The 144179-nt window shown below is 39.4% G+C and overlaps 3 protein-coding genes across 4 annotated transcripts in view; 2 read left to right on the top strand and 1 right to left on the bottom strand.

Moving 5' to 3' along the window:
• Window positions 1-5719, top strand: part of LOC121917327 (structural maintenance of chromosomes flexible hinge domain-containing protein 1-like) — a 138814-nt gene extending 133095 nt beyond the window's left edge. Inside the window, exons 46-48 of the mRNA XM_042443215.1 lie at window positions 1-118; window positions 3225-3342; window positions 5365-5719. The exon at window positions 1-118 is cut by the window's left edge and continues 41 nt beyond it. Coding sequence (XP_042299149.1) covers window positions 1-118; window positions 3225-3342; window positions 5365-5464 — 336 coding nt within the window. The 3' untranslated portion in view covers window positions 5465-5719. The remainder of the gene's footprint in view (window positions 119-3224; window positions 3343-5364) is intronic.
• Window positions 5720-33226: 27507 nt separating this feature from the next.
• LOC121917326 (EMILIN-2-like) lies at window positions 33227-79872 on the top strand. The gene is given in 9 exon segments (XM_042443214.1): window positions 33227-33439; window positions 40413-40535; window positions 53503-53678; window positions 56328-57742; window positions 57744-58233; window positions 70462-70908; window positions 72695-72745; window positions 77527-77655; window positions 79467-79872. Coding segments are annotated over 9 exon segments (3297 nt in total). The 5' UTR covers window positions 33227-33311; the 3' UTR covers window positions 79805-79872.
• A 5045-nt stretch (window positions 79873-84917) lies between these two features.
• Window positions 84918-138346, bottom strand: LOC121917325 (phosphatidate phosphatase LPIN2-like). Of its 2 annotated transcripts, XM_042443211.1 has the most exons (20): window positions 138268-138346; window positions 116819-117016; window positions 115396-115491; window positions 113144-113445; window positions 110678-110785; window positions 108618-108741; window positions 107502-107838; window positions 106445-106544; window positions 102892-103079; window positions 100761-100854; window positions 100441-100510; window positions 99471-99560; window positions 98033-98112; window positions 96009-96153; window positions 93497-93645; window positions 92472-92558; window positions 91819-91971; window positions 89795-89909; window positions 89174-89277; window positions 84918-88785 (listed from the first exon to the last, which is right to left on the bottom strand). In XM_042443211.1, exons 2-20 carry the CDS (start codon window positions 117005-117007, stop codon window positions 88641-88643), a joined length of 2676 nt encoding a protein of 891 aa, XP_042299145.1. In that variant the 5' UTR covers window positions 117008-117016; window positions 138268-138346; the 3' UTR covers window positions 84918-88640. The 2 variants fall into 2 exon arrangements, with proteins under 2 accessions (XP_042299145.1, XP_042299146.1); XM_042443212.1 differs by lacking the exon at window positions 110678-110785.
• Between the last annotated feature and the right edge of the window lie 5833 nt (window positions 138347-144179).

Raw genomic sequence — 144179 nt, 5'->3', positions numbered from 1 at the left:
AAAGTAAAGGCAGAACTTGAAGATCAAGAAAAATTAGTAAAAACGCCAGAAATGCAAACAAAGAAACAAGAGCTTGCTGACCAAGAGAGGGATCTCAAGTTAATAGAGCAGGAATTAGGTATATGGCATATTATTTTCATCTCATGGAAATAAAGAGTTAATAAATCTGAATGCCCTAGATCTGATTTAATTAATTTCAGCTAGAGTAAACCTATTGAATCAGTTGTGGAAAAGTAAGTCAGTCCTTATGTAAACCCCATTGATTGAAGGGGTCTCTTTTCATCAGGACTAGCAGTTGGATTTAAGCTAATACAGTTAACTTAAAGCAGTGGGCTACTATATCATGTTTAGAAATTTGTAGTAGAACCATTCTTCAAAATGCATTGCTCTTTTTCAGTGATGGAGGGAGAAACATCCTATTATGTGTTGATTCTCCTCATTACTCCAGTAGGCAGGAAACAGACTTTGAAGGAGCCACTGCCAGGGGCAGCAACTCCCACAATTCTTTAGTTTGGTTCCTGCCTTGGTTCCATGTAGACTGTGTTTTTATTTATTTGTTCTTTTTTGGCTCATTCCTTTGCTTTATCTTAAAGTTTAATCTCTCTAAAAGCAGATCACATAAAGGTAGAAATAAACACAAAAAAGGTTCAACATGACAGAGATAGATCAGACAGCATGATATCTCAAACAGCTCAAGAAATAATTTTACCATCCTTTTCTCCTAATACAAAAAGGGAATTAGAAAAATCATGGCACACCTTGGAACATGCTACAACAAGGCTGGGATATTACTGTTAAGAACACTTGTCCCTTACCCCACTCATGGTGCAGCTACTTCTGCCGCACTAGCAACAAACACTCATATATGTAGGGCTGCATCATGGTCGTCTTCCACATTTATATGTCTCTACTGCTTGAATGCCTTTGAATCAGAAGAGTCTTCCTTCAGAAGATGCGTATTATAATCTGTAGTTCCCATATACTGTATACATGTGTGTACAAGTCGACCTAACATATAAGTTGAGGGAAAGTTTCAGGGTCAAAATCCTGGATATTGATATAATGTGTAGATAAGTTAAGGGTAAAACTTAGGAGGCTATAACAAAGGATGGAAAGGGGAAAACACAATTTTCGTCCCTCCTTCTCATCCCTGTACCTCTCTCAACCATCAAACACCACTTCCCAGATGCTGGAGGAGAGATTTTAATATCAGGTTGGGGAGGAAACAAAGTGGAGCTAAAAGGGGTCTTTCTTTGATGGGAAGAGAAGGCTTTCAGAGTGGACTGGGAAAAGGGGAGTTGCTTTAATGGGAAGAGAAGGATTTCATATCAAACTGGGAAGGGACAGAAGTGGAGCTAATAGTTGTTTTTCTTTGATGAGAAGAGAAGCTTTCAAATCAGACTGGGAAACTTTTTCACACACATACACATATAAACCTCCTGCCTTGTGGCACAAAGAAGGGGGGTCACAGCGGTGCTTGTTTCAGAACTGTTCTAACCAGTATTAGTGTATTGGCCTGTATATAAGTCGACCCAGGATTTTAGGGTCAATTTTGGGGCATAAATTTCTTGACTTATAGTCGGGTACGGTAAGTGATATGCCTCACTTTGGTATGTCCCATGATATGATATTTCCCCCTCTACCACTGGTAAAAAGAACATTGGTTCTTACCTGTGAGATGTTTCTTTTCAGCAAAAGAGGCAGAAACATCATCCCCACCCAGAACTGAGGAGGCTGTTTCCTTTGGCTCTGAAAGGGTAATTGTAAATTAGTTACTTTTTAGTTTAAGTTTTTGGGAGTGTCTATCTTTTAAACTTAAGTTTGGCCTTGAGTGCTCTTTTTGTTTTGTATCCTTGGCTATACCATGGACTGAGAGATTGTAGTGGGTTGCTCCCCGTAGTTGTGCATCCCACTAAGTTTGTTTCCTGACTACTAGAGCAATGAAGGGAATCTTCTTTACTACAGTGTTTCTGTCTCCATCACTGAAAAGAAATATCTCATAGGTAAGAACCAATGTTCCCTTTTCACAACCTCCACCCAGCTATTTACTGCCTGATTAGGCATTTTAGCAAAACATATTATTTGAAATATAGTATGTCAGCTTGAAAACACAAACATTAAAATTGTTTCTATATCTGTTAGATCCAGCAGAGCTCCTAGGTCACTAACAGATATGTCTTACATGCAAAAGTGGTAGGGGATATGTTGCAATATTTGTCAGTTTCTCTTTCATTCTGCATCTCCCATCCCAGTGTTCAGTGCCATTTCAGAATGATCACCAGCCCTCTGGAACAGACTTTGAGGAGCACGTAGGATGAAAAAAGGAGGTGGGATCATTTACACACAAACACACACACACAATTTCTGTCTGTAGAGTTTTGTTCTCTGCAATTCTGGATCCATGCATAAATCTAGCTGATGACATTAAGAAAACTGATATGTTTGTTTAGTAAAGTAATGAGCTCACAATCTAGTTACTTGTGCTCCAAAAAAGTATTTGTTTTTCCAAACAATAAATGTTCTCCAATATATTTTGATTCATGATCTTCAGTAAATACTTTGTTCTGACTAGCACTACCAGTATTTCTCAAGTGGATTACTCACATACAGACATCATGAGATTAAATGGTGGGCAAGACAGAAAAAAGACCTTACATATGATAGTGTCCCCCTGCCCTTATACAAAAATTTTGAGAGATGAGCAGAGAACCACTCCATCAGAAAATGGGCAGATGCTAAGGCCTCTCAATACATACTGCTAGGAAATGTTAACAGGGAGTAGTATGAGCTACTGGGAACTGAGTAGGACAAACAAAAACAGGGATGGCTAGTGAATTTGCTCTGGATTTAACTCTCACTCCTTTTACAGCTGACTTCAGTTGAACAGGAACATTGCCAAACTAGCATCCAGCATTGGAAAACCTGCTGTTTAACTTTAAGCAGCTATGGGAGATGTGAGGGTAAAATCCAAAGTACATTTGTTGTTTCCATCGTGGCACACCCACTGTTCATCCCTGAATAGAAGTACGTAGATTGTTGCTAACTTGCAATGTAGCTGCTACCAATGGTGGAACAGGTTTGGTCCCAGAAAAGGTGCTTTTTGTGATGTACATTGTCTCTGGCCAATTCCTCAAACACACACAGGATCTTTTCAGCAAAAAGAGAAATGGCTTTTTTTTTTTAAATGAGTAGTGTTTAAAATATTATTTTCATGATCCTTATAGGGATGACTTCATCAGGTCGATGCACAACATCTTCATTTCTTCAAGAAGAGCAAGATTTAACTGACTGTCCAAGTCCACCAAAAAGAATGCGGAGAGAAGGAACAAAACGATTATATAGGTTTGTTTTTCATATACATACTAAGTAGAAAAATTTTATTCTTGTTTTGAAATGCATTCCTTTCATATTAATATTTATGTACATCCTTATAGACTATCAAGGTAAATATTGGCTATAATGATCTGCATGTAGTATTTCTTGATATATGGTAAACAGCAAGATTTTGATCAATGCGCAAATGGCTTCAAGTTTTTTAGCATTCTACCTATTCTAATTTATTAAAATAGTGGGTTGTTCAAGTTAAGGCCTCCACCAACTTAATTCCCAGCATCTCACCTCTTGTGCCACATTCTCAGAAGGCCAAACAGACTAGCCTTTGGGACACACTGTCCTCCCAAGACCATTTTTGTAGGTATTGAGCCTCCATCACTTTTTTTTCTACTCTGGAAATCTCCAAGGGTAGTAGTTACATTCTAGAGTAAGGGTGGACAATTGTGGAAGAGGAAGAGTCATTCACCACCCCACCAGACTACACCAGCTCATTTTGGTATATTGGAAGTGACATTTCATCACTTTTGTTGCCATTTTATTTTGGGTTTTTTTGGGGGGTGGAATTAGGACAGTGGAAGGTTAGGAGAATCAAACAGGTGCATTTACCAAGTGGCTTGGTAGTCTTTCCCCTGGTTTTTTTTTTTTGGGGGGGGGGGGGGGGGGAGATGCACTAAAACAGTGATGGTGAACCTTTTAGAAGCCAAGTGCCCAAAGTGCAACCCAAAACCCACTTATTTATTGCAAAGTGCTATGTCCCTCTGGCTTTCTAGTAACAAACTCTGTCAAACTCTGTCCTGGGGCGACAGCACATGTGCCCACAGAGGGGGCTCTGAGTGCCACCTCTGGCATGCGTGCCATAGGTTCACCATCACTGCCCTAAAATAACCCTGGAAAAGCAGTTAAAATGGAGGGGGACAGTCTGAGGGTTTTGGGATACTTCTGGAGGGCTTGTGAGACTGCATTTAGGGGTCCCAAGAGGTGAGTTTGCCTACCTTCATATAGCAAGATTATCCCCTTCAAACAGAAAATCTGCTATAAAAATAGATGTGTTTGGATTTGTTTTATTTTTCCTTTCAAATGGCAGTTTACTTTTCAGGATCACAGGGAGTGAATTTAAGCTCCCTTAAAGCACCCTGGGGTTTAAAAAAATAACCCCAAAACTTCCCCACCTCTGATTCATGGGAAAAGGTGCCATGTACAATGGGGTTCCCAGCCTATTCCATATACAACGACAGCTAGACAGGCAAATTTGAGGAGTCTCAATGTGTGTATGAGATGATGGAATAGAGGGTAGATTGTTACACCTGAGAAACATTCTTAAACATGCTGATCCTATACAAAAGGGGCAAGCACCATTTGATACAAGATGGCACCTTATCAGCATAAGCTGATGTGTAACTTCCAACTTTTCTTAACCACCCCTTTGTAGGCGTCCAGTGGGATAGTCCATAACTTTCACTCAGTAGTACAGTAGCTGGTTTTCTTTATTGTTCTAATGAGTCTAACCTTAAAGAGCAGGGTAAGATTTCCACTCATACAGAAATTTTGTTACACCAGTGCAAGATTTTTCTGTCTATTTAATGTTGCATATGTCAGTTCCTGACATAAAATATTACATTAAAGTTGTACTGCTGTAGTTGTTCTACAAAGTAGAACCGTACATTGGAGTTAGCCCCCACTGACCATATTGAGTTTCCCTCTCAATAAACATAATGGTAATTAGTTACCCAACTTTGACTGGCAAATAAATTCCATCTGAAGTGCTTGTTTTGGCGTGTGAATGTAATCTTACATAATTTAATCCTGGTTTATTCCCTCCTACTTTCAAGAAGATGGGTTTGATTTGATCCATGATCTTCAAACAATTTTTTTACTTCTACTTAATTTTCAAAATTGTCTTTGTTTATAGGGATCATTAATGCTGTTTTGAATTGTAGTAAACAGAACGTTTAGTATATAGCAAAAAGAAAAGTGGTGACATTTCAATTACTTTCATTTTTTTAAAATGACTTCTGTATTTTTTTTTTGTAGTTCAGAAGAATGGATCTCATCTTCTCCCATGAAAAAACAGCAGCAAACAATAACTGTCACATCAGACGTTAATGGAACATCTCGAAAAAAGAAAACATAGAATAATTAGATTTGTTTAAAAGTAACTATATATTTAAATATGTAATTGCAGAAAGAAGGTTCAGGTTGTTACTATCGTTAATACTTTTATACTGATACAGAAATATTCTTGTTAGCAGCAACAGGCAGCTTAATTTTGTATACTTTTTTATTTTTGAACTGCATTTATTAGACTTCAACATGTGGAAGTATAAAAACACATTTTATTTATGAAAAGTTTCAAATTTTGCAATAAAAATATTGCAATACTAAAAGAGTTTGTAGTGCAATATAGCATTATTAATTTATATTGCTGAGTGTGATAAATTCTCTTTTGGAATATATTATTATGTAGAATATTCCATTGTAAACTGCTTTATATCTACCAAGTAAAAATATACAATATAAATGTTAATTTAAAAGCAACTTGTGTCCAAATGTAAAGTCCTTACAGTTGAAACTGTAGTGAATAATGAGGAAAACTGAAGACAAGGATGTGTGTACAGTTGGCTCTTCATATCTGTGGGCTTGCCATCCACGGATTGGCACAGCTATGGATAGTTCTGCCCCATTCTGCTCAATAGCAGCCATACCAATGCAGTCATGCGCACCTTGCATTGCCATTGAGAAGAATGGAACTTGAGATCTTATGGTATTTGGCATGGGGGGAGGCAGAATAGAGCCCCCACTGATACGAAGGGCCAACTGTACCATGAACCATGAGAGAAAATTCATATTTTACATACTAGCTGTCAATGGTAGTAGGAGACTCCAATTAGAGCATCCCAAGAGTCTAGTAAAAGAGAAAGTAGATCACACATGCCTAGAATAGGCCCAAATAAGAATTAATTCATTTTCCTTAACAGCCTTCCTCAATTTGTCAAAAAGTATTCTTTAGATACAGACAGTAGGCCCTTCTTATCCATGGGTTTGTCATCCACAAATTTGAGCTTCCTTGTATGGCAAGCCCTGTTGTGTTAAATGGATGCACATGAACTACATTTCTCAGAATTCCATAGCATGGGAAGAACTATCAAGAGCGGGAGCTGCCACAGCCACCCTCCTTGCCCTCCTCAGGGCAACCTTTTTCTTCTCTTCCCTCTCTTTCCTCTACCAAGGAAGAGGAGGAAGAGCAGTGACAAGCCCAGGAGGGAGTAGAACTGCCTTGACTTTGACAGCCAAAGTGGGCACTCCACCGTGACTGGCTGAGGGGAGAGAAGCCAGGTCAGGTAGAGCTGGAAGATAGTCGGAGGGCTCACAAGAGAGGCAGGGAACCATCCCAAGCGTCTCTGCCTCCTTCCTTTTCCATGAGGTTGAAGCTGGCAGAGGGTCAGACGGACTCCTCAGCAAGGAGACCCAGTGATCGTGGCAACATTCCAACCTCGCCTCCTCAGGGAGGCTATCACTGGTTCTCCTTGCTAAGGAAGGAGGGGAGGGAAGCGGGGTTGCTGTGTGCCTTCAGGTTGTTTCTGACTAAGGGGGACCTATCAAGATCACACAGCCATACGAAAGAATGGTACTTGAGATCCCACATTTTTTGTTATCTGTTGGAGGGTCCAGAACAAATCCCCTGCAGATAAGAAGGGACAATTGTATTTATAGTTTTTTGGTACATCTTCACAAAGAACCTGCAATCATGAGAAAAGATTCCAAACTGCTAGATTAAACAACATGAATGATACATTAAGCAGGTGCCCACCAATACACAAATAAATTACAATCTCATATTAAAAGTAAATCTTCCAAGTCACAGTTGACACTACTATAGAAGGGGCAAGGCACAATAAAAATTATTTGTTGGGCCACCACTGAGAAAACTTATTGAAGAATAACCATAATGGCTATATAGCGAAGTATAATAACATCCAAAATACACAAAATATATGATGCAAGCTTTCAAAGCTCCACTGGCTTCTTCATCAGGCAAAGATATTTTTAAAAAATCATATTAGGAGGGGGAAAATTATAAAATGATGTTAGTCAAAGTGCTGCATTTTCTATATTGTTCATTTTTGTTGTGTTGCACTATGGAGGGATATTTATGTACGCAGCCCCCTCCTCCTGCTAATGTGGCACTGGGAACAAAGCATTCCAAAGTCCAAGAAATACCTGGTGTGGAACCAGGTTATTTCTGCGATGTTCACTCAGTGCCGTTTGTGGGGGGACCATGGAGAACCCCACTTAACCTGGTGTATTTGACATTGGGTCCCTTACTGCTTCTTTTGCAAAGGTCTGGATTGCTCCAGATCTTCGGAAGTGTGAGTACACTACCGAAAGGATCCAGATCTTGCAATATTGTTTCTGGAAGTAGATACACCTCCATTTTGAATCCAGTGCATGTGTGAATGTCAACCAGGGTTTAAATGCCACAAAGAGTTTTGGGCATGTAAACCGTAGTGTGAACATCGATCCAGTATTGTGTCACTGAGATCGAAGGTATTTCTTGTAGGTTGCCATGATCCTGATGGATCTTGACAGTGGACACTCAAGAGAGTGATGGGGCAGATTATAACATACAAGCATATCAATTAACATGGTCTGTTGATAACCTGGAATGAATTTTTTAAGGTTTTGCAGATTAAATCCAGCACACTGAATTGGGTTCAGAAATATTTTGATAGTCAGTTTAGTTAGTGTATTCAGTTATGCTTTGGGACTGCATATGTAGGTATGACATGCTTCTGAGCCAGTATCAACCACATGTAAATCAGATGAGGAAAAAAAACCTTGGTTTCCATGGGGCCCTTCAGATGTTAGGCTATAAGTCCCAGCAGCCCTAGCCAACATAGCCAGTGTGAGGAATGCTGGAATTGCATTTCAGCAAGATCTGGAGAGCTAAGGAATCTCCACTCCCACTTAATATTTTCCTTAGTAAAATGGATAGAAAAGAGAGGGAACTAAAATATATTGTATAAAGTTACAGTAATGTTAGGTTTGATTCGACCTCTATGAATGAGTTAACTCCTCACAGTGCCTCTTAAGATGATGATGTTCAGGATAATGGTTGGGTCCTGCAGTTCTACTCCATTTTCCTCACTTTAAATAACAACCCAGTTCTATAACCAAATCAGTTCAATTTACATATGTGGGACCCAGTGATTCTGACAAATTTGCTCTTTGTTTGGAAGAAAGGCCTGTATAATCAGGCATTTGAAAGCCTGCAGAGGTTGTTTGTTTTTACCACATACAAGACACAGTGATGTTTATCACACTATGCTCTTAAAGAGGTACTATTCCAGTGTGACTCCTCTAGCTGCCTCCTGTTGCATGCTGGGATTGGCAATTTTAAGGAGCTGAACTTCTCTGCCTGAGAATTCTAAATACCCCTCCTTAAAACTGCCAATCCCAGCATGCAACAGGAGGCAGCTAGAGGAGTCACACTGGAATAGTACCTCTTTAAGAGCTCGTCTGATAAACACCAGTATCTCTCATAAGCATAACTTGTCTCCACTGGATCCACTATCTCTTGTTACCTTCTCTACTAACACTCCCACCCTCTGAAATATGGAAAGTATCCTTCTGGTCTAGCTCTACAACTTTTACACACCATTATACATCCCATTCGTGACGGTCTCTTCACAGCAGACAGAATCAAACCTCAGTACTTGCTAGCTCTTTATTTCATTTGTTCTGTTCAAATATTAACATGCTGTTTTGTACATGGGAGCACATAGCCTCACCCCCTCTATCACTGCTGTCCTCATGTGCAAAGCACCACCCTTGAAGAAAATGTCTTTCCCCACAACCCAAATCTCTGATGTTTTGTTGGGGGAAAAGGTGAGTTAGAAATAAAAAAATACATAGGTTTTTTGTAGATTTTTTTGGGCTATGTGGCCATGTTCTAGAAGAGTTTCTTCCTGGCCACATAGCCCAAAAATCCCACAAAAAAACTATGGATGCCGGCCATGAAAGCCTTCAACTTCAAAAAATGAATAATTCCCACTGACAGAGTTGGGTGCAGAAACCAGCTGATAGGGCCCATTTCACCTGCTAGGACTCCTGTCACACCTCAGTTGCTGCCATTCCCTTTGATGGGAAAGAATCTCTGATTTCTCTTTTATCTCTTGTTTTCTAGCATTCATAGCTTTGTCGTGAAAGAACTAGTATGCCAAATATCACCATCATAAAAATCATCAAAAGAATAAGTTCATTTAATAAGAACCCACGTGTGCCAAATCAGAATGAACGTTCATAGTAAGGATCAGTGTTCCAATATACTTCCTTTGCTCTGTCCCATGCAAAAACCAAAACAGGACGTTCTGAAGTAAGTTGCATTAAAGCTGGGGAAAACGGATGCTGTTGAGACCCCTATGTGGCACAACTCTAGTAAGGGATAAGCATGGTCCTTATGGGCTTGTTTTTGAACTTCAAGGAGAGTCAAGAATTTATCAAAGAGAGGCAAAAATACATCTTTAAACTGCCTTCTGTTGTTTCCCAAACCTGATATTTTCTTCCTTGACTACAACAGGAAAATTGACAAATACCACCTTTTTAAAAATCAAAATTGTCTTAAATTTGCAGGCACGGTTGTCTTTGAGAGGATTAAGACTGCCAGAATTCAGAGAATTAAGGAAGGGGTGGACTTACTCTTGTCATCTTTAAAGTCTGGGAGTTTGCTTGTGTTTGTAATTTCTCTTTTCATACATCCAGCATTTTTGTGGGCAATTTGTTATGCTCTTTATGGGTGGCATGTGACTTTTCTTATATACAAGCATATACACAGAGTGTTATTTCCTGTACCAACACTACTCTATACCCTTTGGAGTGTGATGGTATCTCCTTTGAAGGTTTTAAATTGAGAATGGATGGCCATTTGTTGGGAATACTTTGATTATGTCTTCCTGAATGGCAGGTGGTTAGACAGGATGATCCTTGTGGTCTCTTCCAACTCTGTTTATAAGATTGAACACCAACACTATTTTTAAAAAAACACTTAATTGCTTATAAAAACTTCAGACTTTTACCCTTTGGGATAGAAAGAACATTTGGATTCTTTTCATTCTACATGTCAGAACCAAGTAGTCCAGTTTTTCTCTAAAGGTATATTTAGTATATCTAAGGAAATAGCAGCAGCTAGTACAGGTATCCTCTTTCCTTAGTACTGTATCCCAATTTCTTTTGCTACTTCCCTGATATGCTCAAGAGAAGTAGGTGTGCTATCAATAGAGCAAATGGCCTGCTGTCACAGCATCAAGCCAAGGTTACCCAAGAATTCCAGTATTAGCCTCCAGTCAGTATCCCAAGTGATTGCACTGGGAGGCACTGAAGACAGCACTGTTTGATTGAGCATGAAGGCAGATGCCATCTCTCAGGTATGAATGGGCTTTTATGGGAAGGAACAACAAAGTCTCTAACCACAGTTATTACTTACTGTTGCTGCCAGACAATTACTAATGCAAGCATCTTACACCAGCTTCTACATCCTTCCCAGAAGCATTATTCTTGATCCTTAAAAAGAGAGCCCTGGTAAAGCCATCTCCACCTTGGGAAAGAGAGATGTCAGTAACAAAATGATACATATACTGTCTCCCACTTCTATCTATCTGGTCATTTCCATTTATGGAGAACTTAAAAATAAATGGAGAAGGTAACACATGGATTAGAAAAGTCAAACACCAAGGACTTCAAAGCCTTGGACCTACCTTGCTTCTTGAATCAAGGTTGCCATTGATTCCAACTGAAGTCCAAATATCTCCAAAACAAGAATAGTCACTTCAGACCCATACCTTGTCTGGAATATGCAACTCTTAACACTATTGAGAGAGAGCTACAACCTGCCACCCATAAATTCCACCTGCCAAAGCAATGTTTAAAGACTGTAGAGTTGTCTCAACATTTTGGAGGAAAATCTTTTAAAAAAATATGTAATACTATCAGCCAGCAGATTCACTGTGTGTCAGACTTAGCACTGTTCAATATTCAATTACCACATATCACATTAATAAAAAATTCTGCTATTATCTGCTGGAATAGACAGTTAATAGCAGGGCACTTGGAAATCAGGAAATACACTGAGCCTCATCACCTCATGGTATGCAAAAATATGAGATTTAGCTCTATCAGAAAAATTAACACAAAGAGTAAAAAAATTGAATTATGTACACATAAGTACAGAAACTTGGCTTGTGTTTATTTTTTGTATTAACAGAGCCACAACAAGCACCAATAATTCATGGTTGTATATGGAATAATGCATTTGATTGAAATAGACATTAACTCTGGATACCCAATGATATCCATTATGGGACTGTTTTACAATGGTGTTAGTTAATTTGTAAATTTTGACTGCTTCCTCACTGCAGAAATAATCCAGTTTGACACCACTTCAATTGCCATGGCTCAATGCTGTGGAATTCTGGGAATTGTAGTTTTGTGAAACATTTAACCTTTTCTGTCAGAGAGCTCTAGTGCCACAACAAACTACAAATCTTGGAATTCTATAGCATTGAGCTTTGGCAGTTAAAGTGGTGTCAAACTGAGGCCTGGGACAGACCGCTGAGGAACAGCAGCTTGCCAGCGGCCTAGTTTCCTCCGCAGGGACAGCGCAGCCCCCAATTGGTGCACCATTACTGCAGAGAAAAAAGAACCCAGAAAAACCGTCTTCTTTATTCGGCACCGCAAGGACATTACAAGTGCACCAATGGCGCACTTGTGACATAAGCGCTGCACTGTGCCATGCAGACACCATGCGGCGCTTATGTCACAATGGTGGTGCCCATGTACATGGGATGGCGCCATTGTTACACCGCTGTGCCATGCTAGGGTTAGGGACCATGCAGTTGCCATGCAGTCCCTAACCCTAGAATCAGTGCCAGTACGGTGCAAAAGGTCAGTGTGTACCATGCCTGAATTACTTCTGTTTCATGAACTGTATCGCCTTGAGGGTTTTTTTCTGTAAAACATTGGCCTGTTACAGACTGCCAAAATAAAGCTGCTTCGGGTCTCTTTGGAGGTATGCTATTTAAATGATGCATGGGTCCTAAGAATCCAGAGGTCGCGCCAAAGCTACACTCCATTCCTAAGCACTGAAGTGCAGCTTTGGTGCAGCTTCCAGATTCTTAGGATGCATGCATCATTTAAACAGCATACCTCCAAAGAGACCTGAAGCAGCTTTATTTCGGCAGTCTGTAACAGGCCATAGTTTTTAAAAACTGGTCATGGTCCTCTCATGGTAGAGGACACTGGTTTTTCATGGTAAAATACAGTTTTAATGCTCTTTAAGTAGAAATGCCAGTATAGTGGGTCTTTGTATCCACTGGGGTTTGGTTCCAGGACCATTGTGTACAATAGGATAGTAAAATTGTGTCCCTTAAAAATGGCAAAATCAAGATTTGCTTTTGGAATACATGCACACACACAATATTTTCCATCCATCCATCAAGTGGACAGTTGAATCCATGGATTAAAAAAACCTGTGTTCCCCTCAATAAAGAAGCAACAGCTCAATTGGCCTAATATATTGTTATTTATTCATTTCTCTATGGAAGTGATGGTCAACTAAACCTTCCGTTGAAGCACGGTTACCACCAGTGCTCCAAATATACCAGGTACAGGTAGTGGGTAACGAACTCATTGTCAAATAAGTCAAACAGCTGCAGATTTTGCTACACTGCAATTATATATTCATGAAAGAAATTACAGACTTGATTGTAGATTTTTGGTTTTCACATACCAAGACCATTATCCTAAATTACAGAGCAGGGTTTTTTTAAGTATGGGAAACATTAGCTTTCAGAACAACAACCAGTGATTGTGAGCCTGGCGCTAATTTCTCATTCTAAAGGATGCTGAACTGAGATGAACTAACTACACAGAGTTACAGATCTTAAACATTCACATATGTGAAATTGATGGGACACTTCTTGAGCTAACAAAGCCAGGACAGACAGTCTGGGAACAGTCAAAAGAGATTCTGTCTTCCTTGATCATATATAGAACTGGATTTGAGGACATTATGGGGCTGAATAATTTGGCACTGTCTGTAAATTTGGCCACCTCACTAGTAAACTCTAATTAAAGTTCTTTTATGAAAACATTAAATGCAGCCCAATACAGTTCTGTATAGCTTATTATGTTACATGTTTATTATGCTGTGTTATATGGGAAATACTCTTTGGTCCAAAACACACTGCAGAAATAATCCAGTTTTGAGACCACATTAACTGCCTGGGCTCAATGCTTGGGAATTCTGGGAACTTAAGTCTTTGAAACAAATTTTTACATTTCTAAGGCTATAAATGAATATAATTTAACTGGGACTACGTTCCACTAAACTCAAGTAGGGTTACTTCCTGCAGACTTAAGTAGGGTTTCTCTGTACTGTACATTATATAGGAAAAGGGAAGATATATAACAATTTCTAAGGAGACAGTTGTATTAGCCTTTTGCAGCAAACATAATGAAGAGTCAAGCAGTAGCAACCTAAAAGCTAACTGATTTATTATACAAGAGGGAGAGTAGAAGGCAGTACTTTTGTTTTTACCTTTCTGTGTGCCTGATTAATCTTTTCACATAACTTCAGAACATATCTTGGCAAAGAAGAGGGACTGCTGTTTTCCTTTGGATATAAAACAAAATATCCAAACTGAAGAGATTTTACTGGAAACCTGCTTATAATGTAGTCATATGTATAGATTAATCCAATTTAAGAAGCTTACACTGTATAGAGCTACACTGTTGTTACTGGTTGTGAAATGCTTTATTTCGTTTTGTGGTCAGACTTGCTTGTTTAAATGTGGGTTTAGTAAGCTAATTGACAAAAGGGAAGACAGAAGCAAAAGACTTCTATTTGAGTAATGAAGTCCATATGATTGCTATCCAAAGATTGTTTGCCATTTATGGCAGCAATATATACTCCAGGCTTGTACTCAAGAACATAATAAAAGCAATTCATTTATCATTCCTAGCCCTATTGAATAGAGTTTCAGGGTTGTCGCTGTTTTCTTTACAGTGCAAATAGAAATTTGCAAGCTATGCAAGACTTAAATTGAGCCAAGACTGACTCAGATCTTGAGAATTTTACTTTTGAACTACAGCTTCCAAAATCCCATGATAATTAGTAGACAAGTTGGTTGAGGAATTCTGGGAGTTGAAATAAAAAAGTATAAGTTACTTTCTCAGGCTATGATTCACTCCCAAAACACATTAATATATACATACTGTATTAATGCATTTTTAGAGGTATCCTCTGCTACAAAGGCAAGTGACCTTACATGCTGTCAAACCACTGACTTTTCTTGAGGTAACTTATGCATCATTTAAGACTCTCTGATGATGAGTTGTGGAATTCATGAGATCATGTGCCAAGTGCCACAAAAGGCAACAACCTCTACCTAGGAAAGGGAGGATTAGGAAATGCTGATCTTCTTGGCAATCTATGGCAGCAAAGAAGAATCAAAAACAGTAGGAAGATTCAGCCTACATATAAGAAATGAAGCAGGAGCCCATCTGATAGAATTTTTGAGGCCAACAACCTATTCATTGCAGACACCTTTTCAATACAGCCGTCGCCATGTTTGGGTGTGAGAACTGGACAGTGAAGAAAGTAGATAAGAAGAGAATCAACTCATTTGAGATGTGGTGCTGGAGAAGAGTGCTGAGGATACCTCAGACAGTCAAAAAGATGAACAGATCGAACCAGAAATCTCCCTGGAAGCCAAAATGATCAAATTGAGGCTGACATACTTTGGCCACATCATGAGAAGGCATAACTCATTGTAAAAGACAATAATGTTAGGAAAAGTAGAGAGTAGTAGAAAGAGAGGAAGACTGCATGCCAGATGAATAGATTCAGTTCGGGAAGTCATGTGCCTGAATCTACAGTACCTAAGCAGAGTAGTGGAGAACAGAGGGGCTTGACGATGTCTCATTCACAAAGTCACCATGAGTCAGAATTGATTCGAGAGCAGTTAGCAACGAGACCTCCATGAGAGACAGCATGGTGTCGTTGTTTGAGAACGGGACTACAACTTTGGAGACCATGGTTCAAACCCCTGCTTGACCATGAAACCCACTCGGGACCTTGGGCAAGTCACATTCTGTCAGCCTCAAAGGAAGACAAAGGCAACCCCCCTCTGATCAAATCTTGCCAAGAAAACCACAATAGGGTTGCATAAAGTTTGCCAATAAATTGGGAACAACTTGAAGACACAACAACAACAACAACAACAACAACAAAACTCCATAATTTAAACCACTATTAAAGAGATATTAGCAAGTCAGTGCAGCATACTGGTTTGAGTCTTGGGCTGTTATTTATTTATTTACTTATTTATTGACGTATTTATACCCTGCCCTTCAGGCCTAAAGGCTTTCAGAGCAGCTTACAATTATTATTTTAATTAGACGGTTGCCTGTCCTCAGGCTTACAATCTAAAAAGACACGACACAAAAGGAGAAGGGAATGGTGGTGGGGAAGAGGAACAGGTCCAGCAGTTCTTCTCTCTCTCTGAGGCCTGGACCAAGGCAGATGGACTGAAGGGAGGGCTCTTCTTCTTAGCTCAGGCCAGGCCTGATGGAGCTGGGCCATTCTCTCCCTCCATGGCCAGATGGCACCAGATGAACTGAAGAGAGGGCTCTGCTTCTTAGAAGGCACTTGGAAGGCAGAGGTCCAAGCAGCAGTAGAACCAGCAGCTGCTTCTTCCCCCTGGAAGAACTACAATTCTGGAGACCAGGGTTCAATTCCCAGCTTGGCCTTGAAGCCCACTGAGGGAACTTGACCAAGTAGCATGCTCTCAGCCTCATGGGAAGGCAATGGCAAACTACCTCTGAACAAATTTTGACAAGAAAACCCCATGATAGGTTTGCCTTAGGATCGCCGTAAGTCAAGAATGTCACAAAACAACTACAAGATCTGTCATATGCATCTCATCACTCTGGTGTCTGTCTCAAAAGACATATGACTTAACCCCATCAAATCTGGGATTGTGGATGGTTGTCTCACCTCCTAATTTTATAAATGAAAGCCTTGCCAACATACATTAAAAAATGTCTGTGACATTTTTCCAAAGAGCAGTATGTGCCAAAAACAAATCTTTCGATATTAGAGCTCTGCTGTACTTAAAATTTGCAAACTATCCTAGAAGCTTTTAATTTTGCATACTGTAAATCATTAATGCTGTTGTTGATGATGAAGATGCCCTTGATAGTTTAGCAGTCAGCTCCAACAGAAGAGATTTGCACTACATGCAGAAAACATTTAGACAAAGATACTGGGAAAACTCCAAGGGAAAAAAAAGGAGTTCCACATATAAAAGACAGCCAAGAATTCTTCGTCTCTGACCCACCCTTTGCCATTTGAGCACAATGAACAAATTGTGTTGTAAAGTTTTGTTTATTTCATCTTTTCTGCCTCTTCCTTACACTTAAGGCTACTGACTATTATTAAAAGTAATATAATAGGAACACTGTACATGACAGGATCCCCTTAGGGTCACCATAAGTCATAAATGATTTGAAAGAACACAACAATTCAATAGTATATATAAATATATATATATAATTTTAAAAAAATTAAAATGAGCCCACCACCGATGTCAACCTTAGCTAGTAAAAGCTAGCTCAACCCTCCCACACCAAGTTATATCTTTTTCTTCCCTGAACAACCACCTCAAAAACAAAATAAATGAATGAATAAATAAAAGCAGGGTATTTGCAGAATGTGAAACCCTGTTAAGTACTATATAATGTTTTAGTCAGGCCCATCAAATACATTATTCTACTCTTAATTCTAGATTTCTTAATGAGTAGGAGTTTTGTGACTGAATGTTGGCTAGTCTCCATCTTGGTCATACAAAAGGATGTGGACTTAACACTGCTTATACAAAACAATAATTAAAAAAAACACACACAAGCATAATAATGAAGCAAAATTTACATTTTCTTCTGCACCATCACATGGATCCTTTACAAACCTAAAGAGAAGTACACATGTGGAAAAATTGTTCTGCTTGGCTTCTTGTATGTCTCTAAAGGGTGGAGAAGAATAACTGAGGCAGCTGCTGGTTGAGCTAAGCTCACATCTTACAGTTAAATACAGTATCAGTCTCCCTCCCTTTTGCTATACAGACAAATTTGCCATCTAAAGTGAGTAAGAATAGAATAGAATAGAAGTTTATTGTTAAAAGCTAAAAGCCGCCACAATATAAAATATATCCAAACAGTAAATACAAAAACAATGTTAAAACACCAAAGCATAAAAATAACCAAAAACAACATGGTAAAGTTAGTAAAAGAGATCCATCAACAAAAAACCAATAATACATCATAAATGATAAAATAATAAAACCATAAAACTAGAATGGATCTAGCCGTCATTCCGATCAAGAAAGTTAATTCTAATCTTGTTAGCAGCTAAACCAAATTTTGCTACCATAGAAGTAACAAATGCATTGTTGCCGTCCAAAAGGACACAAGTCTGCTGAAAGCAAGATCTACCAGAAAGGGATTTTAAAATACAATCAAGAATATTTTCTATATAAAGGCATGACAGTGTTTCCTGTTATTTTCGATTAGTCACTTTAAATACTTTAGTCATTCCAAACAGAACATAGCAATGGCCTCATAAATATGTTAGTTTGACTGTTTATTCTGATGTATTGGGGATGCCTGGTCATTTATTAGTCTTTAGGGATGTAACTACTTTTATTTCTTTTCAGGGCGTAAGTGCAACAGGAATAGTCTACAATACGTTCCTATGACACTTGGTAGGTTAGTATTTTCACTCACTTTTTCTCATCAAGAAGAGGTTCCAAAGCTGGTAGCTCAAGAGGGTGATTTTAAATGTAATGTTATTGCATGTGTAAACCACTACAGTACAGTGATTAAAAACGTTTTTATTTTGTTAATCTTTATCATATGCCAAATGAGCATGCCACCCCCAATTTGTACCATCTCCTTCCAGATCTAACAAACTTTCATCAGATAAAGTAACCCATTCTTTTATCCATACTAAACCTCAGGCTTCAAAGTATAATTTCAAGTTTGGAAGGCCTAATCCCCCTCTATCTCTTGCATCCTGTAAAGTTTTTAATTTCACTCTTCGTTTTCTTCCCCTCCAAATAAATTGTGCCATTCTTTAAATATTTAACTGTGGTTATTATAGGGATCATTTGGAATAAAAACAATATCCTCAGCAAAACATTCATTTTTATTACTGACACTCTTTCCATTATAGATAAATTTAGTCTGTTGCAATTCATTAAATCTTTCCTTATCTTTGCCCATAAGGGCTTATAATTATTTTCAAATAGTTCCACCGATTTTTTTGTAATTTGAACTCCCAAGTATTTAGTTTTCTTCACAATTCTCATTCCCACTTTTTCTTCTAACTCTTTCTCTTCACTCTTTTGTAATTTTTTTGTTATAATAACAGATTTGTCTTTATTAATTTTACATCCTGATATCGCTCCAAAAATATCTATCACATTTTCTTGGGGGTCTTCTATTATTAAAACCGCATCATCGGCAAATGCTCTAATTTTGTAATTGTGTTTTTTAATCCTTGCCCCTCTTAAATTATCATTTGTCTTTACTTCCTTTATTAAGAGTTCCATAATCAACAGGAATAGCAAGGGTGAAAGTGGGCAACCCTGCCTAGTTCCTCTTTGAATTTTGATAAATTTTGTTCTTTCCCCATTAATCCTGATTTGAGCTTTCTGATTATTGTAAATTTTCCTGATCCAATTTATAAAATTTCCCCCAGCTTTTATTTTCCCTAATAGTTCCACTAATGTATCCCAATTCACTGAATCGAAGGCATTTTCTAGATCTATAAAAAGCATTCCTAATTTTTTGTCATTATGGTGTTCATAATATTCCAGAATATCAAGTACAATTCTTATATTTTCCCTCATATACCGATTAGGCAAAAAGCCTCTTTGATCTTTGTCTATTGTCTCTTTTAGACAATTTTTTAAATCTCTTGGATAGGATAGTTGTAAAAATCTTATAATCATTGTTGAGGAGTGAAATCGGTCTGTAATTTGATGGGTCCTGTATATCTTTCCCTTCTTTCTGGATTAAAATAATTTCGGCTTCCTTCCACGAATCTGGTAGATTTCCTTTTAATGCCTCATTCATCACCTGTTGTAAGGGGTCTATCAATTCCTCCGCAAATGTCTTATAAAACAACGCATTTAAACCATCATTCCCCAGGGCTTTCCTCATCTTAATGTGATTTATTGCTTCCCTTATCTCGTTCTTGGTTATCAATTGGTTCAAGTTTTCTTGTTGCGCTTGGGAGAGAGTTTCTATATCATTATTGGACAGGTATTCGGTAATTTTTGTTTTTTCTATTTCTTGTTTCTTATATAGTTTTTCATAGAATTCCACAAAAACTTCCTCTATATCTTTTTGTTGTGTAACCACCTGTTTCCCTTTTTAAATTTTATTTATTATTTTTTTCTCTTGTTCCTTTCTTAATTTATGGGCTAACCATTTTCCTGATTTATTTGCCTGCTCAAAATTCTTCTGTTTTGTTGCTTTCAATTTCTTTTCTAGTTCAGTAGTAGCTTCTATTTCTAACTGCTTTTGTAGCATTTTAATTTCTTGCTGCACTTTTTTGCTTTGGGGATGTTTCTTTAACTCTTCTTCTTTATCTCTCAATGTAGTACTTAGAAGAGTCAATCTTTTTTGTCTCTGATATATTATATTTTGTTGTGTAAAAAAACCTCTTAACACTGCCTTCCCTTCATCCCACACCATTGATAATTTGGTTCCTTTGTTCGCATTCTCTTTAAAGAAGAATTTAATAATTTCCTTCCCTTTATTTATTACATCTTTATTTGTAAGAAGGTCGTCATTTAATTTCCATTTAAGCTTTTTAACTGGTTCCTTCAAATTTAATAATAAGGGATTGTGATCAGAGATTTCTCTATTTAATACTTCCATTCCTCTGATTTATTTAATCAACCATTTTGATGTCAAAAATAAATCAATCCTTGATAGGGATTCATGTCTCTCAGAAAAAAATGTATAAACTTTCTCCTCGTTATAAAGTTGTCTCCAGACTTCCGTCAATGAAAAATTGTCTAGTAATTGAAAGAAACTCCTGAGCAGTTTACCTTGATTTTCTCTATTTTTTTATTTTATGAGATTCTATCTAGCTTGGGTTCTATAACACCGTTGAAGTCTCCTGCTATTATCATGTGTTCATATTCAAATTCTGAGATTTTCCTCTGCACTTTATTATAAAAGGCACTCTTATTTTCTTGTGGGCCATAAATGTTTACAATTAGAATCTTTTTCCCATTCCAATCTACCTCTATGCCTAAATAATGCCCATTTTCATCTTTAAAGATCTCTTTAGGTTCTAGATAATCTCGTACGTAGGTGATCACTCCTTTTTTACTTTTATTTATTGAACTAATAAATTCCTTACCTAATTTACTATTTTTGATTAGTCTAGTATCTTTCAGTTTTATGTGTGATTCCTGCAAACAAACAATGCCCAAATTATTTTTTTCTAATAGCAGGAACACTCTTTTCCTTTTCTGTGGTGAGTTTAATCCATGAAAATATCTTCATTCTATTACCTTTGATTGACTCAAATAAGAAAGGTTCAGCAGTACTTCTCTCAATATAATTTTATTGAGACTATGTAGTTTATATTAAGTCGGTCCAACTCGATCTCACCTTAGTAGAAGAAGAGATAGCCACAAAGTCATACAATTCAATTTAACTAAAAGTAATATTAATTCTTAATAGTTCTTCTCTGACTTTTCTTTTTCTTATATCTGTTCCCCCCTCTTGATCTGTCCTCCTCCCTCGCCTCTCCACTCTCTCCACCTGCTTCATCCTTATTCGTCTTCTCCAGGTTATTATTCAATTCAATTAAAAAATGTCTTGACATTTCGATCGAATTCAGTCTTACTTTTCTTTTCTTCCAATTTATTGACACGCCTTCAATTTCTTCCCATCTATAAGTGATTCCCCAAGATTTCAACTGTTCTATCAGGAAACTGTACTCCTTCCTTTTCTTCAAAATGCCCCCAGGAATCTCTCTCATGACTCTGATCTCTTTGCCCTCAGTTAGTAGTTTTGATTTATAACTTTGTTGAAGAATTAACTCTTTGATTTGTTTTCGGACAAAATGAATTACCACGTCTCTTGAGAGATTCTTGGTTTTTGCTATGTGGGACTCTACCCTGTGAATTCAATTTATTTCCCAATGGAAAAGAGTTTCTGATTCATTAATAAATTTAGCCAAAATTTCACTTTTTCATTCAGGGAGACCACGTAGTCTCAAGGAATTTTCTCTTTGTTTCATCTGTAGTCTTAAGATTGCCTCATGATCCTCCTGTTGGTCCTTACTCAGAGTTTCCACCTTCTGTTCTATTTTCTTCACATCTTCTTCCAATTTCTCAACTTTCCCATTAATTAGATTTATATCACCATCAATTTTATCCAATCTAGATGATACCCCTCTCAGTTCCTTCTTGAATTCTAATTTTATTTCTTCTCTAGATCTCTGGATTTCAGCGTTTGTTTCTTGTAGCATTCTTCTAATTTCTTCCATCATTGTTTCATTTGGTTCAGCTGTTTTAGCCACTGATTCGCTTGAAAGTCTTTGCTGAGTAGTATTTGGTAACTGAAATGTAACTTTCTTTGCTGACATCTTGAGAAACAGAATTTAAACGAAGATAGAAAAATGCTAAATATAAAGGATAAAAGGCAAAGGGGGAAAGGGCCGAAAGGAGGTATAAGGAAGCAAAAATGGGAGCTACTGAAAATCCAGATTCGGATTAAGACTCCAGTCTAGTTTAGTTTAACACCTCAAGTTACAAGTTGTAACTTTGAGAAATGATCTTGACACAAAAGTGCTGTACCAATGGAGGAAGGTAATCAAGTTCTTTGATGCAGAATGGGGTAAAACAGCAGTTATTAAATTTTATTCAATATAAACTCCAAGTCCTTCTACTTTAAGGTGGATCTGAAAGATAATATAGATAAAATCATCAAGTTAGATTTGGATAAAGAAATTAAATCTTTGTATTTCAAAGATAAGATAGCCACATATTGACAAATTAGAGACAAAGCTGGTAGGTAGGAAGGAAGATATGGAAGAGTGAATGTCTGAAATAAGAAAACTTGGAAAGGAATAAGTAGATTTATAATGATGGTAGGTTATAAGCGAGTAGTGTTGAGTGGTAGTATGTAAGCTTTATGGATATATAGATTTTCTTTTTCTCTCTTTTCGTGATGTCTTTATGGTTTTAACTTGATTGTATTTGATGAATATATTTTTTTTTGTCATTTTTCAATAAAGTTTAAATATTTTAAAAAATAGAATACTAGGATGGTCTTCCACAGGGTCATCCAGTCCAACCCTCTGCCATGCAGGAACTCTCAATCAAAGCATCCCTGACAGATGGCCGTCCGGCTTCTGTTTAAAGACCTCTAAAGAAGGAGACTCCACCACCCTCTGAGAAAGCATTTTTCACTGTCAAACAGCCGTTACTGTCAGGACGTTCCTCCTAATGTTGAGCTGGAATCTCTTTTCCTGTAGCTTGCATCCACTGTTCCGGGTCCTGTTCTCTGGAGCAGCAGAAAACAAGCTTGCTCCCTCCTTAATATGACATCCCTTCAAATATTTAAACAAGGTTATCATCATATCACTTCTTAACCTTCTCCAGGCTAAACATCCCCAGCTCCCTGAGTCTCTCCTTGTAGGGCATGGTTTCCAGACCCATCACTATTTTAGTTGCCCTCCTCTGGACACGCTCCAGTTTCCCAACAACCTTTCTGAATTGTGGTGCCCAGAATTGGACACAGTATTCCAGGTGAGACCTGACCGAAGCAGAATATAGTGGTCCCATTAGATTCCTTGATCATTCTAGACACTTTGGCCCATTACAAACGGGCAGGAAAGTACGCGCAGAGCGCGTACTAGGGTTAAAAAGGGGTGGTGCTTCTGCACCCCTAACCCTAGTGCGCGCTCTGTGCGCACAAAATGGCGGCAGCTGTTCCACATGGCCGCCGCCATGAGGACGTCACGACCGCGCCGCCTCTATACGGGCCGACGCAGACGTGACGTCCTCGCTCTGTGCCAAGGCGCTTAGTGCGTCCTTAGCGTGGAGCAGGAAGGAGCTCCATTTCAGAGCTCCTTCCTGGTTTGGTCCGCTGGGCGCAGCCTTCACACGGCTGCGCCCAGCGGACCAAAGGAGAAAGGGGCCAAGTGGCCCCTTTCTCCTCCTCCCCGCCGCTGCGGGGTGTCCTTGGAGCTTCAAGCCCCAAGGACACCCCTTTCCAGGCTGCGGGGAAGGGGCCTTTTGCCACTTCCCCACAGCCTGGAAAGCGGCGGATCGGGCCCTCAACGGCTGCCGCTCTGGACGCTGAGGCCCCGATACCCCGGGGAAAGGGGCGGGTGCAGCCCACCCCAAACAGGCGGTCTGTAACCCGCCTATACTTCTATTGATGCAGCCTAAAATCTCATTGGCCTCATCACACTATTGACTCCTGTTCAGCTTGTGGTCTACTTGGAATCCTAGATCCCTTTCACATGTACTCTTGTTAAGCCAGGTGTCCCCATCCTATATCTATGCATTTCATTTTTTTCTGTCCAAGTACAGTCCGTCCTTGCCTTACGCGGGGGATCCGTTCCGGATCCCGCCGCGTAAGGCGAATTCCGCCTATGCTTGAGCCCCATTGGAAACAATGGGGCTCGTGTGCGGCGGCGCGGTGGCACAGGAGCGTGCGGGGTGCAATGGGCGCGCGCGCCCATTCACTTGAATGGGATGCACCGCCCCTTCCGCCCCGCGTGCGCCCTGCGGCTTGAGCACGTATGCTCAAGGCCGCGTATGGCGTGCCCGCGTATGGCGCAGGCGCGCTGTACAGTACCTTAAATTTCAAAGTCTTGCATTTTGAGCAGGACAAAGAAACACGAGTTAACATTTTTCTGAGTGTTTTCAGGTTTTTATTTGGTCATGTCCTCCATTTTGAGCAGAGCTAAAAGTTTACATTTCTATGAGGAATGTAAGGAACATGAGAGACACTGCAGACTGGGCCAGCCAGAAAAATCAGCTGTAGCAGAACATGCCACAAACCAGTAAGCTCCATGGAAAAAGCATCAGTGGTTGCCCTTGCAAATATTTCTTTTTTTAAAATTAAATATTGTATTATTAAAAACAAACACATTACATTCTACATTCTACGTCATATCATACATTGCCAATACAAAACAATACATAGACAAGTATCTCTATATGTCTATACATACCTACATATACAATATCACATTCATTCTTCACAAATCTTCTCTAAGCTAAATCATCTCTATTTCTTTTTACTTTGTTCTTCTCTTCCTGCATTCACACTCACAAACATAAAACTGACTTCCTTCCTATCAATATTCTCTGTCATGACTTTCTTACATTTATAACTAAATTCATAGATCCAATCTCTAATCATATTAATGTAAATTAAGAGTCGCCATTTTCCCCCACTTTAATTCCAGAATTTCAATCACTGCATCCCATTCTTCTGAGGAATATCCTTTCGATTCATCTCTTAATGCTTGCGTAAGTTTATCCATCTCTATTCCCTCGTATAACTTTAACATCCAGTCTTCTTTCAGTGGGATATCTTTACATTTCAATTTTTGCGCAAAACATACACGAGCAAAAGAGATCATATAAAATAAAAAAATTGATATTTAGCTCCAACCTCATCACCAAATATCCCCAATAGATAAAGTTCTGGCTTTGCTTGCAGTTTAATCTTTAACATTTCTTCAATAGAATCATTTATCATCGCCCAGTAACGTTTTGCCCATTTACATGTCCACCAGCAGTGATAAAATGTGCCTATTTCCTTCTTACATTTCCAACACATATTGTTTTTAACTTTGTAAATTTTTGCTATTTTCTCTGGCGTAAGGTACCATTGGTAAAACATTTTGTAGAAGTTTTCTCTCAAATTTTGAGAGGCGGTGAAAACAAATCCATTTCTCCAAACCTTTTCCCATTGTGACATTAGGATAGGGTGACCAATATGTTTTGTCCATTTAACCATTTGATCCTTTACTACTATTTCTTCGGTATCATATTCCAATAATATACTATACATTTTCCCAATCAACTTATTATTTACTTTCATTAGAATTTCTTCTAAATTTGAATTTTCTCCTCTTGATTGAAAACCATATATTTTTGGATCAATTTTAAATCTTTCCTGTAGTTGCCTGTGAGCGAACCACCTAACATTCCAGCCCTCTTCGTTTAATTTCTCTCTTGGTTTAACTACCCAATTGTCATCTTTTAATTCCAGAATATCTTCATATCTATACCATCTCTTATCTTTGATCATTTCTCTTCTGAAAAAAGCCGCATGGGGGAGAAATCCACCACCCCATTTTTGGTAAGAGTCTTCTCTTATACCTATTCCAAACTCTAATCAAAGATTTTCTTGTACTATGAAGAGAAGTGGAACTATGCCTCTGGGCCTTATCACACATGAAACTGGAGCTCCAATTTGGGGCCCTTCAGCAGCCCTTCCATAGCAAGGGAGAAGCAGGATCACTTCGAATCCAAGTCTGTCACTGTAAATTAGAACAAATGTGTAAGTGTCTTCTGTAGATCCCTGCTGGAAGAATATCATTTCAGTTAAAGCAGGAAATCTGTTCAATTATTCAGTTGTACAGAAATGAAAGCAAGCAAACCAAAAGGCATTACACATGTGGTGTGCTTCTGTATTTTTGCCATATGGGTATATTTAAGCCTCTGTGGTCTCTGTGTCAGACGTGGAAAGCAGCTTTTCCTTCACAATAAGATGTTCCCAAAAGTAGCAATTTCCTTCTCTCTCCACTAGCCATAGATCAATGAATGCACCTATTTTGGATAGCACAGAGTCCTCAGTTTATTAATTCATGAAAGAGTTCCCAACATATCCAGGCCAGCCATCACTCAGCGGCAGTAAGAAGGGATCACTGGGTCTCTACTGTATCACATGAAGCCTCAATCAAGTCAGTATTATTATCAGTATTATTTATATAATCAGCTTATTGTCTTTTTGATAGTTCCAGTCAAATCATGAGGGGGAAGGGATATTGTTACTTTCAAGCCTCTAAATCCACCAATACAAGAAAATGTTTGTCCTACTCAGCATCATCTAGAAGTAGCAACTGACTATGTTAAAGCCCAGTTACCTGCCTTCTCATTCATTAAATACACAGCACTATCCTCTGTGTTTGATAAATCATACCTCAATAATTCATCTTCTGTCTAGGATTTTGGGCAAGGAGGTTCAGAGCAATTTTGTCCTGCAAAATCATATACAACTATGTAATTTATGTAACTAACAGTAGGAATGGAGCACCACCCCAGATCTGCCCAGCAGCTGAATAAGGGAGAATGAACATTTTATCTTCTTCTGGTGTGTAACCAAAGTGTGGAGCAGGGTTGGACTTTGAAGCATAAATCAATCTCGGAAGTACATTCAATCACCAAGTGGAAAAATTAGTCTTGCAAGAAAGGAGTTCTTAAACTAAAAATAATGGGTGCTATAAAAAAAAAGCTGCACCCAAAGAACCTGTAGTTTGCCCTATGAAATATGGGATTGGATCCCAGAACATACTCTTATTCTTCAATCAACTGCAAAAGGCAAGAACAAGACCACAACACAGGAGAACAAGCAACAGAGCAAATCATCCCACTTCCAGAGCTGATATCAGTCACAGAGGGAAAATAATAATAATAATAATAATAATAATAATAATAATAATAATAATAGCATAATGTAGAATCTTCCATCACTGGATGAAACTACACACAAATATCCTAAAGTTCCCTATAGGTTGATGTTTCTCCTGGACAGTACTTAACAAATCAATTTCTTTTCTTCCTACTGGGTGTGGGAATGTCTAACCCACATTTATTTTAAGGTTATGTAAATGCAAGAACTCCTGATACATCCTTTCTTATCTACTCCAGGTCTATTTGTTTTACTTTTTCAAGTTTTAGTTAAAATTTGCTGCAGACCACTGTAGCATTTTAGAAGTAAAGTGTTCACTACATTGATTTAGCACAATCTAAGCCAGAAGTTCCTCCTGCATGATATAAGCATCTGAGGAATGTATTTGATACTTAGAGGTTGATGTACCGCCCAACATCTGCAAAGAACAAGAGAAAATCCCTGGCAAAATGCAAAATGTCATTCTTTCTCTCACAGCAATTATGGCAACTATTTAATTATATAGTAAAGGGTTGTTTGACTCTCTTAACCCTATTCCTCATTCACTCACTCCTTTAACTAACTTCCCTAACTGACTATACCAATTGTCACCACAACTGTCATTTACCAACCTTATCTAAACCCTTTTTGGCCTCGCCTACATGAGTGATTTATCCCCAAATTATATCCCCATCCCTGCATCTTGGTGCCTCCTGTTTACACAACTCAAGGTTAAAACTGTGGGTGCATTCACACTTATGTTTTTGTAGCAAGGAGTTCCGAATCTCCGTGGCGATGCGATACTGAATCAAAGTTCCCAATACGTTTACCACAATCAAATCTCTCCGTGGCATTTTAACCCTACTGCTATTCACACTTCCATCGTATTGATTTAAAATACAGCCTCCATTTCGAACGCATTCAGTCGTTCTCATTTTTTAAAAATGTCACTGAAGTGATGCACATCTTCATCATTCCACTTCTGCTTTCACTGTTGGTGATGTGACTCTGCTTCTGTTGTCACGGGCAGTTCAAATCTGAACACAAAAAGTGTATAAATGTATAAATAAACCTTCTGGTGCTAAGCCTTCTGATGTTAAATGGAGGTAGTGGTGGAAATACTGGCTAGATTTATGGAGCCAGTGTCTTCATTGGCAAGCCCAGGTAGGATGTGCATGTTCCTCCCCTCTTTACATAACCCCTCCCTATTTTGTAAGAATCGGTTCAGAATGCACTGAATCAAATCAACAGCACATTCTCATTTGTGGTGATCCACATCTTTTCAAAGATGCAGGAAAAAAAAATGGTATTGAATATACCAAGTGGGTTTCGAGGCAGCCCCTCTGCAAACTGCACTGAGTACACTCAGTGCAAGTATAAATGCCTTGGGAATGACCCGGTTTCCACACCGGGTTACTTCATAGTGTGAATGAGCCCTCTGACTCAGGTATGGACTGTCTTCACAACACCCACACTCAATTCAGAGCTTTCATCCCCTGACCTGCAGTTAAATTACTCATCTTTTGCTGCAGTATTTGGCTCTCTTCATAGTGACAGTAGTGGCTGCCTTTTCACTCACAGTCCTTGTGGGATGCTTGGCACCAGTGCTGTGGGCAAGAGTCACTCATTGCAAGAGCTGAAACACGGCAGCAAAATAGAGCAGGTAAGGGGCAAATTCAGTGGGGGGGGGGATTTGGAGCTAGAATACTTCAGGGACACCCCAGAGTATGTTGACAAGTGTAGACCTGCACTCAGACATTCCACCACTCATCATTCATTCTCAGCTTTCTATTTCCTCCTTACCTTGCTATCTCGAATACACATAAATTATCTCAATGTATGCATTAAGTTAAACAACATTTTACATCAAAAGTACATGACATCACAGTTATATCAAGTAGAAACTTGTTTACAGATAGCATTTTTCCCAATCCTGTTTGGGGTGAAAGGCAGGTTTAATTTCCTCTCAGCTGTATCCCAAATGAAATTGAAACTCTCTCACTCAAACAGTGACAGGTCCTATGTTACCAAGGGCAGTGCTCTGTTTGAAGGTGACCTATATTTTAAGGGCTGTCCAATCCAAGCCCAGCTTTTTAAGGATGATGATAAGAAAGAACTAGGATCTAGCAGTTGCTTATCTTCTGTTGAGTTGGTAACTGGGCAGCAGATTGAGCAGATTGATAAGTCACCTGCTCATGGTCTTTCCCAGTAGTTGTGTGTGTGTGAATATATATAAAACCATGCTCAAATTTTATTCAAATCTGTGTGTTCTTCTGTCAACCTAGCACATGCATGTACTTGCTAAAGAAATAGAAACACTGCCAGAGAAAACATATGGTTACTTTTGTGTTGTGTATTTGTGTGCCCTCAAGTCGTTTCTGACTTATGGCAATCCTAAGGTGATCCTATCAAGGGGTTTTCTTGACATGGTTTGTTCAGAGCAGGTTTTCCATTGCCTTCCTCTGAGGCTGAGAGAGTGTGACTTGTTCAAGGTCACCCAGTGGGTTTCATGGCTGAGCTAGGAATCAAACTTTGGTCTCCAGAGTAGTAGTCCATCAATTAAACCACTATGCCATGAAATGCTTAAATTATATTAGCCAGGCTTAATGTGATTTGCTCTAGTATACTATTAGTACATGTCACTTTGCATGTGCAGAGTGTGCTTAAATTTAATACCACCCAAAGGGTGTTATTAGCCTTACCATGTATTGCCTTTGATCATACAAGATCTGTTGTTATTACCATTTTTCTTTTCTGTGCCTTCTCCTCTGCCTCTACAGTACTTCTATAAGTTTAATTACAGTCATGTAGCTATTTACCTGGGAACAAGCATCACCAAATTCAGTGGGACATATCTCCAAGTGCAGAAATATCAGACTGCACACTTAGTCTGTTTGTAGGTGGAAGCTGCTTTTCTTTGTTCATAGTGGAGTCTTTTAACTTCCTTTAAAAATAATAATAAACACATTTTATTTTTAAAACATTTAAAAATGTGAATTTAAAGATGCAGTTTGAGTTATGCTCCTCATAAAATCTATTCATAACCACAAACTGCTGGTACTGAAAATATACTGCAGTATATTAAAACGTAAAAAGGGGAAGTGAAAATATTATCATGTTATTGTTGTCTTTCCTTCTCACACTTGAAGGAATATTTCTTCATACTCCTAAGACACGAACCATGTCTGCTTTTATTTGAAGTTTCTTCAGTTATATTTAAGCATGCCTACCCATCTACTGTCAAATGACAGAAATAGGGGTTTTTTAATAGTTAGAAGAAGGAAGAATCAGTTCAAGTATAATAATCCTGTGTTTTATACTGAAACATATGCAGCTTCTTCCCCCATCATAATCACACTACAGTTCACAGGAACTTGCATCCAACCAACCACTATTTCTGGGGTGAGTACTTTCATACAGGGATAGTTTGGTCCTCTCTGGGTGCATGTACACTGTAGATGTAATGCAGTTTGACACCACTTTAAGTGCAGTAGTTCCATCCAATGAATTCTTAAGATCTGTAGTTTTAAAAGGTCCTTAGCCTTTTCTGCCAGAGAAAGCTGATGCCTCACAATTCTGCAAATCTCAGGATTCTGTAGGATGGGGCCATGACTATTAAAGTCTCAAACTGCATTATTTCTACAGTGTATGTGCACCCCCTGATGTCCTAACTAACAAGTAAGATTTTATTGCCATAGGTACAGGGTGGGAGTGTTGTGACAAATCCAGTTCTGCTGTAGATTAGGAGGGTGATGTGTCTCCCCTTCTGTTCGTGAGGCCTGACTTCATAAAATAATGCAGGCTTCATTTATTAAACTCTGTTTTTTGGATGCGCTTCCTCCTCTTGCCTAATAGTGTTCCTGGAAAAAGAGGACGGCTCATCCAGTTCTCAGTTGAATGGAAAGAAAGGGGGGTTGGTGGGGGGGAAATAGTGTGGATGTGAGGAGGGGGAAAGCAGATTTTCTCACTCATGGATCGCTCAAAAATGGTGCACGTGTCCCGGGTTGTAGCTACTGGAGGGTGTTAAAATAAGAGCATTGCCTCCTCAAAGAATTTTGCCCCCTCCTTGATTTTTTCCCCCTTTACTCTCCAAATTCCTAGCACTGCAGTGAAAAACGGAGACTGAAAAATCATCCAGACCTAGAAGAATTCTTCCATGTGTTGTGTTCCTATTCCTTTGGTTAGCTTTGCCTCCCCCTTTTCTTTGGGTGCCTACATTGCATTTCCAAATGCTCAAGGGTTACGCTACTGCCATGCAATAAATTTGGGGTCCAAAAAGAAATTCTATTTGGGGGACAGACTTCTTAATAGCGGGAGGCAATGCCTTCATTTCTTCACATCCCTTCTTCCCACCAGTTGAACTAGGTCTCTGGCACAAGACACAAGTGTGTGCAAAGCTGGCCATACACATAAGACTGTCATTCGCACGTAGGGCGCAAGGAGTGTTGGGGTCAGTTCCCAAAGGAATGCCACCATGAAGTCATTTGGACATCTTGCCTCCCTCCTTAGGGTGACCTGACATCTCCCTTTTCCCAGACATGTCCTACATTTCAACCTTATGTCCAGGAGAGAAGATGAGGCTCCACTGAGCCCTTTCTCCTGCCAAACCTCTCTGCTGGGGCTCTTAGCCCAGGGTGACCAGATGTTTTCCTTTTCCTGGACATGTCCAACATTTTAACCTTATGTTGGCAGAAGTCTGGGATAAACCCAAAATGTCCTCCATTTTGGGAAGAGAGGGAAGATGAAACTCCAATGAGCCCCTTCCTCTGCCAAACCTCTCCCCTGGGGCTCTTAAGTACAGGGTGATCAGGTGTCCTTCTTTTCCAGGACCTGTCCTACCTTTCAACCTTCAGTCCAGGAAGGATTCCAAAATGTCCTCTTTTTGAGCATGACTAAGAAGCATTAATTGATGTTTCGAACTTTTCTGTAGGCATGCCCTCCATTTTTCTGGAATCCCTTCCATTTTGCAGTGCCTTGTCCTCTGTGGGTAGGACAGGGTGACCAGATGGTCACAGCCACCAAGGAGGACAAGGCACCGCAAAATGTAGGACATTCAAGAAAAAATGTAGGATAGGACGTGACTGAACAAAGGCAAAACACTCATATAAATATAAATTAATGTTTCTTAGCCATGCTCAAAATGGAGAACATTTTGGAATCCTTCCTGGACAGAAGGTTGAAATGTAGTAGGACGTGTCCTGGAAAAGGAGGACTCTTGGTCACCCTGAGCTAAAAACACACTTACAAATATGAACTCATGCTTCTTAGTCCTACTCAAAATGGAGGACCTTTGGGATTCCCTTCTGGACAGAAGGCTGAAATGTAGTAGGATGTATCCTGGAAACTGTGGGTGTGTCTAGTCACCCTGAGCTAAAAAACACTCCTATATATGTCAATTCATGCTTCTTAGTCTTGCTCAAAAGGGAGGACCTTTGGGAATCTAAATGTCAATCCATGGTTTGTATTCCTGCTCAACATGGAGGACAGTTTGGAACATAAATGTCAATCCATGCTTCTTAGTCCTACACAAAAAGGAGGACCTTTGGGGATATAAATATCAATGTATGCCTCTTGAGCCATGCTCAAAAGAGAGGACCTTTGGGAATATGATGCAAAAATGGAGGACTTTTGGGAATCTAAATGTCAATCCATGCTTCTTAGTCCTGCTCAAAATGGAGGACCTTTGGGAATAGCACTACCAATCCGTGCTTTGTAGTCCTGCTCAAAATGGAGGACAGTTTGGGACATAAATGTCAACCCATGCTTCTTAGTCCTACACAAAAGGGAGGACCTTTGGGAATGTAATGCTTCTTAGCCCTGCTCTAAAGGAAAGCCCTTTGGGAACATCAATGTCCATCCATGCCTCTTAGTCCTTCCTGCTCAGCAAGGAGGACCTCTGACTGGGAGTCCCTCCTGAGAGGAGGCTGAAACGTTGCAGGGCAAGAAGAGGAGGGGGTGCCTCTGGCCCTGCCCTGGGTCTGGCCCTGTGGCCCCAGCCCTGAGGGAAAGGGGGGGGGGAGAAGGCAAGGCCAGGCGGGGGGAGGCTTGGGCGGTGGGCGTGGGGAGAGGAGGGAGGGAGGGAACTTTGGAAGGAGAAGGAGAGTTGTGCTTCTGGCTCTTCTTCTGGCGTCAGGAGGAGAGCTGGGCTGGAGAGAAGGCGCAGAGGAGGAGGAGGGCAAGGGGCTCTGCTCGCTTGGCCAGCCATGGAGGGGCCCTGCTGGAAGGCCCTGGGCTGGGCTCTGGCCCTCCTGCTCTCCCTGGGGGGAGGCTGCCTCAGCCAGGACTCAGCCCCGCACCAGCCCCGCTCTGGACGCCCAGGAGCCAGGAGCAGGTGAGCCCCTGCTTGCTTTCTCCCCAGAGCCATGGCCTCCAGCAGAGCAGCTCAGGGCCCCCCTCCCTCTCTTCCTAGGGGGGGTCACTCTGGGGGTCAGCCCAGCTTCACCTTCCCTGGCCCCCTCCCATCCCACCCTTTCAGGGAGGCTGCTTTGCCCTCAGCTGGCTCCTCACTCTTAATGCCCATCTGCCACTCAGTGCCACTGTAACAGTTGTGAGGCATAAAACAACACCTGCCCAAGGCTACCTGTAAATGACAAGACCAGATGCGTTTAGATAGTAGGCAGGCGGGCATAGTTTCCAGGGGGTCAGAGTGAAAAGTTGGTAGTAAAATGTGATTTTAAAAAAAATATATATATATTATTATTAAATTTTATTAACATAAAACATAGTTGTTTTGTGGCCATGTTCTAGAAGAGTTTATTCCTGACGTTTCACCAGCATCTGTGGCTGGCATCTTCAGAGATGTTGTAGCCCAAAAGGTCCACAATGAACTATGAATACCGGCCATGAAAGCCTTCGACTTCACACATAAAACACAGAGAGATCTTCTACAGAACATACAAATAAAATACTGTTCGGAGCTATCGGAGCTACCCTCCCATACATTACCCCATAACAGTCCCATACGTTACCCGGTACCATAACATAACAATCCATACGTTTCCCCTTATCAGTTTTACATATTCGTTACCTATGTATTTAAACTTATTAACTCTATCACTAAGCTTTTTTAATTCTGTATTACCTTACCACACTGCCTACTCTCCTGTTCATCCTACCTCACTTATCCGTTCAGTTTTTCTCATCCCCATTTCTCTTCTTCCTAAATACCTTTCCATTTCCTTTCCTTCCTTTTCATCTCTCTTTCACCCTCTCACTGCTTTCCCTTTGACTTCCCTGAACATGTGATGTTTTTAAAGATAAACATGTGATGTTTTAAAAGTAACATTAAAAACAGGGGCCACTCCTGTCTCTTCCCACTAAGTCTAGCCCCATTCACCCCATCTTTTCAGCATTTTAAAGGGACATATGGCCTGTTTCTGCCCAAAGGCAGATGTTTGAGGGACAGTGGTGTCATCCCCCGCTTAGGATGTCACCTGGTATAGTTCACACCCCAGACATCCCCCTAGTGACACCATTAGTGGTGGTTGTTGTTGTTAGCTGCTCTCCAGTTGCCCCCAACTCATGGCAACCCTATGGATGAGACATCTCCAAGAACAGGATGGCCAGATGTCCCCATAACTGCAATGGAGGACCCGGCTCCAGCAAAAATGTAGGACATGCCAGGGGAAATGTGGGACATGACCAACAAAAGCTTTAAATATATAAATATAAGTGGTTGCATCCACGCTGCAGAAATAATCCAATCTGACACTACTTTAACTGCCATGGGATAACCCTGAGATTTGTAGGTTTTTGTGGCCCCAGAGCTCTTTGACAGAGATGGCCTAATGTCTCCCAAAACTACAACTCCCAGATGCAGCCTTAGTCATGGTTCAAATGGAGGACATTTAAAAATTCCACCTGGACCAGAGGTTGAAATGTAGTAGGACAGGTCCTGGAAAAGGAGGACATCTGGTCACTCTGCTCCAAGACCCCCCTGTCCTCCCCTGCTGTGCTCAGGTCCTATAATTTCAGACCCCTGACCTCTCTAATTGACTCTGTCTAGTTGGCGTGCGGTCTTCCTCTCTTTTTGCTTTGTTGTTGTGTGCCTTCAGGCCCTTTCTGACTTCTCTTTCCTCATTTCTATTTCCTCATTTTCTAGGATGAATTTATGTAATTCTTTCATGGTTTTTATTTTTGTTTTCTTTATGTCCAGCATTAAGCCTACCTTTGCACTTTCTTTGACTTTGGGGCAATACTTATTTTTTCATTTGTATTATTTTTGATATTGCCCATTAATCATAAATTATCCATCTTGCACCCAGAGTAACAGGACAACCGGATGCCCACCGCAGTATATAAAAACACAAAAGGAACCCAACACATAATTTTAAAAGAAAATTTTCAGAGAGGACTCGTCTCTCTGTGGTGGGGAAGCTTAGCCTTTCCTTCCTTGTTGGAGACACAGGTTGCATTCACACTGTAGAAATAATCCATTTTGATACCACTTTAACTGTCATGGCTCAATGCTGTGGAATTCTGGGAATTGTACTTTGTTGTGGCACCAGAGCATGGCTAGAGGCATTTGGGGGTCCCATCACTTGTCAGAGGGGCCAACAGCTGCCCCTTGTTCGCTGGGAGTATGTGCTACTGGAGTTGTGTCACCCACCCAAAGAATTTGGGAAGAGTTCAAAAGGATGCATTGTGATGAATGTGCCATCATTTAATAGTCAACCCAGCCGAATGTGTGAATTGGAGCATTCTCCACATACTTAAGGGGATGACTGCATGCAGTCAACAGATGTAACTAGAAAATATACCAATTTTGTTCAAGGTAAAGCCCATTACTAGTTGTTGTTTGCCTTTGAGTTATGGCAACCCTAAGGGTTGTCCGTTGAGGGTGTTTTTTTTGGCAAGATTTGTTCAGAGGTGGTTTACCATTGCCTTCCCCTGAGGCTGAGAGCATGTGACTTGCCCAAGGTCACCCAGTGTGTATAAAGGGCGAGCTGGGAATCGAAACCTGGTCTCCAGAATCCTAGTCCAGCACTCAAACTACTACACCAGCTGGCTCTCAGCCCTATTTCATCATAAATCAGTGTGGAAGCTCAATAAATAGTTTTGCTTCAGTTAAAAGAAATCAGCAATGACCACACACAAGTGTTCAAAAATGCACATGGAAGGAATAGCTAGTGTTTTTTAATGACACCGTTTGTGCACCCTTACAATTGTCAACTTTTGCAGCAAAATGGAGTTTCAAAAATTTGACTGACCACTGATGCCAATCAAGCAAAGACTGGATCATGGAATCACCTCCACATAATTCCTCAGTGTCCTCTGAGATTATTCCAAAATTTAATTAGTCAGTTGCTCCCATTCATCAGTCATCATTACCCCCATAGGTTACATTCAAAATAAAATGGAAGGCACAATTCTTGAGGTGAGAGTCAAGATGTTAAATGAGTGGTGAAAGAAGGCAAGGGTGCAGGACAGAGATGGTACAGCAAAGGAAACAATGGCCTGTTACAGACAGCCAAAATAAAGCTGCTTCGAGTCACTTTGGAGGTATGGTATTTCAATGATACATGCGTCCTAAGAGTCCAAAGGCCGCACCAAAGCCACGCTCCAGTCCTAAGGACTGGAGTGCAGCTTTGGTGAAGCTTCCAGACTTTTAGGACTCATGCATCATTAAAATACCATACTTCCAAAGTGACTCGAAGCAGCTTTATTTTGGCTGTCTGTAACAGGCCAAAGAAAGAGAAGATTAGGAAGGAGGTAGAAGCTGGAAGGAAGGAACACCTAGGTTTGAGGAGTTTGGATCAGAAAAGGGGAAGGATGGAGTAAAGACTAGGTAGCACAGAAGAAACAGAGGGAATTTGGAAGGAGAAAGGGGAAGAAGCAGAGGGGTAGGAAGGTGGCCCTTCTTACCCTTTTTCTATTCTGCAGTTTCTGAGGTTGCATGTCTGTGTTGTGAGGATTTGTATCATTTCCTCCTAATCCCAATGCACATATATGCAAAGAAAGTGAAAATACCTAAAATAACAACCACCTCTCTGTGTGCCACAATACTTGTAAAGCAAAGAGACACACAAAGATTAGAAGGAGCTGTACCACACACACCTAACAGATACTTGGAATACCTGGAGAAGGACCTCTTTCTCAGGTTGTTTAACCTTCTAGGAAGTTTATCACACGGGACGAATCCCATGCAGAAACTAAATTTAAACTGAAAACAACCCACATTTGTTCGGGCTTAATCCGAACAGAAAGTTGAAAAAACTCACATTTGCAGGATGTTTTTCAGACAAAGTTTGCATGAATGAGAAATAACATGAAAATAATCCAAACGTAAAGTAGTCAAAATCAGCTCCTTTTTACTTTTGCTAAATTCCGAAAGTACAAAGGAGCTTTCTATTTGGATTATTTTTGCGTTATTTCTCTTTCATACCAACGCATCTGACAGACAACACCCAGATTTTAAAATCCAGTTTCTGCATGGGATTTTACCAGTTTGCTCTCCGTGTGATAAGCTCCTAGGAGAGCATAGGCACACCTTTTCTCTCATTCTTCCTCAACATCTGTCGCTGTTGCTGCTCTGTTGGCCCTCTTACTGCTCTTTCTATTATGCAAGATAATTGCTTTCATTTCATATCGGTGAGGGAATCCCACTACGGTTAGAACTAGTGGGATTTCCCCTCCTGAATATAACTGTTATGCAAAGGAGATGAGTAGCGTTACACTGTGTGGAGAAGAAGAGGTTAATAGTTGCAGTCCCCAGCTGCAATTCCCTTTAAAAATTACCACCTACATCGCATTTAAACTTGAGAAGGGGAGTTTTGGCACTAATACTGACATTCGCTCAGATGTCTGGAGGATATTCAGTGGTCTGGGAAATAGATTTGGGGCTGGGGTGCCTGTGGTGTAAACTGAGTTTAATGGCAGTATACTATAGAAATCTGCTTATCTGACCCGAAAGGGTAGGAAAGTCCTTTCTGTATTTGTTAGTCTGTAGAATACTAATTGTTTTGGAGATTATGAAGACTAATTAAATTTATTCCTGCCTTTGACTGAGAATGATCACCCAAGTTTTACAACAGATAGCAACAACAAGGATACCCCCCTCACCAAACAAAACCTTTGACTAACCGTTAAGCAAAAATATGCTTCTCTTTAGATCTTAAATCACAGTACCTGTTGTAGTGGGATTGTTCCTTCTGGCAGAGGAAGTGGAAACAAGTTACTTGCAGCTGCTTTTTTTTGTCCCTGAAGGGGCCAAGGCTGGTCATCCCCTTGGTGTGATGTTCTTCTTGGCAAGCAGAAGGGGCAACTCCCGTTGTTCCTTAGTCCCATGGCTGAAGGCAGAGGTCAGGGTTTGCATCTTTTAAATTCTGCAGCCTCTGTGCAGTATTATAATGGCTGACACAGGCAACTCATCACTTAGTGCGCACACACACCGCATCTCATGCCACCTGTTGTTAAATGTATTGTTACACCTTTAACTTGTCCACTGCTTAAAGAAACATCTTCGTGTTACCTCCCCCTTCCCCAGCCATCATTCCACATCACCAGTCCCCATTACATGTATGCACCACCTAAATTTACTTCAGATTTTGGCAATGGCAGAACCTCCTCTGAACAAATCTTGCCAAGAAAAGCCCATGATAGGTTCACTTTAGGGTCACCATAAGTGAGAAACAACTTGAAGGCACACAACAACCGCAACAATGCAGATAAGGCAGATGTCAAGGCTGTGCCTGCATGTTCCTTATTTGGTGGATCGGTGAAGTACTCAGCAAAAATACACAGTCCTAAATTCTAATGTTAGTCCTAACTTGAGTAAACTCATTTAATCACTGAGATTCACCTATGTGGTGATTTACCATTCAACAGTTGATTCAGTGGATCTCCTCTAATTAGAACTAATCCACAGAATTTAGGACACAGTGTTCATGAATTCATGAACGTATTGAACACTGACTACATATTGAGATACAGTGGGCCCTCTCCTTTCGCAGACGATCCGTTCCAAATCCCCCCGCGTAAGGGAAAATCCGCCTATGCTCAAGCCCCATAGGAAATAAAGGGGCGCGTGCACCACGGGCACACACACACACCATTGTTTTCCTCCCCAAGCAGCTTCTGCATAATAATAATAATAATAATAATAATAATAATAATAATAATAATAATTTATTTATTTATACCCCGCTCTTCAGCCAAGGCTATCAGAGCGGCTGGAAGCCGCATAAAATGCATCCACGCATGGTGCGAGCGCATTGTATAACTACTTTGAGGATTCTGTCTCTGGGTTTGTTATCCAGTTTGCCTCTGTCACATAGTTTATGTGCTTGGTATCTTATGCCCCTTCCTCCTTTTCTTCTAGAAGCAGCAAAAAGATGCTGGTTTCAGTTTTATGTTTATTAGATAGAAAGAATGAGGGATATTTTTTATCCCATCGTGAAGCACTAGATCATGGGTGGGGAAAGTGTGACCCATGTGCAACATGCATCCCTGGGGAGGGAGTCATTTTGCAGCCCTCAAAGGCTCCCAGATTATTTTAAAAACAAACAAAGTTTTTTGCCTAAAAAGCACAACAATACTAAAACCCACCACAAAATGCAGTGGTGTTGCTGGTAAGATCTATGAAGACCACAAGTTTCTTAGCAATGTAAGCAAACAAGCAAACAAACCAAAACTGGAAGTGAAATAATGTCACCTCTGGTTGAACTGGAGGTAGCGGTGTGGCCCCTGTGGGGAATGCAGGGTTGAAAAATGCCCATGCTCTCTCTAAATAGGAAGAGCATTGGAGCATTGTGTTGCATTTGTAGTACAGTTGCCCCTCCTAACTGGCGGATTTGAGATCTGCACCCTTAAATATACGCAGAGGGGCCACCTCCGCTATTTCCAATGGTGCATATGCCCGGGGCGCGTGAACAGGGGCACACCCCATTCAAACCTATGTGGCTTGAATATGCACGAGCCTCTGTTTTCGCAGGGGGGTCCAGAACCTTGATTTTGCCATTTTATATCAGGGACACCATTTTACTATGCCATTGTATTTAAAAGGACTTGAGCATCCATGGATTTTGGTATCCACTAGCTGTCCTGGAACCAAATCCCAGCAAATACCAAGGGCACACTGTACTTGAGTTTCCACAAGAGCTTTCAAGAGAGTAGATTTCCTGTGTTTCCTAACTGCTGTACAGTTTTGAAATCTGACCATGTACCCCCTTCATGTGCTGTGCTTATAAAGGTGGGAACCAGTTAATTACAAGTCTGCTTTGACCTCTCCTGAATAAAGCATTTGTTATTGCACATTTGACCCAGACAGTGTTTCTGTCTTGTTATTGTCTCCTATTCCTCTTCAGAAATTGGTGTGCCTATATTGTGAACAAGAATGTGAGCTGCTCTGTAATGGATGGCACTGAGAGTTACGTTCAAGTACAGTACAGTTGTGCCTGGAATCAGATGCCCTGCCCACACACCCCAGTGTAAGTAACAGAAGAAGTTGAAGAGGAGAATGGGTTGGTGGGTGGGGAAGAATGTGTTCATCTTTCTAGCAATGAGTTATTTTAGGCAAAAAAGCCTTTGGTTTGTCACACAATTTAGCCAGACTGTTGGATTTTTCAAACTCAAAATCTTCACCATGTGGGTACTTCATTAGGCTGTGTACCATTTTCTGACATCTGATTTGTAAGCTACAGTAGAAACTCTTTTTAAAACTGCAAACACATTCCAGCTGCAACTAATTAGAGCCATGTTGACTCTTCTGTCAACAGACCAGGCAACACATTACTGTACAATATTCAGACAAAAAAAGGAAATTGCTAAAACTTCATCCTTGTATCACTAATTTGGAGCAGGCATCAGTTAAATATCCTTTTATAAAATTTCTGTCAGAGTTAGAGTAATTAGCACCTGGATTTTTGTGCAAGCTTTGTGAACACCTGCTGTTGAGTGCAATTACATTCCTTGGCCTACATTCACCTTCAGGCTCTAGTCATGCAGAGCAGCCATAAACTTTGCTATAAATCAATGCAGGTCCTCTTCTTTGAAATGACTGGGAAGAAGCCCAAATGTACCAGTAATTCTGAGCCAACATGCTTATAACGTGTGTTGCTCCATAATCCCAGTGAAAAAAGGGTTTTGTCTTAAAATGGAGTCAATGATTTTTATTGAATAGGATAAGTAGATACTCAAATAAGGCACCCTGGCCAGTCAACCTCCCTTGAGAAATGTTGCCAAGTCCAAAGGAAAACACCTCACTATTTGTCTCTCAAACTAGGAAGCATTTGAAGGTCTGGACAAATGACATACTTTTACCATCTCAGCAAGCAGCTCAGATGTTCTTACCCGTCAGTTCTTACCTGTTTCTGCATCAGGAGCTAGGAGCACTGACATAGCCTCCTAAATGAACTCAGACACACATTGCTATAATGTTCTTTGAAGGCTGTGAAAAATATAATTCCCTTCCAAACTTTAAACTGGATGGCATGTTCTAAACCCATGATAGCTGCTGGCATTGAAAACAGGTGGGTGTGGGTGTATGCAACCCTAGAGGAAAAGAAAAAGTGGGAACTCATGGTTCCCTACTAATCTTTTACTTTTACTGGGGATTTTGAGACATACTTTTCAAGCAACTAGTGGAAAGTGACAGGACAGTGGGGAGGGAAATTAGTTGTTCTTGCCTTGCCCATCAGTGGTAAAGAGGATTAAAAATCCCATGCGTCCAACCATATGTGCAGTTCCCACCCTGAATTTCTGAGGAGTCTGTGCCCAGCTATGACCCAATTGCTCTAAAATCATAGTTAATAAAGTTTATATTGTATTAGATATTATTTCCAGAGGGTTTCTGCATCAGTGGCATATTTCCCTTTGGTTCTTTTTCTCTGTTCCTGATATATGAAGATCTTGAATATTCTTTAAATATTTACAGTCCATCTGTATAATAATTATTTACAGGTGTTAAACTGCTAATGTACTTTTCCTATTATTCGTTTTGCTGTGGGAGGCCTTCTACCTGTCATTGTATAACGTGGAACCCTTACTCTCAAGCTGGTCTTGCTAGATGTTAAGTTCTTAAGTGGGGGATGAGGAGCTGAAAGAGGGGCATATGAAAACCTGCCAGAAAAGTCTATTGGCTTTGGTTAAAGTATCCTGGAATAAGTGTTAAGAATGGAAACTTTGGTCTTACTGTCAAATTGAAATTAAATACCTTTAAAAACTTGTACAAACTTGGCCAAAGTATGACTGCATCTGGAAGAATGCAAGTACTGTGATATTTTCACATCTACATTTAGTATTTCTTCATAGTCATGTAAAAAGATTGTCACTTCCACTAATATGTCATCTGTGATTTCAGTTTTGATAGGAATTGAAGATGTTCTAAGAAGTTACAATATGTAATACAATCTTACACACATTTACTCTTAAGAAAGCACCTTTATGATCTGTCTAATTTTTAAGCATAGTAAAATAAATAAAGAATAGCTAACTAAAATATGCATGCAAAATAAACAAAAGTGCTGGGTTGACCCATGCTTCTGCTCTTTAAAAACATAAGGCCCAGAAAGATCAAACCAAAGGCTGCTTTAATTCCGCATTCTGTTCTCACAGTAACTAGCCAGATACCTTTTGGAAGCCAAGGAGAAGGACATGTCTGCAATGGCATACTCTTTTGGGGGTATAGACCTTGCTGCCGCTGGGAAAGTGATGGTAAACAGCTAAAAAAGATGGCAGGTGTTTAAAAGCCACATCCCTCAATGTCTTATTCCAGTCATTAGATTGTAACCAATTCTTCAAGGGGGTTATCTTTCGCTCAAGCTGTATTCTATTTCTGGTTTTGATGGAGTCACTGTGGAGGGGAACTCCACAATTATAGGGCAGGCACTCACAACGCTGCAAGACAGGAAAAGGCCCTGATAGTGTAATTGTAGTATGCATCCTGCTTCAGGTCTTCTGAATATGAAATCTGTCAGTGAAGAAGAGAGCTCAAGGAAATAGTAATGCCATATCCATTGGCTATTCTGTATAACAGTTTGGTCATCAGGCATCAAATCCAAAAAGCATGCATTCCCAATCTTCCAAAAGGAAGAGACAGTCTTGGTCCAGTTTGTGGCTTGTGACTACGCAAACCCTTACCATAAATAGTCTGATCTCTGCAAAGGTATCTCAGAGGATGTTTCAAATCATTCAAAGCACTTCTCCCTTAATCCCTTAATTTTGTAATTCATCCAACTGTTAAGATAATGTTTTGATGTTCATATGAGATGGTCTGAATTGGTGTTTGCCATCAGTAAAGAATTCTAGGTCCATAAAAGGTAGTTTTGAAAGGAAATTCCAAGTTATTTTTGTAAAAGTATTCTTTTCAGGATCATTTGTCTGGGAAGATTACATACTGGATTTGTTTTCATGATGGTGTTCTCAACAGAGTTCAGAGAGAGACCTTCAATGACAGCTGTTCAAAATCCTAAATTGCAGTTTTGTTAAATTAGTGCTCTCCAGTCAGCTGTTCCTTAAATACGCTGTTGCTATAAAGAAATGCAACTTAAGCCACAATACAGTAAATGCAGAATAAAGACAAGACACAATGGACAGAGATGAAATAAAGCACACAGAAACAGTCATATGTAAATATAATTTGTATATTAACTGTGTGTGTGTAACAAAAAGATTCCAGTGTAAGAATGCAAAATAGTTCCATTATTTTTTCTCAGAGAGAAGTAGTTGGCTTATACCTATGTTAGAATAAATAGAAACAGAGAACAATAAAGTATAGCAACAGGTGGGAAAATCAGATACCATATATACTAGATTATAAATCGACCTCACATATAAGTCAAAAGCAGGTTTTGTGGCCAAAATTATGGATTTTGATATGACCCATGGATAAGTCGAGGGTAAAACCTAGGGGCACGTAACAAAAATCTAAAGGATGAAGCAAAGGAAAACAATGCCAAATAAATTAGAAAATTCTAGCAAGCATAACTGTGCTCACACTAAAGGCTGGATTAATGAGAAAGTAGAGGATGGTCAGTGCTTTCAGTACAGATTATGCTCTTTCCTTTCACCAAGGGATGGTTTCTTTTTAAATAAGAGTTACGTATAGAACTTACATTGATCCGTGGATAAATTGATTCAGGTCTTTGGGGGTCAATTTTTTGACTATAATTTCTTGACTTATATCACAGTGCAGTACAAACTCTTTTCAAAAATGACTTTTAATGATATCAGTGGAATTTACCTGTGAAGAAACAAGCAAGATCTTTAATCATTTCCCCCTCTTTTTAAGAACTCCTTGGATCCCTGTTTGAGTTTATCAATATTTTTAAGGGTTTTAACTGCACAAGGTATAAAGAGTATTTACACATTTCCAGATAACACTGGAATCAGGGACAAAAATAGATTAAAAGAGATTTTGGAATGGTGTTTTTGTGCATATGGTGTCTGAAAGGAAAGCCAGGTATCTGGTAGTTATTATTATAATAAGTTGCAGAGGGTGGGTATATGATAGTCTATTGTGTATGTGTGTGGGGGAGCTCTTGTATCACTTAAAAGACGATGTATTCAAATATGTATGTCACTATAAATCTGTTGCTTTTTGAAGTCTCACAAGATGTTAGTCATTGTTCTTTCTGTCTGATCTTACCGGCTGTAAGAAACTATTTTAAGAATATGGTCTAAGTCCAGTCCCAACTATTTCTTGAATTACTTGATGAACATTAAGTCAGTACTTATTTAAAACCAATGGATTTATTGGGTGTGCTCTAAATGGGACTAGCAGTTGGATTTAGGTCAGGGCAGAGGTGGTGCCAGAGGTTGTGAAAGGTAAGGAACTGCGGAGAGGAGATGTAGGCTGGGACCAGTTGATCTGATGCTAGGAAAATGAAGGCATGGCACTATCTGCCACAGGAGACATTAGAAAAGTTGAAAAGCTTTTGCCTTGGATAATAGAGATGCACTCTGTGAGAAATCAGCACTGATTAAATGGTTACATTTAAGGACTAGGAGAAGCTGGGAACAGGAGTATTTTCCTGGGACGTGGCAAGATACCAAGAAGTTGAGGCTATGAAGGAGGAAAGTTTCCTTCTTTGGTCTGATGTTGAGCAGGAGGTCTGAGCTAAGAACCCTGAGCTTCAGTCCAAGTCCTGTTCTGATTCATCCATGCAGAATGGAAAGAGCATGTTGGAGATGACTAGATTGTCAGATTACTAACCATAGCTTTCCCCATGATCAGTCTCCATGCACTGGTCACTTTCCATGTGCTTCATCCTTAGAATATTTAATTTACTTTGTTTCTTTCCATAATCATGTTTATAGATAAGCAGATGTGAACAAACATTTAAGTAGATTCACTGTAAAGATGGATACAGTTGTATGCTCATCCAACTCAAGCAAAAAACATTGAGCTTTCATTAATGTTTTCAAGTAGTCAGAAATGTTTTCAAATAAATTAAGAGTGGAGATTGTTGACTATAGAACAAGGACTACTGTCTGATCCAGGGAGAGGCTTTTGGTGTAGGCTCCAGATGGTTGACTCCATGGGGCGTGCAATTTGAGAGACTTGTATTAAAAACAAAAGCCACGCACTTCACCATCTTGGCTTGTTTGTTTCATGATCTCAGATTGCTGGGTGGGAGGAACAACTTTGGCTGTATGTCTCTGACCTTGTGTTACCTCTCTCTCTGTGTAAACACTGCATAACAATTCACTCTTTCTTATACATGATTTCCGTAGCAATTTTGTATTTCATGCATGCATTCATAACAATTCCAAAAAATCCACATAAATTCTCTCTCAATACAAATAGTGCTCATACTTCTGTGTTTGGGCTTTGATAATACTTGATAGAGATTTAAACAAGCTGCTGCTTGTATTCATTCTGGACAAATGCCCAAATCTTTAACTCATTATAGCCACCAAATAGAAGATCTTTTGCTCAGCTGCTTCCTATTGAGAAGCCTGCTTCTTCTGTATTTTCCTTTCTTACATTGCAAAAGAAGAAAATGCTTTTCAGTGCAATTTTTAATATTTTCATCAGTAAGTAAGGTGTACAGTTGACCTCTTTAATCTATAGAGGAAGCTTGATTTTTTTAAAAAAGACATCAACACTTCAGTTTGTAAACATTTTATTAATTTTTCATGCTGGCACCAAGAATTGCCCAATATTATAACACAGCACTGTAGGTTAAAGAATCATTAGTTTTGTGGTATTGCTTAACTGACTGACCACATACATCCTGCCCTGATAAGGGAGGTACACAAATGCTCTACAAATGTAATATTTGGCTGCGTCTGTAAATGATTTGGGAATAATTATAACACAAGGTAATATTTGGTAAAACCATGGATAGGTAGTGACATTGATGAGTACAGTAAAACAGGATTACTAATTAAGTGGGAATTGTATATCAAGGATAGGAATCCTGTGTCCCTCCAGAGGTTCTTAAACTGCAGCTCCCATTATGCATGTTTATTGGCCATGCTGACTGTGACTAAATTGAGGTGGAGTTCAACAAGTTGAGTAAGGCCACATGATCTCCTCTTCTGTTGTATATGATGTGTACTCTCTGGACATAGTGCCCAATTCATATTCCAGATCTTGCTTTATTTTTGTAGCATATCTATGACTCACTTTCCACATTTCCTCATTCTTATTGTGCTAAATAATGTTCCTTTGAAGGTACAATTCAGTTCAATGAGAGGAGACACAATTGCCGGAATATATTTTAATGCAAGGTCAGTCTAGGAAGTGGAACTTCTTCTATTGTTTGCAAGAATGGACAGAACATGACATGGGAAGGAAGAGGGTCGTCTTGCTTGTTTGTGTTGCAGAGTAACTGGAAAAAGGAGAGAATAGCCATATGGGATAATGGTGCTCTAGAAGTTTAAGGTGAACTGTCATGTTAGCAAGAATGGTACTTAGCATATCTGTGGGAAAAGAGAAAGTACAATATTCTGTCAGAAGTTTTGGTTTATTTCTCTGCTAACAAGCTGCTTTGTGACTCTTCAACTTATACATACCAAAAACATTTACTTGTAACACTAAACCATGGTTTAGTGCTACCTCCAGAAGTGGAGGCATCTCCAAATAATGCCTCATTACTCAAGTAAAGCCTGCTCCTCTTTTACTCCAGCATAGCCAAGAGTATCTGGTTGAACTTTGCTTGTTTCCTGGCGGGTGGTTATATATGAATTTGGAATGGGAAGTTGTAAATAATGTTATTTACTGAACAAGCTGGCTACAAACCTGAGATTGTTTTGCTGGCTTGTTTAATAATTTATGAGAACTTATCAGAACTATAGTTTAGTGTTACAAATGAAAAAAGCCACAGTGTGAAAGACCTCAAGCAGCATTTTCTTTCATATCAGTATTTGCAAAATGGACATCACTGTATAGGTGCTGAGGGAAGAAGAAGTGATATGAGGACTCTTAAAGTACAAATGCAGATAATTCTTATTTCTAGTTCTGTTTTTCTAGATTTTGGAGGTAATGTGACACAGTGATTTTCCACTTTGCTGATAGTTCTGACTATTTTAAAAGGATATGAGCAAATAAATAAAGGAACTGCAGTTCAGAGTTAGGAGATTTAGATTCATTTGCTAGCAACAAATATGCTGAATCAACTATTTAGGTTTGACCCATACACATAACTTCAAGTGTTCTTAGTCTTATTGATTTAAGTGAGACTTCATGTGAAATGCACTTCAATTTCAGAAAGGCAGTTTTAGTCATTCAGTGCAAATATGTTCTTTCTGGCAAAAATGCAGATGGGGGCCTGAATATTTTTTTTTTGTTTTTTATTTATATACCACTGTTCCAAAGATCATAGCGGTGAACAGCAAGTAAGCTAATTAGCAAGTAAGCTAATTTGCCCCCCAACAGTCTGGGTACTCATTTTAGTGACCTCGGAAGGATGCAAGCCTGAGTCGAGCTTGGGCCCTTTTGCTGGTCTTGAACTCGCAACCTTGTGGTTTTGAGTGAATGGCTGCAGTACAGGCATTTAACCACTGCGCCACCCTGGTGGCACTGCGCCACCAGGGCACCAAAGGCACCAGATTCTGTATGATCTTGGAAGCTAAGCAGGACCAATCCTGGTTAACATTTAGATAGGAGATCACTAATGAATACCAGATGCTGTAGACTATACAGTATTTCAGAGGAAAGAACTGGCAAAACCACCTCTAAGCGTTCCTTGCCTAAGAATACTCTGAAATTCATGGGGTTGGCAAAAGTCACCAGGCAACTTACGGTACACACACACACAATGCATGCACACACACACACACACACACATACAAAATGCATGTAGTATTTATTTCATCCTCAAACACTTCTGTGAACTAATTAGTTTACTGATGTTTGTGAAGCAAATTAACATTTAAGTAATCCCCAACAGACATAATTTACAGTCTTCTAGATTATTTGGGGCTTTCACCCTCCTTTAAGCAATATTTAGAAAGAAACCTTGGGAAGTCTGAACATTTACAACATTGCAGTACTGTACATGGATATGTGTTCATTGTACCCTCTTACTTAATAAGAGTGAATAAGTTAATTTCCATGAGGAGCAAATGATTTCATAGATGAATATAAGGGAATGGTACTAAGTGTTTCTAACAGTTATAGTATAAAAAATATACAGTATCTGATCCTTTAAATAAGACTTTAAATAAAGTAATATGGAGCCAGACTAATTAGATCTACCTTTGATATATATTACAAGAACAGAATTTCTTATTCTGTCATTCAGTAAAGCTCACTCACGTAAAGCTGACTCAAGATTTTTGCAGGCCTTGGGCAGTGAAATAGTAAAGCTTCCCCTTTGGTACTATTCTGTTTGTACTGCCGTTGTCTCTTCCGGCTCTGTACCTTTCCAACTGTGGCTTCTCCCCCTCTAATACCTATATTATGCAACATGACATCCAGGCAGGTATATGCCTACATAGAGACAATGTTTGAAGAAAACATGCCCACACACTTGCTGAAACTTTCCAACTCAATGGAGTAGAGGTAAATGAAGCTGTTCACACTCCATTCTGCTCCACAGACCACATGCCGTCAACATATGTATGTGCATTGCTGTTTCTCTGGCTTAGTATCAACTTGCATATAATGTGTCAAAGATGGCTATAAAAATTATGGCTGCCAGCAAAATGGAGAAAGCAAAAGATGTCACAGGAAGAATGTGAACCCTGGACAGTCTGTGGGGCAATGTGATGGATGACAGACCACAGAGAAGCGTACTATGGACAGACACTAGCTTCCCCAAAATGTCTCAGTATGCTCCCTTATAGTTCATAAAACTTGGAATGCACTTATGTCTACCAACTAGGATTAACTCCAAGAACTGTTCATAAATGTCTTTTTTCAGATCAGTATAATCCATGTCGAAAGAGTAGCAAGGACTGATTCAGATTATGTTTAAGACTAAATCAGATTTCCCTTCACTGTATGCTCAACACAGTCGTATTGAGTACTTCAATTCTGATGTCATAGTCGTCATTCTGAGGCAATGATTCACAAAGATCAGGCCTCAGAATTTTAGAGGTGACTCATTAAATCAGTGTTATACACAAGAGAGAGAGGAGAGGATTTTCAGTTCCATAGGAGTTGCACAGTTATAAGAACTAGATGTACCTCTTTAGTTTTATTTACTTGATTTATAGTTCATCCCTAATTCCCACTGTTATGAACATTGGGAATGAACTCTACCAGTTGGAATAATGAGTAGTCCTTAAATAACTACAGAGTGTGATTGGTTTATGAGGATAGTGGATTACAGATTTTTTAAAATTAATGGACACGAGGGACTTGGCTTAGAATTTGTAATTCATACATTTTTTTTAACATTTGGAAATTGTGACACTGTTAGAAAATTGGATGGATAGTTTCAAAATGTGACACAAACAGTATTTTGGATTACATACTTCCACATGCAACTTGAAAGCAAAAACGCACACACACACTGATAAGAAAACCAGTTAAATGGCTTGTAGTACAAAGATCTTAAGCAGATATTTCACTCTGATATCTATGAATTATTTAACTGACCAATAACATCAAATATCCATTCTTGAAATGCAATGGATTTGAAATAATCTCAAAATGCTATTGATAACTGAAATTTCCAATAGTCAAAGTATACCTTTGATAATAAAAATTGTTCACAGAATTTTTTAATTGTTGTAAGATGGATTTTAGAAAGACTTTGAAGTTTACCGCACCAGGGATAAAAGTTCCCCGATGCGTTACAACAGGCACAAGCGGGGCCGCGCATGGAGCGTGATGGGAACCCAATGGGGCCCAGAACGCTAGTTTACTGCACAGGGAACGCCCGCAGTGCATTCCCATCGGTTCCAGGGACGCCATTTCTGGGGACAGTTTCGAAACAGTTCCCAGAAATGGCGTCCCCTGAACCCGATGGAATGCCAGCGGCGGCGCAATCATTCCCTGTGCGGAAACTAGCATTCTGGGCCCCATCGGGTTCCCATCACGCTCCGTGTGTGGCTCGCTCATGCCCATTGTAACACATCGGGGAACGTGTTAGCCCCGATGCGGTAAACTTCTTTGTTTTTCATACCTTTACCAGTTGCTTCAGTTCAGATACTGAAGTCAAGATGCAGAAACATGTATATGGGTCAGGGTTACCAGATCAGCTTCAGAGTTAAATATTATCATGGTAGGGGTGTCTCTCTAATTACTTCAGATTTCTTTATATACTTGGTATTCCATTTGCCACTGACTACAGCCATCCTACCTAAACTACTTATGTACTACTGTAATAAGTAGGTTTATATTACAGACAAGAGAACAAGGGAACCAGAGAACACCTTGGGTGGCCAGGATGTTAGAATTTCTGTCTTCTCTATTCTGTTAGATGAATTTTTAATATGTTTATGTTAATATAAACATATACTCTTGATCTTCACCTAACAATTATGAGAAATACAGTAGGACGAGTGGGAGTGAACATGGATAGGTTTGCTCTGGATATTGTTTTTGCCTTTTAAATACTTGGCTAAAATGAATGGTTTTGGCAGACATTTCAGGAATAATTAAAATAAAAAGTATAATACTGTGTACAACAGGACACTGTTGGTTTTGGTTTTTATCTAAAATAACGAAACCAGCTAAAGCAGACATAACAATCCCAGAACTGTAGAGCCTTATTAACAGAGCAGGTCCTAAGTAACGAAGGAGGGGAGAGATCAGCAGCAGAGCAACAACTGCAGTCGGAGCCCTGCCCAGCTCAGTATGTCTGTTTTTCACTAGCAGGCTTGCCAGAGGCTTTTGTTGCATTTTAAAGAAACATTCCGTTCCTGCTGTATTTGCTGTTTGGGCATCTGATCCCTGTTACAATAAAGTTGTCATGGAAAAGAGATCCCCATATACTCATTTGTTATGTTTTGTCATGTTTGTATTCTTTAGCTGCTGTATACTTTTCATTTGAAACTAAAGGAAGTATTTATGTATTTCCTTTTAGCAGAGTACATGTATATACATGCATCATGTACCTACTAAATTTCCCAGAGTCATTTGATGCAGTGAATAGACATATAAAATGGGATACAAGACAATTGTGTTTTTAATCTTGGTTCTGCCATGATGCTCAGTAGTTAGCTTTTGCTGTCTTTGGTTCTCAAACTTCTTTTACCTCACTGAATGACCCAAAGCTGCATATATTCTACTGTTTTAGCGGGAAATTTGCAATTGGTCTACACTGTGTATCCAGTAAATATGTAACTTAAGTGGAAAAGGAAATGTTGACTTAATGCTTTAGATTGGCTTCACTGGAGCTATAGTTCTCCCCTGTTGGTTGACTAAGTTTGACATTCCCTGTGGGTATATATGTGCCTTCAAGTTGCCTGTCAACTTAGGCCAACCCCTTAAATTTCATAGGGTTTTGTTAGGCAAGAAATACTCAGAGGTGGTTTTGCCAATTCCTTCATCTAAAATATAGCCACTTGGTATTCATTTGCAGTCTCTCATCCAATTACTGACTAGAGCTGGTCCTGCTTAGCTTCTAAGCTCAGATAGGATCAGTTGCCTTTACTTGGACCACATTGGCATCCCCAATATAATGGCAGATACTGCTTGATTCTCATATTAAGAAAGTTTGAAAATCAAAGCAATTATAAATCTTAGAATCATAGAATCATAGAGTTGGAAGAGACCACTAGGGCCATCCAGTCCAACCCCCTGCCATGCAGGAAGTCTCAATCAAAGCATCCCCAACAGATGGCCATCCAGCCTCTTCTTAAAGACTTCCAAGGAGGTGAGACTCCACCACTCTCCAAGGGAGTGTGTTCCACTTATCTATAGTACAATCATGTATTTAAAAGCAAGTCTTACTGTTTTCAATGGACTTTACTTTCAGTTTTGCTATAAGATTGCAATTTTGTTTTGTGGAGCAATTGGATTGGATCAATTTGATCATTTTATTTATCACTATATTATCATGTTATAAGTTTCTTAGATCAGTTTAACTATGGTCTCTTTCACACTACACAGTGGTAACATTTTAATAGCACTGTAATAGCCATGGCTGCTCCATACAGAATCATAAAATTTGCAGTTTAGGGTGGCATTACACTTCTCTAACAGAGAAATCTCAGTACTCCTCCCTAAACAGCAAGTCCCAGGATTCCATAGATAGAATCATACCAACTAAAGTGGAATCATAATTTAAATGCATTCTATTTTATATTAACCTGTTTTCTTTCCAGTTGTGCAATGCTAACCATAGCAGAATACATATAATTGTGGCGAGTCTATCCTTGGTAAAAATAGAAATTGAGAGTCCCAATGCATCTAGATTGAATTGGATCTAATCACATTTCTATTCCAATCATATAAAAGTAAAATACATCTATTTTTCTATAGCTAATGGGAGTTGCTTGGTTGTTTGTTTTTCTGTCAGCATAATCTCTTTTGTACAATAAAGTGTGTGCTGTGGAAGGGGAGTTGCTTTCATATACAGTTTCTTAGTGAATACAGGTGACAAAATAAATACAGTTGGCACTCCGTATCCACAGATTCAACTATCCCCAGCTTGAAAATATTCCAAAAAGATATAAATTCAAACAAGCAAAGCTTGATTTTGCTGTTTTATATAAGGAATACAATTTCACTATGCCATTGTATTTAAAGGAACTTGAGTATCCATGGATTTTGGTATCCACAGCGAGTCCTGCGAACAAACCCCAGTGGATATCAAGGACCCACTGTAATTGCATTTTTCACTTATGTACCGTAATTCTTCTCTGAACACCATTCTAAATTGTGGAAGAATAAATTCATCACAGTTATACTTCAGGAATGGCTTACTGATCTTTCTTAACTACAGCAATCATACTTCTTATTCCAGCGATAGTACTTCCTATTCCATTTGCATTTTGTTTGCTTTATTTGATTATTCTAAAGTTGACATCATTTTTCACTTTTATTTATTGCAGATATCGTACAAGTTTCAGACCTAAATATACAATAAAGTACAAGACAGTGACTGAATTAGAATGGAGATGTTGCCCTGGATACATGGGTGTAGATTGCAAAGAAGCTGTACCACAAAAGTCAAAACCAGTTATTTACCCAGCAGACTTATCACCACATGATATCAAGACCAGTTTGGGTAACTTTTTCTTTGGATTTTGTTATTCATGGCCATGCATTGAACTTATTTTATTTTATTTTATTTTGCTGTATTTTTATACTTTTCAGCATTCAGAGTGCTTTATAATGCCTATACTCACTCTTCATTCTCAACACATCCGTGAGGTTGGTCATTATTGCTATTTCATTTTATATATAGTTAAAAACAGTGTGTTAGTGAACAGTTCTTAAAATGAATGGAGCTACACTAAATTTCTTTCTGCAGGATTTTTCCTGAGAAAGTACAACATCAGGACAGCTACATGTTTTCCTGCCCTGTTTTAAAATGCAATCATTGTAAATTTGAAACTCCTAGATCTTACTCTCCCACAAACTCTAGTTCATAACTTCAGCTCAGTAATTGATGCAGAAACTATCACAATTACTGTGACAACTAGGATAACCAGATGTCCTAACAAAAGTGGATATGGCACCGCAATATGTAGGATATTCCAGAAAAATGTAGGAAGGACATTACAAATTAAAAGCAAAAAGCCTTAGTCATACTCAAAAGGGAGGACATTTTGGAATTCCTCCTGGACAGAAGGTTGAAATGGAGGACAGGTCCTGGAAAAGGAGGACATTTAGTCACCCTGCTGGCAATACATTTTAATTAGCAAAGCCATTTCTCTCCATTTCAGTGGACAAGATCTGTTTTCCCTCTTGCTTTGTTTGATGTCGTGTTACAAGCAATCCTGCCTTCCTTGTTCAGAAAATGTTCAGAATTCAGCAGCAGTAGGTCAACATAGAGATGGTATATCTTTGACAGGGGGAGCTGAAAATGATCCATTGGCTAAATAGTGCCCATCTAAGTACTATGAATGTTTAAATACTAACTTTACTGGGGAGTTGTGTGGGTGCTTCTGCAATAAGCCTTTTTGGTACTAATTCTTTGTGCTTAACCATGCTCTGAATGACAGACTGGCTGATTACTAGTGTGGCGTGGTCTGAAAACAGCAATTTTTTCCCTGAATCTTGAGCTCCATATTTCTAGTTTGGTGCTAGCACGCTTTTTAATGTACCTGATAATGTAACAAGCATCTTATAAAGGAGGCAATTTACTTGCAGGGGAGGCAAGTTGTAAAGATCCTTTCCCATAGTTAATGATTGTCCTAATTGTCCCATTTTTTTTCTTAGAAGGGTTTTAGTTTTTTAAAAAATAAAATAAAAATGACAGACATGTAGACCTCTTGTTTAATTATGCACTACTTGAGAATATATTGATTGAGGGCTGAAGCATAACATAAGGCACATTTGTAAATTCAATATGATATATCCCCTAACTGGAATGGAACATGAAAAGATGGCTTTGCAGAAGTGGAGATCAGGAAGGCTATGGAATTTATATTTTCTGTAGAGTAAAGGAGCCAGTGTGGTATAGTGCTTTGAGTTTTGGACTACAATTCTGGAGATCAGGGTTCAATTCCCAGCTCAGCCATGAAACTTTCTGGGTGACCTTGGACAAGTCACATGCTCTCAGCCTCAGGGGAAGACAATGGCAAACCTCCTCTGAACAAAATTTGTCAAGAAAACCCCATGATAAGTGTGCCTTAGGATCACCATAAGTCAGAAATTACTTAAAGGCACACAACAAAACAAACAAGCTTTTAAGGAAAATAATTAGCCATTAACTGAACACGTATAGATCTCTGATTGAAATTATAGATGGCATCCTATTGGTTAGTTCCCACTAGAATTGGCCCATTAAATCAGTTTTTGCATGGTGAATAAGCATATAAATAAATGTGATAGATTCAATGGGTCTACTCTGTTGTTGTTGTTGTTGTTATTGTTGTTGTTGTTGTTGTTGTTAGCTGCCCTTGAGTCAACTCCAACTTCAGTGATTTGTCTAAGACCCCCCTATCCTCCACTGTCTTGCTTAGGTCCTGTAAATTCAGGCCCATGACCTCCTTCATTGAGTTTATCTATCTGGCATGTAATCATCCTCTCTTTCTACTATCTTCTACCTTTCCTAGCATTATTGTCTTTACTAATGATTCATGCATCCTCATGATGTGGCCAAAGTACAACAGTCTCAGTTTGATTGTCTTGGCTTCTAGTGGAAGTTTGGGCTTGATCTGTTCAAGGACCCATTAGTGGTTTTTTTGGCTGTCCACAGTATCCTCAGCACTGTTCTCCAGCACCACATCAGAAATGAGTTGATTTTCTTCTTATCCACTTTCTTCACTGACCAACGGTCACATCTGTATTACTACTCTACTCTACTCTATTCTACTCTAGCGAGGACTAAAAGAGAATTTAGCTCAATATCTCTTAATAATGTCAACAGATTTCATTTTATGAAAGTTTGATATACAATACTGAATTGTAGCATATGTGTCTATTTATATCATAGGGTGGGGAATCTCCTCACTCCCTGGGCTGCAATCCATAGGTAGGAAATATAGTAATAAGCAGATAAGATCCTTTGTAGGGATCTTCCTTGTAGAGATCTGGAATTCAGCTTTATTTCAATATGTTTCTGACATGTTTTAAAATTCAAACTAGGAATCAAAGTTTAAAACTTAAAATCAGTTAAATGTATACATGTGAATTAACTTATTCTCTTGGGGAATGAGTTGTTAGGAAAATAAATCAAATGCTCTTTTTCCTCCTTTTCTTTCCACAGACTCTAATCCAAAACTAGAACAACAGGATGCACAGGATAAAAAAATTCAGTACCTTGAGGATGAATTGTTTCGCCTTACACAGACGGTCCTAGAACTTCAGTCCTCCTTAACAGGTGTGAATGAAGACCTGAAGCTTACAGTGCAAGAAGATGCAAGTCGGATGCTTGTCTCGTGGTTGAACAACCTTCGTGACCATCCAGGGCCTGACAGTATGGGTGAGGGTGAAACAGAGAATAATGATCTGTCTAGAAATAAAGACCAAAGGGAATTTGGAAAAGGAAATGAGAAATATGAATTATCTGAAGAAAAAGATGACTTGAAGGCCAAAAATGAAAAGCTGGAAGAGCTGAATGGGAAGGTAAATGTTTATGAAGGGCAACTGAAGCAGCACCAAGAAGCTGCCCAAGGCCCAACTATAACCATGCCTAGCAGCCAGTTGTATCAAGCATATATAGATGCTAAGTTTGAAGCCCTGAGACAAGAAATGTTAGAAGGATTTGAAAAGAAAATGGCAGATCTAAAAAATTCTTGTGAGTATAAACTGATGGATCTTCAGCAACACTGTGATGATCATGAAGCCAGCTGCTCAGAACTAAGACAACTTATTGGAGAAAAAGAAAAGGATCTGAGAAAAGAAATAAAACATTTCCAGAGTCTTATTCAAGCTCCATCAAACCAGTCACTGTGTTGCAAGGATGCTAAAAGAGATGAAATTATACAACAGATAAAACATTTGGATGAAAAGATTGACAGAATTGCAGAAGCAAACAACATTTTAAATGCTAGGATAGATAATGAAATCAAGCATATTTCCAGTCCATATTCAGAAGGCAGCTTTGATGCAAAATGGGAGGAAGTAGAAGCAAGGCTTAATATTACAGAAAGAAATGCTGAAGAACACTGTTTTTATATTGAGGAAACTCTTCGTGGTGTTATAGCAACTGAAGTAGATGAAGTCAGAGACTTATTTGACAAAAAACTTGAAGCACTGGAAAATAGATTCAGTGCTACTGTTCTAGATATTGCTAATGTCACAGATCCATATGAAATACATACTGATCCAGGGCCATACTTACACAGCAGTTCAGGATCTAGAAATGAGCAGCTTACATTAGAGGTTAGTATTATAAAGAACAAACTACAAGATGTTGAAAATCTATGCTGGCAGAAATGCCAGTCTGTACCACAAAATATGGAAGGCGTCCATGAAGACATCAAAAACTGCAACAGTAAATATGATTCACTGTTTTTGAAAACAGAAAATAATCTGGGTCTTTTAAAATCTTTAAATAGCTCTTTAAATGAAAAGTTTAATTTGATTAAAGGTAGCCAACGTGACATTCAGAAACTTCAGAAGGACTTACGAATAGTCCGTTATGGTCTGAATGCCATTGATAAAGATGTAAAAAAACTTTCAAGGTGGTTTGAACAGCTGCAGAGAGCAGCTTCTAGGTATTAATTCTACCTGTGAAAAGACACAGCTTGGTGTATTCAGAAAGATAGATGAAATACAGAAAACAGTAGGCAATCAAACGACTTATCCAAGTGATAATTGTTGCAATGATTTGAAGGAGAAGATGGAACAGTTAAATGAGAGAGGATTTTATAACTTGAACAAATGTAAGGATAAATTCCCAGGCATCTCAAACTTGGAGGGAAGAGTGTCGCACGTTGAGAAAACCTGCAAGAAATTAGATGCAGTATCTAGCAGCCTTCAAAGGATAAAGGAAGGATTAAATAAACATATCTCCAGTCTTTGGAACTGTGTCAATCAGATGAACAAAACCATAGGAGTCCATTCTAAGGATATTTTCCTTCTCAAGAATTCTACCCAACAGTTCCATGGCCAGATCCACAAATTTGCTGTTCACCTTCAGGACTTCATGAAAACTCATACTTCTACATGTAAGTTACTCTGCCTTTTTATATGTCAATTTTTTAGATCTAAAATTTATAGTGACAATGGTGTGAAATTAAACGGATTTTAAAATACCAGTTTGACTGGGAGAATAGGTTTTTTCATGATTTCCCTTACTATTTTTTCTTGGTTTGTTAAATAGTCTCTTATTTTCTTTTTAGTATATTTAAACTTATTAAATGGTGTTATTAAACTTTTATTTTACTTAAGTATTTAAATAATTCCAGTTTGAGCCAATTCTATTACAGTTTTGCTCTATACAATATGGAATCACTGCTTAAACATATGTTACTTTTATCACAGTGCTTTATGTGTTGCGAAGTACAGTACTAGAATTTAAAGTTGGAATCGATGAGGATTTATTTTAGCATAACCAGATTTTCAGTTAGCTGATCTACTTTTTCTAGTGTTGTGTAAAGTGGTATCAAATATCTCCTTGAGAAGAGGTTTTCTTCGCAGTGGAATTGCAACTGCATGTTGCCTAGACACAGTTTCACCTTTTCCAAACCCCAAAGGCCAATCATAAAATCACAGAGTTGGAAGATACCACAAAGACCATCCAGTCCAGCCCCATTCCATTCAGTAATACACAATCAAAGCACCCCTGACAGATGGCCATCCATCTTTTGTTTAAAAACCTCCAAAGAAGGAGACTCCACCACATTCCAAGGTATTTTCCATTGCCATGGATGCATATTGAGAAAGCTTCCACATACTGCCACCTCTGTCCTCCCTTCCAGCTTCTCTGTAAATATGCTATCTGCACTTTATTGTCTGCAAGCTTTATGCATGATCTTGACCTAAATTTTAGATTTGTCTGAAAACTAGACATGAATTCCACTATATAGCTTCTCGGAGGATGGTCCTGTTCCCCTGTGTTCTGACTAGGGGTGTAATGCTGTGAATGTAAATTCATTCCTGTGGGTTGAACAAGCATTTTTGTTTATACTATTTTGTTCAGTATTCATTCAGTTCATACTAGTTTATTCAGTTTCCTTCCTGCAATAAGAATACCTTCAAAAACTGTGCAGTTTTCAAAATAGTTCTCACAACAGGGAGAAAGGTTTTCCCCTTCACAGACCCATTGTTTTCCTGACCCTTCCCCAAACTTGGCCATTTACTCGCCAATATGGAGTTGGGGCAACAGAAGTATGCCTAACTATGTATCTAAAGACTGACTCACCATGATGACATTATTGCCTGGGTGCTCTGGAGGACCCAGAAATATCCAAGAGGATGCCTGCATTGTCCAATGGCAGGACATTTTAATTTAGTGTCTGCTAATACTTTGCATATCCTCTCACCCTGTGGCTCTGCCATAAACAACAGAAAAATACACAGATTAACATGGAATTTCCTCCCTACCCAGTGACACACAGTATATATATATCCAGCTCTCTTCTATGACAACATTCTCTAAAGATGCCAGCCACAGATGCTGGCAAAATGTCAGGAATAAACTCTTCTAGAACATGGCCACATAGCCCGAAAAACCCACAAAAAAATATGGATGCCAGCCATTGAAAGCCTTCAACTTCACAACCTGGGTCGACTTATACACAGGTCCATAGTAATTGACCTGAGCCTCTCCCCAGCCGGGCTGCCTCCACAAGGGACAGCCTGGCTGGGGAGAGACTAGGAAGGACAATCGCCCGTCCCAAAATCTCTTCCTGGCTGGGCTTTTCTTGCCTGAAAGCCTCTTCCCAGCCCGGCTCCCTCCGCGAGATAAAGCCCCATTACGGAGAGGCTGGGCAGGGTGAGAAATCGCCCTGCAACTTGTCCACAGCCCTCAGGAAGTTTGACCCTCAACTTATCCATGGGGCATACCAAAATCCATACTTTTGCCCTCAAAAGTTGACCTCAACTTATACACGAGGTCGACTTATAGTTGAATATATATGGTAAACCTGTATAATAATAATAATATATTTTATTTATGTTTCCCCGCCTCTCCCATTGGTTCGAAGTGGGGTTACAGACTATTAAAAACCATTACAAAAAATCTTATAAAAGTATAAATAATTTTCAAAATACAAACTCTATAATACACAGTCATACAACATACGTATCCAGGGTAAGGCAGAGGGTCGGTGGCAACAAGGATGTAAAACTTTGTTCTTCGGGGGAAAGGCTTGACGAAAGAGAAAGGTTTTAAGTCTCTTTTTAAATGTTTCCGGGGGGGGGGGGTCATAAGATGGAGCTCCTCGGGAAGACTATTCCAGCTCCGCAGGGCTGGTATTGAAAAAGCCATCTGGGATGTGGAGACATATTTGGAAGATGGTGTTTCCAAGAGATTCTTCCTGGATGTTCTAAGTGTGCGGGGCGGATCATATGGGGAGATGCGGTCCCTCAAGTAACTTGGTCCCAAGCCATGTAGGGCTTTATAAACCAACACCTTGTATTGTGCTCGGAAGCGAATGGGCAGCCAGTGAAGATTTTTCAGAAAAGGTGTTATGTGGTCAAACCTGGATGCACCGGTGACCAGTCTGGCTGCCATGTTTTGTACTAACTGAAGCTTCTGGGATTGGTACAAGGGTAGCCCCATGTAGAGCGCATTACAGAAATCTAAGCGAGAGGTTACCAGAGCATGTACCACAGTTTCAAGGTCCCTTTGGCCCAGGTAGGGTTGCAGTTGACGTATCAACCGAAGTTGAGAGCAAGCACTTCTGACCGTCGCATCTACCTGAGATGTCAACTGCAGGGACGGGTCCAGAAGTACTCCTAAATTGTGAACTTCACCCTTCAGGGGAAGTGTGACCCCGTTCAGGACAGGTGGATAAATTTCCTTCCCCGAGCCTGGGGAACCTATCACAAGCACTTCCGTTTTCTCTGGATTCAGACTGAGTTTGTTTTCCCTCATCCAGCACATTACCGACTCCAGGCAGGCATTCAGAGGAGAGACACCATCCTTAGTCACTGCATCAGTCGGAGACACAGAGAAACATATTTGGGTGTCATCAGTGTACTGATAACACCGCGCCCCATGTCTCCAGATGTTCTCTCCCAGCGGTTTCATGTAAATGTTAAACAAAATGGGGGACAAAATAGCTCCCTGAGGGACACTAGATGTCAGTTCCCTCTTAGAGGAGCAAGTGTCCCTCAACTGCACCATCTGGAACCTACCCGAGAGGTAGGAACGGAACCACTGGAGCTCAGTGCCCTCGATGTCCAACTGCCTCAGGCATTCCAGAAGGATACCGTGGTCAATGGTATCGAAAGCCACTGAGATGTCCAAAAGCACCAACAAGGTCACACTTCCCCTGTCGATGCCCAGACGGAGATCATCAACCAAGGCGACCATGACAGTCTCAACTCTGTATCCCGGCCTGAAGCCAGTTTGAAATGGGTCCAGATAATCGGTTTCATCCAAAACTGCTTGGAGTTGGAAGGTGACCGCTCTCTCGATCACCCTACCTAAAAATGGCAATAATGAGACCGGTCTATAGTTATTTCTTACCAGGGGTTCCAGGGAGGGTTTCTTGAGCAACGGTTTAACCGTAGCTAGTTTTAAACTCGATGGAAATTTTCCCTCCCTGAAGGATGCATTAATTATACGTTGTAATAATGATGTTACAGCATCACCACCCGGGGCGGTCAGCCAAGACGGATAGGGATCGAGAGAGCACGTCGACTTTTTAACACTTTCAAGAAGCTTGTCCACTTCATCGGTATGCACAAACTCAAAGTGATCCAGTTTAATAGCGTCCGCGGAAGCTCTGGACACCTCTTCTATTGTTTCTGTTGAAATGCCAGTGTCAAGATCAGTCCTTATCCTAGAGATTTTATCTGCGAAAAAGTTGTTAAAATCATCACAGCAGGCCTTAGTTGGTTCTAAAATAGGGTTCAGAGTGGGAGGAAGCTAGATTAGCTCCCTCACCACCCTGAACAGCTCTGCTGGACGTGACTCTGCAGACGCAATACGTGCAGCATAGAAGGAATTCTTTTCTGCACCTATTGCCACTCCATAAGACTTCAAAAGGGCTTGATGAAATGTCTTGTCGGATAAGCGCTGGTGTTTCCGCCAGCTGCGCTCTAGTCATTGCGCGGCCTGCTTCATTTCCTGCAGATCTTCAGTGTACCATGGTTTCTTATTAGAAGCGGCCTGGAAAGGACGCTTAGGAGTGATACTGTGTATATCTCTGGAGAGGTCATTATCCCAGATGTCGGTCAGGGCATCAACAGAATCGCCGTCAGATCCAACCATAAACCCCTCTAGGGCTTCTTGGAACCTTTTGGGTTCCATCTGCCTTCGAGGGTGGACCATCCTAATAGGTCATCCACCCCGGGGGGGGGGGGGAATTTGGGTAGTTGCCTTAAGTCGGACCTCGACCAGGAAATGGTCCGTCCATGACAGAGCAGAGGTATTACATACCTCTGCCCACGGATTATCCCAGTCTGTACTAAAGACGACATCGAGCGTATCACCTGCGCAATGTGTATGACAGGGCTCGGCAACCTTAGGCCTTCAGCTGTTGTTGTTGGAACATGAAGTCTCATCAGCCCTAGCCAAATCATGGATTCATGAAAGTTGCAGTCCATTAGTTTCTAGAAAGCCACCTGCCCCTGCTGTTGGAAAGGTCTGTATGAACGTTCTGCGAGTTTTAAAACAACGTAAGAATTATTTTTCAACCTAAGCAGAGATCCTAACCTTTGATTCCAAAGAAGGCTTTCTTTTATCCATCTTGCCTGTAGCCTCTTGTCTTCCCTTCACTTGTCACTGTAGGACTTTCCCTGGCTGCAAAATATATTTCATTGCTATCATGGTTAACTCTGGCCTTGTTGCAATATCTCACACAGTGTCTGTGTTTTAACAGCCTTCAACTTCTGTCTTATATATATTAATTTTAATTTTATGCATGTGTTCAACCAAAGGTCTGAAAATCTGCTTGAACAGGGATATTTTATCCCTTAAATGAGTGCTTCTCCTTCTTTGACTCTCCAGGTATTATTGACTTCAGCTCTCAGAAGGCTCAGCCAGCTGCTCAAGGATTCTGAGAACTTCAGTCCAAAATACCTGGAGAACCAGAGACTGAGAAGCACTAACTTAAATGATGTCACCTTGGTTTGGACCACTCCAGCCTAAATAGTATTCTATTTATATATTTGCAGAACTGTGGTGGGACATCACAAGAACAATAAAACAAAACCCTGTTATGTAATATGCCCCTGTTAACATTTAAACAGGGCAAAGGTGTGCTGATTTGCAGCCAAGTGTATTCTAGCTTTAGCTTCAATTTTTACTTTAAACAGCATGGAGCCAAGAACATTTTAAATGACTCAGTCCAAATGTATGTTGATGGATTAATTAATGTTATTGTGTAGACTAAACCACAAGCCAAATCCTTATTTGGTCCTGACTCCTGACTTACTCAGCACTTCCATTAAAGGTAATAGGATACTAGCTATGCTTAGGCATAGCAAGAGGATATGATACATTATGGATACCTTCCAACAATATTAGAATGGCAAAGCCTATGAATAATGAGCATGTCTTTTCTGGGACAAAACAATCTTGCCCTGTCCATGCTTCAGTTCAAGTGTTTATAATCCAGAAGTACAAGGCAGCCATCTTAAATGAATAAAATGCTAGGAATAATAACTGTCAGGGATACACAACACAATAATGATGTCTATGAGCCTGAACAGACCGGCAGAAAAAGCCAGCTTCCTGATGGCTTGGGGGCATAGCGTACGCAAAATGCATGCCCCCAATCCATCAGGAAGCTGTTGTAAAGCCATCCAGCCATTTACATGGTGGCAGCTTTACGGCACTCCAGTGGCGTGGTGTTTAGATATTGCATGCTGCAGGAGCATTGGAAAGCTGTGGTGGCAGTGGAAAAGCTGCCTTTTTGCCAGCTCAAAAAGGAGCAGCTTTCTGCTGCTTCTTTTTGCGCCAGCAAATAGCTGGATTGGGGCCGTAGCATGTGGTTGCCGCAGCAGCCCCCATCCAGTATTTTTGAGCGGTCTGTTTCGTTCCTGTGTTGCTAGCTTCCAATCATGCCATCTTCATAAAGTGACCAAAGAACCTATGTGCAGGATACTATAATGACCCTATGTAAGGAATGGAAGTAATCTCCTAAATCACATGATTCTTTCATACAGAGGTTACCTAAGAAGAGTGAAATCCAATCATACAGAATTTTCTCCTCTGCTCCGCTGCTAATGTATAGAGAGCCCCCACAAATGAGGAGACCAACACTAAATGAGGATCACACCTGATTTTGAATTTTCCATTTATTACAAATTTTGCTCAATAAAAATATACGGTATATTGAAAAATGCCTAAAAATTAGGAAATAGGACTTGTATTTTCAGAAATAAAGTAGATCCTTTTTTCGCAGGACTTGTCTTTCTGTGTATTTGATAATATTATATTTAATTATACTTCCCACCAGTTAACCCAGAATACACATTAAGCTGACTGGCTTGTAATTTCTTGAATACCCTCCCCTATATTCCATTTTAAAAACTGACATTATATCACCCAGTTTCCAGTCCTTTGATATCATGGCTGATGTTAAGGGCATGTTAAATTTTAAGAGATAGCAACTTCATATTTTAAATATCAGCATTTTTCTCTGAAAATTTCAGCATTTCCCCTGCAAAAAAGAATGAGATCGCATCTGACTGTAATGCAGTTTGAAACCATTTTATCTGCCGTGGATCAATGCTATGGAAATCTCAGGGATTTGTAGTTTTGTGACCTATTTAGCCTTCTCTGTCAGAGTGTTCTGGTGCCACAACAGATCCCAGTATTTCATAAAACTGAGCCATAGAATTAAAGTGGTGCATTATTTCTGCAGTGTGGATGCAGCCTAAGAGTCTGCATGTAAGTTCCTATGGTCATAGTTTTCCTTTAACGTTTTGAATTAAATTAATGTTTTGGGTTAAAACTATCTCATGTGCACACTAGAAAAATTAGGTTCAAGATGATTCCAATATCCTTTCCTCCTTCATAAGTTTCTTTAAAGGCTCTAGATGACTGCAAAATTTCATAGCCTTATGTTCCTAATCCATTTTTCCTTATTGCAGTGATTTAATGAGATTTTTCATTTTGATTTATGGTGATGGGTTGTAATTTTACAATTGCAATACCAAGTCATAAGTCTTCAATATTTTGTACAAATGGAATCAGTGATTCACTACCTCTTAGCCAATTTTATCCACCACCATTGCTCAACTCTTATTTTATTTATTTATTTTCCACCTTGCCTTTCTTCCAAAATGAGTGTTTCTTATTTTAAAGAGAATTATATTTTCTGCACAAGCAAGTAAACAAGATTTAGCTTTTATTTCCCTTTATTCATAATTGACAGATCTCTAGCTTAGTAAAAATGCTGGTAAGTTAGTGAAAATGGTGGGTCAAAAGTTTTAAACTCTAAGCCTGTAGAAAAACCCATTTCCTAGGCTGACATCTGACCAAGAAGAAAAGAATGACGTTACTTGGCATGTTGCCTCCTGCTGTGTCATCTTCTAAGTTGGCAATAGTAAACAAAGCATTATGAGCACTGCTGAAAAAGATGGTGCCCTAGGGACATTCTATTTTCAAATGCAACAATGATCTAAGTACTGTTGGCTTTCCAGCTGCTTTGCAGGCTGTGGAAACATGTGTCTGCATTCCAGTCTATCCAACACAAAGCTAGAAGGAGACGGTTCTGAATGTACCCTTGTAATTCACTGAGTTGACTATAGCGGAGTGACACCTGGGATGAATTTTGTTGTCTGGATTATTAACATGTGCTTTGTCTAACATATGATGTCTCCTTTAACATGATTCCCTAGGCCTTTCAAATCAGCAGTCCAAGATACACAGCAACTCAGCACTGGAGGCTCAAAATGCCTTGACACTCATTATTACAGAGTTTAGGAATATTATGAATGCAACTTCTCTGGCTTTCTCAAGGCTTGTTTCCATTAGCTCTATAATCTGAATTGCCCCCAGGCTGACTGCATGACATTTACACCACACAGCCCCAAACTCCTGAATTGGTTACAGGCTGTTTACACAATACCTGGATCCAATTTGAGTTTTCCACCCCTTGTCCCACATTTTAAAAACTAACCTTTTCCTCTGGGTTTTCCAGATAGTCAATCTAGACTATCTGAAAGCCCTTATTTTCCTATATGATCGTGCCTAAGTGTTAAGATCCTCAAGAGAGAGCTTTCTCTCAGTCCTCCCACTGTCACAAGGAACATCTGGTGAGGATATGTGAGAGGGTCTTCTTGTTGGCTGCTCCAGGACTCTGAGGTCTCTCTTTCACCGAGGGCTATTCTCAGTGCTGTCCTTTCACTAGCAGGCAAGGACCTGTTTGTATAACCTTGTCACAGTCTTGCTTGTCAGTAGAAATGGAATTATACCTGTTTTATTCACTGTATCACTGCACATCTTCACAATTGTGTGACTGCTGCCATTCTGCTCTTTTCCTGACTGACTCCTTAATCCTGCTCTTCTGCCCTTTGCCATACTGAGCATTCCTTCCATTTTTTAATGTTTTAAACATTTTCATTTTTTGTGCAGTTCTAGAGCTCTGCTACTGCAATGTAATTAGATTCATAGAATCATAGAATTTAATTTGTTTTTGCTTTTTTAAAAAAGAGAAGAAATGGGGAGGGACTAATCAGGTTGCTTGGGAATAGTGAGGGAGGCAGGGGAGACTCTGACACCACATGCTTATCAATAATATGATTGCCCCAGCAGCAACATTTCTTACCTGTGGACTTGCACTATTGAGAACTCATTGATGGGTTTCCTCTGTCAATGGAAAGGGACACTCTAATTGTGGTTGGGGCCCCAGCAGGTACAGGCTGGAGATGGTGGCATGTGATAAGTATTACAAAACCTCTTTTTTTCCTGGATCTAATCATGATTTGAAGGGCACATGAAGTAATCTCCAAAATCTAGAAGAGGTGCAGCACTTTGTTTTTGCCTGAGTGTCTTCAGAAAGACAACTTCCCTTCCTCTCCTCTCTCCCCTGCGGAATTAAATGGGTGCAAATTACTTTGAGGCTTTGAATTCAGTTTGCAGGAATTGAAGTAAGCCAAGGAGAAACGGGAAAGTGGGACATTTGAAAATCAGTTGAAAAAAATGGGATGACAGAGGATTAATTGGGGCTGTCCCTGACAGACTGGGACAGTTGCAGGGTGTGTGTTTTTTAGTTCTTCATTTTAATCTGTGCTATGAGTTGCCTGGGGCTTGATATTGGCATAAAAATGTGATATAAATAAAATGAAACAAACTTTTAAGAGCGTAGCTAATATAGCCATGGTAAAAGGTGCTGAGAATTGCATTTGATCAACATCTGGAGAGCGATACCATCCTATCATTCTTTTAAGGAGGTAATCAAGCAACCTGCTTTGCCATTCTGCTTATACAAAGTGTGCCCCTGACTGATCATTTCATTCAAAGCTATGGAAACTCTGTTTAGACAAAACTTTAGTAGGTATAAAGGCTCTTAGGATATTCAGCATTTCTTCTTATTAACTGTTGTCAAGTTGATTTTGACTTATGGCGACCCAAGTCCAAGTCACTCTTTCATCAGCAGCTCTACTCAGGTATTGCAGACTCAGACTTGTGGCTTCCTTAATTATGTCTATCCATCTGGAATGCACTCTTCCTTTTTCCTACTGCCTTCTACCTTACCAGATATTACCATTTTTTCTAGTGAATGAAAGTAACACAGCCTCAGTGTAGTCATCTTGATTTCTAGTGAAAGTTCAGGCTTGATTTGCTCAAGGACCCATTTATTTGTCTTTTTAGCAGCCCATGATATCCATAGAACTCTTCACTAGCACCACATTTCAAATGAGTTTATTTTCTTCCTGTCAGCTTTCTTCACTGTCCAGCTGTCACATTCATACATAGAAATTGAAATAAGATGGCAGGGACAATGTGGTGGCTCAGCTGTTAAGACGCTGACTTTGACGATCACAAGATCAGCAGGTCAGCAGTTTGAGGCCCAAGGGCCACAAGTCAGACATGACTTGATAGCCTTGTCAAAGGGGAAACCTTTACCTTTTATAAACCTTTACACTTCAGGATCTTGTCTAGTTCCTTCATAACTGCCCTTCCAAGTCCTAGCCTTCTGCTTTCTTGATGGCATTCTGATTAATGTCTGAGCCAAGGTGGAAAATCTTGAACTATTTTAATGTCTTCATAGTCTACTTTATGTCTTCATCATCTACAGTACTTGAAAGTTCTGTAAATTATCTGTGGTCATTATGTTTGTTTTGTTTTGTTAATGTTCAACTGTTAACCTTCTTTTCACTTTCTTCCTTTACTTTCTTCAATAATTGTTCCAAGCACTAAATCAATGGAAAATGTAAGGTTTGGCCATATATTAAAAAAAAAAAAAAATCAGCTCCTTTAGCTTCCTGGTTTGCTCTTCCTACCTACCATTAGCACATACTTCCTTCTTAGCATAGGCTTTGGGGGGATGTTTTTTCAAGCCCAACCAACCTTCACTTTCCTTTTTTGGCAGATACACTGAGGGATGCAAAATGTGACCTTTTGTTCTCACTTACAAATACTCCGATATGAAATATGTAAGGTCTTACATCAGTTGTGAATGTCACATGCATGTTTTGATTGCTGCTTTTCTTGGAACATTGCATGGAAACTCCTTCATTCTTCAGTCATCACTTCCATATATTTTGGAGAGAAAAACATCAATTACTGTTCAATGGCCATTCACTAATGACACAAGACAGGTTTTGTACCCAAGGAATTCAGAATGACAAGTGAAAATAGATTGCTTTGGTCAAACATATATTGATATTGGGATATACTGCAAAGAAGATTAGCATGACTGATTGTTTTAAGCTGTATTACACTTTAGTAAAAACATAAGTAAAGAGAAGTAAATAGGTGGGGGCTAAATAACCTAAAGGCACAAGATCCCATATGATCTTGGAAGCTAAGCAGGGTCAGCCCTAGTTAGTACTTGGATGGGAGACTGCCAATGAATACCCAGCCCTATAGGCTATGTTTCAGAGGAAGAACCTGGCAAAACAAACTCTGAGTATTTGCCCAAGGAAATTGTATGAAATCCATGGCACTGCCATAAGTCAACAGTTGTCTTGAAGGCATGGCATACACACACACACACACACAAATGCGGAGCAAGGAGGCACATGTATGTAAATTTGTACTTATCTGTCTTTTAAAAAAATACATGTAAATGGAGAAAGGATGACACCCACACTTACAGTCGCCCCACCGTTCTCACAAACTTGAGATCTGTGGTCTTGAATATTCACGGAGGGGCGACCTCCGTTAATTTCAGTGGGGTGTGTTCCTATGGCGTGCACCCTGTGCATCCTCACAAGCATGCGGACCATTCAAGCCTATGGGGCTTGAATATCGGCGAGTCTCTATTTTCGTGAGGTGGAGCCCTGCAAAAATGGAGGGCTGACTGTATTTGCCTTTAGAGGGGAAAGCATTATTTAGAAATTACTTCAGTATGTTTGCTTGAGTGTTTGTGTGCAAAATGCCATGTTAGAAGCCACATTCAGTGTTAACACACTTTGAATAGGTTTTGCTCCTAAAATACATATGAGACACTATGGCCTATGCACTTTTTTGTGGCATTCAGCAACTCAGCCAAAAACTGGATGACAAAATTGTATATTAATTCATTCATATTGGAGCTTATTTTTAATTTGTGTGTGCACCTGTTTTGCTTACTATTGTTAATATTTCAGGAGTAAGCAATTCCCAGAGCTTCTGTGGAAATGGAATGGTTCTCTGTGTTGCCTTCATATTTAGAATTTTACTTGATCTTTCTGACTCAAAAATATTTTAGTAGTACTGAAATGTTTAAATAACTAAATTAAAAGGGTTGGATCCAAAGTTAGGGTTATGTAGAAGACATATTGTTAGCCATATGTAGTAGATTGAATCAGTGAGACTTGTTAATTATTAACAATTTACTAAGTGAACTTTTTATATGGTACTTAGCACCAAAAGATATTTTTAAATACTGTTCTAACAAAGGTTTCTCCACCGAATAATGATCTGTGGTATTTTGAGGAGTTAGGCACGTTTTGCAGTTGTAATGGGTTGCTTGGTATGATCTGTCTGTTTTGAAAACAGAAGCACATGATTAGATTTTCACTTCCGCTTTGCTGTTTAGTTTTGAGTTGTTTTGTAAGTATATTCTTCCATGTTAAATTGGTAAATGCTGATAACTAGAAAATTTTCTTTCCTTTGCTTTTAGCTGAAAAGCCATCAGTATTAGCACCGAGGAAACCAACAATAAAAATTCCCCTGCCACCATCAGATCCAAGAAAACCATTACGGCCATCTCAGCCAGAGATACCCCCAGTATCCTCACAACCAATGACTCCACTACAGCCACATCCAGGAGAGCCTATGCAACCATCACACCCAAGAACTCCACTTCAGATTCCAGAAATAAGAATACCTTTGCAGCCACCTTTACATGGAGTGCCTGTTCAGCCACCAGATTCCAGATGGCAACCGTTACCAGGATCAAAATCAGACTTACCTTCCTTACCTGGGAAAAGTGGGATATTTATGGTGACTGGAGAGGCAGGTCCTCCTGGCACTATTGTAATGTCAGGAAGAGGGCGGCCCAAAACCATAAATGGCAAAGATGGCCACAGAAGCATGCCTGTTTCTGAAGGGTATGCTGGAGCACCAGGTGAGCAAAGTCAAAGTTTCATCTAAGGGATCTCTTTCCAGTTGTTGACAAAATTAGCATCTAACTTTTAACATTTAGGAATCTGGTGATCTTATTTTATGTGTAAAAGAAAAGTGGCACTTGGTCCAAACCAGCATGTTGTGTCTGGATACCAACTACATTGAGAACAGATGCAGAGCAGGTCACAGCAGCCTGTGACTAAAACTGTAGTACAGGATTTGAAAAAGAGATGTAATAATACATTTGTCATTATGGTTTTGGATTTGTTGCAACATAAAGTTGAAATATATCCTCACCTTCTAGTACATGGTTGGACAATTGTGGCAAGTCAGTTTTCTGCTCCAGGATTCTCTGGGGCTGCATAGATTGATAAAAGTACAACCTCAGCCCCAAAAAACCTTATTGCTTTGAAAAAAGAATAGATATTAATGAGTGCAGGGGATGCCTTGTGATCTATTTTAGAAATAAATTGCCACTCCTGAACTGCTCCAAGTGCGGGTAATTCCCTTTTTCTATAAAGAAAGAAGGCAGTCAGGGGAGGATGGTTAAAGGCCATAAAAAAGTTGACAGGAGGTGGGACTACTGTATGTGGTCCTAGTGATGCAATTTGCCCATCCTTGTTCTAGTAGAAGTGCTCCAGTTCAAGATTTCAGATAGCCAGACATTCCCATCTCGAGCAATCTTCCCAACTGTATTCTGTTACAACTGATTTTCCACACTCCATGACTACATAAAGCCCTTATTTCTACATGGGCCTGATAGAAGGGGATAAAGATAGATTGCTTCATATGGTGTTTTTTTAAAAAAAGAGAGGTTAAATATTATTCTTAATGCATACTTCAGCAGGCCCAAGAGAGCGGATATCTCCCTCTTATTTATCAATGGCCGTGTTTTGGTGCATTTTGCCAGCATTTATCCATGTGGGTTTGTTCTTAATAATTGTTGTAGTGACTTGCCAGAAGTGGCACCAAGTGCAATACAGAGTACAAGTGCAACTTCTGTTGCAATTCTGTTGCTCTTGAACTAACATTGCATGAACTCTATGGTTAGCGTTCTCTCCCCGTAACTGGTTATAAATCTATAAGAGAAACAAATTCTGCATATTGCCCAAACTGCATTACACTACAGGAGTTCTGCCCTGATATTGAAAACTTCTTGATGGTTTGAATTCTGATAATATGTCAGATTGAGGTTTTCTTACCACTAATGAAATTATGTATATAGCCATTCTCAATATGGTGCGATAAGTAATGGGATGACTTTGTAGTGGTTAACACTGAATATAAATAGCTTTCACTGATTGTGATATCTGGTGTTACTATTTGGCTTCCTAAGAAAAATCTCCAGCTCTGGAGAGTCCAGTGCCCATGCCACCAGATTACAAGTGTCTTCTAACAGCTCACTCTCCAATATTTTCTTTGGACTTTTTAGCAGAGGTCTGAAGATAGCAGCAGTTCTTATCTACAAGATTACAGATTGCCTCTGACACTGTGCAGATGCCACAAACCAATCCCTTCCTTTCTTCTCTATTATACCACTTTAAAAAGAGACAAATGAGAACACTCCAAGCATAGCTCTCTAAATTCTTGATTTTAGATATCAGTATTCAAACCACTTAGACTTGAATGATGCCACTGGCTTTAAAAGGACCACTCCAAAATTATCTGAGGGCTGCAGCAGTGGGTATTGGTGCTGGAATGAATCACATTTGGTCGGGGTGTTGGAGGTGATGAAGCACTAGCAGACTGTAATGTTGTTATCTTCTTTATACACATTCATTTTGTAGGTTATCCAAAAGTAAAGCCAAAACCACAATCTCCAACTACAGCAGCAAAAGGTAATATAGTTGTTGTTCTGTGCTATGTTCTCAGTTCCCATAAGATGCTTGCTGGTATTTATTGAAGCAGTTTGCACTATAAATGCTATTGCAGATACTGTATCTGTTATACCTAGAAATTGTGCTAAGACTGGGATCCTGCGTTGCACAGGCAGAGATGCCCAAACAATTCCTCTGCCATTTTTGCCTCATGTGGAAGGGAGTTTTCCAGCAGCATACTGCATCCCCATTACCATTGGATTGCCAAAGGAGGACACATGGTAACTAGATATCATTTGGCTGTACTTCTTCAGCCAGGAGGAAACAGCAGCTATTACCCACCCATATCTTCAGTGGGTACAGATCTGACCAGATTTTGTATCATGGCATCCAGAGAGGGCTACATCTGTTTCAGTTTATTATCCCCATACAAGGGTAAGTGTATAGGGAACTACCTAAATAAAATACAGAGCTGTTAGTTACATCAGAAACTGTTAAAAGTAATTAATTGTTGACATATTCCAGACCTCTTTCTCCACAGGTGACTGCTAGTGTAAAATATGCAGAGAGCACACAGCGCCACTAATGCTTAGATTAATTTCAGATTGCTCATAAAAGGTTGCTTGTAAATTCATCATCCAGTAAAGGGATCAAATAAAATTATGATTGTAATAACAGATTCATTATCAGGCTGCAAAACTGTGAAGCTATCTTACCTAATTTAATAAGAATTAATAAGAAATCAATAGAGAGAAGTTCTGTTATTGTTGTTGTTGTTGTCGTTGACATTATTATTATTATTATTATTATTATTATTATCATCATCATCATCATCATCATCATCATCATCATCAGGGCAGCTTACAACATTAAAACCAGTACAATTAAAATGTACAAAAATAGTCCATTAAAATAGAATTAAATTACTACAATAATTAAAACAAATTACATGCTAAAATATCAAATACTTTAAAAAGACAAAAAATGTTTAAAGTATATTAAAACAGGATAGCACCTCAGGCCATTCTTTAAAAGCTTTCTGTTTAGAAAGCCTGTCTGAAGAGGAAGGTCTTCACTTGTTGGCAGAAGGCCATCAAGGAGGGAACCGTGCTGATCTCCCTGGGCAGGGAGTTCCAAAGTTTAGGGGCAGCCATGGAAAAGTCCCTCTCTTGTGTTCCCACAAACCATGCTTGTGATGGTGGCAGAATGGAGAGAAGGGCCTCCCCTTAGGATCTCAAAGCCCAGGCTGGCTTATATAGGGAGATACGGTCTGCCAAATAGCCTGGACCTGAGCCAAATAGGGCTTTATAAGTCATAACTAGCACTTTGAATTGTGTTCGGAAACAAACTGGCAGCCAGAGGCACTGTTTGAACAAGGGCATTGTATGACCTCTATAACTTGCTCCCATTAGCATCCGGGCTGCAGCTCTTTGGACCAGCTGAAGTTTCCAAACATTCTTCAAAGGCAGCTCCAAGTAGAGGGCATTACAGCAGTCCAAATGGGATGTAACCAAAGCATGTACCACTGAACCAAGATCCGGCATCTCAAGGAATGGGTGCAGTTGGCACACAAGTTTTAAATGTGCAAAAGCACTCCTGGTCACAGCAGAGACCTGGGCCTCAAGGTTCAAAGCTGAGCCCCAGGAGTACCCAAACTGTGAACCTGTGTCTTCAGGGGGAGTGTGACCCCATCTAACACAGGCTGGATCCCTATTACCTGATCTGTCTGGATTAAGTTTCAACTTATTTTCCCTCATCCATGTCATTAGTGATGACAAACACTGGTTTAGGACCAGGACAGCCTCCTTAGACTTCTACTGAAATTTACTAATTCTTAGAGAAGTTCCATACAGAAGACTTCTACCCTTCATGGTGGAAAAGCATTGTGCAGCTCCTCATCTTTTTCCTTCCATGAGTTTTCTCATGCAAGAAATACAGTAGGAAAAAATGGGGGGGGGGGGGGGGGGAACAGCCTGCAACTAAAAATGACAATGCCTTAACCTCCTGTAGACTCCCGTAGACTGAATTTTATTGTGCAGTTGTATAGTTAAAACATAAGAATACATCTGTAAGAATATCAAATATATAATAATGGTTAATGTTTTATTTTATTAAATTAAATTAGATTAGATTAGATTAAAGAGCGAAAGGAAGTTGTTTAAGATGAATTGGTTTAGTTAAGTGAAAGACAGATTTTGAATGTAAAAAAACTGGTGTTACGACAAGATAAAGAGCCAGCACAATGCAGTGATTTGATCGTTGGAGTACAGTTTTGGAGACCAGTGGCCCCATTTGGCCATAGAAACCCATTGGGTGACCTTGGGCAAATCAGCCTCAGCCTCTCAGCCTCAGAGGAAGGCAAAGGCAAAGCAAAGGCAAATCCTTTTGCCATGCAAACAGTGTGATAGGTTTGCCTTAGAGTCGCTATAAACTGGAAGCGACTTAAAAGCACACAACAATAAATAATCAGAAAACATTCAGAGGAGTATTAGCTACTTTTAGAAAAGCAGCAATCCTTTCTCCCACTTTAATATGGATATTAAGTTATCTTCTTTTGTTGTGCTTTATTGTGACTGCTTGATTAGTTTGGTATATAGGAAAGTGGTAGACAAATAAACTAACCAATTGATTGATTGATCATTTGGTGAAGGATTCTCCTCTGTGACAGGTGGCTTTGGAAGAAAAGCTAGATTTAGGTGCACCACTCCTCAGAATTACTCTAGGCTGGGCTGTTCATCCAGTGCTTCAGCAGAAAGTCAGGAAACAAAACTACCCACATATGATCTTGAGCTGGAGTGGAACAACTGTTCACTTGGTGCTTATGCACTTATATATGGCAAGGCCTTTGTTATATGCCAGCACAGATATCCAGAAATAAAGAGATGCAGTGAAAAACTGAGGTCAAAATCCTACTTCAGGATTGCATAGCATAAATATCTGCATGTGGAGCAATGCATTGATTGTGTTATGCAACCATGTTCTGAGTGACCATGTCGCATAACTGAATGTATAACTAAATGCACATCTGCATGCAGGGAAGCACCCCATGTACGACTTTGCCTTCCTGACCTAGACCTAAATGAGAAATTGCACATAGGACAAAAATGTTCAGCTGGCTCTGTAATCAACTGATGTATGGATAAGAAACTAACAGGGTAGGGAGATGGTTATGAAATTGAACACTTTGGAGTGACTTCCACCAAGTAGTTATAATCTGCAGACTGGCCAAGCACTTTTGGTTTGGCTGTGCTGGAATGATACAGTCCAAGACCAAGAGCTTTAATTGAAGTTCTTGGCGGGGTACAGACCGCCGCTTTGCGGCGCTCTGCCGCCGCCGCCAGAAGGTCCGCGGGGGAGCCGGAGCCTTCAGACGGCCCGACTCCCGCGCGGACCGAAAAAAGAAGCTCCAAAATGGAGCTTCTTTTTGCGTCGCGTTTGCGACGTAGCGAGGCGCCAGGGGCGCGCTCGCTACGTCAGCAGCGGCGCGACGCGTCTGGACGCTGTGCGTCCGATACGCAAAGATGGCGGCGCCCATGTAGAAAGGGCGCCGCCATCTTGTACGCATTGACTACGTATTAGGGTTAGGGGGGTGCGGAAGCACCGCCCCTTCCTAACCCTAATACGTATTCAATACGTATTTTTTGGCGGTTTGTAACCCGCCCTTGTAAACTAATGGAGGCCATCTCCATTCGTGCCTTGATGTCCTCTTTTAGTGTCACTTATATGGAGCACAAAGTTACATATTATATAAACGTTATAGGTTTGATCAAGGCTGAGCTAGTCCCACTTAGTTCCATTGAAACAATAAATGGGTCTTGAGTTATGACAGTTTACAATAATTGAAATGGTAACAAAATGCAACTAATTTAGTCTGGACTTAGTCCATTGTTTTTTCCCTTTCATATACTTTTGCAATAGAACAAAGACAATGATACCTCAAAAATAAGATGTTCTCAACAAATGGTCTGAAAAGTGAACCCCCCCACCATCACGTGGTGTGCTTTAAAGCAACATCTGTCGGTGGCTGTAATATTTTTATTAGCCTTTACTCTAAGATCTGAGAAGTTATGTTCAAATTCCTTTGCAGTGACAGGTAGCTTTGGGTAAATCAATTTAACTTTTCAGCAGTCCTTCATCTAAAAACATACATTCACCCCAATGACTTGCCTGCCACTGGGTTTTGCTTTTGTTTGTTGCAAATCTCTGATCTAGACGTACATTGCAAATTCTTAATCATGTATCAGTTTGCCAGAAATGTCCCAAGCAACTGGCAATCCACCCTGATTCACTGATCTGGCTGAGCTGTCTCTTATTGCAGTGGTTTATTGGTTGGTATTATTTTGTTTAATTTATTGTTGTTTTAACTAGTTATTGTGGTTTTAAATTAGATATGCAGTTTAATAACTTTTTAAGGGGGGAGGGAAATATATTGTTTTTATGCTGTATGTCATTTTAATGTTGTAAACCGCCCAGATTGGTTCACCACAGGGCAGTTTATAAATAAATTTTATTATTATTATTATTATTATTATTATTATTATTATACTTATTGTATCTGACTCAGTCATTTCCACTTTACATACTACTCAGTAAAACAGGAAAAATACTCCAATCCATTTCATAGATGACAAGTGCAAATAGATGATAACTTTTGTTCAGTGTAACATTGGTAATATTGCTGCAAACAACTGATTGCAAGAGTGTGCTTATTCCCACCTAAAGTGTTCATTTAAAAAGTAAGAGGCGTTTTTGTGTGTGTATAGAGCACTTTTATTTGAATTATGATGACTTGTGTATTTCAGGAGCAGCTGTCACTTCACCAGTTTCATTCTCAGCTGGTCTCACTCAGAAGCCTTTTCCTAATGATGTTGGTGTGGTACATTTTAACAAAGTGCTTGTAAATGATGGAAACTATTATAACCCTGACACAGGTAGGAAAATTGTGCATAAAGGACAAGAGAATTCCTGGTCAGTATATTTTACCAGATAATTATTTAGTGCTATATAAATTAAGAGAACAATGCTCAGTATTGTCAGCTCTGGAATTCACCTTTACATCCTGGGACCCACTTTTATATTGTCATAGTTGTTGTAAGGAGGAGGAGGAGAAACAGGAGAAACAACTCCATGTAATTTGTCAGTTTTTCTGTCTCCAGAAACCAGATGTAAAGGAGGATGGTAGTGTTCATGGAACAGGAAGCCTGCTTTTCTTTCCATGTGGTCACTGCATCTTTCTCTTTCTAATTTCAAAAGAAAATGTTCAAGGTGCTCTTATTAATACAACCTTGTGGTATGAGTTAGTAGTTGCAGACAAATAAATTAAGGCACATTGTCTTTAACCCACTGCTGTAAATTGTTTTGGCTGTTTTAAACAGTGTAAAGGTGTAAACATGGCATTTAAACAATGTAAATGACTATTCATTTTCAGGCTGAAAGTTGCTGTGACTTAAAAGTTAGTTATTTGTTAACTTTGGAAACTAACTTATGGTCAGAGGATCAAAAACCTATCTGTTTTGATCTCAGTTTCTGACATCAGTATTCTTACAGTTATCTCATCCTACTACAACACATCTGCCACAAGCTAATGGACATGTGAACTGGTGCTTAAGATGAACCTGTCCAGTATGTACGCAGCAATGAACTGTGCTCTAGAGACTTTTGTCACAGTTAGGAATATATTTGGATAATTTGGCAAATAGCCCCTATTCCTGGAAGGAAGAGTTGTCCACTTCCTCCAATTCCATTTTAATCATGCACTTTGCATAGTTGCCTGTGCTGTGGTTAGTGATATTAATAGACAATTTTTGTAATAAGAATATGTAGTGCCAGCTCAGGTTCACAGATGATGATCAAGGCATCCTACAAATCTTTGACTGGTTTAGTTTAGTCAAGATGGAATAGTCATCTTCACCCCTCTGTTTGCTTAATAATAACAATCCATGTGCAGAAATGCCTTGATCTAAGCTAGAATTCAAAGATAAAATAGCCTATAAGCTATAGGAGTAGGAAATGGGCATTTCTCTGCATCTTGTTGGGCTGCATCCCTAGGTAGTCTGTGGCAGGAGCTGCAGGCCAATGGTAAACACATTCCTCATCCTTCCTATGACAGTCAAGATCTTAATTCCACATTTTGGGCTGGCCTACCAGCTTGCATAAATGAAAAAAAAAATTAATTGCTTTGCTTCCTTTTGGTTGTCCTTTCGGCCCAAGTTGGTGCGTTGATGGACTTGCTTTATTACATTTTCAGATCTCTCAGACCTCATAGGGTGGTGTTGCCCTATCTTGCTTGATCTTCTTAAAATTGTTCAAGCACTGAGAGAAGTGTCCTTACTTCACTCCCAGAGGCTTCCATGAAAGTGACAAAATTGAAGGATGAGGAACTCCCTAGCAGAAGACAGAATTGCATTCCTTTGTATACATTGCACTCCTTTGTATACATTTGGGAGCTGAAATGAAATCACAGTCAGTTCAGTGGATAAAAAATGTATAATAAGCATGTGCAGGAGCTAAGGGAGAATGAGTTAATCTGTGGTGTAAGAGGACTAATATGTGAAGAACATCATTTCTTTTCAAATCAAAAGCCAATGTAAACTTTTCAGATTAATTCCATCTCTTTGCACAAATACTTGCATGATTGTGTGTGTGTGTGTGTGTGTGTGTGTGTGTGTGTGAGGGGGGATCTAGTAGGAATTGATCTTATACCAACAGTGGACTTTTAAGTAAAGTTGTGTATTTTGTGCAGGTATCTTCACATCACCTTATGAAGGCCGTTATCTGATCACAGCTGTTCTAGCTTCTGAGAGGGATGAATATGTAGAAGCTGTACTGTCTGTATCCAATTCAAGTATTGCTCAGCTCCATACAGCTGGCTATAGAAGAGAGCTGCTTGAATATCACAAACAGAGATCAGGAAAACGGACTTGTGGTGGAACTGGTGCTTTCCATCTTGTTGTTCACCTCAAAGCTGGAGCAGAAGTAAGCATTGTAGTTACTGGGGGCAAGCTGGCCTACACAGACTCAGATGAAATGTATTCCACATTCAGTGGGGTTTTTCTATACCCTTCTGTTTCTCATGTGTAGGGTGTGCTGCAAGAGAAGATGAGTAAAATGATCCTGAAGAAAGTAACTGTAATAAATGGTGAAGTGTTTTCCCTTTTTCTCGACTTTTTCCCTTCTAACTTTAAAGACTTCAGTATAGTCCTTTACATGCTTATGGATGCAATCATATGCACATTTTTTTCAAAGTGGAATTCCCATGGGCACCAATAGGAGGCATGTTTAAGATTGGACATTAAGGTCAGCATTCTGTTGATGGTGTGTGTGTGTATATATATATATATATGTAATGGGGTGGTTGGTGGTCACACCTGCATATGTATTTTTTGTTTCTCCTTCTACAAGAGCTAATCCTGATACACAAAAGTCAGGAGGTGCTCCTGCTGGACATAGTTCCATCTCACTGGCCTTTCACTAGTTTTAGCTGGCTATTTACCTTATTTTCCCACTAAGAGCTAGAAAGCTGCTGAGTGCAGGGCCATCTCTCAAGTGTGTACTTGGCCATGCTTCAGCTATTTTTAAGCACAGATGGTTAGAAGGAGCAACCTGATGTTGGGGTGGGGACTGCACCCTCTCTGTGCTCAAGAGCAGCTGGAAGAAGCCCAAGTGCATGTTGGAGATAGATTGCAGCTGTTGGTGGGGGAATGGAGGAAGTAGCCAGGCAAAAGGATCAGCTTCTGGCACTTTCCATAAGTGTGCTGGGAGAGACTGAGGGCCTATGGAGACCAGCCATTAAGGCCAACCTGGGGGCAGAGTTTGGGCATGGCGTCCACACAACGCATGCCCTGACTCCGCCCCATGGCAGCATGATGCTGCATGCTGCACCAAACGGCATCACAGCACTCCTATGGCGCTGCATTTAGATGACACAGCACCAAAGGAGCACCATAAAGCCAGGGCGGCTACAGCACTCTTTCCAGGGCGCAGTAAGGACCAGTTCTTTGCGGCACCTTTTCACGCCCTGGAAAGACGAGATCAGGGACAGTCCCCATCTGGTTCTAAAATTCTTAGATTCTGCCACTGTGATATAGGATACTTGTATATTATTTTCCTCACTTTGCTTTCATTTACTAAATTCTGGGTTTCTCGATACACTAAAAGAGCTAAGTAGTTGCAGTAGTGTATCAGTGTAAAATGTTCAACATTTGCTAATTTCTAGAAGTTAATGTCAATCTGAGTACTGTACTGGAACCTAGTCAGCTTTTAAACTATATTGTCCTTACAATATAGTTGCTGTTCATTATCGCCATATATCATCATGAAAGAGATGGTGAAACAAAGGAGCAGAGGCTTTATTCCTTCTAACCTGAACTACGTATTGAAAATTATACCAATAGTTCTGGCTCTTTGTGTTGATTTTTAAATAGTGCTCATAAAGGTTCAAAACACATTCAATGCATCATCTACTACAAAAATGGGAACCTTTCTTTTTGTTGAGAGCCATACTTTCTTGGGAATTTACGTTGCAGGCTAGAGTGTCTTCTTCAGCCTCTTCTCTCCTCCTTTCTCCTGGCTCATCAGGGACAAGAGTGCTCATCAGATTGCTGACCCGTTTGCTTGTTTAGGACTTATGATTAGATTTTGAGCTGTCAATTTCCCCATTTTCATACAGCACTGCAATCTTTAAACAATTATGTAAATCATTGGCCTGGTATACACCACCAACAAGCGGCATCCCAGCGCTGATAGTAGGGTTAGGGACCACACGGCAACCGCACAGTCACTAATCCTAGTACGCAGTGGCAGCGTAACAATGGTGGCATCCCGTCCAAGTGCCGCACATTGCTTACATTGTGAGTGCACCAGTGGCGCACTCGCGATATCATTGCAGTGCCCAAAAAAGAACTTGGAAATACCAGGTTCTTTTTCCTCCACATTGACGGCACACCATTTGGGGGCTGCGCTGTCCCTGAGAAAAGCCACCGGCGGGCTGCCCTTTTGGGGTGGTCTGTCCCAGCAATTGTTAGCTGCCTACTGCTAATTGGTGCGATTGCTGAGCCTGTACCTTTTGTAAAGACATGTAAAAGTGAAGTGAACTCTGATCAGAGTCATTCTGATTCATAGCTATAATCAGCCATTGTGTATGCAGCTTGTCAACTTATGGCAAGCCTGTAAATTTCTTAAGGTTTTTATAGGCAATTAATACTCAGAGGTGGTTTTGCCAGTTCCTTCCTCTGAAATATAGCTTACAGCACCAGGGCTGGCTCTACTTGGCTTCCAAGACCAGACAGGATCTTGTGCCTTTAGGATATTTAGGCCTTTGTTAGCCACCATACTGGAATATCAGAAGGTGTCACAAAATTCTGTTGATCTCTTAAGAGCTCTCATGTGTCATTTTTCTCCCTGTGGCCAAAGTATCTGGTTTCATGTATAACGTGGTACCTGATATTTGGTGCAACTCTCTTCCTGTGGGGCTGGATAATAAAAATGATGTTTTCACTTGTTACCTCTTTAACGAACTCACGTATTCATGACAAAAATCATGAAATCAAAAACAGACCTCACACAACATGGTCAAAAACCTATGACTCCCTCTTCATGTGACATTTTTCTCCCTTGTGGTAACAGACAATGTTAAAAACATCCTGCTAAGGAAGACACACCCTGTTTTCTTTCCCAATTTGGTGATCTACTAACAGTGTTCAGAAAGTTACTTCCTGCAGTTAAGGAAATAACTTGCTTGATGAACCAGCTTGTAAAATATCTCTCTTATTAATCTTCTCCCCTGGGGTCTCAGAAATAGTTATGGTTTTATTTCATAGTCATGTCAGCTATCCCCTTAAGAATTGTTTCCAGGCAACATAAAGCAAACGTCCTCCTAAATGATGAGCTCACACTATTAAGCTGATGCATGAGTTACAGAAAAATGTCTTCTACATTTCCTAGTTTCTTCATAGTGAACTGCTATTATTAGGAAACAATAGTATACATTCTTTATTAAAGTATTTACTCTTTCCAGTTCAGTCAAGTGATTAAAAATTGTACACAGAATATCTTCTCCACAAAAATACTGAAGTTACAGCTACCTGTCCTTGTTCTACAGGTTATAAGCTCATTTTGTTGCTCACTGGACAATTATTTTATTTTTATATTTTAGTTTGTACCCTACATTCCTATAAAATTAAAACATAAATTATTAAAACATAAGATAATATGAACATGAGATTGTCAGGCTACTATCATGATTCAGGGCCACTTAACACATTATAGGAAAGACAGGTCTTTGTCTTCTCTCTTTCCTTGTGAAGCTGAGATTATTTGGGCCTTTTTTCACATTTTCAGACAGTTTGTCTTCAAATATTTGAGAAAATCCAAAACTACATATTTTCTCAAAATTGCTAAGGTGCAAATTTAATTTTATTTATTGATTATTTATCAAAACACTTCAATCCTTTCTTCTAGCATGAGTCTCAGGGTGGCATACAATTAAAAGAACAGGTTGCTTATCTCTAAGTGTAATCATGAAGAAGAACAATAGAACCAAAACAATTCTAAGGGATTGCTTTCATTGGAATTATTATTGTTGTTGTTCATTTTGTGATAACAAAGCAAATAAATGGTAAATATTCCCAAGTTTACATAGCGGATATTATCTTATGTAAAATCTTCTAGACACTTGGGGCAAAGCCTATTTTTATCCAGGTACAACTACTGTCCTCAAAGAAACTCATTTTTCCTGTAATGAGTAAGAGTATCTGAGCTAGATATAAAGAGAGGCAGACTGACAGTCTCAGAGATGCTTTAAATATTTTCTTTACGCTATGCATTAACTACCTTAAGTACTTATTAAACAATGAGAAAATAGTTATACAGATAAGCTGAAACCCAGAATTGTGCAATCAAATGACGCAATTATACATTGGATGTGCACACTCAGGAACGGAGAGGTGTCCCTTTCTTTATCACACTCTTCTCTTGTCTGTCACCAACTCATTTCTGCTTGATTTCCTCTGCACATTCCGTGACCCTCTTTACCACCCCACATTCCATAACCTTATAGGAGCAGGCATTTTGCATTCCTAGGGAAAAGCTGCCAGAATCAATTCATTTTATAATCCTCTACCTTATATGGCTTTAAGAAGACTGACTGTGCAAAAGTTTGCATAAAGGATTTTATCTATTTTTGATGTCTGAGTGATTTTTAGGATAAGTAGGTCTGAATGTTGACAAAAAGCCAATTAGCAATAAAAATTACAAGTGGGAATTACAACAAGACATTGTTGTGCCGAGGGATCCTGTTCAAGTCTGGAGCAACTCCTTTCTACCCATGCCATCCTCCATCCCCAATGGCAAGTAAGTATTCTTTGCCCTCTGAATGTGCCTACTCCTCACTGGGCTCTTTTAGCCCAGGCCCTTTAAGTTTTTTTCTACAGGTTTTTGGGAGTGGGTGGGTGAGGGCTACTAATGTAACCTTTTTGGTAGCTCCCTGTTCAACATGGAGGGTTTTCCACATAGATCTAATCTTTTGGAAAAGAGAGATTATATAGTTTTTTGTGGGTTTTTCGGGCTATGAGGCTGTGTTCTACAAGAGTTTATTTCTAACATTTCACCAGCAGCTGTGGCTGGCATCTTCACAGAATTATATATTATCAAATGTACACTACCAACCACTATAAGTCATTTTGGAAATGAGTACATATGTACAAACACTGGTTTGTAATGGTTTTAGCTTTTATTTCCCTTATACAATTATAGGAATATCAAGTACTAACAGAACCATTCAACACCCAGACCAGTTCTTCTAAAAATTTGCAATATGCAACTACTTCATAAACTTTGGAAAGATGAAGCATATTGACACCAATAATTTCAGTGCAGTCATTCAGTCTGTGAGCTGTTTGCAGGTAATAGTAACAACATGATGCTCATCTTTGGCTCTACAAGATAATTGTATTTTTTAAAAATGAATTTTAACTCTACTGCAACACTGATTTTTCTATCTCCTGTCAGTTAGAATTAAGCTGTATATTCACTTTTTCAATTAGTTTAGCACCAGCAAAGTTCATCCTGCATCCAAGATGATGTATTTCTTCTTCCCCCTTTATTGTATTGTCAGCATTTCTGCGATTATTAGGCCACATGTCATTTTAAGCTGTACTAGGATCAACTTCAAAGGTACACAAATGACAAGATCAGGTGAGGTTTTATTGTCAATTTTATTAAATACAACAAAATGACATTTTTCTTCCCTAACAGACCCAGTCTTTACAAAAACACTGTACTGGAATGTTCACTGATCAATAAGTGAGTAAAATTATGTCAAAGCAAAAACTGTAACACAATTATACAGAATTTACTGAGGCGTTCTCTCCTCCCTAGCATTCAGAACCAATCAAAATACAAATTTGTTTTCAAAAACAGTCTCTAAATATTTTGCTGGTTAACTGATATTTTCCTTTAGTTGTTAGGAACTCCAGCAGCTATATTTTACACCAACAGTTAGCCTACATCACACAGTCATACTAAATTAAACTGGATCCATTAGAATTTTCCAATTCTGAGTCATGTAATTTATATCAATAACAACACAGTAATATTTTTAAAGAACTACACCGGTTCTTCAGTACTAGGAATACTTTTGCATGAGAGTTTCTCACATCCATCCACAGGCACACAGTTTCTCTTCTCCAAATACTAGTTTGAATACATCAAAGAAAAAACAAATCCCAAACCTTAAATGGTAATATAAAATGATTGTTTTCTTGCATAACAGAGTTTGTCTTATTTATTTTTACTAAATGCAGCAGAAATTTTGACTATTTCCCACTTCTTCTTTAAAACTGTCATATTTACTTTAAATGACAAATTTTAAGTAAATAATTTCAGACGTGCACAGAAGCTGTTCAATACACTTCCAAAGTAAAAGGAAATGTATTTTCAAAAAGATCTTTTAAGACGATTGTTCATAAACACAAATCTCTTTCACAGAAAGAATAATGTAACATGCTGATCTGAGATAGATGAAATACTTAGCTTAGTTTCCCAAAAACAGATCCAAGCCATTCGTTTCTACTACAGCAAGGAAAACAGACCAAAGATGAGCTCTAGTAGACAGTTTGCCTGTCGGCATCAGGGCACTGTATACCACTGTTCAGTTCTAGAATTACTGAGGTAAAATCCAAAATGAGTATCTAATGTCCTGCATAGAGATACCTAAAGTGAGATCAACAGAGCATAAAACAAAACTACAGTATACAGTTCTTTAGATGTGCGTGCCTATTTATCTAAATTTAAAGTGTTTGGATTATGATGGCTCAGTAACATCCTTCAGCATTAAACATATAAACTCTGTTTGTCTATAATTATGAAAGAAAATCTTTCCAGAAGCTTTTTGGAAATTCTTGTTCAAGCGGCAAATACAGATTGCTCCACTCTACTTGTCTCAGAACTACTACTACTACTACTACTACTACTACTACGAGAGCAATATCTATTAAAATAAGTTAGGTATTACTGAAAGTGTGGAATAAATTATTTGGTTTTGGAATGTAGAGGGACAGAATACAGGCAGACTGCAAATTTTCAGAATCCTTTACAGAATACAAGATCATACAAAAATTAGCAAATTTCACATGCTGATGAAATTCAGCCAGTATTGCAGATTTTGATTTAGTAGACTTTTGTTTTTTGTACTCAGCTGAGAGATTAAAGTATAATTCTGGGATGTGAAAACTTCAGCCCAATATGCTGAAGAACTACAACTCCCATCATACCTAACTTTGCCCAGGCCAGCTGTAGTTGAGGGGAACTAGACCTCAACAACAACTGGAGGGCCAGAGATTCCATAGCTGTAGTCTAATTAGAAAGTAATTTCAAACACATCAGCACAATCCAAATACTGCTTGTTTATACGTATAAAGTTTACATGGATGATTTAGTGCAATCTCAGAAAAAATGATTGACAAAACAGCCAAGATCCTCCATCAGGAAATGTATGTGTACCATCTTGCTACATTTCTAGCTATGTCTCCCTTGTAAGCAGCTAAAACACGGCAATAGCCACCTGCAACATGGTCATTTCCTTGTTGTCACAGGAAAGTGGGGGGAGGGAGAGAATCAGTAGGGAGACAAAAGCTATTTTCCTGCATCTGGAAGTCAGCAACAGGAATCTGCAGGACTTCTGGGCATCCCCAGGAGATGCTGGGAAGTGACATCATTGGAGTGCATCTAGTTACAGGAAAACAACTAGGTATGTCCTTACAAACTCACACTCTCCAGCAACCTGGGAATAGACATGCTTTTTTGGGAGGGGTGGGGCAGCTGCACTGCTTACATGGTTGAGAGGGGATTTTGATCTTTGGGTGGTTGGAAGATAATTCCAATCTCAGTACAGTACTGGCCAAAAAGTGACTTGTGAGGGTGCAAGCCTCAGTCTGACTTATGCTAGTGTAATTAGCTAACAGGATGCTAGCTGGCATTTCTAATTCGGACGCCAATATATTTCCTTTACAAATTCACTATGGAGCAAGCCAATGTTTTGGGCACTGTGAGAGAGCCTAATGAACCTAGACCTCAGGCACTTACCACCACACCTGGCTCACCATAATACCAGAATCAGTAGTAAACCTCAAAACTGAGTTTAATAATTCATACCTGGCAAAGAATGTACAGTATTAATACATTCACATGAGAATGGATAACTTTGGCCCTCCAGATGTTGTTGTACTCTAACTCTCATCAGTTTTAGTCAGCACAGACAATGGTTAGGGGCTTAAGGAAGCTGAGGTCCAACAAAATTGGGGAGGTTGTAACTCTTAATCTTGGATTTACAGGGTGAACAGGAATATTATCTTCAAATAATGCCAGCACTGAATCAGCACTCCATTTGCTGCTGGATTCACGGTATAAGTGACACATAAAAATTTAATCAGAATATCTAAACTGACACTTATAGCTGATACATAGTACATTTTATTGGATTCTATTGTGAAACTGAAAAACCCCAATAGAAAGATCTGTAAAGGCATAATAGTACTCCCAGTTTTAAAGTCTGACTATAGACATTACCTTTACTATAAGATAAGAATTTATCCCTGAAAAGTGCATGTATATGTTGCCTACTGATGATACATTGCACACATACCAAAGGCAGTTAAGAGATGTCAACTGTACCGTTGTTGCAGCAAAAATGAAATATCGATTCTATAGATTCCAATTTCACACAGCATCTTACAAAACATAAAATGTCACAAGTAACAAAAGGCAGCTCAGGCAGCCCACTTGCTGTATCGTTTTGGTTTCTTTCTTACCAACTGCAAGAGGCAAAGACCACAAAGTGAGTGCTAAACAAAGTGCCATCTCAACTAAAACACTCAAGTTCTTCTAGACAAAAAATTGAGTGTCCATTACATATTAACTTGTAAATTGTTGAAGAGATTTTTATAAGAGTCCTGAATTATCAAAATCTCATGTTGTACCTGAAATAGTGTAAGTGGCTATTTAAATATTAGATATACTTCTTATAATGCACCTCATATAGTTTTTCCTATCATTCTATATTGTGCCTAATATAATCTTGCCTATCAGTTCTACAACATTTTCTGTTTTCCTCCAAGATATAGTAAGTAGACTAGTAAACAAAACATTACACATATCGACTGTGTCTTGTATGTATGAAGATGCAAAGCTGCCCATAAATTCCTATTCATTTTTTGTCTTCTTGGTGGTCTACTATTTCAAAGGACAATTATCTTTACAATGCTTTCAATCATTCAGTATAAACATCTAAAGAACAAAGAGATATCAGCCTTGCATTTCACTGGTTTGTGCCAAACCCATGATGCTTCCTGTATTTAATAAGACACATGGCACTGAAAGTAGCCTCTCTGGAAAAAGGTTCAGTGTGAACAATGGACGTTGTTCAAGCTAAATCATCTACGTTCACCTCTGGAAGCTGTTTTCTCCAATAGCAGAATGAGCTGAATTCTGGGCATACAAAAGCAGAGTTCTGTTCTTTATTAAGAAGTGGAAACATATGTTCCACGAGTTCACTCAGTCTGTAATATCTGTGTTCAAAAATAAATAAGAATAGTTATTAATTATTCTCATTTTCAAATTCCATATTCAGCCTATTTTATAATGCAATTTCTACTCATTCATATGCTCCACTATGTTTAATGGGAATTACTGTCAGGTAAGTGTGCACAGGACCACAGCCATAACCTAGTCATCTGAGTCTGGTTCCGAGCATACTTGCATGAAAAGAAGCCCTTCAAAGTATACATATTTCCACTCAACAATGTCTAGTCACAATACTAGAATGCTGGTTACTGTCATTTTAGTCAATTTACTGTTTTACACAGGATTTTACATATTTTCTTTAAAATCTGAATTACACAGCATTCCTATACAAATGATTAAAACAGCTTCTCTTTGCTTCAAAGAGATACTTACGTAGATTTGTTTCCCTTTGTTTGTTCCTGAATTAATTCACCCTTTGGGTTGACTGTGAATATTCTACAATCTGGAACTCCAACTTTCATGTAGGCGTACACGTCCTGAATGCCACAAAATATATCATCATTTCATTTTAATCAAGAGACTTTGTCACCCATTTTTAATCTCGCTGACACTACATCATAAAATGTAGAAGTGAAAAGAAGTTTTTCTTCCATAAACCTCTTTAAGTCAAAATACCTTAAAATTAAAACCTATGTATTTACTTCATATCTCCCAGCCATAATAGAAACAGTTTCTCTATTGGAAAAGGTAGCTTGGGAAAGCATCACCACCTGCTAAGTCCAGTATCCAAGTAGAAAGAGCCTTGTTCAGGACTCCAACCCTTTTCTTTGTTTGATATAAGCTATAAAGGACAAATAGACCAAATGAAAAAGAAAGAGAAGCCAAAAGAAAACTAAAGTTGCTAGAGACTGTGGTGTGATTTCTCACACAGGCCTGAAGTATCCTAGCCTGTCAGATTACTTATGAAATCTGTAATAATTTTTTTTTTTAAAAAAAACACCTATATTCCCATTTAGCATTTCTTTTGCTTGCTTTACCATGATGAAGACTTACATTAGGTCTGTTCCCAAAAGCAGCATAGAAGGGCTGTTCACATGGTCCAAACAAGTTCTTGATATCATTTAGACACTCAATTTTAAATTTCTCTGGCTTCTTTTCTATCACTTCCCTGGGGAAAAAGAATACAGATATATAGGAAAATAGTTCCAGGCACTTTTTCTTTTTTGAAAAAGGCAGATTAATACTTTTTTAATGATAAATCAGCCCTTTCCAGGAAGGCCAAAGGCTATTTAAACATGGTGTAAAAACAGCTAGGCACTGAGGGTGCTCATAATAAATCAGTGAAACTATTTATTTAATGCCCTTTTAATTCCCCTTTCAGCACTTAACTACTTGCAACTTCTGGCTACCTTCTTGCATTAATCTGGAAGGATAAGCCATAGCTCAGTGAAAGAGCACACATATTAAATGGTTCAATCCCTGATATCTCCAGTTCATCTATGTCACATGTATTATAATACGTGTTTCAAGTGTATTGTCTTTTGGTAATCTTTACAACCCTGTAAACAAAAAGCCTATACACAATTCCCATACCTCCCCACCAAATACAGTGTGGAGAGGTTTTTTTCTCTAGGCTTGTTAGAGAGTTGGTGACAAAGTCAAATTACTTCCATCTTCTAGTGATCATGCTAAAACAAGAATACAAGAAGCACTTTGTAGGTTCAGACCAGGGTCCAGCAAAGACTACACAGTCCTCAAATGGACCATGATATACCATCTGTCCACTCCTGTTCTAGACTAATTTTTGTATTCATTATGTCATTGTGACCACCACATTACACAGAGTTTTTCTCCTGTTTTATCCTAAATAATTTGAGGCTTTTCTTCCCTCAGAACTATTTCTCTAACTATTGGTCCTCCTACTTTTTTCAGTTTCTTTAATATTAAGTGTTTCTAATTTTCTTAGTAGCTACTATTTTGAGAACAAGAAGATAATAACTTTTATTTACAGAAATAACGTGTGATGCTATCTCTTTTGGTAGTTATTTCTCAAAGTGTGTGGTTACAACATGTATTTCACTTAACTTGTTTCAAATGGACTCTGTTCTAGTTCAGTCAATAACTTGTTACACTTCAATTGTGTTTTAGTTCTTTACACATACCTTCCACTAAAGCTCATTCACTGGGATTATAAATCCTATGAAACTCTACCTTTATTCATAAATTACAATTCCTCGGAATAAGGCGGATATGAGCTTTCCCTTTACTGGCTCTCCACTTCCCCCAAAAGGTAAAGCACTTGTCCCTCCATATTTGTTAGGGTTAGGGGCACAAGACCCCCATTAATATGGAAAGGCCACAAATAACAAAAACACCATGTTTTTAGCTGAGAGGACACCTCTTTAGGAATCTCTAGGTCCTCCAGTGCAACTCTGTGGTCAACGTCCGACAGACACTGACCACAGAACAGCACTGGAGGAGCTACAAATGCCTAGTAGAATATTCTCTCTAGGAATCTCTAGGTCTTTCAGTGCAACTTCTAGTTAAAGTTGACCACAGAGATGCACTGGAGGACCTAGATATTCCTCAAGTGAACATATTAATCAAATCTGCAAATATCAAAGCCACAAATATGGGGGATGAGTGTATTCTGAACTGATTTCACAGGACTTCCTTTGTCCTTTTAAATCCCTTTCTCCTTATATGGGAGTCTGAATCCCATTCAGGCTGAAACTTTATTTCCAACTATCCTCCTGGCAGTTCTAAGACACACTCATCCTTCTTAACAGCTTCTCTTCCTTTTATAGCCATTCATCAGGCAGGCCCACACCTTTTTGCCAGCCTGACTCCAACTGGTTATTGTGAACAATCCATTTTGCCAGTGTTTCTCCACAGTCAGGAATTTGTTTGTTTTTAATTCAATGCTACATTTGACAGGAGCATCACGTAATATGCAATTGTACAACCAAATCATCACTGGTGTCAAAAGTAGTTATTTCATTCAGTTCCTTACATGATATTGTACAATCAGTTATAAAGATGCTAAGATATACTTTGTTTACATTTAGCTTACATACCTATGAAAAGCAGAAAATAAACTGCTAGGAGACAACATCAATGGACCCTTGGGCAAGATTGTTCCTTTGTCATTGACCCAGTGCAAGTATCCTCTTGTCATATCTGCCATTCCAATTGCACGAGCAGAGCAATACAGAAATTTATAGCCATTCCTAAGAAAGAATAGAATGCTTAGCTGGTGTATTAAGTCAGAAACATCTCTGTGATGAGGTTAACTTTTAAAACATTAAAATACCAGATCAAGCTGGATTTATGAAGATTGAACAACCCATCAGGCTGCATTAAACCTTTTAAAACCATTACTCTCTCTCTCTCCCTCTCTCTCTCTCAGCTAGCATGAGAAGAAAAAGAAACCTAGCTAGCTTTCTTTCAGATCATTTGAGTGACATTTTCTTCTTTTCAACTTGCAAATTCAACATCCGACTCATGCTTGCTTATGTTGTTATCATAAGAATCATAGCAGAACTGCCTTAAAACTTCCAACATATTTCTATGTGGATAACTTTTACATCTGAACTGCTTTGCTTACTCTACAGTAAAGAACTTTAACATACATCTTTCATCAGCCCAAACCATGAAAATATGTAAACATTAAGTTCAGGCTTATAGCTATTGTCATGTACCATAAATCTTTCATAAGCAATATACTCACTCATTAATAGCATGATAGAGTTTTGCAATACCCTGATGAGTCCAATCTTTGCCAAGCTGTGGGAGAATTTGTCCTAAAGCATCAGACCTAAACCAGGAAAAGTTAGAAATAGAACAGTGTGAACAAACATTTTAATTGAACAGAGTAAGAACAGCTAATGCAAGTTGACAGAGCAGTGACGAAGAGCTCACTGCACAAAAGACAGGATACCAGTCTATCTAATAAATAAAATTAATATTCTATTCAAGATACACCTACCATATTTCTTTTTCTAATTAAACACTTGCCTTCTCTTGCTTATACTGTTAGCTATAAAATATAAAACTTTGCACAGAAGTAGCTGCGAGGTAGGAACAGAAGAATTTAAGTCAAATTACTTGGTTTTAGCACAAAATCTTACAGTAGGGTATGATGGACTGCAGGACAAATGCCCAGCATATAACTGGCCAATCACACCCTTTGAATACTGTGAAGGGATGCTAAAGGAGAAGGATCTAAAATGAGGAGGCTTGGTTGTTTAACCATCAGATAGAGAAGGAGTCCAAATGAGATAGGGAATATGGTTGATCTTACTGAGTTGACAACTAGGGAGGAGAAGTTGGTGGTTAAGTATCTGAAGGGAGAGTATGGAGAGTTTTAAACAGAAACAGTTTTTTACATTACAATAAGTACTGAGTGAACCTACAAGCTTGATACCATCAGCAGCTTTTGATTCAGTAAACTGTTGTTGTTCTTTACATCTCTGTCTGATTGTTGAAGGTTTTAGAGGAAATTGGTCATGCATATACAAAACCAAACCTAGCACAGAACATATTCATTGGTCCAATGTTTAGTCAGCTCAGGGCCTTCAAATAATAAAGCCAGGGAGTGGTTTAAAGGGTTTAGAGACAAGATGAGGGATGGGAGCCCAGGGTCGGTGTCTGTGTGAGCAACCTGATCAGGCTGATTATAGAGATTATTCTACATAAATTAGTTTAACACAACAATGCAATGATTCAGTAGAGTAAAACTAAACTGTAGCTTACTTAGTTATTGTGCCATCAATATCAGAAATAATTATTTTGTCATTCCAGTTCCACAGATATATTGTCCCTGCACAACGGCAGGTTCCTTGATACTGGGTTGTAATGCTGAACACAACATCATTTGGTCCATCTCTGAGCTTCAGTTTCTCCTTTAAAATAAAAAGAAACAATAATGTTAACAACAACAAGACGTTTTTAGTTTCTTTCCAAAATACTTCCTATGCTGATGCTAAAATTAAAACATTCAGATAATACACTGAATATTTCAAGCTGGCACCATTTCCAGATCTTTGTGCAATAATTGTAAATGATGTTTAGAAAATCTACCATCTATAAACAATATGCTAAAGGTGGTAAGGGAAGCAATCACTTAATGGTGAGACCTGAATAGTGAGCACACAGGAATGACACAAGTCACATCTCAGGATTGTACCAGGACCTGCCTTCTCCAAATTAAATGAACCACCACATCCAACACTAGGGTGGAAGCAGAACCAATTTATTCTATTTTATGAGATGCATTCATGAGGCAAGGGTACCAAGCATGCAAGCCAGTAACATTTGACCAAAATAAAAGTTAATACACATTTAAAACTGAAGTGTCTATCACACTAAAACCTGGATTTATTCTATTTGCTTTCCAGGGCACTAGGAACATTATGAATCTTCTAAAATTATTTTCTACTTTCTAGTTATTTCACTTAGCATAAGATGACAGCTGTTACATGCTAACCTTAACAAATATAAATCCTTGGCCCGTTACAGACCGCCCAAAAGGGGCGGTCTTGGGCCGCTGCCGGTTGCAGCGCGGAGGAGTCGCAGCAGCCAAACTGTGCGACTCCTCCGCGCTGCAAAGAAGGAGCGCGAAAATCGCGCTCCTTCCGGCAACCCGGAAGAGACGACGCAAGTGCCAAAGCGCGCACTCGCGTTACTTCCGGGCCGCGACGTGTGGACGCAGAGCATCCATTACATCAAAATGGCGGCGGCCGTGTGGAACAGCCGCCGCCATTTGTTACGGACTCTGTCCATAACAGGGTAAGGGGCGTCTGGAAGAGACGCCCCTTTTTCAAAATGGGACGTCCTAAGGACATCCCTTATGGCGGTCTGTAACCCGCCCATGAGTCAAATGATAAGGTAGATCAAATGATGTATCACTATTACCACTTCAAAGTAATTACCAACTTAACAATGGGATAAAACATTATTTCCCTCAGCCAAAACATACTTTTAAAAAACATATAGTTGTTGCTATAATTTTGTTATAATGTGTTTTTGATAGTTTTATGCCTATTTTCCTATAATCTGTGCCTATCATCAGAAACATGATTTTTATCAACGATTTCCTATCACTCAGATCCAAATTATGGAACTAAAGAAACATATTTCTGTTTTCATCCTGGAGAGAAGTGACCAGTGGGGTGCCACAGGGTACTGTCCTAGGCCCAGTGCTATCTAATATCTTTATTAATGACTTGGATGATAGAATTAGGGGTATACTTATAAAATTTGCAGATGACACCAAATTAGGAAGAGTAGCTAACACCTCAGAGGACATAACCAAAATTCAAAATGACCTGAATAAACTGGAAAGTTGGGCCAAAGCTAACAAATTGATATTCAACACAGAAAAATGTAAGGTACTGCACTTAGGGCAGAAAAACGAAATGCATAGATATAGGATGGAGGACCCTGGCTTAAGGAGACTATGTGTGAAAGGGATCTAGGAGTCCAAGTAGACCAAAAGTTGAACATGAGTCAACAGTGTGATGAGGCAGCTAAAATGGCCAATGTAATTTTAGGCTGCATCAATAGAAGTGTCTTTGGTCAGGCCCCTGGGATATTGTGTACAGTTCTGGGTACCACAATTTAAAAAGGATGTTGAGAAACTGGAGCGTGTCCAAAGGAAGGTGACTAAAATGGTGAAGGGTCTGGATACCATGCCCTATTTGGAATGACTTAGGGAGCTGGGGATATTTAGCCTGGAGAAAAGGTTAAGGGGTGATATGATAGCCCTGTTTAAATACTTGAAGGATGTCATATTGAGGAGGGAGCTGACTTGTTTTCTGCTGCTCCAGAGACTAGGACCTGGAGCAAAGGATGCAAGCTACAAGAAAAGAGATTCCAGCTCAACATTAGGAGGAACTTCCTGACAGTAAGGGCTGTTCGACAGTGGAACAAACTCCCTCGGCGTGTACTGGAGTCTCCTTCCTTGGAGGTCTTTAAGCAGAGGCTGGATGGCCATCTGTCGGGGATGCTTTGACTGAGAGTTCTTGCATGGCAGGGGGTTGGACTGGATGGCCCTTGTGGTCTCTTCCAACTCTACAATTATATGATCTATATCGGTGTAGAAAGATTTCTTTGGAGTTGCAAAAATTGCCCTATCAATTCCAGTATTCAATTATCCTAGAAACACCACTATTTGTTCTTGTTTTCTCTCTCTCTGAAAGTTTTATTGAATTAGATACAGAATTACTTAAAATTATGAGGGCACTTAAAAGAACCAATCACTTACAATTTGATCTGAAGACAACCTAAGAGACTTTTTATAAGAAGTCGTATTTCCGTGGCTTGTATGTTCAAGTGAAGAATCTATTTTTAAGGATTCTTTCAGTTCTTGTGATCCTTCATCATCAGTAGAAGAATCATCATTTAAAGGCCTAACATGACATTAAAATAACAGCATATCAGACACTTCAGAAACAATTTAAATATATTTTCATACATTCTATGACATGCAGGACTCTTTCTGAATAAAACTTGAAAGATAAGCATATTTCCCAGCTTGAGTTTAGGGTGGCAATGAAAGCAAAAATGCTGTTTCCCTTCATTATGAAAACAGGTGCCTATATGCCTTTGTAATCAATTTAGCCTTAGACACAATGGGCAGAGAGGATTTTAACTTTTGAAATTAATTTTTATTTATTTTCTTGTTTAGATTAAATTTTATTAACATTTAGAGAGAACAATGTAATGTACAATCAAAGTAATAAACAATCAAAGACAAAGAAACAGAAATAATGAAAAAAGGAGAAAAAGAAAAAAGAGATATAACTAATATGCAGTAGGTCCTTGACCTGTCCCCCTCCCCAGCCTGACAGTAATTAAAAGAAAAGGGGGGGGGGGGGGAATTTACCTTTACACTTTTAATTACATAATCCTACTAAAATTACTATATCCATAGCCACTGATTATTACATCATTATATTACTTATTGCTCAAAAAATCCATACATTGTTTCCAACATTTCCAATAAGCTTTCAGTTAGCTTATCCTTTAGACCTCACATTAATTTGGCTGCTCAGCAACCTTAAGAATCCATTCTTCCATCGTCAGTCCTTTAGTCCAAGTTAGAGCAAACAATATTCTTGCTGCTGTTGTCATGTACTGAAGAAGTGATCCATATTTACTACCCAGTTTTTTTATTCAGTTAATAATAATTAACTTACTTAATTATAAGTTAATATTCTTTCACTGCTTCCTTCTTTTAATACTTTCCTATTATTCCTTTCTCACTCTAAGTCAGACTATTGGTCTATCTACACTGACTGCCAACAACTCTTCAATGTCTCAGGGATTTTCTCAGTGATACCTAGAAACACCAGAAACTTTCGGTATTAAGTGAATATGCATTACCACTAGGCCATAACCCTTTCTCAAATTATTCAGTAGCAGATTTCTATGCTATTGACCAGGGGTCAGCAACCTCCAGCCCACGGAGGCCTTTAAGTCGGCCCCTGGCTCCTCCTGCCGCCACCGCCGCCGGTTGCGGCTTTTGCCCGCTATGGGCGCCATCATTGGGGGGAATGGCGGCGAAATCTCACGCGACCTTCCCGGAGGTCGCACAAGATTTCGCCGCCATTTTCCCCCCCAAAATGGCGGCGCCCAGGGCTCCGACGGCAGCAGTGGGCCTCTGGGAGGCCCGTTGCCTTCACTGGGGCCCTCCAGGAGGGCTCTTGCGACGGCAGCAGGCCTCTCAGAGGCCCGTTGCCTTCGCTGGGGTCCTCCAGGGGGGCTCCAGCGGCGGCAGCGGGCCCCTGGGAAGCCCGTTGCCTTCGCTGAGGCCTCCAGGAGGGCTCCGACGGCGGCAGCGGGCCCCTGGGAGGCCCATTGCCGTCGCTGGGGCCCTCCAGGAGGGCTCCGACGGTGGCAGCGGGCCCCTGGGAGGCCAGTTGCCGTCGCTGGGGCCCTCCTGGAGGGCTCCTGCGGCAGCAGCGGGCCTCTGGCGTCAGGGGCCAGCAAAGACGGGGAGGCCTCCAGCGCTGGCGGTCCCCACCGGCTCTTTCCCGGCCTCTGACGGGGCCTGGGGCCCCGTCAGGGGCCGGCAAAGAGGAGGTGGCCTGGCCCCTGGGGGTGGAAACTCCGACCCAGGGTGGAAGCTCCGCCCCGGCACGCGGCCCCTCCGCCGGGGGTGGAAGCTCCACCCCCCCGGCTTTGGCCCCCCAGTTGTCTGAGGGACAGCAACCCGGCCCCCGGCTCAAAAAGGTTGCCTACCCCTGCTATTGACTCTAAAAACAAAATGCTTCAAAATAAACATACCGACTTTCAACTTCTTCCTTTGCACTGGCTGATGAGTCATTTTTTGGAGCTTCAGATTTCCCTTCCTTTGCCTCTGGAAGCTAATATATGAAAAGCACATTGAGACCACATCAGCATAGGACAGCATTTAGTACTGCCACCTGAACAGAAAGAAAACCTGCAGTATTTCTGACTGACATGTCAATCTAGTTCCAAAAAACAAACAAAACAAAACAAAACCCCAGCAGTACTTACTGATCAATTATTTGAAATCTACTTCAGGGCCAGTGATTTCATTCATCATACTTCACAAAACTTAACTCTTTATTCGCGTAAGATGAAACTGCATGTATAATTAATTGCTAAACCAAAACCAGCTTGCAACACTTATTGAACAGGCTGCCAGGTTATTGTGCAAATAACAAGTTATGAATTAATATAGAAAAATAAACCATTCTGTTCCTTAGCCAAAATAAGTTTTTAATAGTTTATGCAGAAAAAGATTTTTTTAAAAAAAGAAAAATAGATTATACAAATATATTTCTTTTCTAGAACAGGATCAGCATTACTTGACAGCAGTCTTGTATTAAAACTGTAGCAGTCTTGTATTAAAAGTGTTGGTTTTAACTTGATACGTTTATATTAGAGAGGTGACAGATAAAAACAATTCAATAAAATTATTATTATTATTATTATTATTATTATTATTAGGTCTTTATGCAATGAAGAACTAGATTTTAAAAAAGACTCATGAGCTTCTCACACCACATTTCGATGGGTATCATGTCAAAATATGTTATTCTAAGAATTTCCCTTTTCCAGCTCCACATTATTGGCTATAAAGTACTGTCATTATAAGATGACATATGTACAATTTGAGTTCTACAAGGAAGAGGGAAAGAATTCTGCTTTGTTACTTCATTAGAAAAAAATCAGAACAGCTTCAAGACAATATAATCAAGTATTTAAACTGAGTTAAATTACACTTGATCACTAACTGCCAACGATTTGATAAGCATAGAGAAAATAAGTTTTCAGAAAGGCAATTGTGAAATGTTTCACATATAATAATTAAAGCTTCCCAAACAGCTTAAGAATTCAGAAATGAGTGTTCTCTCCTCTTTTTTTCTCCTGGCTTCAGTATGGCAATCTTGAATCTCTTTAAACCACAGTTCATCTTTAAGTCTAAATCATGGAACTATGGTTCAAAGACAGTTAACTAACTAGGATCTTAAGCCAGGATCACAATGTGTTTAAGGTTCTAGTCAGGAAACCACCATTCAGCCACAATTTCCTCTTCTGGACTGAAATCAGCACACAATGAGTACACAGAACAAGAGTATGAAAGCCCAGTGCTAATTTTTGGCTTAATATCTTAAGAGAATAAATTATGACTGATAAACCTGGGGATGCTACATCTGACCTGACACAGTACCATAAGCTGAGAAGTTCATGTTACCTGTTTAATCAAGCTGTCCTTCTTACGCCAGAACCACCATCTCCCAGATTTTTTGGGCATTTTATCTTTAATCCAAGATTCAACTGTAGCCTAAACACATCAACATTTAGTGTGAATACACAAGTTTGTCTTCTTGTTGAAAACTGCTTGTACAGTATTGCATACATGCATGTTTGATCATACTGAACTTCTGAAATGTGCCTGTCTTCTTATTTCAGTTCAACAAACTACTAAAATGGGAGAGGTATACCTAAACTGGTGAAGCTTTCCCCAGTGTGGAATCTTCTCCAGAAAGCAGCTAATGTTACCTGCTTCTATCAGAACCATTCCATTAAAGCACGTTGCAAGATATCTTTGTCAAACCAGTGCCTGCCACTCCTTTTTTATGGAGTACTCTGACTTTGTAGTTGTTTCCTTTTTCAGTTCACTGGATGACCAGTAATAGGAGCCAAATCACAATAGTAGCAAGAAAATACACTAGCAAGAAAATACCAGCAATGGGGAAGACTGAGGTGGGGATGACAAATTCCTTTCACACACACATGCAACCCCATTCATTTTCATCCATCCATCCTTACTACTAATTTACACACATCTACAGTAAGCCCTCCCCATTCTTTCTCCTTCTCACCCAATAATTCTGCTTAGGAAAAAAGGTCCTATTCATGCAGATGGAATCTTTTTTCCTAAATGTAACTGCTGCATCATGCAGGTATACAATTTTCAGAGGGAGTGTACGGTGTCAGCTGTATCTTACTCTGTGTCATTTGCAATGCTTTTCCCCTCACAAAATAAGGAGATGCACCAAATACATGTTATAAGGCACAACCTAAATTTGCACACCATATCACCTCAACTCCTGCTTCCATTGTGACTCTGCTGTGAGAAGAGAGCATGACCTTTGCTATTCTACTCTGCCCCTATGGTTGATCAAAGCTGGTGACTGCAGTATTTACTGTCATGGAATTACCTGTGGCAAGCTCTTTTGGAACACTTGCAAGCTGAGAATCATGGGAGCAGCCAATGCCCAATTATAATACCTGTTATACAGAGAACAGCTTTTTTAAAAGTATGGCTCTAGTACAAAACATATTCTCAGTAGAAGTATGGTAACTATGTTAAACACAGATGAGTGCCTTAGTTGTGATAGTCTTTTCTAATTCCTTTGGCAGATTTGATAAAGTGTAACTACTGCAGGACAACATTTGCAAATTGGCAAAAATTATTCACAAAAGTTAAATTATTATGAAACACTGTAGCAAAAGAAATAGAAGAGTCAGGGAATATTACCTGTTATATATCCTTATTACCAGATTAGGGCTGTCTATAAGTCCTGGGTTTTCAGCAAATTCATGGTAAGTAATGATATGCTCCATAAATTTTTCTGCAATACAAAGAGATTGTATCAGTTGATTAAAATGTTTTGCTCCTGTTTACAAACAATGACTTAATCTACTTCTTGTTATAGTAACTGTACCATTACAGGCTATTTACAAGTGGATTGATCTAAATTAAATATTTATATTCTGTCCAGATATTAAAAAGCCTATACATACTGCCACCTGCTGAATATATTTCCTAGTACTGTACCTTCCAATTCAAATTCAAACAGTCTCACATAAACTCTTTGAAGGCAATAACGAGGAAAGTTGGCATAAAGGCCTGAAAAGTAGCTTTCAACAAAAAAGAAAATAAACAGCCACTTGGAATTAAGCTAGAAGTGGAAAAAACAGGAATGGAGTTCTCTGTCCTGTTACTGATCTCCTTGAAAAGCAGAATATTCTTCTAGATGGAATACTGATTCAATTTCAGAAGTACAGTTGACCCTTCTTATACACCAATTTGTATTTAATAGGATCTGAGCATACATGGGTTTTGTTATCCATGGGGGATCTTGGAACCAAACCCCAGCATATAACAAGGGTCCACTATATGTCCTATAGAAAGATTGGAGCTTTTCATGATATAAAATGTGCCAGGAAGAAAGAGATGTATTAGCACTTCCCAGTGTTTTACATATATAATGTCTCAGTAGGAGGTTACACATTCCATCCCATGATATAGGTCAATACCACCTTGTTTTGAAACTCAATAGTCTTACTACCAATTGCCTCAAACATGGAATGATCAATGGGGTAAGAAAGTAAGCAATATGCTAAAACAAAATGAGACATTCCTGTAACAAGTGTTCCTCATCTATTCTCATTTCTCATGTTTATGTCCATGGCGAATATACAGAAGGCTTCAAAGACAGACAGTGGTTTAATGCAGAAAAAGGTGAAGGAGAAGCCATGTATCTTAAACTAAACTGTTTCTTTTTAAATGTCAGTTTATTTATGAAACAGTTTTACCACATAGATCAAATGTTAATTTGCTATCAAGAAGAAGGAAATGTTAATGGCTGCAGCTTTATACCACAGCACATATTTATACAATTGTTCCACTGTATATACAACTTACAGAATTTCCAGAAGAAAGTCTGATGGCACCATTCAGATAAAACAGTACTGTGACTATTTAAAAATCATTTGCCTCTAAATGTCTTCATTGCACTTTATAAACATTTGTTTAGCTAGAATTCACTAATTTTCTTATTCAAGCACTTAACTGTAGTTTTAAAGGCTCCACTACAATAAGCATAGCTAATATAACAGCTTCTTCTAAGCAGACAGCTTCCTACTTACCACTTCATCATTCTGATACATGTAAACAGGCAAAATTTTTATTACCTGTACATTTTTTCATACTTGTTGGCATGATCACCTTGCATCCAAAGATGCTTGTGATAAGAGGAAAGTACTTCTACTGCATGTATGGCAGGGCTCTAGTTTTCACCAGTCCCTCTGAGCTGCTGCAATCCACAACACTACACCCCATATTTTTATTTTATTTATTGGATTTATACCCTGCCTTTCATTTCTCCTGGGATGGAATCCAAGACTCCATACTGGTTCTCAAGGTTCCCCAACTCTTAGGTATAGTTTCTCAGTGGTATGGAAAATACAGTGATTAGGGTAGATCACACAACTTCAGGGAATTTTCTTGATATGGGGCAGAGAAATCATCTAACACCATAATTTTTATATGGAAAGGTAGACGTATCTCATGATGAAACGCAGGGGTAATTCTGAAGGACAATATCATTTATCAAGTGATAACTTAGCCCTCAAACTCACTCACTAATATAACAGCCAGTAAGAAACTCCAAATGCCAAAATAGAAATCCAATAGTATTTTGTGAAAATGCTAACAGTAGATTGACCCCTGAAATTGAGCTATATTAATGGTGAAGCAAATTCTTAAAACACTTCATATGTGCTACATGTTGATTATGCATTTTGTTTCATAATAAATTATTGTTTAAAAGTTATGCAAATTAATGCTACAAAACCTTATTTTAAAACAGGGCATTCGTACATACCTTTAGATATTTCCCCATTTTCACTAAGACCTCCACAAAGAGATAATGTGACGTCAGGCAAATCCATTGCAGAATCGGACATGCACTCTGTACCACTATCTGCAGCAGCACTTCCCACTGACTGTGGAGACTGGGAACCAGAAAGGGTATCAGACTCCACCCACTGCCTGGTACCTGGATCAGAGTCACTGAAAACAGTAAAGTAGACATTTACTTTTGTAAATGGGGATACTTCTGTTCATTGCCTTTTGAAACAAGCGTATCATGTTTACCATTCCTGACTGGACTTGTGTGCCAGAAAGAGAGACTTCAGCATTTGCTCTTTTAAGAATTATGTGACAATATTCATCGAACAAAAAATGTGTACAAGGTACATATATAGGAGACAAATGTGCTCCAAAAAAGCATGTATTAGAATATGTACAGAAAACACATGATATGAGGAAACTGCTTACAAAAATATGTGTACTAGCAAAAATGGAGCAGACACTGTTGTCATTAGAGTTGTGTGGTTTTAGGGCCTGCTCAAATAGCACAGCCTTTAGGCATGATTCCAAATTCTTTGGGGCCTGGGGTGTAAACACCTTGCAGTGAGTGTATGTTCGCACATTATGCTTCTTTCCTAGGCACAGGAGACACCAGGAGTGGCCATCACAATCAGGCAATTTAGTCCTACAGTAAGGAGACCTCTTAAAAGAAGCAGACAACACTATCTTGACTAATAAAGAAAGCTGACAATGATGAATGGGCCAACTCAGTTATCAAGAGACTGAGAGAAGAGCTGAGCTGAGGGATGTTCGAAAGAACAGTGATAGACAAGCCAGCTCAAAGCTGAATAAATCTCAAGAAGCCAAATCAGAAGGTAATGGCGAAATCATCAAAGACCTAGCCAAATTCATTGAACTGCAAATATTTTCTGAAAAAAGAGACAAATATGCTAGAGAGCTTCCTCTGATGCTGCTCATGTGGCAGACAAAAAGGAACTGAGGTAAATAAGCAGGAACAGTGAGGGCTAAAGCTGAGGGTGGGAGAATCTACCACACAAAAGCACATGGAACTAATCCAGAAGGTTCTGAAGATGCACTGAGCATGTGCAGGGTAACCCAATTCTGTGAGTTAGGCGGGTTACAGACTGCCCGTTTGGGGCGGGCTGCACCCGCCCCTTTCCCTGCTGTATCGGGGCCTCAGTGTTCAGAGCGGCAGCCGCTGAGGCCCCGATCCACTGCTTTTCAGGCTGCGGGGAAGTGGCAAAAGGCCCCTTCCCTGAAGCCTGGAAAGGGGTGTCCTGGGGCTTCAAGCCCCAAGGACACCCCGCGGCAGCGGGGAGGAGGAGAAAGGGGCCGCTTGGCCCCTTTCTCCTTTGGTCCGCTGGGTGCAGCCGTGTGCAGGCTGCGCCCAGCGGACCAAACCAGGAAGGAGCTCCCTGGCGCGGAGCGAGGATGTCACGTCTGCTCTGCCCCGTATAGAGGCGGCACGGTCGTGATGTCCTCATGGCAGCGGCCGTGTGGAACGGCAGCCGCCATTTTGTGCGCACAGAGCGCGCACTAGGGTTAGGGGGTGCGGAAGCACCGCCCCTTTCTAACCCTAGTACGCGCTCCGAGCGTACTTTCCTGCCCGTTTGTAACGGGCCTTAGAGACCATCAGGCAGAAAAGGCATTTTTGCTTCTTTACAATATTTTTGCTTCCCAGTATGTACTGACAAGAGCAACAACTTGGTCACTTTATAACAAGCCAAATATGGTGGCAGTGTGGGAGGGACTTTCAGTGTGTGACTTGGGAAATAAAGCTAGAAATGGCTTAGGCTATCACAACAGAAGAAAGTACAGCGGCATTCTTTTTAAAAGTCTGGAAACCATGCCCTATGATGGAAGCTTAGGGGGCTAGGTAGAAGAAGAGAAGGTTGAAAGGTGACATGGTAGCTACATTTAAACATTTGAAAGGCAGCAAACTTATTTTCTGCTGCTTCAAAAACTAAGACACAGAGCAATGGATGCAAACTACAGTGGTGCCTCGGGTTACGAAATTAATTCGTAACGCGGCCGCTTTCGTAACCCGAAAAGCCTTCGTAAGCCGAATTGCCATAGGCGCTAATGGGGAAAAGCCGCGATTCCGTGCGAAAAAGCCGAAAAAAGCACCAAAAGTTTTTTCGTATCCCGAAAAAACATTCGTAACCCGGAACAATGATTCCCTATGGGATTTTTTCGTATCCCGAAAATTTCGTAACCTGGGTATTTCGTATCCCGAGGTACCACTGTACAGGAAAAGAGATTCCACCTCAACATTAGGAAGAACTTCCTGAGAGTAAGAGCTATTTGACAGTGGAATAGGCTGCCTCAGAGTGTGTCGGAGTCTCCTTCTTCAGAGGTTATTAACAGAGCCTGGATAGCCATCTGCTAGGAGTGCTTTGTGCATTCCTGCATGGCAGGAGGTTGGATTGGATGGCCTTGTGATCTTTTCCAACTCTATGACTGGTAGGTAGGTAGGATTGCATGGCTTAATTGTCTGTGTAAAAAGTGAGATGAATTTAAAGATGTTCTATAACTTATTTTGAAATGTTTCTTCTTTAGTAGAAAGGGGAAATCTAACCACATTACTGCACTACACTCCTACAGTGCTGCTATTCCATGTTAACTGCTCTGGCTGCCTCCTGTTGCATTCTGGGGTTTGTAGTTCAGTGAGGCCTAATAGCTCTCTGGCTGAGAATTCTAAATGCCCTTCCTTAAACTGCAAATCCCAGAATGCAACAAGAGGCAGCCAGAACAGTAAAAGTGGAATAGCAGCGCTATAAGAGTGCAGTGCAGTAATCTAGAAAGATGAAAATAAGTGGTTTATGGAATGCATCCTTAAAATTATGATAAATAATTAATTTCTTCTTCAGTATATCAGTGACACTCAAAACCTATGCAGAAAGAAGACAGAGTAAAAAACATTAAAACTGACTGCATAGAAAATAAGGAGCAGGTGAGCTTAGCATGCAAGACTATATTTTATTTATTTGTATTTTAAATGCTCGTACGATATACAAGTCAAAAGTACCATGCCTTAAAGTTCAGTGCTTTGCATTAAAAAAATCTATTGATCAGAACAAAAGAATCACTCATACTACTGACACTTAAAGCAGCCTTCTCTACCCTGGTGTCCTCCAGATGTTTTAGACTTCATTTTGTATAATTCTGCTGGTCATGTTGGCTGAGGTTAAAGAGAACTACAGCATTATAGTCCAACTGACTTAGAGGACACCAGGCTTTGGAAGGATGCCTTAAATATTAAGAAAGTTCTGTAACAGGTAGGGGGCAGCACTTCTTATTCTTCTGCTTATATAAGAGCCTGCACACTGTTTGAAACTTTGATTCAAACTTCTTTAAAGCAAAGCTAAAACAAGCATTTTCTAAGACCTATTTAAGCCTCTGCTTACTTTTCTGGTTTGCAAACCAAAAAATTCTTAAAGAATCTATTTCCTTCTAGAAAAAGTTTTAGAATTCACTTATTCACATCCATTTGAAGAACTGCATATAGCTAAATGTTTAAGTGTGCCAGACTGTGCCCAAAATACCTTTTGGGAAAATAAAGAGCAGCAACCTCAGGTTCCAAAGCTGTCAGGTCATCCAAATATATGTCATCTGGTCCTTGGTGCTGGCTTCTCTTATGTATTCCTGAAAGAAAGGGTGCATTTTAGACAAGAGATTAATATATATTAAAAGGCAGCAAAGGCTTATTAAAAACCACTAAATTGTAACATTTCCACAAAGTGTTCATTGTCAGAATTTTTGATGAACAAAAAATTAATGAGTGAGCCATAAGAACTGCTTCAACTTGATTAGGGCAATTCACCACCACCACCCAGCTCCTTCATTCCATCCCATAATCTTTAGGAAGCTTCCTTCAGAAATGCTTTTGTTACAAAAGAAATGTTACAAAGGAAAGGAGAGAATGGCAAAGTCACCTTCCCTCAGTCTCCCTTTCACACACATATTTAGGGCTCCAGTTATTATAAGTTACTACAATCCACAGAATTGCCTTTAGGACTATTTAAGCATTTGTGTTAAAATGTGAGAAATTAATTGTAACACATTCATTTTAAATCTCTGTACAGTTTTTATTTAATATGAATTTATATCCTCCATTGCAGAAGGAGAAAAAGAAAACAGTATAAGCTTTATGCTGAGAGATTTAAAATTTGATCTCTAAAGGGCAAAACAGACCGCCCAAAAAGGGAGGATTGAGGCTTCCTTGGAGCCACTTGCCCTAGAGCTGCAGTAACTGCATGTGTGTGGCCCCAATCTGCCCTGCCGCTGTGGTTCCGAACAGCCATCTGAAAAGGAGCAATTTTTACTGCTCCTTTTTAGGGCAGCTTTTCTGGGTCCAGGCAGCTTGGGGGCATAAAATTACCATACCCCAAGCCACCCAGAAGTGAGCTTTTTTCACCTTTCTCTTTCAGGCCTCAGTTAGCCATTCCTAATTATTTATGCAATGCTGAATAAATGGTTGCAACCAAGGCTAAAACAGCAAAAACACAGACAGCACTGTTTACTACAAAAGGGTTAAATATTTGGAGAGAAGCAGAAACAGAAATGTATTTAGTTAACAGGAATCCAGTCAAAGGTAGATACCTTTTTTCTTTGATGGAGAATCAAGTTTTGCTGGTGGTTTAATATCTGATGGAGAATCTACCAATGGACTGGGGATAGTATCAGACTCTAATACTGGTGAACTTTGGAGTATTTCCAAAACAGGTTCTGTTGGTACAGTACTAAGTCTCTCTTTAATATCTAACTCCTTAAGTAGCGGGTGAGTTCTTGGTTCAGGTTTTAGGACGGTACAGACAGACTCATTAACCAAAACATCATCTTCAACTGCATCAATGCTAGATATAACTCTGAAATGAGTCTTCTCTGATGGAGCAATGGTGGCTGTTCTAGGATGTTCCCATTTTTCCTTCTTGCTTATCTGAAAGGGAAATCATCAATTTTTTTTAAAAAAAATGTCTTGATCTCATTCATTATCTGTATTATATAATAATATAGACAATTCCAATATGAATACCAATTCATTTTGCATAACTCTACGCAAATAATGTCCATGAGAGCCACAGAAAGCCAGCCACAGATGCAGGTGAAACATCAGGCATAAACTCTTCCAGAACGCAGCCTCATTGCCCAGAAAACCCAGAGAAAACTATGGATGTCGGCCGTGAAAGCCTTCAACATCACAATGCCCAAGAAAGATACAAAATAAAATTATGATAATTTAAAGTGACCATGCATATTATAAGCAGCTATTTATACCTTTAATATTTTTAAAGTCTAGATTTCTAAGATACAATAGGAAAAATTACTCTAGATTGCAAGCTGTTATCATTTAGGACACACAATCTGCATCAACCAAACGACTGGATCTTTTGCTTAATTTGTTCCCAGATTTAGCACTACCTACCCACCAAAAATGACAATAAAACCATTCCCAAGCAGCCATGAGATGCCAGGGGCACAAAATACTATAGCAGGAGCTATGCAGGATACTCCTTTGTTCAGTCACATACACAGTAATGCAAGACATACAAAATTTATTTACAACTTCTTTTAGAAGAGGATCAATAATTTTAACCACAAGAGGGGGCTGCATCCATGTTATTTCTACTAAAATAGTATTCACAACAGCTCATGTTTTTCAGCATATGAGACATGCTCCTTAAAAAAACAACAACATCTATTTATAAATATATTTACCTTGGTAGATTCTGGAAAGCCGCCCCATGTCCATTCCATGTGAGACTCTGTTCTAAGTAAGCTCTCTGCAGGTTTGACTTCCAGTTCTGAATCACTTTTAGGACAAGTTGACTTGCAAATTTGGCTGTAAAAAGCAACAACAAAGTTGTGTATCAAGGCATTCGTTGTACATCTCCTTTTACAATTTGTTTTCTCCAGTATAATAGAGGCCCACTTGTTCAGTACAAAGGCAGAAAGCCAAGTTGGGGTTCCAGACTGTGAGATAAGAGAGTAAAACTAAAAACTACAACAAATGAATTAATGTTGATTTTTCTAAACAGATTTATTACAATTTAAATACATCTCTCTCTCTCTCTCTCTCTCTCTCTCTCTCACACACACACACACACACACACACACACTTCTCCCTGTCACCAAATTGTTCCTATTTTATAGGAATGAATAGAAGTAAGACACATACTGGAATATTCATAGTAATGCAAATACATTGTATGAAACTTGCAATCCAGGTTGTAGCTAAAAATGGGTTGTACCGTATATACTCGTGTACCAAGTTGATCTCATGTAGAAGTCGAGGGAAGGTTTCAGGGTCAAAATCCTAGATTTTCATATGACCCATGGGCAAGTCGAGAATAAAACTTAGGGGGCTATAAGGAAGGATGGAAAGGGGGAAATACCACTTCCGTCCCTCCTTCTCCTTCTCTGTACCTCTCCCAATCAATTCCCAGGTGCTGAAGGCGAGGTTTTAACATTGGATTGAGAAAGGAAGCAAGTGGATTTAAATGGAGAGTTGTTTCCATAGGAGCAGAGAGAGAAGCAAGTGGATTTAAATGGAGAGGTTTTTCCACAGGAAGCCAGGGCTTGCAAAACGGAGCAGAGAGAAAAGCAAGTGGATTTAAATGTTAGGAAGCAAAGGCTTGCAAAACAGATTGCAGGAAGAAAGAATTGGTGTTCACTGGAGATTGGGGCATCAAGCTTGCTTGCTTTAGGACCTTTCTAAGCACTACTGATATACTCACCCTTATATAAGTCTACTCAAAATTTTAGAGTCAATTTTGGGGCATAAATTTCTCAACTTATAGTCGAGTATATATGGTATTCTTTTAGGGAGGAAGTATAGTTTTTAAAGCCTCAAAGGAAGAACATTCTTTGATTTGTCCAGTATGATTTCATAACTCCGTTACTGTCCATTTCCATTTTACTTTCTCATACCAATTCAGTTTACAATACTTTAGGGAGTCTTTGTGTCACAAGCTTTCAGTGGGCTATCTTCTTGTTACTATGACCATTCTCCAATTTGCCCTCTTCTACTATGGCTAAAATACACCACTGTTGAAAAGAACAGGTAACTGATACTGGCTGATATTATTGCAGATATACCTAGGGCAGACAAGTAAGCTTTACTAAAGGCATGTTGACAAACAGGTTAAATGTATCACTTGACACTGGCCCATATGTATTTCAAGGTAACAACTCAGTCTGAACCAAAATCTCAGATTTTCCTTGAACTCTTTACTCCGTGCATCACTACCCTGTTAGCTGCCATCCAACTAAATATCTATCTCCATCTATTTTGATCATATCCATTCCTATCTCTAACCCTATGTCTATTTCTAACTGATCCTATTTTGACAGCTGGATAGTCAAACCTCCAATTGTTCCTCTTCAGCCTCCTTTTCTTGGAATTCCAAGAGCCATGTCTGGCTGACTCCACTCAGGCTATGAACACTAAAAATTCAATCCTTCTCAGTTACAAAGCACAGGGGCTTTAGTTCTTGGCCAATTTCAGGATATATGAAAAGTGCTCAGAATACCAAAATATCATAAAAGAGTTCCCACTGTTACTAAGGTAACGGCTTCCCCATACCCTTAAAAAGCTTCTAACATCAGATGTTAGGATGAGGAAAGCTTAGTAGTTAAATGCAGGAAAATATCATCTTTGGAAATACAGTAAACCACAGCAGTAGAAATCAGATGCAAATAGCTACATCTTATATAATATTAATGTCAGAAAATCATTAGTCTGTAATATCACTGTTCTTCATATGAAAATGACCTACTTCTCCAAAGGAGACCAGTCTCCATCTGACAAAGGGTAATGGTCTTTTGAATGGTAAATCAATGATTCTTTATATTCTTCATCTTTTGGTGGAGAATCTGAAGAACTTCTATGGAAATAAAGAATTAGCATATTAAAAATGAGGTCTCCAGAAATAATCATGATAACATAGTGTAGCTAACATGCTCAAAGGGTTAAAAAAATGAAAGGAAAGCTGTGAGACAACCCTCCCTTATAGATCAACAATTCCTTTTCAAAAGGGGCTATACAGTGGATCCTTCCCATCCACAGAGGATTGATTCTGAGCCTTCACATGGATGGCAAAAAACACAGATGGTCGCATCCCATATTATGTAATGGTAGCAAGATGTGAACACCCACATTAGCACATCCATGTGCAAGCCCTGCCATTGAGTAATAAGAGCAGTGGCAAGCTGCGGGTCGTCAAATTCACAGATTGCCAACCTGCCGATACTAAGGGTCCACTGTATTTTGATCTAAATAATATAATCAACACTGTGAGCTGTGCCAGAGGCAAAAAAGAGTTTCTTTCACACAGAGAGAGGGGGGAAGGAGAGGGAGAGAAAAAGCAGCAAAGGCTGTGGCAGAAAACTGTTCACTATCACATGATATCTGGGAGGGTTAAAGAGCATCTCTTTGTGCCTCAGCATGGAAAAAAATGATATGTGTGCCTTCAGAACCAGATTTGTCCCAAAGCTTCTCTATGATAGACTGTATTTTTTCTTCTAGGTTTAAACCATGGCTGGGATTCACATGCTCCTCCAGATATTGTTGAACTGCTACTCAGAATTTCTCACCACTGAATTTTCTGGCTAGGACTGCTGTGATCTGCAGTCCAGCAACATTTGGACGTTAAATGAGTCCCACTCCAGTCTAGAAAAATATGCTGCACAATTACCTTTTGTGTTTTTGTATGGAAACATTTTGTCCCTTATATACAAAGGTATCTTTATAGTTTTTGTGGGTTTTTTCGGGCCATGTGGCCATGTTCTAGAAGAGCCACATGGCCCGAAAAAACCACACAAAACTATGGATGCCGGCCATGAAAGCCTTCGACTTCACAAAGGTATCTTCAGTTGCTCCAATATGTGGAATCCCAAAAGAAATTTTTCCCAAAGTTACCACAACACTGTTTAAATTAACTACTTAATGTTTGGAGATTCATATCAAGAGTAAATAATATTTGTATCAATCAAAAACAGTTACTGTGAGTGAATGAATAATGACAAAGGTTATAGTATGCACAATTATATTACAACTGAATTGTTATCAATATAGATACATATCTCTAACACCATAATTATTCACTTAGAATTTTATTTTTATTATTGTCAAACAGTAAAAATGAAAAACTCATATAAATGTATGAGATTAAATATGTACAGTGCGCCCGCGTCATATGCAGGCACACTTTATGGGAGGAAGGGGTGGCACGTCCCATAGGGATGAATGGGGTGTGCATCTGCTGCCGCACTGCCACGTGCACGAGCCCCATTCGTTTAAATGGGGCTAGAGCATAGGCGTTATTTGTTTTATGCGGGGGAGTCCGGAACGGATCCCCCACATAAACAAAAGGCACACTGTACATAATAAATTTATGGAATGTAGTGTACTTACTTAGTAATGAGTTAAGTATGTTTAATGTCACACATTTATAAGACTTTTTAATTTTTCCTGTTTGACAATAATAAAAATAATCTCAAGTGGATAATTATGGTGTTAGAAAAGTACAGTATGTCTATCCTGATAAAAATTCTGTTGTAATTAAACATAATTGTGATACTATAACTTTTACTATTATTCATTCACCTAGCTCTTTTTGATTCAAATGTTATTATTTACTTTGAATATCTAAACATTAAGACATTAAACATTTAAACAGTATTATCATAAAATTTGAGAAAATTTCTTTTTGAATTTCACAATGTGAAATATACCTTATAAACTCGTCTACAAGTCAAAAATATTAAGCACAAAAATGGGCTCCAAAATCCTAGGTAGACGTATATACGAGACAAGACGGTAATATTTCTCTGTGAGCCTTGGTAAAATTGTGGAGAAGGGAGGAAAGAGAGAGACGAGAGAAATCAGAGGTCTGTTCCCCTTTTTGCAAACCATCAGCCTTGGGGAAGTTGTGGGGAATGGAGGGAAATCGGAGGTCTGTGCCCCCCTTTTCCACATTTTGCATGGCCAGACTGTGACCCTTGGGAGAGGTCCAGAGAGGGAGAAGAAGGAAGTGAAGTGGTGTTGTTTTCCCCTCCATTTAGATCCTTTGTTACATGCCCCTAAGTTTGACCCTCGACTTATCCATGGGTCATATCAAAATATATTATTTTGCTCCCAAAACCTGCCCTCAGAAGTCGTCTTATACATGAGTATATACGGTAAGACACATATCACTATGGAGCTTTTCATAATGTGACAGTTTAGGCAAGTGAACATTTACCTCACAGGCTGAACACTTCTCTCATCATCTGAGCTTATTTCCATTTCAAAGACTTCTTCCATTCCAAGAGAAGAAATTTGATCTTCCTTCTTGGCATCTTGTTTACATTTTCTTTTCCTCCGTTTCTTCTTCTTCACTGACCCAGAAGAAAAAATAGGCTCTGTTTCTTCAATCTGTGGGATTTCTGATCTTGGATACATCCTTTCATTTGCACCCGACTTTAACAAATAATCATCAGTATCTTTGAAGAACTGTGCTTCTGTGGGTATTGGAGATGTAGCCAGATGAGCAGGTACTTCTTCCTTTAAAAAGTAATTTAGGCAAGAATGACTATAACTTGCATTACATATGCATTACTAGACTATTATAAATATATGACACACATGTTGCAGGTCCAAATTTATGTGGGATTCCAAAAACATGTCATGATGCCCAGACGTAAGTTTCACTCAAATCCTCAAAAGTGGAGAAACTGCCTAAAGGTTAAAAAAATTCCTCTCTTTCTAGACAAATAGTGAATGTTGACACACACAGACACATAATATTGAATGCTGACACACACAGACACATGTAAATTTCTGGATATAAAATATGTCCAGGATTGTCAAAACAGTCACCAAGTTTTGTACTCCCAAATTATATTCAAATTTCATATTAAGCTACAGTTGATGATAGCAAGAAAAAGATGCAGCAAGCTTTGTGCTCATATACCCTTTTCCCCACTCAGAAGGAGATAATAAGTGCCCCCTTCCATTTGTATTACCTGCATCTTAATATTACACCTAAACCAAAAGTACTGCCAAATGCTTGCAACAAGGCAAGACAAAAATAGGGATTCTGTTGATGGTACTGTCCATTCTGCTGTTTAAGTCTTCTTTTCTGAGAAATTTGGAGTGATATCAGCGGTGTTATGACTTCCTTCAGCTTGTTGTGCTAGAGGATTTAATCATTCATACTTCCCTGTGGTTCAGTACTTTATGTATTGCCATGATAATCAGGGCTATGTCCCAAGTGGTATCTAGCCCAATTCATACTGTTTGATACACTCTGGACCTAATTTTCTTTGCTGTATTGGTGATTAGATAGTGATGATCTTGGAGTAGAAAAAATGTCTAATTTGTTTTGTTGCAGATGGCTGAATATATGGTGGGGTTTAGACCTACTGGAATTTGGGGCCCTAGCAGGGTGGGAGGCAGTCCCAGGAGACTGACAGATCCAGGTGGTTTCCTGATAGTTCTTTAGGATTTTCTTGATACCATGACAGATAATTAGATTGAATTGGTTGAACATGGGATGGAAAAATGACCAAGGTGGTAGATATCATCCCTCCTGAGTGTCCCATCCTCAAATGCACATGCTCAAACCAAACAGACTGTGAGATAGGTCACCTGGTCAAGGGGGTGAAAGTCCAATAGTTTACTGCATCTTTACCTCCCTGCCCTAGGCTTCATCTGCTGCTTTACAGAGAAACCCAGTGAGCAAAGCTGAAAGAGAATATACCCTCATGTATTTGAATTTTTAAAACTTAAAATAACAAGGACAATGATAAATCTTACTTCTGACATCAGTAACACAACAATTGTTATTTTAACAATGAGCAATCAAGTTATAAATAACATTAATTAGAGCCCCAAATGTGGTATTGGGAAATGTTAAGCAATTTTATAGACTAGAACAGTGGTCCCCACACCTAGGTCCTTCAGATGTTTTGGACTTCAGCTCCCAGAATTCCATGCTGCTGCTGGCCACATTAGCTGGGGCTTCTGGTAGCTAAAGTCCAAAACATCTGGAGGACCAAAGTTTGTGGATCACTAAACTAGAAGAACTAGAAAAAGCATTGAAATCAAATTGACAGGTTGATTATGAATGAAATTTTGTCAAATTTTGCCAGAATATATTCTGAAATTAACACCCCCCAACCCCTGCAATCTGCTAACACCACCCAGCTAAAACAACTTCCAATTTTGGAAAAGAAGAGAGAAAAAGCAAGTATGAGAAGAAATAGAAAATTAAAAAGAAAAATTAAGAACAGAAAGCACAACTAAGAGAAAGAAAAAAGGTGTGGTAACATCAAAAAATGAGGGATTAGGAGAATGCTGTGACTTAACATGTGGACTGAAAGCAAACAATATTCAACTCCTTTTTAAAACTGATTTTATTCCTTTTTTCTATTTCTTTTAAAGAAAGATCTTATTTCTTTATTAAAGTTCTAGCTGAACAAAAGGCCTTGAGTTTTACATTATACTACTTACAAAATTTTCTTCTGTTTCCTGCACAAAGAAAGCTTCGCCATTATCACCCAACTTCATGTGAAGATCAACTGCTTCTCCATTGATTTCAATATCAATCTGTGGAAAACATAATTGCCTTTTTATGTACTTACAAGAAAAATACCTACCACAACCTTGTTTACCACTGTGTAAGGAAGGGTGTAAGTGCAGGCCATGGACCACATACAACTCAAAGGTTATTTTAGAGTGCTTTGCCCCACTCAATAATGCCTCTAAAATTGTCAAATCAAATCCTTCAAAGCCTCTAGAGAGCACAAATGGTCATTTCTGGGGGAGTGACAGGCTTCTAATACGGGGGGGGGGGGGGGCTTTTTCAAGGGACCAGAAGTCATTTGAAACATGGCCTGTATAACAGGCCTACCTGTCCTGAAAATGACCCCAAATGGTAAATCAACTCACTAGAGGCATCTAGAAGTGGACTGCCAAAATTTTGGGAGTTGTAGGGTATGGGGACAGTGGTAGGTGCAGCACAGTATGGCCTCCAAAGTAGAGCCTCTGACACCTGCAATCTGGCTAGACGTGCTCCCAAAATTATTGAGCTGAATGAATGACCACACTTCCTTGGATTTTTCTGACTGGCACCTGCAGCAAGTATGATCAGGGAACATATGATTCAGTTGCACAGGCAGGCTTCCTGGTCAACCTGAACATAGTACACCACTACAGTAAGAAGAACACAAGTCAGGAAGGCTGAATAAGATAAGAAAGAACAACAGTAATGCTTCTTTGGCTAAAGTTGGGACACAACAGAAAAGAGCTGGCAACGCCATACTCATAAAGGCCAAATTAAAAGAAAGGAACAAAAGCAGGATTGCCACTTTAAGTCTTAGAGCTTTTATTGTTTGTATGTATGATTATATATAAAAATAAAATATTTAGATATTTCCTAATTGGTTTCACTATGTTTCCTAAATACAACTAGTGAGATCATGCATTTGTTTAAATGGAAGGCACATGGCCCAGACATAGTTGTTTAAAACATTACATTTTTAGTAAAGTTGTGACACATTTGCTTCAGATTCAGATATTCAAGAAGAGCTCACCAAGACTTTGCATTATTATTATAGACCCACAGGCTTACTCTCTCAGCTCATTGTAGACTGGCATGAGGTTGTATGTTTTTAATATGTTTGGTTTTATTGTGATATGGCTTTTGTATAATGTACTTGCTCTAGTGGTTATTGTAGTGTATAATTTCTGTTGTGCACCGCCCTGATTTGAAGAAGGGCGGTATAAAAATAAAACTTTTATTTATTATTTATTTATATACTAAACTCCCAAAGCCCCTCACCAAGGACCCATTAACACTGAAGCTGTGGTCTGTGTATGTACAGAATAGTTTTAATCTCTATACACCTTGTATACATCTATACACAGTACTCACCACTTTCTCCTTGGAACGTAAGACCCCAAGCTTTCCAAATCGGACATGGAATGGAGAACACAGGAATGTACCATCTTGTTGTCGAACTACAATTACATCAATGCATCCTGAAAGCGTAGCCTGATTGATGCCTTTGTACAGTTCCTTAACAGTAACCAAAAGTCCTGCAAGCTGTCCTACGTAATTCATACTTTAAGGCTGTGGGGAGAAAAGAGATGGTTTGGAACTTTTGTTCTAGATTCAAAGGTCACATATTTCATTCAAGAGATTACGTAGACATTTTCCATGCTATAGGAAAACAGATTTGAACAATTTGTTCTACAGTATAATTATTATCTGTTATAATTTCTTCAATGGGCTAGAAAAGATTTAGATGGACACTTAAAAACTAGCACACAAATTTAACTTGTAAAGAGAAAAGGTGAATATGCATATCATATTAAGAGGCTAGGTTTGTTCATTCAGGTAGGAAAAGAAAAATCTCAAATTCATCATCATGTTATAACAAACTGAAGTGACCCAGGCAAGTCATCCACACAAGATGAAAAACACAGGTCACAGTTGCACTATGGCCCAACTTGTAGGCTACACAGATACAAACCCAGATTTGTATACACATCAGGAAACTGCTAACATCAGGATTCCCTGTGCACATATATTCACAGTTACACTCTGGCTATACAATTATATATTATTACATGGAAGTCCATTAAAAAGCCCTGTAAGTGAAAGTCTTACTATTAAATCTAACTGAACAAAACACAGTTCATACTCAGTACCAAATCACATCTATTTCCAATTGGCAGGGATGTCAAGCAATGTTGCATTTTATTCCCCTATCTGTTTAACTTGTATGCCAAACATATCATACATAAAGCTATCATATGTAAAGCAGGATTAGACTCAGAGGAAGGAGGCATGAAAAGTGAAGGAGGGAACATCAACAATGTAGGATATGCAGATGATACCATACTACTAGCAGAAAAGAGCAGATTTGGAAAAATTGTTGAAGAAAGACAGGAGGAAAACACAAAAACACATTTATAACTAAACATTAAAGCAAACCATGAAGACATTAAAATAGTTAAAGATTTTCCATACCTTGGCTCCATCATTAATCAAACTGGAGCCTGCAGTCAATAAATCAGAATATTAGGATTGGAAGGGCAGCTATGAAGGAACTAGACAAAATTCTGAAGTGTAAAGATATATAATTGAATACTAAAGTTAGGATTGTCCATGGCATTGCATTTCCCATTTCTATGTATGGCTGGGAAAGCTGGACAGTGAAGAGAGCTGATAGAAAGAAAATCAACTCAACTGAAATATGGGATTGGAGAAGAGTTCTACGGATACCATGGACCGCCAATAAAACAAATCAACCAAGGAATAAAACAAGACTGAACTCTCCCTACAAGCCAAGATGACTAAACTGAGACTGCCATACTCTGGCCATATCATGAGAAGAGTAAAAAAAGAGAGAGAACAATCTTTGCTAAGATAGAAGACAGTTGGATAACAAGAAGACTGCATTCCAGATGGATAGACACAATCAAGGAAGCCATGGCTCTGAGCCTACAGGGCCTGAGCAAAACTGTTTATGGTAGGGTCACTTGAAGAACTCTGATTCATAGGGTCACCATAAGTCAATGTCAAAGTGATGGCAGTTAACAACAAAAACTGTCAACCAACTTGAAGATTATTTGATCTCAAAATGGATTATATACTTTCTGGATAAAAAAATGAAATAGGAGAACTAAAGCAGTTATCCTATGAAGTGTAAGCCTAGTGAAAACAAAAAAACTCACTTTCCAATAAATGTGAATAGGCTTAAACTACATTATATACAAATAGTATGCACAACAGTAACAGTTAAAACATGCAACAAGTAACAGAGTTACTAATAAAAATCAGTTATGCACTCACATTCTGTGCTGCTGGATTAGTATGAGAGGTTTATAGAACTCTTTGAAATATTTACATGGTGAGCCTATGTCACCCTAAATAATTAATGGTGTAAGGAAGCATATAAATATCATAAAACCAAGGGTTTAATCAAAATAAAAATACAGTTGAGTTTACTGCAATTTACTGACAAGAATGTACAGGATTGGGCCATTATTAGTATTATTTTCTACAATTAGAAAAAGTTAGAAAATGTTCACTATTTTGCTAAACTTCATATGATAAAAGCCTTAAAACTCATCATGATACCAGGAGGCACACTCATAAGCAATGGCCAGCTGTAAATACCACTAATCACTTCTACCATTATTCTCAGTCCAGCTAAACACTCTACTAAAACATTACCTACATTTGTGTGTTTTTCTTTAAATGGATACAATTTTTACCAGAAGAATACAGTACTTGGCTATTCTCTGCTTCCTAACATAGCAGTGGTGCAGTTTAAAAATAACTAATCTCAAGAAAACCATGCAGAAATTTTACTGTATGACTGACCCAGCAGCCTTGCAAGAGATAAGTCACATGGACACAACTTAACATCTGTTTACAGTGATAGGCAATGGTGTTGCATTACATCAAATAACATTATAGTCATTTCATTCCTTTTAAGGTTAATATGTGATTTCCCCCATATGTTTTCTAAGATAATGTAATTGCAGGATTGCTGTACTTACCACATACTTTTTCTGAGTGTGTAGATTACCTTGAGGCCCTAATCAGGAGGCAGATGGAACAGTCATATGCTTGCTCACTGCCAAATATTTACCATGAGCTTTTAGTTAAGTTGATAAAAGGATGGGAATTTTCCTTTCCCTATTTTACCCCAACCATTTTTTAATCTGGGTTTGTGTTAACTTTTTTGCTGCTTACCTGCATCTTGGCCCATCTGTGCAAAAAGGAAACATGGCATGGATATATATCCCCAATTTGTAAGGGATATATGGATGCATGCCAGCATTCATCGGTTAACACAGGTGAAAACAAATGCAAGTCATAGTAGAACTGAAAGAGACAAAGTGGAGAACTGAGACTGAATCATAGGATGTTAATCCAAGAGAAGAGCATGATTGAAGCCATGATGAAGAGAACTGACTGAAAAGAGCTGGAATGAGGATGAATGTAGCATGCACACAGAAACTCAGGGAAGCAGGCTGAGTCCAAAACAAGATGGGATGGCAGGATGTCAGGCAATGATATGTAGAAGAAAATTAACAGGCTACACAAACAAAGCCTGAGTCTGAATGTCACCCAGGCAAATAAAAATAGAAAGCATTTATAGTCAAGCTAGGTTGGAAGGTTTGCATGGAGAAAGAGAAACAGATCCTAGTACAAAACACAGTCCTACCCATTTTTACAGTCATTTTTCACCTTTGAGTGATCCATCAAATAGGTTGCGAAAAACCTAATGCTAACTGTCTTTAGAGGGAAAAGGCATATGCCAAAATAAAATGTCTCATATTTACATTTTCAAGATGAAGCATCTGCAAAGCGAGAGACTGGAAATTGATCTTTGACTTTATTGTTTTATATTAACTGCCTGTTCCTAGAGCAGCTACTCCCAAAGTCTTATAGTCAAGGGCCTTTATTTGGGGAGGGAGAGGCAGAATGCCTCCTGTTTCTAATTACCAACTATATTCACTGGGGCTGACAGGAGGTATAACCAAATAACCTATAGGATACCACATTGTGAAGGGATGTCCCACAAATGCAGGGGAAAGTGGCAGAAAGGGAGATATTTCCACAGTATATCAGTTGAAACCAATGGTAGTGTTTATCTATGAAAACAAAAGTACAGTGCGCCCTCATCATACACGGGCACGGTATATGCGGGTTTGAGCATATGCTCAAACCTGTGGAGAGCCGCGTGGGGTGAATGGAGCTTGAGCATAAGCACATTTTGGCTTACTTACTTGCTAATTAGCTTACTTGCTGTTCACCGCTATGATCTTGGAATAGCGGTATAAAAATAAAAATTTTTTTTTTTTTTTTTTTTTTTATTATTATGGGGGGGGGGGGGGGGTCCAGAACAGATCTCCGCATAAGCCAAGGGCTCACTATACATAGAAAATAAGTCTTACTACTTGATATTACAAAGACATAAAGTATGTGCAATATCTAAAAACTTCATTTTTATTCTCCGAACACACCAAGTAAACAATGAAGAAATCGGTATTATTTGTTTCCACAAAATGACACCTAAAATGTGATATAATAATAATAATAATAATAATAATAATAATAATTTTTATTTATATGTCCCACCTCTTCTAAGGATCGAAGCAGGATTACATAATTAAAATGATACACTATAATTAAGCAATCAATAAAATACTAATACTGAATTATACATCCCTATTAGTTCATTAAAATCTCCAAACATCAGTTCATATACCATCATACTTAGAGAGGGGGGTCTTAATCGTCATCTCTATATCAAATCCAATGGGAAAGCCCGCCGGAACAGATCTGTCTTTAGTGTCTTCTTAAAGGCATCTAAGGTGGTGATAAGAGGGATCTCCTCTAGCAGACTGTTCCATAATTTAGGGGTTGCAGCAGGAAATGCTCTATGAGAAGTTGTGGTTAATCAAATATACAGTGCGGCCACGTTTTACGTGGGTGCATTTTATGCGGCTTCCAGCATACGCTGGAAGCTGCAACAGAAGGAAACAATGACACACATTGCCATGGCATGAGCCCCACACGCCACTGCCGCGTTGCTGCGGGTACGAGCCCCATTCATTTGAATGGGGCTTGAGCATCCGCATTTTTTCCTTACCGGGGGTGTGTGCGTCCGGAACAGATCCTCTGCGTAAGGTAAGGGCGGATTGTATATACTTCCAGCTCTGATTAGAAAGTTTTAAAGGTTTCTTGGATATGTTGCTATTCATACTACAGAACACAACAGATGTATGTGTGTCAACAAACAAGGTTCTAGAACTGTTAAACTATTACTTATTTGTTTTCCTACTCAAGGCAATCAGAAATACACTTTTAAAATAATTTTTCTACATTTTTTTTAAAAAAACTGGACATATTTTGTATCATTCCCTTATCCTACAATGATATCTTTATCCACAACAGCTCACGTGTTATATTTTTAGCTTAGTTTTAGCTTTGTCATTATTATATCATTACATGACCAGACAGACCTAGAATCTCACTTTAGGTATTTGCAGTACAGTATTTGGAAAGGTTTGGACTAATCTCATATTTCACAGGCATGATGGATGCTATTAACTTCTGCTATCCCAGCCAGACAAAATATTCTCTGTGTACAAACCATGATAACCCAGAAATGCTGGCTTATTAAACTGTAACATGCACAAACTACATATAGATGCAATCTGTTCATTTCTCATTTCCTCTTCCTGTTTGGAGAAGCAAGTAAATTAGCCAGACATAGGGAGCTTAGCATTATTTCTGTATTTCAGTATACATACTGCTCAACTATCCATATCTGACTTGTTTACGTACTCAGAAAGAACAATGTGGGAGTGAAGAAGGCACAACTAAACAACATTGTTGTTTAAGAATCCGGATGCCTAAAATACTGTTATGTGTCAACACAGTTACCACACTTTTGCACAAGCATACTGAGTATGCCAGTTTATTGCTGAATTAGGTGTCTCAATATTACTATAATAAAGCAGAGAACAAAATGCACAGAACCTATTCTTTGCTTTAATTTAGATAATGGGAAGAGCTAGGGTGAAAAAGACAATACAGTGGTCTGGAAGTAACAAGTGCAAAAAACCCATGTTCAGACGATTAAGAAATGAAACGCCTCTCTGTTAAAGTAGCTGTTAAATGCCACAATAGGTTGCTCTGAACAAGGTCAACGTAAAATGCACAACCTAAGATCGTAAATGTATTCTTTCTTAGTGAAATATAGCCCTTCTTGATATCACTGAGGGAAAATCTGTTATAGAATATCAATGTCCAATCTTGTGAGTATATATTCAAAAAGCAAAACAGTATGCCTGCCACTTGGGACAGACCCATGGTTGTTATGGCAAACAGGTCAGTCTCAGCATGAATAATGAAATATCCCAGCACTACAATCAAAGAGACTCCAATGCCAACCTTAAGCCTACAAAGTGAGACTGTTGAGCAGCAAGAGGAGTGGTACACCAACAGAATCACTAATCTGTTCTAGACACCCAGCCTCAGGTATACACACGCAAACTCAGAAAACTAAGGGAACAGGGCACCAGGTCAGGGTGATGGAATCCCAGTAGACCAGTGCAGCTCCACATCCCCTCTCCTCCCCCAGGTCTTCCTTTTTTCTGTGCAGAGAACCTAGATGGACAAAGCTGAGAGAGATAACACTCCCCAGCCTCACCCTACTACGTATCTGTGATACATACCAAGAATAATTTAAAATATGCATTAATATGAATGAATTAAGAAAACACTGTACAACACCTTATTAAAAGCCCTTTCTTTCCCCCCCCTTTTTAAAAAAAAACCCTAGTTCCTGGAAACCTGTTGGAAATTATGCACTGCTACCTACACACAGGACAGACAGCAAAGAGAGGATCATTCTATCCTGAGGAAGGGAGTTCCAGAATACAGGAACAGTCTCTGAGACAACCCTTTCTCACATAGGGACTGTACAAATGGGCGGCTAAATGCTGCCCCTTTTTGCCCTGGACGGAGGCTCCAGCAACCACACGCCGTGGCCTTCAGAGGGAGCAAAAAGCTGTGAAAAGTGGCTCCTTCTTGCTCACTGGAAAGGGTGTCATAGGTTCGGCAGCACGCCATGATGACGTCCCTTCTGCACTGCACCATGTGGTTCCTGCGGCCCTGATCTGGCGTTCAAAGGGCCGGCATCAAGCCGTCCCTTTAGGGCCATCTGTACCGGCCCTAAGTGAAAACAATATGAAACATTAAAAATACAGTGTTTATAAAACAATTAAACTTATTCACAGGTCAAGGTAAGTACTGTACTGTACTTTAACTCTTATTTTAAAAAAGAAACCTTCCTGGTGAAAGGTAAGAGTGTAATCTGTCCAGGAAACACTGACCCCCCCCCCAATACTCTCATCCATTCAGCCCTTAGTGTGAAAACAAATTGTTGTACCTGTTGGAATTTTCTAAGCATTGTTTTCCTTTCTTTCATCCTTTGTTACATGCCCCCTAGGTTTTACAATTGACTTACCCAAGGGTCATATCAAAATCCATAATAGAGGTCCCTAAACCTGTCCTTGACCTATACATGAGATCGATTTATAGTCAAATATACACAGTAATCCTAGTTTTCAATCCTCATATTTTGGACTAAAAATCAGGCAAAGGTTTTTTGTGTGTGCATGCTACAGAGCTGGCTGTTGTTTATTGATCCTAATGACAGTAAAAGGAGACTCAAAGGAAAAGAATTCTCCTGTCTTGGAAAAACCCATCCCTGCTTTCCTATTGAGACCAAAGAACAAGGGGTACCACTGGAATACAGTAGTAAGAAACAGTGGCAGAAGTTCTCAATGTACTACTTAAAACAGTAGCTGGAATATGAATACTATGAAGATATTTCTTGCTGTTCTCAACATCATCTTTATCATTACAGTACTATCATCACAACCACCACTATCAGTTCATTTATATCCCACCATTTTCCTAATACTGAATTCAGTGTGGCTTACAAAACCTAAAACATATACCATTAAAAGCACTTACAACGATAAAGGTAAAATGTCTAAAAGGTTATTACTTTTCATTATTATACTATTTATTAAATTAAATCTTTTAAAAACAATTTAAAGATTAAAGATAAAAAGGAATCAGTTAAAAATTAGCAAAGCAGCACAACATTAAAAGACTTTGCAGTCATATCCTAAAAGCTTGTCAGAACAGAAAGCTTTTCTATTGCCAAATGAAAGACTGCCAGAAGGATCAATTCTAGCCTCACTAAGGAGGGAGATCCAAAGCCTGGGCTCAACCACCAAGAGGACCTTATCTGATGTTCCCATTAAGTCTTCCTGAGATGATGGTGAGATTGAGCTAAGAGCTAGCCCTGAAGATCTTAGAGCCCAGTCAAGTTCACACTGTTTCAAACAGCTGGACTTGAGCCATGTAGGGGCTTCATAGGTCATAAACAGTACTTTGAATTGTGCCCATAAATGGACAGCAGTGGTGATGTTAGCATAAGGGAGTGTATGCTCCTTGTACCAAGCCCCAATTAACAAATATGGCCACAGTTCTTTGGCCAAGTGAAGCTTCTTAGAGCTTTTCAAAGACATGTAAAGCTCATTGCAACAGTGCAAATGGGATGTAACATATTTTGATAATATTTTTTTCCTATTTTGGAGCTGTAGAGACTGGAATATCAATACTGGATAATCATGTTGTAAACACTGAGGCTGGTATCACTGCTCCATATTAATTAAAAAACAAGTAAATATCTTGGGAAGCTCAGTCTTGATAGTACATCTGTGTATTCTGGTGACCAGTGAGAAAACAAAGGGAGGCCACTTTCCATAAATAAGCTTTATGGAAAGCTTATTACTGGAGATCCTAAGCCTCACAGAAGAGTGTTAACTTGAATGTAAATTTCTTGCCCATTTACATTCCAATGTTTGAAGGCTTCTGTTCGAACCATCTAATGCACATGCATTACAATTTTGAGAGCAAAAATGAAGCAAGACATTGTCCACACTGTAATTTCTCTAAAGAGATTGCTGATAAGAGGCGTCCCTTTTTTAAGTCCATAAATTGGCAAAAGAAAAAACCTAAAAGATTTGATGAGTTTTCCTGCCACCTTTTGCCTCTATCAGTTTAATCATCTTCATCTGTTTAAAACAGTGGTTCCCAACCTTTGTTGGGCCGTGCCCCCTATTGTGGTGAAAGTCCCGTCCGGCGGCCTCCCTGATTGGTTGGGAAGCCAGGAAGGGGCGGGACTTCCAGTCACTTATAAGCCCCAGTGGCCTTTGCAGTCAGAAGTCCCGCCCCTTCCCGGCCTCCCAACCAATTAAGGAGTCCTCCAGCTGGAGGAAGAGGTGGGACTTCCAGCCGCAAAGGCTGCTGGAAGCCCCTTCGCCTTCTCTTCCTCACCTCTCCTCCTCCATGCCAGCCAGGCCTGCTCTGGCCTGCCGCGGCTGCCATCAGAGGACAAGGCAGCCCCATCCCCGTGCGGTGGCAGCACTGGCGCTGGCACCCACAAGGAAGAAGAGAGGAGGAGGAGGAGGAGGCAGCCCTGTCCCTGTCCCCATTCCTGCGCAGTGGTGGTGCTTGCCCCGGTACCCTCGGGGAAAAGGAGAGGTGGAGGAAGCAGCCCTGTCCCCATGCGGTGGTAGTGTTTGCGCTGGCACCCGCAGGGAAGAGTGGAGGAGGAGGAGGCAGGGGTGAATCCCAACCTGGCAACCCTTGAGAAAGGGTCGAGCAACTCCCGAAGAGGTCACAACCCCCAGGTTGGGAACCCCTGGTTTAAAGATCAGAGGTTCCCTGAAATCTATCTTTTTGCAATGTTCCAAACAACTCCACTGGCCAGAAGAGATACAAGGAAAAGAGGAAAAATGAGGCATGATATTTGTCTTCTTTAAGTTTTAAACTACTTGGTTTTTTTCCTGTTTTATGTATGTATGTATGTATGTATGTACAGTCAGCCCTTCTTATACACTGATTTTTTATACATGGATTCAAGCATACACGGTTTGAAAATGTTAAAAAAAGTATAAATTTCAAATATCAATCCTTGATTTTCCATTTTTTATAAGGACACCATTTTGCTATGTCATTAAATTTAATGAGACATGAGCATACACGGATTTTGCTATACATGGGGGATCTTTGAACCAAACCCCAGCGTATGACAAGGGTCCACTGTACGTATTTTCTGTACTGCCTTTTTCCTGACACAGGACCCAAGGCATCTTACAATGCAGGTCAAAACAAAGTACAAGCTAAAAACCTGCTGCTAAAAAGGTTTTGTTTTGTTAATTAAATAAGTTAGACTATTAAAACCCTAAAACTTAAAAGAGTATCAAAGGCCTGTTACAGACTGCCAAAATAAAGCTGCTTCGGGTCTCTTTGGAGGTATGCTGTTTAAATGATGCATGCATCCTAAGAATCCGGAAGCTACACCAAAGCTGCACTCCAGTGCTTAGGAATGGAGTGTGGCTTTGGCACGACCTCCAGACTCTTAGGACCCATGCATCATTTAAATAGCATAACTCCAAAGAGACCCGAAGCAGCTTTATTTTGGCAGTCTGTAACAGGCCAAAGTTATTTTTTGAAGCAGCAAGAATAAAAGTAAGCACACACACACAAATACCCATTAAAAAATGCCAGCCACAGCTGTTGGTGAAACGTCACGAATAAACTCTTCTAGAACATGGTCTCATAGCCTGAAAAACCCACAAAAAACTATGGATGCCAGCCATGAAAGCCTTCGATTTCACATTGGCCATCTCTATGAGGAGAAACTGTTCCAAGACAACTGGAGACTGGAAAAACTCTGGACCAAGAGAGCACATTTACTCTGCTCACTAACCTTCCTACTACGCTACAGACACACACATACCATACCACACTTTCTCACAGCAAAAAGGACCTTAAAATTCCCACGGGCCAACTGTATATATAATCGAATGGAACATGCACTGTTACGGGGAAAATTCTCTGAAGATGCTAGCCACAACTGCTGGTGAAACATCAGGAATAAACTCTTCTAGAACACAGCCTGATACCCCCCCCAAAAAAAACCCCACAAAAAACAATGTATGCCAGCCCTAGCCACAACTGCTGGTGAAACATCAGGAATAAACTCTTCTAGATAGCAATATTGATGATATCAACGTTGCTGAGAGGTCTGACTGAACCAACAGGGACACACTCCCTCTGTCCAGTTCCTGGCACAGGTCATCCACTAAAGCAACCAAAGCTGTATCCATTAAATAAGCCTGAAGATAGACTGAAATGGATCTACATAATACATCTCATCTAGGCACCTCCTGAGCCTAGAGGTCACAGTGCTCTAGAAACTTACCCCAGAAAGCAATACTGGAGATTGGCCATTAATTTTACAAATGGTGGGGTTCAGAGAGGCATTTCCCCCCCTTTCCTGTAATGGTCTCACCACCACTTCCTCCTTCTTGCTGTTTAATTTGGTTTGTTTTCTTCTGTGGTTAAATTGTGTCCTTGATTGTAAATTTCTAGATGAAAGTACTTTGTGTTGCTTTTGTTTTTGTTAAAACACTGATACATTGGTGACTTTAGTCTTTTCTCAGATAAAATAATTACTGTTCCTCACAACTGTCTTTAATGGCATGTTCAAATTAATTGTTTACTACTCCATTTACTACTTCGTATGTTTACCTATTTAATCCTTTATTACTCATCTATTATCTGCCTCTGAGTAATCTTGGGCATGAAAATGTTACTGTGTTCAAACATTTAAAAAAAAACCTGTGTTCAAATTCTAAACTTATTGTGGGTTATAGTAATGTGATGGTTTTTGCTTAGAACAGATTTGACTCAAAGTGAGGATAAGAAATAGAAGATACAATGGGCACACCATACTCTCGGCTAGAAAAACTGGATTCTTTCCATCTGCCTTTCCTTTTATAATATCCATTTATTGTTGTTTTTTCTCTCCTTTTCACTTCAAATTGTTTTGATCAAATATATAATTGGGCAGCTGGCTTTGATCCCTTATCTATTAAGTTATAGATATACCTTAATGTGTTTATAAATTTGATCATGTGAAATTTTAACGGTCCAAGGACCTCTAACAAGGCAAAACAGGTTTTTGCTATGCCTAAAAAATTAAAAGCTGATGCTATCTTTCCACTGGAGATTCATGTTTTGATGTCTGATAAAGATCAACTTTGCAAAGACTGGGTTTGAAAGTTTTAAAAGGTAATGGTATTCCCCACTGACACGGTTGTTAAGTCGTGTCCTACCACAGGGGGTGGTGCTCATCTCCATTATTAAGCTGAAGAGCCAGCCATTGTCAGACTGCTCTGTGATCATGTGGCCAGTATGATTGCACAGAACGCTGTTTACCTTCCCACCAGAATGGTACCTATTTGTCTACTTGCATCTGCATACTTTCGAACTGCTAGGTTGTCAGAAGCTGGGACGAGTGATGGGAGCTCACCACATCGTGCGGCACCCAGGCCTCGAACTGCCAACCTGCCGATCTTGCAATCAACAGAGTCAATGTCTTAACCACACGAGTGATAATTATACAAAAGCAAAAGTGTTGTCATTCTTATTCACAAAGATGATTTGTTTTCAATTACTCAAGGTATTGCTCTTTTGTGAGCTATGGATTTTGTTCTATTTTCCCACATGACCAACCCAGCAAACCCTGAAAAGGTCTCCTGGATTTGAAGATACTGAAATTTGCAGCAACAGTGGAAACTTTAAGAAGAAGGAGTCAATGGGCAAGGACTTAACTCTATGAGAATTTTACTTCCAACAAAGGTAAAACCTTTGCATTTAGAATACACATGGCAAGTTTTACCTAAGCAGAACCTAATTTTCTCCCCAGATGTAATAGTATAGGGATTTTTTTTTTTTGAGGAATTTAATTTTCGCTGCCTAACAACAAAGGAGCAGTAAGCTTCACACATGACAGGGACAGCCTGGATCTTCCCTCTTTTAATGATTTTATTTAAAATTTTCAAATATCTAAAACAGATCAACAACAACAACACATCAAACAAACAAAAAGAATGAAAAAGAAAAAAAAATAAGAAAAGTGATCGGAACTGCAAAATTCAAAAAAGCTAAAAGTACAAGAATTAAATGCATTATAAAGGAAAAAGGAAGAAAAAAGCTAAAAGCGACTTCCAACTCCAAAAGCGATTTCAGCAGTTATTAACCCAACACACTCTCTTAAAAACCTATCAAAAACCTTCTCATTTAACAAATCACCTCCTTTCTATAAAATCTAATTTTTAATAATTAATGCCTTATATTCCTATTAGTAAAGTCTTGAACAGAAAATCTAATATTAATATTCAACATTAATTATCATTAGCTATTTCTAATGCTATTACATCTCCCCTAGTTTTAATCAAAATTAATACACACCACCTTTATATAATAACCAGTTTACACCGTCACCCTTTCTTTTAAAATCAATCCCATTTGACCTCAGTGTATTAGAACATCAGCTGTATCTCTCATCTCCATTTAAAAAAAGGAAACTAAAAATTACATTCTTCTCTTCGTTTTCAAAAGCCGTTAATTATACCACAATCATCCATTTAATAAGTCTCCAGTGCCTTCTCAATTATTCTTAACGTGCTGGCCAATTGGCCGTAATAAAGTTGTTGTTGTTATTATTATTATTATTATTATTATTAATATTAATATACATAAAAGACTCAACCCTATAAAAATCTGCCTTAAAATTATGTTCCTTTATTTTAAATAATAAATTTATTACCTTAAATCAGCCTCAAATAACAACCCATATTCCAAAATCCAAAAAATCTAACCCTCCTCTCACTACCTTGGTGGCAAGAGCCCAGTCGCACAGTGGTTAAATGCCAGTACTACAGCCAAAACGTTGAGAGGCCAATCCTGCAGGACTTCAGGTTGACTCAGCCTTCCATCTTTTCATACATTAGTAAAATTAGTACCCAGCTTGTAGGGGGCAACTGACTAACACATTGCAAACCACTTAGAGAGTGCCTAGCACTGTAAAGCAATATAGAAGTGTAAGTGCTATAGCTACCCATCTTATTTAAATTTAAAATGGGTTTTCTACCTAATATTTGCCATGGCATGGGTCAAGTTGGGCAAAGTGCAAATTATCTGAAACCTGGGATAGGAACAGCCATCCAAAAAGTAGCCCAAATCCATGCCTATATCATCCCCTTTGAAGTGGCTCTTCCACTCCACATAATTCTTGGTGCCCTCAAAAATCACCTGCAGTTCCTCACAGACTGTCCCCCCCCCATCTTCATATGTGTGCTGATCACCAGCTTCCCTAATTCTTTCAGTCTGCAGCCCCCATGATCTCCCTCAAATTCTCCAGAGTCTCTTCCATAAAACCAAAGTCCCCATCTCTATTTGTGATTGAGTCATACACCTTCAGGCTTGTTTCTCTGTCTTGCTTTTACATGACTGATCCCATGCTGCCATTATTTCACTTTATACTGGTAAAATCAACTGGCAGATGGGTATTCTCTGCTTTTTTATTTTTCCTTTTTAAGGTGAACAAGGGTATGCAACAAAGATTTCCTTTCTCCCCTTTGGTATTTCATCAATGTTTGAAACCACTGGTGTGTGAAATTAGGAAATACAGTCGCCCCTCCGTTTTCATGGCGGATCCGTTCCAGACTCCCCAAAAAAACGGAAATGCGCCTATATTCAAGGTTTCTATAAGATGGATGCTTTACCACAGATATTGCATGTTCTCTTATTGTATATCTTTCATGTTTACTTTCAGCAAATCAATACTATTTACAGGAAATTTTGATGGGGGTCTTTACTAGCCATTATTCATCCAAGAATACAACTGCCATTTCTGAGATTAATTTTTTTAATTAATTGTCCATAAATGAGTCTGCATCATCAGGCATATCTCAGAAATCATACAAATAATTGACAAATATGGCCTAATTTGAGTACTCTTCCATAGCCAATCTTGATATCACTGTATTTCGAACAAATATTTGGATGGTTTTTCTTAGGTTCTATTCATTTAAAGAAGAACAGCATGGTAGTCCCTATACCACCAGGGCATCATGTAATCTAGTATCTCTGGAGCCGAACAGACAGGCCAAATGTAGTGGCTTTGGGCCACTTTGGAGATGTGCTGTTTAAAGGACACACGCATCCTAAGAGGCCGGCCTCTTAGGGACGCATGCACTGTTTAAACAGTACACCTCCAAAGTGGCCTGAAGCCACTTCATTTGGCCTGTCTGTTTGTCAATTGCAATTTGATCTATATAGCCTAATGTATTGTGAAGCCTCTTAGCCTGTAAAAGCTTTGAGAATTGTGGGAAGATGTAGATTGGACTCTACAAGTGACACAAACTTAGCAAAATGTGCAGTTTGAAAGGAGGACAGTTTGAAAGGAGGGCAATATTAAAGAATACTTCTTCCCACTGTATCTGATCTCAATAAGTCAGAAGAAATTTTCTGCAAAGGTAATTGGATAAGAACCTGACATAAAGATCAGCAGCAAACATGAAAATGGCCTGGATCCTATTTATATTAGAATCATAACTAGACCCAGTGAATCAATTGCTGAATGGCGAGTCATTTTTGTGTCCCTTCATGTCTTTTCTGACTTCTGGCAACTCTAAAGGAAGCCTATCACAGTGTTTTCTTAGTAAGATTTGTTCAGAGGAGTTTGCCATTGCTTTCCTCTGAGGCTGAGATATAAGTGAATTCCATTATAACCAAATTATTCCCTAAAGATATTTACAAAAATGTATTCTAACTAGATTGCCGCACTACACTCTTATAGTGCTGCTATTCCACTTCAGCTCCTCTGACTGCCTCCTGTTGCATTCTGGGATTTGCAGTGTATGGAGGGGCATTTAGAATTCTCAGCCAGAGAGCTCTTAGGCCTCATGGAACTACAAACCCCAAAATGCAACAGGAGGCAGCTGGAACAGTTAAAGTGGAACAGCAGCACTATAAGAGTGTAGTGCGGTAATGTGGTCAGTCTCTGCCTGACAAAGTATTAGCTGCCAACTTCATACAAACAGGTTAAGGTCAGCCCTGAAAACATAATCTTGTAACTGGGTAATATAACACCAGTCAAGCATAAGCATTGCCTCGTCTAGTTCAAAATCACAGGGCAAATAAATGAGATACCGATACGTTTTAAAGATCATCTTATTTTAGTACTTTAAACTCTTGTGTTTGTTTTTCTATCAGTGACTAGAAACAGCTAGTCAATGACATTATAAATTCAACAAATAAATAATTTATGTGTTGTCTAATCTTACATATCAGGGTGAAATATAACAGCTGAAGAGAAAAATAATAGGTTTAAAGAATAATCGAGGTTTTAGATCTCTGATCAGCTTACAAGCTAAAATGAACACAATGTCAATAACTATGTGAACATGAGATTGTTTTTAAAGTAAATAGCACCAGTGAAAGATCACAATTACTGATATTTGCTGAATGATGTAAGCATCTACTGGAAATAAAAGCAATTTCTCTGTCGGTGCAAAAAGTGTCCACAGCACTGGCCTTGACACCAATTGGAACCAGTGTGAGGGGTAGCATGTTAAAGCCCCCCATCCTTAGTCCCTGTTCTTTCTTTCTTTCTTTCTTTCTTTCTTTCTCTCTCTCTCTCTCACACACATGTATTTAAACCAAAACACATTCATGCAATTACTAATTACAAGAACAACATATATTTTGACCTTTGGTAACAAAGAATGGATCAATAGGACAGCAATAATAATGTCACATGTATTTCGGCCCTTTGTAATGAAGAACTGATTAGCTCAGACTTGCAGTAGCATTACAAACTGCTTGAGTCCTAGATTTCCTACATGTCAGCCTGTCATATAGCAATGTCTACCCCATTGTCTGGCTGCTAAAGGGACCAGAAAACTCTACTGATCAAGATGAGTTACCATAAAACTCTTATCAATAATAACTAAGAATAAAACTTGTAGATTCTGGGACTGTATAAGGCACACAACAACACAAGTAATAACCCGCCTCTGGTAATAGAAAAGATACAACAAGAGATGGCTATCTCAGTATCAAACATTGGTGTGATTATCCCTAGACATTTGGCTAGGGACAGAGTGCTGGACATGTTTGGCTTTTAAATTCAATCAACCAGGAAGACAATGAATAATAATATGCTGAATATTAAGAATCAGCAAACAATATTGTGCTGAAGAAATCATCAACGTATTTGCCAAAACATTCAGATCTTATTATTGGTGTAGACAATCTTAGGTTATGGTAAAAGTATATAGAACTTTAAAGAAAAATCCAATAAAATCTAATCAAAATGTGGGCAGGAATCACAAAATCTGTTTTGGTTATATGGAGTACTACTAAATGACATGTGAATTTTACACAGGTAGTTAAGTTTCTTGCTGCAACTGGAACAACCCTTCTCCAAATCAAGCAACCAAATGAAGCCACAATAGAAATCCCACAGTTACCAATATGGTCTCCCATATTCAAGTTGCATCTAGTGGAATGCTAATCTTTATTAAGAGGAAAACTATGTACATTGACTTGATAATTAGATATAGGTTCCCATCTTCAGGCTTATTTCTTGAGCTTTAAATACAGGTTGAGTATTCCTTATCCAAAATGCTTTGGACCACAAGTGTTTCAGATTTTGCAAATGTTTCCCTTTTGGAATATTTGCTAATTGCTAAGTGAATGAATGACCAGGAGGACCGCTGCAACCCCCTTGAAGGCAAAGGCGGATGGATGGAGGGCTCCCCAGAGATCTCCTGTAAAGTAATCATGTTCTTTATATAAAATAAAATAGTGTAGTATTTGCAGGCTACAGATAGACACAAGAGATGTGATGTTGCAGAGAGAGGCATGAGATTTCAAAAACTTGCTTTTTAAAAGATGCATGAAAAATAAACTTTCTGATTACTAGGGCACTGGTGGGAGGAAGCAAGCAGCATCAGAAGCTGGTGGGGGATAGGGCCCAGTAAGAGCAGTCTTCAGGAAGAGCAGCCTTGGCAATCTGTGTATGATGGGCAGCACAAAATTTAAGTTGCTCTCCCCTACTGCATGTCTCTGCAACCCACAAATACTGATCCATTTGTTTTATATAAAGGACATGATTTTGGAATATTTGACAGCCGCCTACTTCCATCTTATCAACCAACAACCAGGGGCATACTACCCAATTGCCTCAAAGGCAGAAGCAGGTTGCTGGAGGGCTTCACAGAGATCTCCTAAACAATAATATGGTCCCTTATATAAAATAAAATGGCGGGGGCTCCTGGTAGTTCACATGTATGTCCAGACTCACATCCCTCCCCAGTCTCTCAAATGTACATACTGTACTACATTATTTGTGTTGTAGCTCCAAACATTTTGGAATTCTGGATAAGGGAGACTCAGCTTGTACATCAAATGCCATTTTCCTGGACTATTTTAGGAAGAATGCTCCCTCAGCTGTTCTTTAATGATTTCATTAAGCACACTTACGCAATTCACAATCATGAATGAGACAGTATGCAAGTACACACTACCAACTGCTTCCACTGCAAGGAGAAATGGCTAAACAAGCCACTAACCTTCTCTACATGGTTTACTTATTTTGATATTCAAACTCAATCTGTCTTATCTCTTCCCTGACAGGCCATTAGTAAGCAGTTCTAAACAAGCCAAGGTTCAATGCTCTCTGAACCTTCGTTTATGGTGACATACAGATATAGCCAATGACTTCCCTTCTAGGAAGAAATCCACAAATGTCACCTTATGAGATTTTTCAAGTAATCTGCATTGTCCTGAGCTGTATATATGCCAAATTCAAACTTTCCAAATTGCCTGGAAGTAACTATCAACCAAAAGTATAGGACAAACACCACCAACAAAGGTACAATGACTCTCAGTTCAGACACAGAGAAAGAGAGATGTAAAAGTGTATCGCGTCTAATTTTTTATAATAATTGGGAAACCTTAGACTGCCCATTACACAGATCGCAGGGCTTTATCTCACTTGGAAGTATTTTAATGATTTTAGATCTCTCTTGTGATTCAGCCCGTGAGTATAAGCATCTTCTATGTATGTGGCCATAACTCCTACTACTGTACCAGATATAACAAACAAGTCAAACTTGCTACAATATCCTGTGAATAAACATATAGATCAGGCACCAGTTTTAACCATACATACAATTGCAGGACATGAATTATTTGAAGGTTTATGAGGTCTTATGGTTACAGCTTTTAAAGAATGATGGAATAGAGGAACAAAATACCTTTTTTTCAAAATCGTGAGAATGTGTGTACCATCATGAAGACTTAATAAAAGAGTAATATTTGCAAGTGTATAGCCAGCCTGCCAAGCACTTGTGGTACTATCAACCGAGATTTCAGAAAGCTACTGTAGCATATTCATTCATTCAACAGATATGTCTCCTAGATTTCAACTGCTGTCCATAAAGCGGTTCACACTGTTTGTTTAATGACCCATCTTTCCCCCCAATATGTAATCAAAGGCAATTCACAACACAGATTAAAACAATATGGAACTAAAAAGGATCTTTATAATTAATGACAAATTTTAAAAGTCACACTAAGAACAAAAGTGGAGTGCTCGCCACTAAAAGCCCTCCTACAACAACCAGTTCATAGGCAAAAAACCATTTGCATGATGAAGAAAAGAGAGCAGGGAAGGTGATGGGTAAGTGTAGTCAAAGAAGCTAAGGATGCATCCACACTGCAGAAATAACCCAGTTTGACACCACTTTAACTGCCCTGGCTCAATGCTACGGAGTTCTGGGAATTGGAGTTTGTTTTGGTGGGGCCACAACAAATTCAGATTCCCAGAACTCCATAGCACTGAGCCAGGGCAGTTAAAGTAGTGTCAAACTGGGTTATTTCTGCAGAGTGGTTGCAGCCCGAGAGTTGGAGAGGGCCATAGGGGCTACTAGGGGCTATCCAGTTCAAACCCCTGCCATGCAGGCAAAACCTGATGGGAAAGTGTTGTACAGCCCAGGAACACACTGAAAACAGTTTCTAAAGGCAACCCCACAGAGTGTGTTACAGTACTGAAATTACAGTCACCCCTCCTTTTTCACGAGGGATCTGTTCTGGACCCCCTCATGAAAGCGGAGTTTCCCCTATATTCAAGCCCCATTGGTTTGAATATAGGCACAGGTGCTTGCTGCAGGGTTGTGCAGGCACACGCCATGGGCACACACCCCATTCATTCTCCCTCCGTTCGTCCCTTGCGCATAAGCGAAGGACGCAAGTCCAAAGACTGCGAGAACGGAGGGAGGACAGTAGATGCAATAAAGCATATATCACCATAGCCAGGTCTGACATCTCCAAGAACAAGGGCAGTTGTTGCACTAGTTTTAACACTCCTGGTCACCGCTAAAACCTGGGCATCTAGGCTCAGGGATGAATCCAGGAGTATGCCCAAGTTGCAAATCTGAGATTTCAGGGGAATGTAACCCCATCCAGGCTGAATCACTATATCCCTGATTGGCCTTTTGACAGACCAAGAACATCTCTGTCTTGTCTGGATTAAGCTTCTGCTTCTTCACCCTCATCAGGTCCATTACTGACAAAAGACACTGGTTTAGCATCAAAACAGTACCACTGGAACTGGATGGAAATGAGCTGGGAGTATAAGCACAACATTTCACTTTAAACAAACAAGCTGCCACCACAAAATACCTACACAGATGCATCACAAGATGTGCAAACAGTGGTTTTGATGGCAGAGCAGACGCCCACAACCAGCATCCAGACAACTAAATGGCAAAACCCACAGAGCATCAAGCATATGAATGCGTGGAAAAGGAAAAGCCAGGCTTCCAGAGAAGACAATCCTGAACAGCTCCCTCTGAAGCCCAGGGTCCTAGATGTCCTCAGGGCTGAAGCCGGGGGATGCTAGACACCCACAAGGCAAAGCCCCAAATGGCTACTGAACAATGTGAAGTCAAGGGCTTTCACAGCCGAAGCCCATAGTTTTTTGGGCTATGTGGCCAAGTTCTGGAGGAATTTATCCCTGATGTTTTGCCTGTGGCTGGCATCTTCAGAAGGCGGAGGCATGGAAGTGCGTGGGGCACAGATACTGTGTGACCCTTGGTTGAGAGGAAGAGACTTACATGTTAATCTGTGTGTTGGTCTGTTGGTGAATATGCCTCTTGGACCCTTGTTTGGGAGCTACTGAACAGTTTCGTGTTGCTGTTGTTGCTGTGTGCCTTCAGGTCGTTTCCTGTTTATGGCGACCGTAACGCAAGAGTCCATCATGGGGTCCTCTTGGCAAGATTTGTCCAGAGGTGGTTTCCCACTGCCTTCCTCGGTGGCTGAGAGAGCGTGACTTGCCCAAGGTCACCCAGAGGGTTTCCATGGCTGAATGGGGATTCGAACCCTGGTCTCCGGAGTCGTAGTCCAGCTCTCAAACCATTACAGCACGTTGCCTTGAGGCTGAGAGAGTGTGACTCACCCACCCAATGGGTTTGCAAGGGCAGAGCTGGGAATTAACCCTGGTCTCACAGAGTCCTAGAGTTGGAAGGGCCATCCAGGCCAACCCCATTCTGCCATGCAGGAACTCTCACTCAAAGCATCCCCATCCAGCCTCTGCTTAAAGACCTCTAAGGAAGGAGACTCCACTACACTCCCAGGGACCGTGTTCCACTGTCCAACAGCCCTGACTGTCAGGAAGTCCCTCCTAATGTCGAGCTGGAATCTCTTTCCCTGCGGCTTGCATCCATTGCTCCAAGTCCTATTATTCTCTGGAGCAGCAGAAGACAAGCTTGCTAGCCTCGCTACTATGGAGAGGAAGAGGGTGAAAAAGAGAGCTATCATCATAAAAGGCTCCTTCCCCGCCGCCTTACCTTTGCCTTTGAGCTCCCTCGCAGAAAAGGGGGAAGCAGTGCCCAACCGTCCTTCTCCTCTTCCAGGCGGCTGTTGAATGAAATCAAGGGAGAGGCGGCGCGCGACTAAGCGGATGAGGCGGACGAACGCGCATGCGCACGGCCCCAACTGCAAAAAAAAAAAAAGAGGAGGGAGGAGGGGTGAGGAAGAGAAGGTGACGCACGCGAGGAGCAGCAGCCGCCGCCTCGCGCTGACGCCCGCGCGCATGCGCCGAATGAAAATTCTCACCCCCCCTTCCCCCCTCGTTTCTAGCACTTCACGCTTTTCTCTTCATCTTTGAAGCGAGTGAGGGAAAAGCCACGTGATCAGGGATGAGGGAGGGGGGAAGAGGAGGGAAAGGAAAGAGATGTTTTGTGCGCGAGGCATTGCGCGCACGCGCATTCGCGCGACTGTGTGATTACCCGCCTGGCGCGCGCTCAGGGATTCCACCCAACTGCGACTGAAAGCCGAGCGAGCCAATTAGTGACCGATGGAGAGAGTGGGCGGAGCTTCCTCGCCTCCCTCTTTCTTGCTTTCTTTAATTGCCCCCCCCCCCCCCCCCCCCCCCCCCCGTTCGTAGGAATCTCTCTCTGAGGATTTCTCTCAGACCACGCTTCCCCTATGTGTCCCTTCACTTTGGCTGTTTCTCCTCAATCACTGCATAAACACCACTTCTAAAAACATGATATATAGTTATATAATACATTAACTCTCTCTCTCTCTATATATATATATATACATATACATAGTTTTATAGTTTATACATAAACTGTTTTATATATATACTATATCAAATTATATATATATATATATATATATATATATATATATATATATATATATAGTTTTATAGTTTATATAGTTTATATATAAGCTATATACTTTATATATATTTTCCCAGAACAGGGACTCAGTAAAAAACAACAGTACAATTAAAAACATAGAAGAAAGGACATTAAAAAGGAATTAAATTATTGCAATATTAAAACACAGTTATTTAAAAGAATAAAACACAATTTAAAAAGATAAAACTATATATAATAATTATATGTAATATATATATTTATATATTATATATCATGTATAAACTATATATATATATATATATATATATATAATAGCTTATATATAAACTATATAAACTATAAAACTATATATAATTTGATATATATGTATATATATATATATGTATAAACTATATATATATATATATATATATGCTATAAAACTATATATAAAATGGTGTTTATGCAGTGAGGAGGAAACAGCCAAAGTTAAACAAAAGCTTAGGCAGTTATTCTTTTAAATAACTGTTTTAATATTGTAATGATTTAATTCCTTTTTAATGTCCTTTTTTCTATGTTTTTAATTGTACTTTTTTAAATGAGTCTCAGTTCTGAGAAAAAAGTGGGATAAAAATTAAATACAATAATAATAATAATAATAATAATAAACCTGGTTTCATATTGTTTTAAGTACCATGGCTCAAGGCCATGGAATTCTGGGAATGGTCATTTGTTGTGGCACCAGAGCCTTGAGCCATGGCAGTTAAAACAGTATGAAACTGGGTTAAGTATGCAGTGCAGATGCAGCCCTTGCCTCTTCGCATCCCTGCCGCGTATAATCCGGTAGATTTGTACACAGTCCGCCCTCCGTATCCATGCATTCCATTCACATTAATATATGGGGGGCAACCCCTAAACTAGCCTGATGCTTTCCAGAAGGCACTACATGGTTGCCAGGGTAGAAGTATGATCCATCAGTGTAGCTGTGTCACGTCCTGTATGATAACATCCCAATGATGGTAAAATACTCACACTCCATCTTAGCCTTGGAAAGGAAAACCAGTACTTTCAACCTTGAGTAGTCTGCCATCATTTGCCTTTTATCACCGGGGCATGTCTCATGCTAATGTTAATATTTCCAAGAAACAAATCACTTTGCCTTATCTATACTTCTGCATGCCACACCTAAATTGTATTCTCTTGATTTAAGTGCATCTTCTTGATATTCCTGCCACTTGCAAGCAGATCTGTAACTACTCTCTGTATTCCTGTAAATACCCTCCGTACCTCACTTCTGCATGCATGACTTCCATATGTTATTATGCATTTTCGGTTAACTACCTGCCATAAAAATTGGCTACAAATACAAGTCATGTGCTCCTGTGTCCTTTCTCTTTATCAACTCCTGAAATTGTTTAGTCATAAAACAATTTCCAGTGACACAATCGACTCATATACATCATGATGCACAAACTGGTTTTATAGCATTGGGGATCATAGCAGGTATTGGTATTCCTGTTAGTCATGTTTACGTGATTATAGCAACATTACTAACACAGTGGAGAGGTGGGTGTTCCCTGCTTTATAGAAGCTGAGTTCAGTCTCTGCTTTGTTTATCCCATTCAAGGGGTGAATTAAATGTTGGTATGGAGAGAAAGAGGATCAACAAAGCCTACAGCAGTATGGTTATTTTCCCCTCAGGGGTTAGAATTCAAACATCCATAAAGAAGCACACTGGTTAGTATAAATTGAAGACAATAGCGGGGTATCCTGGAATTTTGTTTACCGGGAATAGGATGTGATATCTGAATGTTATCTTCTGTATTTGAATAATTTAAGCACGCCCCTTCCTCTGAACTATATTCTTCTGAACTTGCAGTATTGTTTCTTCTTCCTTGTCTGTCTGATCTGATGTCTGATCTCAGTAGTCTGAGTTGATGGACGAAGGGACGTGCTGCAACATTCCTCCAGATGCACACCTGCTGCTTTACCTGTTGTTCATATGGAGATGTGGCAAGGGGAAGATCAGAGTTGTAAACTTATTAGTATACAGCTTTCAACTTACCATAGGTTCTGTTGGGTTGATGGTTGTGAACGTCAACTTTGTTCTGCTCATTTGTTAAATGGAACAATATAGGCCCAGAACAGCCAAGCCAAATGAAGTGGCTTTTCGCTGCTTTGATGGCGTGGCATTTACATGACGTATGTCCCACAAGCCACTCTGGCGCCATGCTCCAGTCCTTTGGACCAGAACAAAAAGGAGCAGGATAATCCAACTCCGGTTGGTACAGGTTTACCCTGCAGCAGTGGCCCACTTTGGGAGCTGGCCATGTGTCTGCTTCAGTCCCAACCCGCTTGCAGCCGGAGTGGCCTCAGGCCACTCCTTCCAGTCCATCTGCTCTGACCTATACTGAATGAAATTGTTGGTGGTCATCCATAGACACAGATGTAAAATAATCTCATAATGCCTATACACAAAATGTCATAGTTACAGATATTCATATTCTTAGTGTTGCTTATTTGTTTTGTTTTTAATACATGAAATTTGAAATAATGTATTTTTTGAGCGATTTGTTCTTGAAAATCCAAGCCTCTCCCTGGAAATATTATCTTTTCAAAAGACTGGGAATCTCCATCTTTGTTTTCTGATACTACTAATAACAGATGCATTTCACTGGTGAGCTCAAATAACCCCTGTCTGAATAATATAGGGCTGATTATACTTATTTTTAAATGAGTATATAATAGTAGAGTATGGAAATCTTTAACAGCTCTTGTTGGCAGCATGTCTATTTGCAAATACTGCAGTACACATAAGCATGCAGGATGAATCACCCATTCATCCTGTTTGATGCTGACATCATGCTACTGATGCACAAAACTTCTGCTTTTGTTTATTGGAACACAGCCAGTCCTGCTGCCTCAAGAGCTGCAGTGGTGCCGGCCTTTTATTGGCCTGGGGCATGTGCCAGTGGAGCACTTTAAGTATTAGAGCATAAATTTGTAGCCTTCATAAACTGAGCAGAAACCTTTGAAAAGTGACACTCTACAAGGACCCTGCATGAAACGTAGGGTTTCTTTTTCCAAATTTAAAGTGCTGGATATTTTTAAACCAATGATTTTCATCCAGCCTCTAGAATTTAAGTTCTAGCTCATTGGTTTTTAATACTTGGACTTGAGAGGCACTTTACAATCAAATTTACGATGTTTCACAAGAGTGGATTTTAAATCTGGACTTAATTTTATATGTTACATTTTTTAAAAAAATATGGCATTTATTTATTTCTTATTTGTTTATTATTACTACATCTGTGTTTATTAATATTGAATGAAACAGAATAGCTATAAAATCAGGCATTGATATGTAGAAACCCCATCAACCTACAGGGTTATATTGTTTGTGTACTTTTCTCAATGCTCATTATTTTGTATACAAGGCCTTATTAATTTTTTTTCATGGATCCAGGATATAAGAAGAACATAGGAAGCTGCTTCATGCTGACTGAGTCACACCATTTGTCCAAATAGCTCAGTATCGTATCCTGAGCTCTCCAGGGTTTCACATGGGAATAATTTCCAGGCCTTTTGGTTTGGGGCCATCCTGTTTGCAAAACATGCACTTTGCCACAAAGCTACAACACCCTATTGAAACTGAACCTAAGTATGCATTCTCTTCATGTAGAACTGACTTCATTACTATGCTTGGAGAACCTCAGACGTAGTTACAAAAACAGAGCTCCCCTGTCATAGCTGCATCTTTTGATTCAAGCCTGCCAAACCATCTTAGAAGCCAGGCAACCACACTAACCGAAGCAGTCCTGAAGCTCTGGAGAGCAAGATGCTCAATGATGGCTTGTCCAACACACTCCTCATAGCAAGGCCTGGAGGGTCCTGTCGCAACTGTTTTTTGCACCACACCTTACTGGAGGGAAGGGACTAGATACATGATCATTCAAGGTTCTGCTCTCCAGTGCCTCAGTAGTCCTTCAGTTGATGGAGCTGAATTACAGCAGTCCTGTATCTAAGCTTCAGTCTGTCAGTCAATCTAAAACTATGTATGTTTACTTGGAAACAGATAAAATATTTCCAACCTTTGAATAATCTCCTGGCTGTACTTGGAAAAAAAATCTTTCCTATACATGTGGCATTTAACATACCATAATATGGTTTCTGTTTGTGTCATATACTCTTAGCTCTGTTATACTGTATTAGCATATGGTCCCCTTAAAGATTTGTCTTTCTTTCTCAACCATGTTCTGTTCAAAACTGATAAGTGCTTTGAAAGTTAACAGAGATCTCCTTTTTGGCTTCTTTGGTGGGAGGAGGGTAAATATATGCTCTCAAAAAGTGACTCTTAAACCAGATCCTATTATAGCATCAACAGCAATGCAGCCAGTGATTTACTGCTCAGAATGGAGAAAAATGTTTGCTTTAAAACATATTAAACAATTGTCTTTTATCAACAGAAGGCAGTTTCTACCAATACATAACTATTATACATTTATAAAACTGGCCTCTTCATTTCAGAATCAGTATTGACAGATGAGCTATTTAAATTCAGAATCTCTTCTCACATCAGCCCATTCATCTGATTAAGTACATCATTTTATAAGAGCATATATATTTAATATCTCTATTTCACTTTTTGTTGTCAATTAATATCAATTGTCTCGTGCACTATTAGATTCTGATAACCTAATCTGAATAATTACTGTTATTTTCCAGCAACATCTTCATTAGGCTCCTTTACTATTAAATCATTGTATCTCTTTGTGCTTTTGAAAAACAGTAAATTTGTTGCTAATGATTGGAGGTAACATTTTACATTATCTGCTATGAATTAACACAGAGTATAAAAGATTTTGTGTACTTCAAAGCATAATTAATGAAGGGCGATAAAACAGGAGGTGTAACATTGGTAAGGTGACACCAACTTATTATTGATTTTCCTGCCTAAATGAGAGGGCTAGGTTTGACCTAGAACAATGTATCTCTCTGCTCTGCATATGGAAGCAAACAAGAATCACATTTAAGTTTTAAACATCAGCAATGAGATCACAGGACACAGAAGGTCATATAGCAAAGAGAAGAGAAGAGAAGAGAAGAGA

Source organism: Sceloporus undulatus, unplaced genomic scaffold, assembly GCF_019175285.1.
Source record: "Sceloporus undulatus isolate JIND9_A2432 ecotype Alabama unplaced genomic scaffold, SceUnd_v1.1 scaffold_15, whole genome shotgun sequence".
In the NCBI taxonomy this organism is placed as follows: domain Eukaryota; kingdom Metazoa; phylum Chordata; class Lepidosauria; order Squamata; family Phrynosomatidae; genus Sceloporus; species Sceloporus undulatus.
This window is presented reverse-complemented; position numbering and strand designations above follow the sequence as displayed.

Coding starts and splice junctions, on each gene's coding strand:
- LOC121917325 (XM_042443211.1), bottom strand. CDS start 117,007: ATGAATTACGTAGGACAGCTTGCAGGACTTTTGGTTACTGTTAAGGAA. Junction 108,742..110,677: donor GACTGGTCTCCTTTGGAGAA/GTAGGTCATTTT, acceptor TGCTTTTTACAG/CCAAATTTGCAAGTCAACTT. Junction 100,855..102,891: donor AAATGGGGAAATATCTAAAG/GTATGTACGAAT, acceptor TTTGTATTGCAG/AAAAATTTATGGAGCATATC.